The sequence below is a fragment of the Micropterus salmoides genome, unplaced genomic scaffold (assembly GCF_014851395.1).
Source record: "Micropterus salmoides isolate LMB-PRFRI ecotype aquatic unplaced genomic scaffold, ASM1485139v1 Ms_hic_scaffold_5, whole genome shotgun sequence".
Lineage (NCBI taxonomy): Eukaryota > Metazoa > Chordata > Actinopteri > Centrarchiformes > Centrarchidae > Micropterus > Micropterus salmoides.
The window spans coordinates 28,796,386-28,940,564 of record NW_024044237.1 but is presented as its reverse complement, the minus strand read 5'-3'; the positions used below and the strand labels follow the sequence as shown (position 1 = coordinate 28,940,564).

At 38.3% G+C, this 144,179-nt stretch overlaps 3 protein-coding genes across 10 annotated transcripts in view; 1 reads left to right on the top strand and 2 right to left on the bottom strand.

Annotated features, from left to right (window-relative positions):
- The window catches only part of gria2b (glutamate receptor, ionotropic, AMPA 2b), a 54,149-nt gene extending 11,438 nt beyond the window's left edge, over positions 1 to 42,711 (bottom strand). For all 6 annotated transcript variants that reach the window (XR_005442025.1, XM_038700105.1, XM_038700101.1 and 3 more), the window contains exons 1-7: positions 42,342 to 42,711; positions 42,064 to 42,204; positions 13,173 to 13,412; positions 5,018 to 5,214; positions 1,530 to 1,583; positions 1,266 to 1,424; positions 1 to 51 (exon numbers count right to left, since the gene is read on the bottom strand). The exon at positions 1 to 51 is cut by the window's left edge and continues 117 nt beyond it. Coding sequence is in view for 5 of the 6 variants with exons in the window: in XM_038700105.1 (XP_038556033.1) it covers positions 1 to 51; positions 1,266 to 1,424; positions 1,530 to 1,583; positions 5,018 to 5,214; positions 13,173 to 13,412; positions 42,064 to 42,204; positions 42,342 to 42,426 (927 nt within the window). In the remaining variant the exon portion in view is untranslated. The remainder of the gene's footprint in view (positions 52 to 1,265; positions 1,425 to 1,529; positions 1,584 to 5,017; positions 5,215 to 13,172; positions 13,413 to 42,063; positions 42,205 to 42,341) is intronic.
- Positions 42,712 to 52,298: 9,587 nt separating this feature from the next.
- Positions 52,299 to 84,506, bottom strand: glrbb (glycine receptor, beta b). 2 transcript variants are annotated; one of them, XM_038700058.1, is made up of 10 exons: positions 84,117 to 84,498; positions 79,860 to 79,998; positions 76,404 to 76,510; positions 72,713 to 72,780; positions 68,412 to 68,638; positions 65,251 to 65,333; positions 64,391 to 64,531; positions 60,823 to 60,975; positions 57,354 to 57,646; positions 52,299 to 53,452 (listed from the first exon to the last, which is right to left on the bottom strand). In XM_038700058.1, exons 2-10 carry the CDS (start codon positions 79,979 to 79,981, stop codon positions 53,156 to 53,158), a joined length of 1,491 nt encoding a protein of 496 aa, XP_038555986.1. In that variant the 5' UTR covers positions 79,982 to 79,998; positions 84,117 to 84,498; the 3' UTR covers positions 52,299 to 53,155. The 2 variants fall into 2 exon arrangements, with proteins under 2 accessions (XP_038555986.1, XP_038555987.1); XM_038700059.1 differs by lacking the exon at positions 52,299 to 53,452 and adding an exon at positions 58,931 to 59,015 and having other exon boundaries at positions 57,515 to 57,646; positions 84,117 to 84,506.
- Positions 84,507 to 92,429: 7,923 nt separating this feature from the next.
- Positions 92,430 to 142,999, top strand: pdgfc (platelet derived growth factor c). 2 transcript variants are annotated; one of them, XM_038699862.1, is made up of 6 exons: positions 92,430 to 93,183; positions 124,797 to 124,989; positions 129,468 to 129,648; positions 138,373 to 138,580; positions 138,862 to 139,082; positions 141,320 to 142,999. In XM_038699862.1, exons 1-6 carry the CDS (start codon positions 93,006 to 93,008, stop codon positions 141,431 to 141,433), a joined length of 1,095 nt encoding a protein of 364 aa, XP_038555790.1. In that variant the 5' UTR covers positions 92,430 to 93,005; the 3' UTR covers positions 141,434 to 142,999. The 2 variants fall into 2 exon arrangements, with proteins under 2 accessions (XP_038555790.1, XP_038555791.1); XM_038699863.1 differs by having other exon boundaries at positions 92,432 to 93,183; positions 138,865 to 139,082.
- The last annotated feature ends 1,180 nt before the right edge of the window (positions 143,000 to 144,179 follow it).

Here is a 144,179-nt window from a genome sequence, read left to right as displayed (position 1 = left end):
GAAGGCCTCCGTCATCACCTGCACGGCATCGTAGGTCAATGCTGATGTGTACTAGGGGAAGACAATGGATAAAGATGTTAAGAATACTAAGATGTCAGAAATCTCTCTGCCTAACCCTAATCTCACTTAACCCTGATTTAGTTTATATATGTGCAATAGACTTTTGTTGTTTAAATAATGTATCAATGAACCAGATCCTACATGTTTCCTCACGAGAGCAATCATCTGCAGCTGAAAACACAGTTTTACTGCTGATTGATGAACATTTAGTACAGTGCCCCACTGTTTTAGGATGTTATGTAGCACTTTCAAGAAACTTAAACTACATGTTCGTGACCCTCTTGAGCAGAAATTAATGCGGTTGGGGTTGGAAGTAGTATTATAAGCCTTATCCTTTAAAGATGTAACTTTATATGTTGTTGCTCATAAATAGCAGTGACAGAGGTAAATATTTTAACTTTAAAGTTCTAACCTTAAATTCACATATCGAACAAATGAGGATAACCAACATGAGCCACTTTAAAAATAAAGTTCTACACACACACCATACCTCCTGCTCATTACCCTCCCTGTTAAGGCATCTTGTCCTTATCAGAGTGCATATTTTATGTCTGGTTCTGGTGGCCTTTTTTATTTTATATGTGTTGTATTTATGTTCTGTGCAACACTATGTTGTAAATGTCAGAGTGATTTTTCACCCAGACTTGAACCATTTGCAGCAGCCTGGCAATAAAAAAAAAATCTTGTTTTTTGGGATAATATTTTTGGTGATGGCTGATATTTCAAATGTGAGTAGTTTACAGTATCTCTGAGTTTGGAAACGAAGTGTGGGATGCATTTTCAGTTCCAAGAGAGCAGATATTAGTAACACCAAAGGGCTAGTATAGGCAGTAAATATAATAAATAAATAATTTCTCAATTCAATTTCACAACATCCTGATTTAATTTACATTGCATGCCTTTCAAATAATATAATTTGTATAAAAAATGCTAGCACTCAGCTCATGGGATGTTTGTTTGTGAAACAGTGCATGAGAATCTTTACTCAGAGATTTGTTTAATAATGCACACAGTGTGTATGTCTGAGTGTAAAGTTGGGCGATGCAGATGGAGGCAGCATGTTTTACTTTAAGGTTACAAAGACATTAGAGCAACTCAGGCACATTTAAGTGCTTACAAAGACATTTCCCACCAAGCAAATAAAGAAAAAGGAAAAAAAAGAAAAACACACATGCACTCAGGCATGCATGCATACTTAAACTCACCCTTATTTTATTGTCAGCACCAGGATACTCCTTTTCTTCTAAGGCCTCCCATCTCTGGTCAAACTTGGACACCAAAGGATCATCAAAATCAACAATCTGAAAGCCTGACACGTTGGCTCCGCCATACTGGATTTTGGATAGGTCCCCATCAATGAAACCCTGAAAACATCATTTAGACCCAGATTTTATCTCTCTATATGAGGGATTTTAAAAACATATAAAGTGATCACATGATCTGTAAACAAATAAGCTGTTTAAACTTACCAGATTGGCTATGATGTAGTGATAGCCTTTTACATGTCTGCCAATTGTGATGACCTGCATTATTATGAGACACACAAAAAAAAACCCCAGAAGTATAAGCTCCCACTGGAATAAAGAAATAAGTCTCAGGCAAAGAAAATAGCACAATAAAAGTCTCTGAAACCAGTTCTTCAAATACAGTTTTAAAATGACTTACCATATGCATGACAGCTAATTTAAAGCTTCTTTCTGTTACTATTATTTTGGAAAACATTCATTATAATTCCTTGATAGACCAAGAGTGTGGCAACCAGAGATAAGACAAGTGTATAAAATAATAGTTATATCCAAACTACATAAATCTACCATCAAATTCAGACATTTTAATTTGTCACAATCACATAGACACATAACACAGGTAACAGTCCTGGTTATTATCACGCAATTAAAAAAAAAGTGGCGTCAGTCACAAATACTGCTAGGCAGAGATATCCAATTCCAAATTCACCTACCTTATCAGTAAAGCAACAGAAAATAACATAAATATCTCAGCTATGTACCATTTTAGTATCTCATAAATGACACACCTGAAACTAATCCTGCTGCTTGACTGGCACCTCCGTTTGTCAGGACCGCCACTTAAAGCATATTTGAATAATAATGTTGCGTATCTCCTACGTAAATGTCTTTGACATGAAGCAAGGAACTTCCACCTGAATGGATTCTGTTTTTCCCCGATAAACAGGCACCGAGGCTGTGGGCATTGATTTCATTCAGCATTCAGTTAAACAGACGTTGGCATGCTTTAAATGGTAATCGATAAGGCTCTCTCTCGGGTAAAAAGTGGAGTAAAAAAAACATGTTTATGTGCATCTGTTTTGCCTTTAATTGGAGTGTTGTTTATAGCCTGAATGAACAATTAGTGTAATTGTTATGGTGCCTTTCTGCATCTGCTGGACTGCTGGGTCCATGTGACAAGGTTGTTTTTCTAAGTGCTGTTTCAAAAGCAAATATTTTGGCTGAATATCACTTTTGTCCTACAGGAGAAATTAAAGGACAATAGGGTTGTTAGCATTTCCTGCATTTACTTACTTTAAAAAAATACTGCAGACAATTTCCTACACTTCCTTATTTTCTCTTCTTCTTGACATTAAATATTATGACGAAATACAAAGAACATTGTGCCAATTATATGCTTTAATAGTGTTAAATCAAGCTTTAATTTCAGGGACTGTAAAAGTGTCTCGGTTTGGTTTGTCTACTTGACTGAGATATGATTTCCTTAAAGCAAGACTATAAAACTCTTGAAAGATTGGAAAACACATTCTTGATCTTTCGCTTCTCTTGAAGTAAATTGTGTAATTCATAAGCAATACAATTTACCAATTCTCAATCCAATGCAATCAGGGTGTTTTCTGCCACAGCCTTACGTGGTCTGGTATGACCAGTAGCATATGGTGACCATTTAGCAAAAGTTACACAGTCTCATTTTCAGGTGGGTCCTGATTTAATCACATTGTTGAGAACCAGAAAGCACAGTGAGTGTGGATTATGATGATCTTTCCATTTCATTGCTTTCTGAACCAAATGCGATAACTTTGACTTTGATGATCCAGGAAGGTTCCCAAACCATGCATTCATAACATATCTGATTAAACTCTCCAAAACAGCCTAATAAAATAAAAATGTACAGATGTAATCTATGTAATAAATGCATTCTCTGGAGGTGTGAGAATATGAATATTCCAGGTTGATTACAGTGCTATCAATATGGACACCAAGATACTTATAGGACTGAACTGGTGTAATTGGCTGGTTATGTATAACCACCGGACTGTGATCACCAACTTCTTTGGGAGGTTTGTATCATTATGCCTATATAGTAAACTGGGAATTTGACTAATTGAAAATATAGTTGTGTGAGTGCCTGGATGACGACACATAAGCATGGATCTGTATACAATGTAAAAAAAATAGGTAAGCTGACACAGCCTTGTGGAGCTCCAGTACTGATATTTTTTAGCTAAGACAGACCAACACCCTGACCAGAGCAACACATTCTCAATCCCAACTCGTCACATATGGACACTTTTTAATGCCCTGGGTACCCCTTTAGCATAGTTTTTTTATGTGTAGGGCTCCACGGTCAAGTTAGCAACCAAATGTGCTGCGCCCGGTCAAGTTAGCAATAATAAATATGCATCCTTTCAAATTAAAACTAGTGGTTAATGTCATGAAACGCCACGTTGTTAACATTAGCCCTGTAACATGACACTACAGAGCTTCCCCCATGCATTGAATTATGATGCTAAGTGTTCAAATCAGAGCTAAAATTTTAAAAAAGCAGCAGAGCATAAGCAGTACTTGTCCTCAAGATGTTTTTTTAAAAAGTGCATAATGGTAGTATTAGCATAAGCTGTGTACATAAGTATTGGTGAAACGACAATAAATCTAAATTGAACATTAGAAAGTAAACAGGTCCGATGTAATGTAACGTTAGCTGGCTGCCCTGCCTGCATCACTATAGGCTAGTAAACAAATCGCTCCACATTTATTTTTTACCGTTACATCCTTTCTTGAAGGCTAAGTCAACACTTTGACATAATAATGGTACACATGATAGTAACATGGGTCACGTTTGTAAGGTGAACTGTGAACTGAAATGTGGAAAGCGATACAACTTTGCACCGGATAACATTAGCAACTGCTTGGCGTTAGCCTGTGAGCTAACTTGACATTCTCCATCACCTTTCTGATGTTCACTGTGTTTTACTCAACATCATCTGAATCTCGTTTGGTCTATTGTGTTTCAGCACATAAAACTTGATTGTTGTTTTCATTCTTATGTGAAGTCTGTGTTTTGCTGGGAGACGGTTGTTTTATGGTGTTAGTGGACTGCATGTGCTGCGGTGTTGTCGCTGTAGTCTGAGAGCCTGAGGAGTGCGCACAGGGCTGCATCCGACCCAGTGTCCTCACATTAAAATCAGAATACTGGTAGATGCAAGCAACAGAGAAAACAGGCGTGTGCTTCATTTCTAAGTGAGTTTTGAGCCCATTGACAATAAGTAATTTCATTGAAAAACTACATACAGCCCTCTAATATTAATGTTAATAATAATCATAATAATAATACATTTGATTTATTTAGCGCTTTTCTAGGTACTCAGTGACACTTTATAGGATCATCCGTACACCATCTTTCTCTATAAGAAAACTATAATGGGTCTAATTTGCTGTTCACATCTGCTTTCAACATAGACACCACACATTTCTCAAGACATTCCATCACAACTGACGTTAGAGCCACCGGTCTAAAATCATTGTTTTCAGTTGGATTGGCTATTTTAGGGACAGGAATAATTACAGTCTGTTGAAAAACAGGGCACATGCTGGTGTTAGCTCTTCTGCACAAGTTTTAACAAGAAAAGGTGAAATGTCTGTCATGTCCCATAGCCTTCTTTAACGAAACATGTTTGAATAGAATGATTGAAATAAACTCTGCACTCTACCTGATCCATGATGTCTTTTACTTTGTCCTGTTCACAGTCCAGGATCACCCTCCTCTCTTTCTTGTTCTCCAGATCTTGGAACAGTGAGCGGTAGGCCTCATCCTTCCTCTCGTCTTTAAGGTTTCCCACATTGATGGCTGTCACCTGCCACTTCCTCTCTGCTGCTGTGTCAAGAACAACCTGCAGCGTTGTCAGGCCTGAGGATGGAAAGAACGTGGATTCAAAACAATATGCACACTCTCTGTCTGACTTATTCATGGTATCCTTTGGGATTGAAGACTTTTGGAGTTTTAGAGACATCCTGCTGACAAATGGGACCAAAAACGTTTTCGCACATTGGAAAGGTAGGGATAAAGAAGATATAATGCACAGTATCTGTCTCTTTGTTGCCCTTTCTGCTGAAGCAATGCATTTAATTCAAGATTTCCCTAAAAGAATGGTTGTAGAACATTTTGTGTGCTTATAGTATGGGCACTGCCACATACTTTAGACATAGCCACAAACAAGGGAAGTCATGGTGAAAGAGCAATGAGAGAAGCAGAAAAAAAAGAACATAAACTCAAAACAAATTATGTAGCAGACAATTCTTATTCACAACCATTGTTGAACATTTTATTGCAGATTGGCTGCATTCACTGTCTGCTTAGTCAAGGATGTTTTACAGAGACTCAATGCCTTATGTAAAGAGCTCATCATGATGAATCACGGGTGTTCTGGCATGAACCTGACCAACATGTGGGAGGAAAGTGGGTCTAACAATACACTTGACTGCATCAATACCAAAAGTTTTATATTCCTGATTTATGACTGCAGTTTTGAACAGAATTATTCGAAAACAATTTCACACAACAATCTCAACTTACAGGTCCACTTACTTGCTTGTTTTCACTTTATCACATAGCTTTCATCAGCATATAAAGCTCCATAGCCATGGAACTATAGATGTTCAAACTTTCCATTATTTTCATTACTTCTCATTATTCTGAGGACTTTTTACAAAGTGAAGAATAAACTTTCAAGCTCAATGTTTGAGCCAACATGGAGAAGTCCAGAAGTGGATGAGTGTATGATATGGTCAAAAGCTCCAAAACAAGTGAAAAAACTGACTGACATCCTATGCAGTATGCATGTAAGTGTTTAATCTTTACCCAAAACAGAAAAATAACATGATACACTGAAGAATAGACATATTATGTCACATCTGAGTAATTCATTTACATGTAACAATGTCTGTTAAAGGCAAAGACTACCCATTCTAAAACTTATATTTCTAACACCCTCTCTATCTAGTCTCACAGCTGAATCTCTCCTTATATTGATCCCTGGTCTGCAGCAGGCAGTTGGAGAGCAGTTTGATAAAAGGGTCGAGTGTTTCATTCAGCCTTGCTACAGCAAGGTGAATTACAGATGTAATCAATTTCATGCGACACAGCGGTGGTTTTATGATGGTGGGGAGGAAAATGGAGGCTTGCAGTTTTATCTGAATGAACTATACATCATTATTACAGTGAGGGCGTAATGGTGTGGTTACATTTGACTGTTTCATCAATGCTTATTAAATTATATAATTCAAATTTAGAGTGATTAACAGTGACGTTAAGGACAAAAGGAAAATGTTAGAGTAAATGTTAATTCTGCATCAGTGGTGTTTAAGGTTACATTAATTAATAAATACATTTGACAAGATTAGTGTCTATGAACTGTGTGTGAGGGTGTGGCTGCCACTGAGTTAAGACCCACAAAATCATTATAAGATCACTAGACCGCTGTTTATAGAATTCTAATTATTTGGCTTACTTTTTCGAATCTGCTGTACAACAGTCCACTCTAGATATTATCCTCTTTGTTGCTGATCTAAATCCGGAACTCAAGCAAAGGCTCCAGTGATTTTTCCCTCTGTCTTACAGACTACTGATGCATATTACTCTTGCATAAGAATGGCTTAATGACACTTTTGTTTAGAATGATATGTCACGGCTTGCAGCCAACATTATGCCAACCAATATAACAGGCATGACACCACAGCACTGGAAATTAAAGATCTAACCCTAAATTGCCCTAGATTTAAAAGGTCACGGGAGAATAAGGTGACATGAACTAGCGTGCAAAGTAGAATTATATTATTCAACAATTTGAGAAGGCATTGAAGTAATCACAACTGATATACATTCACCAGATACAGAGCAGCATTAGCATTCATTTTCTGTTTCTGACCACCTGATAAATGTAAACCCAATATTCACACTCCTTTTAGCTCTGTTTTGCTTTCCACTTACTCCTGAGTGAAATATCTGCTTTTTTAGCTGTTACATGCTCCACTGTGTTCACCATCTAAGGCTAAGCTCTGACTGTAGCCACAGCAACTGGCTGTGACCACATGATGAGTGGCTGGCTTTACCTGGCTGTGGAGATGGCCACAAAAAAAAACACTGATTATTTCAACTTTAAGGTTAGAGCCTAATGACAGGCAATTAAACACTTAATGTTAATGAAAAGATCAATGCTGTAGTTAAAAAATGATTTTAATTAGGTCTGTGAGGGGTCTACTGTTCACCACTTAATAATGGCGTCGCAGATGGGTGTCTCTGTGTTTTGGTGCATGCTGTTTTGTCTGTAAATTCAGTTTTCTGCTGCGTTACACAGAGCTGCCTCACCACAGAATAGTTAATGAACATCAAGGACACATCGCCAGCGGATCTATTTAACTTTTCATGTGTCATCAGTGGAATTATTGGACATTCTGTTGAAAGGCGCTCTCACCTTTGCTCATGCAGTGAAACAACAGAGGAGAGGGGAAAGTCTCTCGCACACTGTTACTGGGAATATTTCCCTCCAACATGCACTCACAGTGCAACAAACTGGATGAACTTCAGCTACTGGTGGGGAAAAGAGTGACTTTTATTCATTTATTCATTAATTTTACATCAACAGCGGCTGATGTAACCATGTAACAGTGATTCAACAGCACTGTTCTTCTGATCTGGAATCTTTGTCATGATCTGTAAAAGTCTACTCCCCCGGTGTGTTTGCTTCATTTACTTTGGTCAGTGTTGACATTTCACCGCAGGCCAATGTGCAGTAGGCACAGCGCACGCTCGCTGACCACGTACTGTTTGTGGAATGGACAAATCCGGACTCTTTAGTTATTGTCCTTGTGACTTAAACAAGTGAAGTGGAGACAGGATCAAGTTTAGGGAGTCAAACGATGACTGACACTCCCCTCTATCAAGAGGCTGTGGTCCATCAGGACCAAAACAATAACAGTTTCATTCCATCTGCAGCTGGCCTCATCAAGTAAGTAAATAAGTAAGTAAAGTTTATTTGTATATCACCTTTCACAGATAAAAATCACAAAGTGCTTCACATTAAAATGTAATACAATACAACAAAGTAAAATACAATGCATAAGAAATTTTAAATACAGATGGAAAGCATAGAACCTACTTGAATAGCAGTGTCTTCAGTTGCTTTTTAAAATAATAAACAGAATTCACACAATGTAGAAAGGGAAGCAATGCATTCCACAGCCTAGGTGCCACTGCTTAGAATGAACGATCCCCTCTGGTTTTAAAATGAGTGTAGGGAACCACTAACAACCTCTGACCTGATGACCTCAGGCTACGGGTATGAGTATGAAGCTGTATCAGCTCAGAGATGTTGGGAGGAACTTGACCGTGCAGGTCTCTAAAAGTAAGAACCAGGACTTTAAATTGAACTCTATACTGGACTGGTAACCGGTGAAGTGCAACTAAAACAGGTGTGACGTGCGCTCTTTTGTTTATGTGAGTTAAAAGCCTTGCAGCAGAGTTCTGAACAGCCTGGAGACGGTAAAGATCCTTCTTGCTCAACCAAGTAAAAAGACTGTTATAGTAATCTAAATGAGAGGAAATAAAAGCATGAATGATCATCTCCAACTCACCCTTTGACACCAGTGTTCTTAATTTGGATATATTCCTTAGTTAGAAGAAACAGTTTCTGACTAATTGTTTAGAATGCTACTCTAAGGACATCGCAGAATCAAAAACAATACAGTGCTGAATAATTTTGCACGCCCAATTTTTCAGTTTTTTATTTGTTAAAAAAGTTTGAAATATCCAATAAATTTTGTTCCACTTCATAATTGTGTCCCACTTGTTGTTGATTCTTCACAAAAAATTACAGTTTTATATCTTTATGTTTGAAGCCTGAAATGTGGCAAAAGGTCGAATAGTTCAAGGGGGCCGAATACTTTCGCAAGGCACTGTACCTAAGCTCCTGAGGCTCGGCTCGACAGACGAGCCTAAGTCACCAATATGGTGTTTAACCTGAGGGATTCTACTTCCAGGGGCGCTAATCATTGTTTCTGTTTTCAAGGTGTCACATAACCACTAAAATATGTCACTGAATTGACTAATTATCTGTCCTAGAGTAAATATATACAAAAGGAACAGGATGGGTCCCAAGACAGAACTCTGAGGTACCCCACACAACAACCCTGCAGTTTCAGACATGATCTGATTTACATAAACATTAAAACAAGGCCCGAGACCTCCACTGATACTGACGCTCATACCCCTGAACCCACCACTTTAAGATACATACTGTAAATGTTTGCACATATAAATCCGATTTAAATATGTTGCATATCTATGCACAAATCACCTTTGTACATATATTCTTTATTATGCTTTAATATTTTTTCTATCTTTTCTGTTTTACATTTTATATTTATATATTTTATGTTTATTGTTATGCACCAAGTCACCCTACTTGGCATTAAAGCTGATTGTGATTCTAATTAATGGACTCATTATTTTCTGCTTTTACACTGAGTATTTGATGTAAATAGTGAGGTGCAAAATAAAAGACCCAGGTTGTAAAAATGTATTTGCTTTTCTTTCCTCTTTATTCTTTCCCTTTTTTGTTCCTATCTTTTTGATCCAACTGGTAGTACAGAAATATCAAAGATAAGGTGAGATGCATTTCTAAAAGTCTGTCTGAGAACATATCTGCAGTGAGCCAAAGGAATGCAAAAAAGAACGCTCAGAGCGCCCACAGACATACATTCATTATCTAAACTGACTTATTGACAACAGCTGACAATGGTGGTGTTGGTTCATCCATTAGTCTCAATGTGCTAATAGAATTTATTATAACCAGTGGCAACTCTATTGCTTCTTCTCCCTCAGCTCCATCTTTGACTGAGAAACACCCACACACACATCCTTGCATCATTTACCAACCTGCTCAGTCACTTACGATCTCTCTCTCTTTCTCTCTCTCTGTCTCTCTCCACACTTCGGTTGCCATGGGAATGAGTTCATCACACTGACCTAATTAGACAGCCATGCAATGATGAAATATGCACAATAGGCCCTTTAGTGCCATTGTGGATGTACAGTAGAGACAGCGGGTCAGAGTTAGGATTAGCATGAGGACAGTCTAAAGCAGCTGGTTGACACCTGCCCTTTGATTTTGGAGAGGTACAGTATTTGATTCTGCTGTCAGTAACAGCAATGCTGACTTGGAAGATTAGCAATGGATTCTGTGAGATGAGGAAGAAGAGCATGTGGAAAGAAATGAGAGGGAGGGTACAACATAAGGGCAACATTGTAGATAGATCAAGTGAAGACTATGTGTGCGAGGGGGAGTTTCAGTGATGAAAAACAATTGAGAGTTAACAATAATACAGAGCGGAAATGCTCTAAATTCATCTAAGCAATTGGCACTACACAGCCTAAACACTAGTGTATAGATAGCATACTTGTGATCCCACTTCTTTGAGTAGATTCACTTCCTATTACCTTAAGCCACCCAGGGAATTATTTTAATGTTCTGGTAAGCCATCTTTGGGAATTCTTTAAGTATCATTCAACGGCCTCAAAGTGCTTTTTGAAAGTGATCCCCAAACTCCTCATTTTAGTGTCCTGAAAATAAAAAATGTTTCATTCTATAATAGGAAGTAATAAAGGGGCTTAAGAAGTGTAACCTTAAAGCTGAGCATCCCTATATGACAAAATGAAAAAATACTTCCTCTATTGTAACTGGATAGTATTGAGGTCTTAATTCTATTCTTCCATTGCAGTAACAGTATTAAAACTCTATCTGCAGAAGAGATTTCCTTTTCAGTGCTGGATGCTCCCTTTGTGCTGCAGGAGACTACATTGTTCACCAAGGGCACAAGTCACAGAATCACAATTAGCAGACGACTGAATGAAATTACTTACATGACACAGCAAAGCAAGTTAGCACAGAAGAAGCTGCAGTTATTGTCTTTACGCTTTACACTTGGCCTTCTATCACTCTGCTTTCTGCCATTTTACAGTGACATGTTGTGTGATGTTCAAACACTAGATGTGAAAAACACCAAAATGTTAAGGCTGAGAATGTATTGTGTGTAGAACCATTCAGACATTCAGTCTGCTAAATATATTAAAATTTTCATACCTATAACAATGTTGAATAGAAAAAATCCTTGATGAAAGGGATCAAAGAATAGAGAGAATAGATTTAAATACGAAGTAAGTCTGGTTATTATAATTTGAAGTTGGATAATTTTTCATCTTTGACTACCTTGCATAAAATCAATCCATGATCTTGCAGTATTGCAATTGCAGGTGCACAGGCTTAGCTTAGAGACACTTTTAGTTCTGATAACAAAATTTGATATAGAGATTTTTTTAAATCAATTATTGCTGTAATAAAGACTTTTTGTTTATGTTATTGACATAAATTAATAAATTAATTTTGAGCCGCAACTTCGAAGCATCTCTTTATTGTCTTGGGAAAGGTCTGTGCGTCTAAGCAACTGATAAACCGGGATGTTGGTGATTCTTAACATTGTTGTATAACTTGTGAATAGATAATCACCAGTTTAGATCTACTAACCAGGTAGGTACTGTATGTGTGTATGTGAGGGTAAGTGGGGATTATCTGTATCCTCAGTATAGAGCACCATTGTCCCAGAGGCCAACAGTACAATAGTGGGTAGCTCCCAGATGAGAATGTGAGTTTACTGTGTGAATGTAAAGTTGTGCAGAGGTGAAAAAGGTCAGATGTGAGAAACAAATAACTGTAAGTAAAACCTTGGATACCACATGGTTATGGTGTGGGAGGAATAGAATATGCCTTAAGTATTTAGGGCTTCTCAAAAAGATTATTTATTATAAAACCAAAACTGGTTGTTGCAAACACAAATCTCAAAATTTGTTAAAGACCATTACAAATTGTTTGTAATTTCTTCAAATTTGATATACTGCCTCCCAAATCCAAAACCTTCCCTTTTATAAGTTTTGGTGCAGTTTGTGGTGCTTTCTGTTGATGCAAAAAATTCTTAAACTTAATCTTTCTACTAATGAAAGTTCATGTAATACAATACAAACTCTTTGGTAAGATACACTCTGGTGGCTGGGGAATCATAAAAAGCCTATCAGAAGAAGCCCAGCTCATTTCCAGTTTAAGGGTTCAGATGCAAGGCCGAAGATTTGGTCTTAACATTGGAACGGAACCACCCGATCTGAAACATATGACTTCACTCCATAGATAATGTGAACAAGTTTGCTCAAATTCTGGTAGGGACAATTCTGTCCCAAGGTATTAGTAGAGACATGTCCCTACCGTCCAAACCTACACCCTTGGTTATATGTCATGACTTTTGAAGAAATTGCCTACAGAAACTGAGCACACAGTTTTAGCTGTGAAGCCAGATGCAGCTTTTATAGTACTCAGTATTCATATCATAAATACATAAAGGAAATAAATCACACCTCTATGTAACAAGTGTGAAAGTCCACAGTTGTAGGGCACATCACCTCTACTGTATGTCAAAGATGACTCTGACTGACTCCCCTACCTCTGATGTTACATAAAACAGACATTCAAACATAAGAGGTGCTATAGCTGATGTATTGTATGTGACAAGCTGTTTGTCATGAATCAAAACGCCCTTTACCTAGATTTATATGTGCTTTGTTACACGCATAGTTTTTTGGATATAACAGGTGGTTATTCTGAAATAATCAGTTTGAACATAATCTTTGGACTGCATGAAGTCAAAGCATTGCCCCCTTTTTTGAACGAGACACATCAAAAGTGGGCAACAGCAAGAAATGTAATTCCATGTTGGGGAATAAGAAAAGGTGCTTTTCAAAGAGACAAAATGGTGTCCATGACTTACCTCGATCACTGTCGTACAGGTAGGCAAACTTGTCCCACTTGTAGTACTCGATGAGGCTGAGGAGGGGCCCCTTGATATCAGGTCTCATCTGGATGATAAACTGCTGATTTCCATCCAGAGGGAAACTGGGCGTTATGAATGAGACATGGAGCGTCCCACAAAATGATGTGATGGTGTTGACAGACTTCTTGTCGTAGAATCCGAAAATGGCATACACTCCTCTTGAGAACTGTGAACAGACTGTAGAAGAGAATAGAGGTTTGTTAAGGTATGCTGTTTGATCTTTAACACAGATCCTCTACATCTTGATGTCTATTGGGTAAAAATGTCCTTGTAGTGTTTTCTTCATGCAAGGAATTATTTTGTCAGAACAATTAAATTTTCGCTTTTTTAAAAAAAAAACTCTTCCGACATTTGTTTGTGATGCTTTCACAGCTCTCTGCCATAACTGCCATAACAAAACAATGTATATATCCAAGAGCTTTATTGCAGTCCTTTAGTGCACATTAGGGCTGCACACAACTATTAAGGGACGTCTCTTCTGTTTCTTCTTCGGCAGATTAATGGATAGCTTTCCATATCCTCTGCCATGAGAGAGCTCATATTCAACAGTAACGATCCACTGTACACCAGATTTTTTGATACAGTGGGATTAAGAGATGTTAAGTATGAATCAAGCATTTACCAAAACCGCAAATTCATTCTTCAAGTAGGATATCCACGATGTGCAGTAATGTTGTTTTGTGTTTGATTGCTGCTCAGACAGAAAATGATTTCATGAGTATATGTCTCAGGGCTGATATACTACAGTGTTCTGTTTCACCACCACCTATTAACAGTAGATGTGTCCACAGTGGTTTATATAACATCCTTAATACATATTCTTTGGAGGTCATTTAACCTAAATGACTGCCTTTGTTAGGAACATTTTAGGGTACGCAATGACGACTATGTGTGTTTGCATCAGATTATTTGTATTATATCCTCATCTTGTTGACTGTGGAAAATCATCTTTGTTCAATAATTCATGACTCGTGCCCAGGTACATACACTATAGTACCTTTGCTGACTTCTAACATTCCTTATGCACAGACCAGAAAAGGGCACTGTGGACTGAAGGTAAACATGAGTGCTGAATGTTTCAGTAATCCTGAGGTTGCAGGCTGTTTCTCAAACATTGTACTGGGGTCAGCACATGTTGCTTGTAAATGTGTATTGATCAAAATTAAGTAAATCAGGCTTACTGACTTGGACATATGTGTCCTCCAATGGAATTAAACTAATGAGTCATTTCCCTTTTCCAGAATATAACTGGGATAACCTGCTGACAAAGGGAACTAGAGTAAATGTATTGGAATGAGATAATAGCCCTAATGTTTCACACATACACCCACAGTGAGTATTTTAACCAAATCCAGTTACCCTTGATTTTCACCCACCATGGATGACTTCACTGACATACACACAATGAGTACTCTTTACAGCCACTTTCTTGTACTGTTAAGCACTGAGCAGCTTCATTAGTGAAGTTTGGGTCGAAATTAACAGCTCATTAAAATTTGTCTCTGGCGAATGAATCAAGCAGCCTGCAGTATTCGGTCTTTGTCTTCATTCTCAAACTTTGTCCCTGCTGAACAAGACAGACTCACTTGGACCATGAAGAGCTTAAATTAAACTAAAACAAATTCCTCCTGTCCAAAGGAGCTTGGAGGAGTTATATTTTGGGCACCCATGGTTCCTGAAATAAATGTCCCATTAGTTGTATAGATAATGGTACAGTGAGTGACCAACAATTGTATCACTTTAAAGGCTTGGATGGACATGAAACTCTGTTTTAATCATCAATACAAAAGACAAGCATCTGCATTAGAAAATACCTGGTTCTTTGATAAAAAACAGTGTTTTGTTCCCACTACAATGACTAGAATTTCTGAGTTTGCTACAGCTCTGATTCAGGCCTCTTCTCCATAGCAACACCATGCTAAAAAGTTACACTGTCACACTGCCTTCTCTGATTAAAAGCACATCTAAAGTGTGTTCTTTTCCACCTGCAACCATAAACCAGACCAGCACATACAGGTAATCCATAAGCCAGGCCCCTATTTGGGGATAGCAAACTGATCCTATACATTCATGATTACAGTTTTGACAAGTTTGTATGTATTAATTTCACCCTAAACAAACCTTTGTTTAATAGACATGTCTAATAGTTATTTTGCTACCTTGCTTGAACCTGAGCCTTTTTGATATTTTAATAAATTAAGGTTGATCAGTCAGCCTTTATGTCCTTGCAGTGTTCCCGTCCAAGTGGATCAATGACCCAACACAGTGGCCAGATATTTCTTATTCGGATATCTATACATATTTGACTGAATCACCAGACTGAGATTTAGTTTAAAATGACAGTCTGATGCTGCTGTATACTGTACGACTGTATGACTGTACTCCAGCAAGCTAGCTATCTCCAGTAGTAACTGTCACCAGCATCATTTACAATTTACCACACTGACTTCTTATATGCCTCAAATCTCAGTGGGAAAGCCTTGGTAATTAATACAATTGTTTTTAGTTTCTTATTCAGCATGATTTAAATGACAGAAGCTACTTCATATTCATTGTCATCAAAATTTAATCTAAAATGCTGCCAGAATGAAGAATAATCATTCTCTGGAGAGGATCGGATCATCACCAGGAGTGGATGGGTACAGGTTATTCTCCATATACTGTAAAACCTGGGGGTTCAAAAGGGTTAACACTTGTTGACACTATGCCGTTCTGGTCTATACCCAACAGTGTTGTGAGTGAGATTGTTATTTGTTCACTTCAAACGCAGATTTTCTACCGAGCTATTCACCCAAACCCCATAATCAAAATCTTCTCCATCCTTAAGGCTAGTTCATCCCCTGCTGCCTTTTAGCCCTCAGAGTCTCGAAACATGCAGAGCTCATCAAGAATGGGCCAAAATCAGGGGGGCACAGTCAGCTTTCATCCACTGCCAGTATTCGTGTGCTTCCAAAATCTTTACTGAGCCCCCGACTCGAGCAATTAAATGTTCACAGTCATCCGAGACAAACCGTTAACAGCAGTCCCATCACCTCCATCAGTCTGTGGCACCATCCCTAATCTTTTTAGCAGATGACAGTGGCTAGTAATGTAGCCACAGAGAGATCAGACCTCACTAATCCAATTTCATTTTTGTCTAACTGGGAGCTCATAGAACCCAAAGTGTGTCGTCTGTTAACTGTTGTAGTCTAATAATGATGATTATACAGAAATTATTCTGTATAATTCAATGAAGGATGAAACATTCCTCAGAGGAGAGTTTAGGTTACATCTTAATCAAGTCATGGCACTCGTATTTTGTGTGGCAAAGCATGATAATAATGGGACTTCTAACTTTATGTTGGCAAAGCTCACATTTGAAGGAAACAAAACATCATATCCTATTGGACATCATAGAACATAATAAATAAATTCTAGCACTGCTCATTGCCACCCCTAAAACTAATAGAGCTGTAGTGTTTCCTTCTGTCTCTGTGTCATGTCTGTCCATTGTCATGTTTCTAGGGCTTTCTTTGCTGACACTCTCTTGCTGGTGAGCTTGCTGAGTTTGCCCAGGATTAAAACTCTCTGAGCTCATGCTTAGAGACTGGATATCCCCATAACTATGCTGTGGCTTATACGGGATCAAACAGTTTGACAACATGTTACTTTATTACCATATGGTAATTTACATCCAGAGCTCATGCACTACTCATTTCTCAATGCAATGACTGCTCAGGGAGGAATTTGCTGGCTCTGAAATGTGACAGCAAAAGAATGAAGAGCAAGAGGTTTTTAATGGGCGAGACATCTACGTGTGCCTCGTCAATATGGAATTTAAAAATGTTCAATTAAAGAAGAAAAGCCAGTCACAAAAAGTCACTTACAAACAGTGAGTATTGCAGAAAAAGCCATTATGCCTCTGTCACATCTGACTGCTTTTCAATGAAACAAGAGACTATTTGCCCTCAGATATCCCCCTATAAACACAGAAAAAAAGAAGCAACTGGATAAATCTTATTTTTTAGTGTTGACGAAGTCCCCCTAATTAGGCACCAAGAGTAAAATGTTGAAACAAATCTTATTATTGCTAACTGCTGGGTCTGTAAGCTGTGGGATGGACCTAGATTTCCCTCTATATATTTATGTTAAAAAAGTTTTTTTTTAAAAGCAGCACTTAATCTGCGAATGTTCAAGTAAGATAAACACACTGTCGACTTGGGAACTCATAATCCTAACATTGTAGTTACAGACAATAATGCATAGCGCATAATATATGTGTCTGTGTTAGGTTGTGGTTGTTGGAGCTGGTTGGTTTAAAAATTCCTCTAGAACATGTTGAATGGTTGAATTAAATGAACCTTTTGATAAGGATAATGTAAAACATAAAATGTATTCCTAAGACAAAGCTTTATATGTAGATCAAAAGCTACATTTAATATATCTCTAAAATTATATTATTTGAAAAAAACGAATAATAAGAATTGCATTTCAAAAGTACACATATATTAACAAACCTGATGCATTAGCAGAGCTGACTAAGATCAACCTTTAAAAATCTTTTTGATTTTTACTTATTCATTTACTGGTTTATTCATTTATATTTTTAGTTTTATGGCTATTTATTTATGAGCCTGGTTGGGACATTCATGCAAAATGCAGCTTTTGTTTTGTTTTTTTGCAGAATATGATATGTTATTATATTATATTAAATTTTCATTGATGGGTTGATTTGATATAGATAATTATACATTTTAAATATTTGACTAAAATATATGCTTAATATTACTTTTGGAAATAGTAAATATAACTAAGGTAGAAAAACATTATTTGCTGTCTATATTTCTCCAAAGTAACACTGAAAGTAAAGGTTTTTAAATTACTGACCACTGAAATTTGCTCAGTGTCTACAGTCAATACAGAACAATAACTGGTCTAAAGGGGTTAGATTAATGGCTTGACTTGGAAATGGAAAAGAGTCTCATTTCTTTGTAACAACTTTATAAAGTGTTCCTGCACTTCATGTACATCATTTGTAGCACAGACATATAAGCTTGCATCAGATACTCTGTGGTCATCAAAAGGTCCTAATCACCTCATTATCACCAGCATGTTAAATTTGTCGCAGCAGTGACTCTGGAACTGTGTATCAACTTCCAAGGAGAAGGTGCACCCTGTGAAATATATTTAGCTGTCCCAATTAGCTGCCCTCATTTTCACCACTATGGCAGTAAAGGCATCTCCACCACTGTTTACAATACTGCTATCACTGATCAAAGATTAAACTTGCATAAATTAAATGCTAATAAAACATCCAAATTCAGCAGACATATAATATGCCTTGCATCAGAGAGGAATTTTATGAGAGGATGACAGATTCTGGTAATTTATTTGGCTTATTTGTTTTGCAAGTCCACTTAGTTTGATCATCCTAAATGATTCCCCAAAACATACAGATAGAGATTTATTGTGTTTGATCACAATAAAAATAGTGTTAAAGCTAGTATATTATTAATAGTTTCAGTATTTCATTTATTTTAACTAAGAACAAAAATAAACCTAAAAAACAAGCAAGAAATGTTTGAAAGAAATGTACAGATGCTGTAGTGATCTGATAGGAAATTCATTAAATAAGAAGTAGACAACACTATCTGATATTTAATAGAAGACCAACAAAGGACCGGTGCATCAGCAAAATGATGAATCAGTTTAACACTCACACACAGACACACAGACACACAGACACACAGACACACACACGTACCACATCACCGTGCTGATGATCATCAGCAGTCCAGCAACAGCTAACAGAACTGACTGTTAGATATCTCACCCTTTTCAACACTCCTGTTCTCACCCCAAGGAAAAGGCTTCTGGACTTTGTTGCTTTTATGTAAAACTGATCTGTCACCAGTTTGCGAGGCAGTTTATAGTCACCACACCTTCTGTCAGAGCAACCTGAGCACATTTTTCACTTATACAGTTGCTGCACAGCTAGAACTTGACCTTGCATATCTCTGAAAAAAACTAGGTGGTTTATTAGTGACTTCCAAAACAACCCATTCAACTGGTGTCAGTGTCAGTCACATGATTTCTATACTCAACCAACATCTTCAGCCTTCTTCCCAAGACTTTTGCATAACATTGTTAAGCTTCTTCTGCCTTTGACACTGAAAAGATATAGAGTTTCTTCAAAAAACCTGCAAATGCGGTTGTTTGTTTGGTGAAGATAGTTGGTCATTATCCATGAGTGTAGACCAAAATACTAGAATATTCATGAAAATTATATTCATTTATAAGAAACTGCCATTACCAAGTAGGCCTATGTATGTATATTAAAGACTGGTTGTATTTATATGTTGAACATATCTGCAAAAGGGTTATGGTTAGGGTTCACTGAAACATATTTCATTTGTTAATCCTGCAATATCTGCACCTGGTTACTACATAATAATTAATGCTTTAATTGTTATGTTAAGCCAGCTCAAACCTTTTGGGAAATAAGCATATTCACTTTCTTGCTGAAAGTTACTCAAGACTGATACCACTCCCATGTTTCATAAAGACTTGTAGCAGGGCAAAACAGCTCACCTGGCTCTGTCCAAAGGTAACAAAATCTACCAGCACCTCTAAAGCTCATTAATTAACAGGCATGAAAACTACTCGCAAAACAATTGCGAATTGTAAATGTAATTGCAAGAGCGGCCAAACTTTCTTAATAAAAATAACATTTGTATGTTCCTACTTCGTCCTAGGCAGCATGTACGTTAACAAGCATTTATAAAAAAACATCATGTTTTAGCTCTCTTGAGAGATCTCACACAGAGTCTTACAATCTTACAATGCTGTAGGTGAAGCAAGGACAACTCAAAGATGCTTCTGAAGCCAAAATCATTGCTGTCTTCCAAATGGTAATGTCAGAGTATTTCTCTATTAAGTATTTGCTTCCTTATCATTAGACCTCACTATTATAAAATGGTCAAAGATGTTTCTGACTTGAGGCTCTGACACAAGAACAATTTTAAGACTTTCATCTTTTCTTGTCATCTAAATTAATATGCTGTATGGTCCTCAGCTGAAATCCTATTTCCAAAGGATTTCTTTAGGTTAAAGGATTTTAAAACCTAATACCTGATATGCTTCACCAGACTGGAACCTGCAACATAGGAAAGCAAAATATTTATCAATAATCTATGAAATTTATGGAGTGAAGGCAGCGTTTTATAACTTCTAAGAGCTTTGTCTGCATCTCATAAAGACATGATCTGGTTTCTTTCCCTCTGTAGACTGTTGCCAGGGTAACATATTTCAGCCATGTTCCCTCTCTGCACTGCAGAAAATATTCACCTCGGTACGTCATTTCATGTAGTCTTAAAGCTTTAAATGTAATTTCTCTGAAAGCAACTGAAGAAATCTGTCAAATCGGTTAGATTCCTACTCCACTTGTTTCAAGACATTTCTTAAAATTACCATAAATATTACATGTGGAAGTTGTAAATTTAAAAAAGGTTATATAACCTCAAATTCCCTATATGACAAAACAAACTAACTTGGAAACTGGAAAATCTTGCCGTCATGAAATTCTTTCATTGCTAAGCATACATGCACTGCAACACCGCAGACTGTTGCCTGGGTGACAGCTCTCAGTCATGCTCTTCAGTGGCCGATAGGAAGACGTTTCACTATGGGCCGGCAAAGTGCACTGGGAAGTGTTTTTGTCTGACTTTGAGCAGCTCTTCTGGCAGCTGGTTTCTAGAAGAACAGTACTCTGTTCTTATCAACTTCTCCCTCCTCCCATTGCCGATCCTATTTCTCTCTGTCTCCTTCTCTCTTTCTCCCTCTCCTTTTGTTCACTGACCTGTTTCCTGGAGGCTTTCTGATGGCTGTGGATGGAGGATGGAGGTTTCACAAGAACTGAGTCTGATGAATGCTCTCTATACTAAAGGCTCAATGTGCGATTGATGTACAGAGCCCCCAACATCCCGATCGTTATATCAGCTTTTGTTGTTATCTATGCACTTTTGAATGCTTCACTAGTAGCTGAAGGGGCATCGTGAGGCATGACTGTGTGTGAAGGCTTATAAGCCCATAGACTGTATAAAATAAAGTGGACGTAGCCATCACGATGTCACCCATTGGTTTGTTTTGAAGACTCGAGTTTGGCATATTGGCTGTCGCCATCTTCCTTTTTTGAAACCAGAAATTAATATATTTGTAAGGGAGCGTGGAGCTGGGGAGGGATACACATTGCTCCACCTGACAGGGACGCTCTGATAGCAACATGTCAAAGCACACCCTGCTTTATTGCCATGCTGTATTGAAGAAAACTTGAAACTAGTGACTGAGACCAAAAACTCATTAGGAAAGTGTTAAATGGGGTAATAAATCAAGTGAGAAGTAGGCTAATTTTGTCGTAGACATCTGTACAATTGTACTTATTTTTGCGACCAGTGATCACCACTGCTGGCCATTAGGTAGAATGCAGGTTTCACTTTTCAAACCTGGAGGTTCCCACTTGTCTACACCAGTTATTCATTAAATTTGACTGCTGACAAGAGTAGCTACATCACCTTTGAATCAAAAGTATAAATAACATCGACATTTCCACTGATTTCATAGATAAAAGTCAGTTTACTAGTCATGATTAGATCAATTCAGCCAGTGAAAACAGTTGTATGGTTCTATGGCTCTGGAGGAACTCTCACAAAACTGGTGAAGATAGTTGGTCAAAAAAAGAAATTAATACTTTAATTGTTATGTTAAGCCAGCTCAAACCTTTTGGGAAATAAACTTGTAGCAGGGCAAAACAGCTTGCCTGGCTCTGTCCAAAGGTAACAAAATCTACCAGCACCTCTAAAGCTCATTAATTAACAGCATACACGTTAACAAGTATTTATAAAAAAACATCATGTTTTAGCTCTCTTGGGAGATCTCACACAGAGTCGTGGGGTCTGTCTTACAATGCTGTAGGTGAAGCAAGGACAACTCAAAGATGCTTCCGAAGCCAAAATCATTGCTGTCTTCCAAATGGTAATGTCAGAGTCTTTTTCTATTAAGTATTTGCTTCCTTATCATTACTCACTATTATAAAAAGGTCAGAGATGTTTACATACACGTTAACAAGCATTTATAAAAAAACTCATGCTGTCTTTCTCTGACGACAAAAAGATGAGATACTCAAACTTCTCATTAAGTAATACCTAAGCTTGCAAAAAGATTAAACAAAATCCTAAGTAGCAGCAGTTGTCTGTAAAGGCTAATTTGTAGCTAATTATTCATGCCAATTATCCTGTGCTTTGATCATATTTTTTTATTTATTTCCTACCTTAGAAATACAGACTGAGTTTCAGTCCTACTTGTTAGATCTGAAGAAAGAGAAGCAATATGTTTTGTTGCGGTGCAACAGCACGCCAATCTATCCCACTAAGCGCAATGCAAAATTCTTCATATTGATACTATGAAGTCAGTCCATGCATTACAGACATCCTCTTTGTTCACATATTATCTGCCTCCTGTAATAAAACAATGTTTGTCCACTGACCTTTAGTGGAAATGCCAAAGCAGACTTTGGATCTGCTGATATATGTTCTAATGATCTTGGAAACTGCCAGAGCAAAATTAGTTACATCTTTAAAAACGCAGCTTCATCCAACCTCTGAGGGAGCAGCTGCCATAGCAGCTAGATACAGTGTTTGCTAAAGATGAATAACAATCAACTCAGAGAGGTGGAACAAAGCAAAGAGAGATTTGTACACATAATCCTGTCTTTGATGGTTCCTGTTGAAGTTTTTCCATCACAGTTAAACTGAATCCTAATATTTTCAGGAACATTGTAAAAAGTAACAGCCTATTTAGGCGTACCGAGCACTTTTGTCCCTTGTCTCACATCCTTCCTCTCCCAAACCTTTTTTCTGTCCTCTTTCTCATTAGAGGAGCCACAGAGAGGGAGTGGACCCATGAGTCATTCCATCAACGAGATATTGCTACTGTCCTATATATTGTTCTCCAGGCCTCTCATCAGCTCACCATCTCCATTTGACCCTTGACTCATCCCCTCTTCCTTGGTCCTTCGTACATACCTCTGTCCCTGACTTTCAAACCACCATCTATCCATCACTTCATTTCAACACTTGAATTAATACATTCAGAAGTAATGTGATTTAGTGAACATGGCATTCAATTTGGTGAAGAATGCAGTACATATACAATTCTATAATAATACACATTACTTCTACTCTAACATGTAGAAACTACAGCAGTGATGTGGTTGTGTGGTTATTTGAAAATTATTTGAGCACATCCTCCTGCCTATCAAAATCAAGTATTTTCTTCAGCCGTAATATTAGGTTGATTAAAGTCTATTGTGCTCTGCTACCATAATTCTCAAATAAAAGCAGGTAGTTAGTAAATCAATACTAGCCGGGGATGTGGCAAACAAATGATCTAATCAAGGCTGGGTAAAAAAATCATGTGAGTTACTCTCAGCAAATCTAGTGCAATATAAATTTACACAGCACTAATTATATCACCAGTCAAACCACTCATTTTCTCTTGTTTTCATTACATAATTAATTCATGAAATAATCTACTTTCTGTTTTTTGAGCAATGTTCTAATCAATAAAAGTCAACATTTCCTGCAGAATTCTGTAGCTTTGGTCTTCATGTCTGCACCTCAAATAAAAGAGTGTCAAGAGTGAGTGGCATCTTTTTGTTTCAAATTAAAAGCCTACCAGGAACTGGTTGACCATGTCCTGAAAGACTTTGTTTTAAGTATGTTATGATAATAACAAAACTTTCACTAACTTAAGGTTGCAGAGCTAATTTACCTGTCAAAGATGCTAGCAAAGCAACACAGTACACAAAATAAGCACAGCATAACTGTATATATCTTTAAAAGTTACAGTTATGGATGAAAATGACAACAGTACAACAATTAGCAATTTTACATATCTCAACTATTCAAATCAACTGCTAGTTGACTACTTGGAAGTGACTGTTGTTGTATGGAATTAGTTCTATGGAATGGAAGTCGTACTACCTTATCAATGCAACGGGTAAACGCGGACATTGTTTTAAGAATGTTAAGTTTGCATAAACAGCACATCCTCAACTGCAAGTGAAAATGGGAGCAGATCAGAAAACTTGGAGTCTTCGCACTAAAATATGATAAGATATTTTTCTTAAAAAAAATAGAAATAAAGGCTTGTCACTTATGACTTGTTTTAAATTCAGCAGCTGACGTAAATAAACATTTACATACATTTACAGTATACTATGCTACACTATACTTTCCAGGGTAACAGATGAAATTACCTAATTAAACATTTCTGAATGTCAAAAGGAAGATGATGAGATGCACACTGACTGTTATTTGCATAAAACATCCTACTGAGAGAAAGACATCAACTCCTGAGAATGGATTAATTGTTCATAGTGCTCACTTGCACTGTTTAAATCACTTTTGAGTTTGTGTCTTTGTCAAAGGGTACCAGTGAAAAGTCCCATAGGAAAAGATTACACAACACTCATATTTCAAAAGGAAACAAATGGAGTTGTGACCTTCCGGAGACCTCGGTTTTCAACAATAAAGTGAGCATTAAGAACTTTCATGGGATTTGACATATTCCTCACTGTGGGGGATTTTCATGCAAATCTGACAATTTTTGACAAACAACCTTGTTAAACAGAATGCTGCTTTGTTGTGCAGGCACAACACATACCAGCTGACAGAACACTTGATCATAACATACTAATATTTGCTCAGCAGTAATCCTTTGCATGGCTAAAATGTAAAAGTAATGTGCATTATAGAAGTGTATCAAAGTATTAAATGTGATAAGGATAGTCATGTTGTAGAAATTGTGAGGATTATAGATGTTTTAGGTATTTTCCTAACTCTGTTCAGTCCAACCTTCCTTCATTCAGCAGGTGCTGCTTAATGTGGGTGATTTTACTGTAAACTAAGCCAAGTATCTGCAATGAGGGCTGGATAATTATGCAATAACAAGTTGACATAGTGATGACTATTGGCACAGTCTTGTTTTGTTGTCTAGACCTTTGTAACAAGCATCTTCCTTTGTCCATGTTCTAATTCATTCTATTGCCATTATATTGTGTTGGAGTGTAAAATCTACTCTGGTTTATTTGCTTGGTCATCCGAGTGGGTATAGCATTGGTCCACCACTTTGGTCCAGACCGAAATATATCAACAACTATTGGACATATTATCATGAAATGTTTTGCATATGGTCACCACAGGATGAAGCCCACTTTGGTGATCCCAACTCTTCCTCTAGTGTCACCAGCAGGTCAAAGTTTACACTTATCCTGTGATATAGCAACTTCTTCCAGACTGATTGGCACAAAACATTGACGTTCATTGTTCCTGTATGATGAATCTTTAGTGATCCCTTGACTGCCCCTCTCATGCCACAATTTTTTTGTGCAATGTCTCATCAAACTATTAAACAAATGTTGCTCTCAAATTTGGTTCAGACTAGGGATGGACTGGTATTAATATTTTTTGATACAATTACTGTAGCCAAAAATTTCAGTATCACAATATCATCAAGCTTTCCCATATTACTACCATTAGTGCTAAAATACAGAAAAAAACCCACCATATTCACATTGGATTTAATCAAACCTAACAAACAACTGCAATCTAAGTTACATTATTAAGTCCCATGACATAACTTTATAAATTCGTCAATGTTGACTTTTGGTTTTACACAGCAAACAAAAAGTCCTGTGTTTGACCCATCCAATCTACACCAGCCTACTGCCTACACAGACTTTGTGGCTCTTTATCCTACTTTACCTCACTTACTCCTATGCGTATACATAGACAACCGTAACGGATGTATTTTCGGGGAAGATGGTCTGTGTTTTTCCTTTAACTCCTGTCACAAATAATTTCCAATCTAATGTACTAAAGAAATGATTTACCTTTCTTTGAGAAGTCTTTCAAGATCACCTGTCTTGCTTTAAACAATATTATACAAATCTGAAAATCCCTGTGTCTATCATCTGAAATCCTATTCATTTAGGCAGAGTGAAGAGAGAATAAACGGTTAGCATTTAGATGTATTTTATTGAATGTAAGGCTATTACTCTGTTTTCTTTCTCATGAGCAAACTGTGACATCAGAAAACGCCAGATAATTTATGCAGCTGGCCCCTTTTCCCAGTGTTTCTCCTGCTGTTTTATCACAGCAGGGAGGGTGTGGAGCTGCTAAGAGATGTGATGGCTGTTCTTTAAGCTTTGAAATGTTTGGGGCTGGTCTGGACTGCTACATTATACTGTAGGTCTCAACATATAGCCCACATGTTCCAAACTCAGAGCCTACCTGTGTATCAGCAACCTTACCATTTCCACTTCACGACCAAGAGCCTCTTGTCTAACTTTTCTCCTGTTTCACTGCGTTGAAATAGAAGATGACAGTTGGGAACATTTTGGAATTGCCTCTTACTTGCTGCATCATTACACTCTCTGCCTGTCTGCTGCCTAAGTGTGCATGTGGCTGAAGCTATCTGCTCTGTGCGTGTGTATGTCTGTTTGTAGGCCCTATCTCTCAGAGACGTGTCACACACAGTGATCTCACCTGCCAGTGGACATGGTTGCTGACTTGACTTTTGTGGACCTGCTGTTGGCCAAAGTCCTATCTTTCTCTGCCTCATCATATTTCACTTTGTTTTCTTATCTCCTTCTAATTATCCATGTCATTGTCCATTTAATGGTTTTGTCCAATCACCTATTTCATACTTGACTTTCCTTGTGGTTGATTCCTCTTTGAATTGGTTTTATTGTTGGGAATTTGAATTTAAGTGAGCGTGTGAGGTTGATGCTGTTAAGTATGCTACTTTCAGAAGAATTGCCACTACTACCAATTAAGGGGCCATACAGATAGAAAACTACTAAACGAGGGCTAGTACATTCACATCATTAAAATAACAGCTGCAGTAGCATATAGCCATGCAGATGATTTTGATTTTATGTGCCCAGGTTTTTTGAGATATCTACCTCAGGTTAAACCTTCTGCCTTAACTCCTATATAATGGAGGTGAATGTAATTTTATTTGTGGTGCTCACAGCCCTAAAAACTTACAAAAATAGCCAAGTTCCTATCCTACTATTCAGGTTGATCCACAGAATGTGCTATCATCAGCTTTTATATACCTAAAGCAGCTAAATAAAACCAGAAATTTCTGCATAGCGACTGGAGGAGCCTTATTGGTTTTGTTCTCATTCTTCTTCTTCTTATTTTTTTTCTCTGCTAAAAGTGTTTGGTCAGCAAAAACTGCTGCACGAAAACTCACCAAAATTGGCAGGTAGGTTGCAAATTCCACCCACTACTCAGGTAAAAAAAATGGATCAAGGATTGAGGATATCTTTATTGTCCCCGAGGGGAAATTTGTTCTACAGACAGCACACATGAACCTCATGGTGGCGCTATAACAATCAACTATACGTTTTGGCAATTATCTCAAACGGCTTCATTTAGAGTCAAACTTATTACATCATTTTAATCTCTGGATTCATCTGCATCTTTGCTCCAATGGTCTTCTGCTCTAAAAATGTCAAATTATGCGATTGTTTTACCACCTTTCTCTAAAACCTATTTTGGCAAATTCGTTCCAGAAGGTTTCGGCAATTGACCTGAAACTTTGGCAGAATCATCTACGGTCGGCGCTGATCAAAAGTTCTCGAAATAATTTTTATACATCAATCGGTTTGTTTTTTATATAAATTTTTACTTTCGTGTCTTGTCGTACAATTTTACATAAATGCCCATAAATTAAAATTGCCTTAAGCTATTTTAACCAAACTTGACGCATCTGTTCAGATCCTCGGTCCGAGCTTCGTTGAGCAGTCCTGGGAAATTCTTCCAATAGGGGGCACTATACTTGCAAAAAGTTTATACCTCGTATTTCGCTGCATGGATTCATACAAAATTCCATTTGTACAATCTAGGGTTGCTACTCGGTTGAGCAATCATTACCAAATTTTATGCATCAAAGTGGGCGTGGCTAATTACAAGAAATCTCATTCCAAACTTCAATAAATCTAAGAAAATCACCCGTAGATCAGATATTCGTGATATTTAGTATCTTGCTATAACTTGTACAGCATGCACAACATATTCTTGTTTGCTCAGTTTTGGATCAAATGCCACCAAAATAATGGACAACACACCCAAAACCAGCAGAATGATGTGTGATTTTGTTCAGAATTTTCTCACCAACATCTGGACTGTTGTAGGCGTTTAAAGTTAAAACTGACAAAACTGTCCGGGTCTGGTACATGTGACGTCACTACCTCAACTTGTGAGAAGGTGTGTAGAAACAGCCTCTCACCGGTAGTTCAGTCGGTGAGTCACCTACGCTGGAGGTCTGAAGTTCCAGGGTTCAAATCCCCAGGTGACTAAGTCAGACTGACAATTGGGGTATTCAGATCATAGTGATTCATAGTGAAGTTCTCTATTTTATTTGGATCCTGTGACACTTTCTTCTTATTTTTCTCTGCTAAAAAGTGTTGCAGCTTAAACTTTAAACCTAGTCTCCAAGCCTCTGAGTGGGCGAGTCAGTATATCTCTTTGATTGTGTAGTAGACCTAAATTTATTAGTTATGCATTTTAATAAGTTTATGAGAATTGATACCCAATTATGAATTAAAATTCATAAAATCAAAATTTAATTTAATTCCTCGTTTTAGGGCACCACCGGAGTTGTGATAATCCTAGAGTCTCCGGACCTCTAGGTAGTTTTGAATAATTATACAATTATTACTAGTGATCAGTTAGTTAATAATCGCTCAATTATCTTAAATCAGTCAGTCAGTCTCATATCTAAAGGGTCAATTCTCTTGGCAGGAACTATAAATAGGCAACACACGCAGCTCTTGATTATATGACAGTGAATTTATTCTCTAACTAAGGTGATAAAAAGATGGTTGGATACAGGGAACATAAACATTTGCTGAACAATGAGCCTGGAGGTTCGATTGTGGGAAGCATTTGACTCATACGGCATAGAAGAGCTAATGAAAGTAAACTAATGCTATAATTTAGGAGTTAAAATGGACATCTGATCACAGAACGTGTGTTAAGTCTTACTGCTTGTCGACAGCCTGCTTTTGGCCTGTTGCACGGGTCCCACGCTAGCTGCCGATCCTGGCTTTTTGCTAGGGATTCTCCAGGGTTCTCCGTGTCTGATTGAAAACGCCTCCTCCGTCTGGCAATTCGGCTGTTTTCAGGTTTCCTTCGTTGTAGCTGGTGAGACCACGTGGCTTGGTCTGACCTCGGTGAAGTTGGCTTGACGAAAAAGGCTTAAAATGGAACTTGGTCGTTCCTGAATTAGTCCAGTGTAACTTAACGGACTGATAACTTTAACAAACAAAAGAAATAAAGAAAATAAAACAAACTGAAGGCAGATCGATGTCGCGGCACTTCAGGTGTGTAGCTTCAGGCGAACAAAGGGCCTGTTTGTTTCGCTGGCCGAGTCTGGGCGTTGCCTGGCGAGGCACGCTGTGCGTGCCGAAGCGTCCAGAGGGCCGAGCAGAGTGGAAGAGCCAACAGCGAAGAGAAGAGAGCGAGCAGGTCGCGTGTCGCTCTTTTGTTGCCTGGAGCGTGGTTCCCCAGGGGGTGTCTCAGGTTTCCCATGGGACTGCCTTTCTAAACTTAATGTCTAAAGAAAAGAAATCTATTTGCACGTATTATAATCAAATATTTTCCACAATCGAACCTCAATGGTTGAACGGTTGTAATGTTCTAAGCATTTGGTAACAGGAAACAATTGTCACATTATTGGTCAGGATAATTATACATTTAACCGCATTTCCAACGAGGGCATGTAATACTTATTTTGTCCACTTGGGGGAGCTCAGGTTACATGAGGAAAGCTTAGATTAAATCAAAGATCGTCTCTCCTTAGGAACCGGGGAATTTGTTGATTCATCCTTAAATTCAAGCTGGTGATTAAGAGTATAGTAAAACATTTCTTTGTGATCATTTCTAAAGGGATTTTGTAAGAAAGTATTATGAACAAGCATTGATTACATCAGATGAAGGAGTGTCTTGCTGAAAATAAAAACACTGCACAAGTAACTTCTTTTCAGCACTAATATCAACAACAGATAGCAACAACAGTTAACATAACTACTCAAATAGAGGCAAACGTATTCAGGCAACTAAAGATTTAATTAACTTAATTAAATGCTTTGAGTCTTTGGAGACTGCAGTCCTCTGTCATCCAAAGTTCAGTGTCTGGACCATGTCACACTTGGGTGAGACAGGGGTTTTCCTTTTTGATGTGGTAATAAAACAAAGAATAAGGTCAGTTGCCACGGAAACGTGTGTGGGGGGCCAGTTTTGATAGGCTGTTCAGGGAGATGCCAATGGCTGGTGCGTGTCTCTTTGTCAGTTTAACAGTCAGGCCCCGCGTTATCAGCTTCGGAATCAAAAAGGTGCCAGTTTTATGGTCGGGATAGCACTTAGAGAAAGCAACTTTGACCCCTCCCCTTCTTCTCTGGGGAGGAGAAAGGAATTTAGGGTAGCTCCACATTTATTCCATGTAAAATGCACAAATCCACACCGTTGTTCACTACAATTGACAGGTGATCTGGCAGGGGCACCAAGACACAATGTGAATAAATTGCTGGTAACTGTAGCTTATAATCCGAGTATTTTGTTTGCAGTTGTATGAAAAATAAAGCCCATACCATTTTACTTCTAAAGTGACCAGTAATGTGCATTGTTACAGGATAAGACGTGTCCATGATTGTAGATAAGAAGGACACAATAGCTATAAAACTAATGAAGTTTACGGTTCAAAGTCACAAAAACAAAATGGATTTGAAACAGAGTTTTATATTTTTAACCTGCATTTGTTGTAAACACTGTTCTAATATTATTCTTGGAAAACACTTTTGCCACCTTTGCTGTTATCGTTCCCTTTGAAACGCTTCAACAGGAACCTTGCAAATTGGAGGTGGACTGTTCTCATTCCTTCTTATCTCTGAAAAGAGCAGCAGGGTATTATACTAATACTACACAAAAATCATAGACAAGAGAACATAATCCGAAAAGAAACCACCCACAGAGTGTGGCATTACAGGCCTTCACATGATGAAATACCCATGGTTCCTTCAATGGACAACCATCATTACAGAGCCAGGCAGTTTGGGATCAAGACCAGTACATGTCTGAAAACATTAAATATTTTTATTTAGGCATGTTACAACGTAAGTGACATTAGTTAACTTACACATGTGTTAACGTTGTGTTAACTGACATACATAGTTATTTAAACCCAAACCATGATACCTAAACCTAACCAAACTGCAACGTTTCACGACTTTAATAAGGCGACTTTTCAAAATGGCGATGTTTGAAAACACTAGTGTTTTATTTTTAAAGTCTAACTTGACATTGCATATTTATTGTTGCTAAGTGTTGCTAACTTGACCGCTGATCCCTAAACACCAATATTTGACGCAAAACGGCTACCCGGCTACCCGTCATTCAAAAGCGACGACAAAGGGCCTTGACCAAGCGTCAATATGTGACGAGTCGGGAGTGAGAATGCGTTTAATAGACAGATAAAAGGGTCCCCTGTTCCCGGGTAGGGGTGTGTGTGTGTGTGTATGTGTAGTTCCCTTCTTGCAGGAGTGGAGTCAGGTGTGCAGGAGCCTTTTACCAGCTGCCAGTCATCAGCCTTATTATGCTCTGCCTTTTATACCTGGTTCTTGCCTCCACTCAGCGCTAGATCGTAGACTCTCGTTGCCAGTCAGTCTCGTTCAAGCCGTTCATTACCTAAGACTAGTTCTTGTACCTGTTCCCTACTAATACTGTTCTTCTGTGCCGCAGATATCCCCACCTGGTCCATCTCCTGCAACAATTCCACTCCTGCTCACGTACGCCCGAGACTGTGGGCCCATGCCCTACGGACTTTCCCCATTCCCGGATTCAAAGCCTAGCGCTGCCCCTGGACCCTCCACTCTCTAAACTCAGCCTCTGACTTCCAGCATATTGTCAATAAATCCTGTCTCATTCACCTACTCTGTGTCTCTGAGTCTGAGTACTGCATTCGAGTCCAAAACCCCCAGCCACAGCCCAACAGTCATTCAGTTTTGGAACAATAGATCTATAGAAATCTGAAGAAAGAGGTATCCTATAGGACATGTGAGAGGAGGAAGAGAAAGATTAGGAGGCGGAGCAGGAGTAAGGAGGAGGTGAAGAAGGAGGTGGAGGAGGTTGAGGAAGGAGGAGTAGGAGGTGGAGAACAAGAATCTCTGACCTGTCCCAGACCAAAGACAGGATGCTGGGGCAGTATAATTTGTTTTTGGTGTTTTGCAGCCTACTGTTCAGCACACTAAGGAATAAAATGTTCAAATTTGTTATTTCTTTTGTGTTCATCATGTGAAAAGGTTTTTGAGGGGGAGAACCACAAGCAACATTACTAATAACCAGTTGTTTGTAGTATTGTTTTGAATTTGTCTCACCAGTGTGTAACTGTGTGTGTGTGTGTGTGTGTGTCTGAGGGCAAGATTGAATGGTGGAGAGCTTAATTTTGACCTAAAAATAAGATGTTTGGGGAATTTGGTGAGAAATTGTGGATTTGTATTTAGAGTTTTGATAAAAAGAGGCATCATTTCAAGAAACACGTTTAAGCAATCAAGAAAAACTGCCATATGACAAATTAAGGAGACCTTTCAAAGCGTTTAATGTTCTCAGCCATGTTTTCCCCTAGGTCAAATGTTATGCCTATGTTTCCCCGGGTCTACATATTGAAATCACCAGCCTATAGTACAGTTTTCTGATGTTATAGTTCTTCAAACCTTGTGCCCTCAAACAGTTTCCCTGACTTCAGACGTTGAATCACCACAGTGGCTGAACAGCTTTGTAACATTCAAACTGCATTTGTGAGACACCTGTCTCCTTAACTTCTTTTGCAATTTGAACTGCAAAGTTAGCCCATACCAATCACTTACAATGCTAATTTATTTCAAGAGACACACATGCTGATAAGACCCTGGGAGCATGGGGATGATTCCCTGAAAACCCAAATTTTTGTGTCCTAGCCAAGTTAAAAACAGAACCCGGAGACTTAAACATAAAACACATGAAAAAGATGCTTTCAGTGTGCAGACTCAAGATTTGATGATGAAGTTTGTCATCAATATCAAAATGATATTCACTCTATATTTATCAAATGTCACTGTCAAGTCATTATATTCATAGTGGGTTTGATTACAAAATGCCATAACAAAGTTTGCTGACTGTAGAAAATGCAACTGACAAGCCAACAGCTGCGGAAATACATTGGCTACAGTCCAGAAGAGACCTTTTGTTTAAGCAGTCAGGGAACAAGTTCTTACAAGAGTACCATAGTACTGTCTTGCAAAAACAGAAATTGAGGACAAAGTGAGCACAAGTTAAGAGACAGGGCAAAAGAAAAGAGCAGACCTGCAAGGAAATATATTCATCAGGCCTCCATGTCGATGAACTGGGTTGTTTGGAGGCATGCCACTGTAGGTTTTACAGAAATTCAATCTTTAACAAAAGTTTAAGCAGGTAAGAAAACCCTGGATGTAAGTCAATATTACGCATACTCAGACAGAGGATGATTTTTGCTTCTTAATTCAAAAATATGAAATCACTATGTATAAAGCTGACCAAAGCACTCTCAGTTGTCCCTGTAAATGTCCATATGCATAAAGGCCTTGTTGTGAATTAAAGAATGTATTAACAGTTTAATAACCTTATTGCTGAGTTACACAGCAGGCAAACAGCTACTCTGAGGCACAGATTTCTTCCCCTGATCATATCCACCTTTAGCCTGAGTCATCCTGCCCTTTTTAAAGGACACAGCCGGCCTAAACATTAGTCTCCCTTACATTTACATTACATTTACATTTTGCTCAGCGAGATGTAACATTACAACAACAGAGAGCACAGGGACATGTCTGTCTGTTCACTGCACTCTCTGCTTATCATAGTCATTTATAGTATCAAAAGTCATTCTGCCTCTGTCCTGTCATTTTCATTCATCATATTTCTTTCCCTTTCTCTTTTTACACACACACACACACACACACACACACACACACACACACACACACACACACACACACACACACACACACACACACACACACACACACACAAATACGTTTGACAAGAACACCCTCTAAGACCAGACAAGGCAACCGGATCAAATCTTAATCACCACAATGACGAGATTCTCTTCTTTGCATGCCAATGAGCATCCCCCTTCAGCAGAAAAGGTTATTCAGAGAGTTACAGGAAATTTGACTAATTCTCAATTAAGTGAACTTGTTGATGACAAAAATATTTCATTGTTAGATTTATCTGTACTAATAGATATGGTTTCTTAAATTGGTGAACAGCTCTGTTTTCATATTGTGTTATTTATGTAAAAATGTTAACATACCATAACAAATAAAACCACTTGCTAACTAGTAATACTATGACAGTAACAAATGTATAATTGTCTTTGTTTGGTTTTACAAGTTTTAGTTAATTTAAAGTATTGTAATTCGAGCATTTTTCTATTTCACTTTTATTGTGTAAAACAAATAGTAAATCAAATTCTTAAAAGTTTAGTCAGTCCATCAGCCAATGGCCATCAGTTGTGGCTAAAAGCACTGGAAGATTTTACATTAAATGGTCCCTGTGCCAAGATTTTTTTTTGCCAAACTTTATGCAGGCGTTTTGTTCCATAAATTGTCTAATTAAAATGCAAAACTGTTCCCCTGTACATAAACATAAAGATGGCAAAAATATATATATATTTTAATGAATTACATAATGAATTTAATGAATACAAGATATTTCAGTTCAGTTTTTGTCCAAGTTTTTAAGGAAATGTGTGAATTTTTGTATGTTTATACATCTTTCTCTCAGAAACCAAGGCTGGTTGTTAATTAATTTATATGTTCTAAGCAGAAGCCTGAATGACTTAAATGTTGCATTTGAATTTAGAGAAGGACGGTAAAAAAATAAATTAAAAAAATGAAGCTTGTGGTTGAAACTCCATTCAACCTCAAGCTTTATGGATGCAGTTGTAAAATTATCCTTTTTATCATATCACTGATGAACTCTAGATGGAAGCTCATCTATAATCATTCTTGCTACCATACATTTCCATGACAAAGTGTTTGAAACAGCTCTATTTTCTGCAATAGTGACTGCCCTATTCTGAAACCTGACTAATTTACATATTGAGCTTTTAGAGCTTGATAAAAGGCTGCAGAATAATGAATGAGTTGTTTTTATTCTTCAGATAAAATATATGGGAGGGGACATCTAAATAGAAGACCATGGATAAATCCTTGGTTACATCGTTTTAGGATAAGGATCTTTGCTCTGAGGGGACAATCTCTGGACCTTTATTTATAAACCAAAGGAATGCAAAGAAATACATCTTTCGTGGCACCGGTACAGAGATTCAGAGTACCATTACATAAACTAAAAACAGGATTTCTGTTGTGAAGTCAGTTTTCTGTGCTATATGCTTTACCAGCAAAAGGATGGGACCCTCCATCAGAAAATGAAAAGCTATTTGTTGACTCTATATTGCATTATCTATCTCTAAGTAAGTTCTGGATTGGAAAAATCAAAACAGGAGTCCTACATGCATGGATTTTACATTCTGCTCATATACTCCTAACCATACTGAATTTGAACCAAAAATTTGGTGTCTTGTACAGAATTTTAACCATCTGATGTTAAAGGGTGTTTATGATCAACTAGCTGTGTTTCACTGTGATAATACAGGGTGAATAGTAACTGGATACTCAAGTGCATATGTGCTAAAACAACCTAACAAACCTTATGTGAAAAAAGATGGGTTCGAGTTATGAAGTAATGATAATTCATTCTTGACAATGGGAAATTCTTGCTTTCTTTTTTTCCCCAAACACTTTCAACCGCATTTCATGCTCTTCGTCAATGAAAGAAGCTGACTAAATTGTCATCACTTTAAGTTAAGGCTATTTTATGGCAACTGAGTCAACTATGACAACTGAATAAACTCCTTTCACTGATGAAGACTGTCAGATGCAGTTGAAAGCTCTGGAAAACAGTGGACCTTTATTTAAGATTATTATGTCAAATAGAAAAGTCTTTCACTTTGTCTTATGTATCTTTCATGTATATAATTGTATGTAAAATCAAAAGTAAATAGCTTAGGTTATCTTTTAGATTGTGTTATTGACAGTTTTGGTACATTTTGGCCATGAAAAACATATTTAAAGTGATCCATCAAAACCTGATGACACTCTTAAAGCCAAGAGGAAAACAAATACAAGCCACCAGTGACATTCTGTTAAGTTTAGCTTTGTCTCCCCAGTCACTCTACTACTGTAAATAAATCATCATTCTAAGATCCTATTTTGGCTTTAACATGTAGTCAGTGTAGCTAGTGAATTATGAGATTTACATTTATTTCATTTATCCAAAGGAACTTACAATTGCTATACATGTCAGAGGGGTTAAGTGTCTTGCTCAGGGACACAAGGGTGGATGTTTCACAGTGGGAATCGAACCCAGGTCTCCCACACCAAAGGCAAGCAACTTATCTATGCGCCATCACCAGATGTACTAGCCACTGTCGCCCAGCTTAGGGCAAAAAATGCATCTGAGCCACCTGTCGTGGAGGCACAGAGCAAACTAAGTCACTGTAATGTGAGACAGGATCCGAGCTGAGAGCCTTTGAATCATGCTATAAGTGATTCTATCTCAGTCTTGTGTTTTTTGAGGACAGAGTGGTAAGGGCTTGGTTGGGGGCTGTATTCAGGGCAAGCAAAGATCCACTGAGAGTTCTTTAGCCTCATTTTTTGACCGTCCAGCTCCCAGGCCTATTTAATATTTCACAGCTCCCTCTGAAATGGAGGAGAATGCACTTAATTAAGTGTGAACAATAAATTGGCTATAACTAATGTTGTGCTGCGCATATATGGTCGGTTTAGGCTTTTGATCATTCAGCGGGGTCCCTGAATGCGTGCGTCCCTGAGATACTATGTGCATGTAGATGCATGAAATTAAAGTGTGACGTGATTCAAGTGTGGCAAACTAGAACTTTGAAGTGTTAAATTGCTGGCCGGCTGTCAGTGACCTCAAACTGCTCTGCTGCTCTAAGAGGAGGAGGAGAGGTTTGCTTCAAAATAAAAGCATGGGAGCATACTATAGCAGAGTATAAAGTTTAATTTGGCAAGCAAATACAGCGACACATGCACATAACCAGGTACACGGTAACTATTGACTGCATTTAAGGAAAAGTCAAACCCTACTGTGGATAAGCTGCTGCTTATCATTAAATTGGTGCTGTATGATTTGGTGTAAACAATTGAACTATTTGCCTTTAAATAATCTTGTGCTGCAGCTGTGTGTGGTTTGTCCAAATCAAAAAAACGTGTGAGTTGAGAGAGGAGGATGCTGTGATGTGTCATTCAAGTAACACAAAAGTTGTCAAAAAAGTTGTCATATTTTGCACTGCCAATGACAAGCTGTAGCCGCACTGCATTCTGAAGACTGATTATTGGAGTTCATACAACCTTTAGGGCTTGTTTCCACCAAAGAGTTTTTTTTACCAGCTGCTCTTCTGAAAACGCTTTGGAGGTACAGCATTTTTTTTGGCTGAGACGCTTTGGTTGCTATAATACATAATATACATAAAGAGGCACATCTTTCGAGGCTGAGATGGCTTGGTGTGGTGTTTGTCCCGCCTCTCCTGCCCTGCGATTGGACGGATGGGTAAAACGTGGCAGTGACGAGTGTTGCGTTTTGCCCAAAGTTGATCAGTTTCCAACTCTCGGCGACCGGAAAAAAGCAACCAGCGCCCAGCAGATAGACACGCAGCGTCTCATCACGCAGCTGCCATTTTTACCATGTTGGAAATACGCGGTGCTCCCATGGCAGTGAATTGAAAAAAAGACGCTGGCCTCAGGAAAAAACACTTTGGTGGACACAGGTCTTTAAGGTTTAGAGAAGATCCCAGCCAAATGTTTGTTGCCCCTTAATACAAAGCAATGTCTACTTGTGACCAGAGGGTGTTTCAGTTGAGTAATTTGATACTGTGAGGATTTCAAACAAAATGCCCCCAGCTCGAAATACAGGCTTATTGTTTAAAATTTGGAGTTTCAAGAAACAAGCTGAGATAACCCTGATGACATCATCAAGGGTTATTTTCTCAGACTTCCCTCCAGAGCCACAGTAGACCCCATACAATGGTTTTCATAGACTGAATTAGACTCCTTTTGACAAGTAAACTTACTTTCATGTGTAAAGTGGTGGAGTGCCCTTTTATTCTTTAATGTAGCTCCACAGGAAATATCCCAGTATGAACTATAAAGTCTGCATTGGTAGGCCTTTTATTGATGCAATATAGATTATAGCCTGGAAACCCCAAAGTTGTTCTTGTTATTGGATTATTGCTGACCTGTTATGCGCTATTAAACTATTAGTTAGGAGTTATAAAACCTTTGTAAAGTACATTTTTTACTGCTGAAATATGAACACATGGCCCTAGAAATTCAATATCCACCCCAAATATCTATTATTTTTAACAGCAGTGAAGTTTTTTAGGGTGCGTTAGTCATTTAGCCATGAGGGGTCTCGGGCTATATTCTAGGAACTTTGAACAAGAGTCTTTTAAATGTATTGCTCAGGGTGGACAGCACACCAATATAACTGCACACACCACACACAGTCGCAAAGACTCCCATTGTCCTGGCAGCAGATGCAGGCCTGTCCAGATGAGCTGTTATTGATGGAGGAATGTATCATCCTCCCTCCCACGGTCTGCATTGATGAAGTATGTTTCCGCACAGGCCAAATACAACCAGAGTGTAATATGTCTTTGGGGGTGCAGATCCATATGTCCAGAGTCTTATTTCATAATCTTAAAGGCTAGTTGGCAATATATTTTATCAAACCAATAAAGTATGAAATGTATTAAATTATATGTCTGCAACTAACTGATACAAAATGTGTGAACAGGCATTCTGTGCCAACTTTTGGTCCTTAGTAGTGGTAGTTATTTTAATAAATTTATAATTTGTGCTAAAGACAAATTTTGGTCAGACTCTTTTTTATAACAGGCAAAAATGTATGCAACTGTTTTAGGATCCAAAATGAAAGCTCACAGCAGCAGTGATGATAATGGAGTGTGCAAGGAGTTCTGGAGCTCAACAGAAAGCTTACAAGAACCTGTAGTTCTAATGTTTTAGCTTTCAATATGCCATGTAAGTTTCAATACTTTTATTCTCCACAGCGCACAGCTCTTATAAAGTATGTTTTAACTATCGGCAGATTGGTAGTTTTAATGAATTATAATTGCACATGCAAGTGAATTGTGAGGCAGACTGCCATCTACCGGCTTAAAAGGAACCCCCCCCCCCCAACCACCACCACCACCTCACCTCACCTCAGCCACCCTCCTACTTATAACTCCCACTCAAATTATCGATTACAGGAGGTAGAGAGATGCACACACATTTTGGAAACACCAAAGGTATGCATGTCCATACATTCAGCCTTTGTGCTGTGTTGAGGGACAACACAGCACAAAAAAAACACTCACAATATTCACAGCCTTTTCAATTTTCAGTGTGACAGTCATCCACTCAGGGTTACTGGTAACTGTGTACAGGTTTTTGTAATTTGCTGTTTAAATGTTGGCCAAATAATAACTGAACTGAAGCTGTGTTGTTGAAGTGGAGGTGAAGAAACCTCACAGTATGTCACCCCACCAGTCTGAAATATCACAAGTGTCAACTGCTTAGCATAAGCCATCATGCAGGAGCTCCATTCAGTTAATTATATTCACATTAAATACTATGCATAACCCCCCAAAAATAGCTAAAATTATTAACAAGGCTTGCAGTACATGTATTTCACCAAAACTCTGAATGTATATGATTTGTTTAGTAATCAAGTTATTTTCTAGAATGATGTGTAGAAGGCAGCAATGATAATATGTGCCATTAAAATTAAGAATACGGGGGGGGAAAAAACTGGTGTTTATTTCATATTTTTCACTCTTTGATCTTTCTGTTATCTTTCTGTAACTGTAATTGCATGCCACAGTCATTTGAATGGCTGAACCCCAGGTTAAATCAAGTTCATTCAGGTTAGGATTATTCCGATTTTGATCACAATTGATAAAGACAACCAAGTTAACTGTTTGCAAAGGTTTGGACTCAGTCTTCTTATAATCAAATTAGTGTTTATGTAACACCAAACAAACACACACACACACACACACACACACACTAGGAGAAAATGGGCACAAACATAGTAGCTAGACTGTGTCAGGATATGATTAATATGCCTTTTGAGTATGTGAGGAATGAAAAACAAGTCAGTCAACAATGGTAAACCAGCTAATACATACTGCATTTGGGGATAAAATGGTTGGATTACTGTAGCTTGCTGTCAAGAGTAAAAAATAAGACAATATTTCCAGAGTTACCCAACACATTCTTAAGACTTAGCAAATTTTCAGAAGCTTACACTGTTGTCCTGTTTTCCTAACAAGCAGGGAACAATCATATTTGTATGTTAAGTATCAACATGGCTCTGGCTGTGATCTGTGGAGCGCAATGAGGCTCTCCAAGCAGGAAGCTTTTATATGGTAATCGTTGGACCGATGCGCACCAATCAGAAGCGTTTGATTTATGTGTAAGGGCTTTTGAGAGGAGTAGTCGCTTGGCAACCGTCTAGTTAAATGTACAAGCTGTGGCTATTAAAAATAGCGTCCATAGGAGATATTTGCTGCCCATTGTTGCGCTTTTTTAAAGAAAACAGTCCGCACTTTCGATCTTTTGATGAAATAAATGATTAACACTGAAAACTCTGATAGAAAAACGAAGTGATGGAGTTGGATGGGAGACAGGCTGTCTTTTGACTCAAGAGCCGTGATTCAAAAGCTATTATGCCCTGCATTTCCCCAAGTAACTGACAATCATTTTAGGGTCTGGCTGTTAATTCATGGTATGCTATTAATCCTCAGTAAAAATCGTTGCCCAGTCACTAGGTGTGACGCGCATTGTAAATCTGTGTATGTAGGCTGTTTTATAGAAGCCAACAATGGATGAAAACGGCTTCTTCTGAGCTGAGAAACGACGTCGCTACACACTGCAAAAAATATCAACCTAAGCAAGTCCTTTCTCATTTGTTCTTCTGGAAACATAAGGGAGAGAGATTTTTTATTCAACATGATTGAGTGTAGGCTACTTGTTTGAAGTGTAGGTTTGCTTTTTTGCTTTTTAAAGCAATAAGGAAGAAAACATATCAGATCTCTACATCGGTTGCCAGTAGAAATGACATTGGATTCAAGAAACAGGTTGACGTTCATTGGAATCAAGTAGAAGTATCTCCCACTCGTTCTCCCACTTACTTTAGAAAAAAAAACACATTTCGGCGTAAAAATACTGTTGGATGAAAATAACTATCAGGATTGATTTTTTTTTTTTTTTGCAGTGTGGTCTTTTTTGATCTCTGAATCTGAAGGAATGAAAAGGGATGGATGTGACTGACTGTTACTGTGGAAACCAACTTTCACCTGCCAACAGATGCTCGTACATTCTCAGCTACCCAGCTCACAGCCTCATATGTTTGCTGACAGAATTTGGATTAGACGGCTCAGATGATATCAGCCTCCATCAGATATCTGAACACATATCTTAAAAACGCACAATATGGGCATCAACACTGAATGGACGAAAACAATAAAATAAACAAAAAAGCATAACATGGATGACATGAACTCTTGCAGAAAGAAAGAAGCGTTGGTTTTAAAAGGGGGGAATTGTTTTGTCACTTACAGCAGTTGGTAACAGCAAAACTGTTCGCCACTTCCAGATTGTCAATGTGAGGCGTCAATCTGAATTCCGAGGTGCCAAATTGAACCATTCCTATCCGAAATGCGCTGTACTCTTGATCCGCACCCCTTGGAAAAAGTCCCCCTGAAACCGACAAAAATATAATACTTACAAAATTTTCAACCATATTTTCTCAGCATTTTACGCACAAATTTGTTGCTTTTTAGCCAATTTGTTTGTTTTTGTTTGTTTGTTTTTCATTTGAACTAATGGATACATACCAATTTGAACACTGGGCGAGCCCCCGAGCGCGCATCCCCATAAAACCAGCAGAACCGAAATGGATAAATTCACTATCTTTTCCATGTCCACAGTTTAGGTGTCCACATCCACCAAGGGAGTCTGATATTCCTCGCTGTCTCCGGAGATGTTAGATCCGACACATATTGGATACCTTCCGCTTTGGGGAGAAAACAACAAGAATCTGCAGGAAAGGACCGATTTTCTGCAGGTGGCTAGGACACCAGCAGTGAAGGAATGGTCGCCTGCGATGAAGGTCTGTTGTCTCTTCTTCTGCTCCTCCTCGTCGCTCCCCTCCTGCCGGCAGCTGATACCTCCTCTAAACGCACAGGGACACTGCGCGTCTCCGCTCGGCGCGCCGGAGATCCTTTCAGCATCACACCCACAAGTGAAGAATGTTAATGAGAAGGCGGATAAAGACGAAAAGAGCCGAGTAGAAACCCCTTGGTGACACAAGTGCTCACTGCAAATCCAACTCCCATGGGAATGATATATGTTTTAGACGTGACAAGCTTTAATTAAGGAGCATTAACATTGAACATTGTTGATTCAGAGTCCCACTTTTTCAAAATGTCAATCTGTTTTTTTTTGTCAAAGTTCAGTTGTCAACTAAACAATGAGAACCTCATGTGGACTGACTTTGTCTTGGCATCTTCCCTACCAAGCTTCTGTTAAGGGATCCTTCCTTCCTTACTAACCGAATGTCTCTTATGTCAATAGGCTATTCCAATGAACACTTAAATGCGAGTAGATTATAGTGTTAAAAATGTTTATTCATCAGCAAAAAAGCACAACACACTGATCTATTAGTCAATACGCCTTGACTGCATAACTTTTCATGATACACCTACAGAATTTAATAAGGCTGCAACTAACAATTATTTAAATTTTAGTTTATTTTCTAGATTCACTGTTTAGTCTATAAAGAGGTCGAATAGTAAAAATGGCAGTTATGATTTTTCAGAGCCCAAGGTAACACATTTAAACAGCCTAATACATAATATATTGAACAGAATGATAGAAACAGCAAATGGAACTGGAATTATATATTATTTTTGGTATGTTTGCTTGAAAAAGAACTGAAACAATTATTGACTTTTAAAATAAATTTTTGTCTTTTAACAAACTGATTAACAGTTTCACCTCTGATGTTCATAATGATCGAGTAGGCAGATAAAGGTTGCTAAAGATTACTTCAAGAGGTCAAATTGATTGTGAACCTAATAAGGCACCACCCTAATATTGAAACCACACAGCAGCAGCAGCAGCAACAGCAACAGCTGTAAATCAGGCACATAAAAATGCCTCTGACATCTATATTTGACATTCAAAGACTGAAGTCTAAAAGTGTCATTTGTACATTCACAGTGAATTCATAAGAGACTCAGCTAAATGGCCAATATTTTATCTTGAGTCTGTTTAATTCAGTACTGAGATTTTTTAACTCTCTGGAAGATGTAATCCTTTCTCCCCTAACAGTTCCTGAATGCACAATTGAATATTACTGAAGATATTTGCAACCTTAAGAACTGTTTTGTATAACAAAATATCAGACAAGCATATTGATTAGAAAATTTTAATTGAGACCTTCACATTTTTCTTTCGGTCGCTTGAAAAACTGAAAGTCTGCTCTAAACCATGCTAAGGCCAACATTTCATACTTAGAACAGTTTTCAAGTGCATCAGCTGGAGGCCATCACTCATGCCCTCCAGGAATAACCATCAAATGAATCTCCTCTTTAACTTTGATCTAACGGTTATTACCACCCTCTGCATACAAATCCAATGCAAATCGATGGCTGGTTGTTAACCATTTTGAACAGGGTGAAATGGAGGAGAGCTGCCTCACAGCCAACAGGAAATAAATGGCACGCCTGTCCCCTGGTTTTATGATATGCATATCTCAGCCTGCACAGACAGCTGGATATTAATCATTGGACAGTGTGTGATAGCAGTCTGGGAGCAAACTAATGAGGCCAAGAGTGAGCACGAGCTGAGGGTGGCTGAAGTTAGAAGCAACAGTGTATGTCAGATTTCAGCATCATGGACAGCACATCACATGTAACACTGGCGTCTTTACAAAGAATCTTTAGCTTCATGAGTACACATGGGGTGGAAATCTAAGGACTTTATTATAATCTGGAACTTAAACTCACTGGCCACTATTAGGTACACCTTGCTAGTACTGAGTTGGGCCCCCTTTTGCTATCATCCATCCATCGTCAACCGCTTATCCTGCATACAGGGTCGCAGGGGGCTGGAGCCAATCCCAGCTGACATTGGGCGAAAGGTGGGGTACACCCTGGACAGGTCGCCAATCTATTGCATAGACTTGCACATAGACAAAGAACCAGTCACACTCACACCTAAGGACAATTTAGGGTCACCAATAAAACTTGGCTGCATGTCTTTGGACGGTGGAGCCGGAGCACCCGGAGAGAACCCACACAGACACGGGGAGAACATGCAAACTCCACACACCGGGGGTTTGAACCCACAACCTTCTTGCTGTGAGGCCACAGTGCTATCCACTATACTTTCAATAAGGTGTTGGAAACATTCTTCAGACACTTGTCCATATTGACATGATAGCATCACACAATTGTAGAGGTTTGTCAGCAGCAACATCCATGATTGCGATGGGTACACTGTGGTCATAAAGAGATGGACATGGTCAGCAACAATACTCAGGTAGGCTGCCGCATTTAAACAATGTTAAATTGGTACAACAGAGCCCAAAGTGTGCCCAGAAAATATTCACCAAATCATTACATCACCAGCACCAGCCTGAACCGTTGATACAAGGCAGGATAGACTCATGCTTTCATGTTGTTTACGGCAAATTCTGATCGTACCAACTGAACAGCTGAAATCGAGACTTATCAGACCAGGCAACATTTTTACAGTCTTCTGTTGTCTAATTTTGGTGAGCCTGTGTGAATTGTAGCCTCACTTTCCTGTTCTTAGCTGACAGTAGTGGCACCCATTATGGTCTTCTGCTGCTGCAGCCCATCTGCTTCAAGGTTTGACGTGTTGTGCATTCAGAGATGGAATACTGCATAGCTTGGTTGTAACAAGTAGTTATTTGAGTTACTGTTGCCTTTCTGTCAACTCGAACCAGTCTGCCCATTCTCCTCTGAACTCTGACATCAACAAGGCATTTTCCTCCAAACAACTGTCGCTCACTGGATATTTTCTCTTGTTCAAACCATTCTCTGTAAACCCTAGAGATGGTTATCCGTGAAAATTCCAGTAGATCAGCAGTTTCTGAAATACTCCGACCAGCCCTTGTGGCATCAACAACCATGCCACATTCAAAGTCTCTTAAATCCACTTTCTTCCCCATTCTGATGCTCAGTTTGAACTTCAGCAAGTTTTCTTGACCTCTTCTACATCCCTATAAGCATTGAGATGCTGCCATGTGATTGGCTGATTAGTTATTTATATTAACAAGCAATTTAACTGGTGTACCTAATAAAGTGGCTGGTGAATGTATACTCTTGGTTATTCTTGGTCATCATTTCTATTGTCTATGACACTGTAATTACCAAAATAACAGCTAATATTAGGACACAGTGAGATTGCAAAAATAAAGAAAGACACAAGAAACACAAGCAGTCAGATGATCAGGTTGCCAACAAGTCAACATCTTAGTCAGATTATCCAAATTGCTTTATTCAGAAATAAACTGAATAAAAAGAAAGCAAGACCACCTTAAATATTAGCAATAATTCATCATTGCACAGGAAAACAGTATGTGCACAACTGGATGTGGTAGTTTAAATTTAAACTACAAAGTCAGTCTGTAAATTTGCAATTCATTTTTGACAATATTCACATATATATAATGTGTATGTGTGTGTATATATATATATATATATATATATATTAATTTCCGAGACATTTCCTAGATTTAAAGCTTGGATTGAAATCTACAGTATTTCCATATAACATTAAATATTCATGACTAAAGCAACAATTAAAGTTAAAGTTCGGGGGAGAAATTATTATTAGAAAAAATTATTATTCTTTATTAAGAGCTGAAAAATCTTAGCTCATCTGTTTCACTGGATGGATGTGGTTTGATCCATAAACTTTCATCATAATTTGATTCAAATATTGCTGAATCCTAATTGATGCATGGAAAATATGTGATATCACTTCTTTACAATGGAGTCCTGCCTCAACGGAGTCCCAGCCACATCAAATCAAAAAACCAAAAAACAAATGTAGAAATCTTTATGGTAACTTTGGCAGACAATAATGTGTTTTGTTGGACTCCCTCACTTGTAGTAAGAAGCTGATCAAGAAATATGTTTAAACCAAAATAGATATTTATTTAACATATTTATTATTATAAACTTTTCATGTTGAAGTCTATGCTTGCTGGTAAACAAACTTAATTTTTTTGCATGTTTAGTTGAACTGCATTTCACTGATTGAAAGACTTTTAAGATTAATTAACTGGAATTGTACTAATTGATCACTGACTCAAGTTTCTCAGAAATTATCACAAATCTAGAGTTATTTCCACAAAAAAATACTGACAATTAGCAAGAAAATATTTAGGAATCACAGAAAAATGCAGTGGTACCAATAATTTTACTGTTTGACTGTTTGTTTAGTCAGTGTTTATTTAAAGCCTGTGTTACTGTTTGACTCATCTTACTGCATGTGTTCCTTGCACAGTGTTATAGCATTGTTGCCATGTTCTCAGATTTCAGCAATTAACTTGGTGGGTACAAATATTGTTATTAGCAATAGGAATGATTGCCAAAACTACAAAAAAAATAGTTGAATACCATCAGAATTTCCTTTTAAACCCTGAATATGGGAATTTTATTTGCACTCTACATGAACTGGCCACCCATATCTCTTTTTTCTGGAGGTTCTTCCATTCATGAATTCACTCTGCTGCTGCTAGATTGAAATGTGATTTCAGTTTGATTATCTTACAGCATATTTAAAGAATTTGCACCCTGCAAGATAATTTAACTGCTGAAGAGCACTCTAATTAGTTTTTAGGAGTGAATAAGAATAACTCATAATCAAATCATGAATCCACTGGCTGTGTAAGCCTTTGCGTCAATTTTCAGAAATAAATCACAAGAGTGAGATGGAAATCTTTCACATGCTGGTCTTCCTGGAGATTCCAACATTTCAGGTTAAACCAAGTCAATGACCTTTTGAGAAATGTTTAATCACTCAGGTTTGAATGTCCCAGAAATCCTGTGCGACTGCTTCCTAGAAAGCATTTACATTTCTGGCATTTAGTTGGTGCTCTTATCTAGAGAGACTTACAATAGGCCGCATTTTAGTGTCTCACTCAAGGGTTCCTAGCTTGTTGTTGTGGGGATCAGACACATGACCTTTTGGTAACAGAATGCATAACGATTCCCTAGCTGACATTAGCTGCAGTACACAGAAACAATGGATAAATGTTTCTGCAAGTGTTCTCTGGTCCATTAGGAGCCTAAAAGGAAGCCTGCTCTAAATTACATTTTTTCTCACCCCTGTTGTTTTATTCCACATTTTGGAATTATTTTCCATATGAAAACTCACGTTTCAAAATGGGTTTGTAGAGGATCTCATGAGATTTGCTATACTGCATGTTTTTATGAAAAATAAATTGAGATGAGCTGAATACTCAATCCATGGATGCAAGAAAATCGAAGCCAAGTGACTGTACAGTGTATGAATTTGTAAGTTCCATCTTATAATCTTATAACTTGGTAAAAAATGATACTGTCTTCTTTCTTTTCAGCAAGTTCCTCAAGGCTGGAATCTGCCCTAGCATATATATATATGTATATATACACACTCCCACTTGGCATTGCTATGGAAAAAAAAAAAACATGAGGTGAGAGTGTTAGCCACTGTCTACCAATTCACTGGAAACAATATTAAACAGTGTTAAAATTAAACACTCAACTCCCTTAAGACAAATAGATTCATAACTCCAAATTAACAATTGAACAAAAGAAAGCGGGATAAGAATTATATTACAAGAAATAATGCGCATAATGCATTAGCACTCAATAATATTTGCGTAAAACTGTTATTGTGCAATGTACATTTTGATCTATTACACAATTGAACAATAAAAATTTTATTACCTAAGGCAAAAAAAAATGTATTTTGTGATATTCACGCATTGTTACTTAATTCTAGGATCTGCAACAAGAACTTATGACTAAAGTTTTAGAGAAAGAAAATGCAGCACAACACCAAACAAATCATTCTACTCTGTTTTGACATGGCTTTGGTGATTCTCTCTGTTGCGTCAGTTGATCAGGAAATTGAAACAGCAGTGTCTCTGTGACTTACAGCTGCTGCTGACGTGACAGTGTATTAGATGCTTTTTAAGCGTACAGTAAAGATGTGATGTGAATACGTAACAAGGCCATCGGACACAAAGAAGTTGCTAAGCCAAGCATATACAGCCACTACAACAGTTCTGGGGTGTCTGCAGGGATTGAACCCAAGGTCAGAAAGAGTGCTGAGACTATACACTTTGACTGCATCATCTTACGTCAGTAGCACTCAATTTATACCAATGTTACACTGAGCTCCTTTTATATTTGACCTCAAACAGTTTTTCAGCCTCTTATCAAGTGTGGTTTGAAACTAATAACATGAAACCCATTCAATCGTTAAGTAATATCAAAGTAATAACTTTAAAGGATGTTAGTGAGGGGAAATTTCACCAGAAAATATCCATATAAGTTGATTGTGCAGCAGCTTATTACGACCCATATTTACGTTTGTTAGGTTGTGGCCTCTAGTAGCGAAGGAGGAAGTCAGGTGATGTACTATAAAGAGCAAAGTGAGGAAGGCCGCTTAAGGAGGCTGTTTGGATGGATGGATGGATTATATCACTGCAGGACTTTTTCATCAGTGAAACACTGAGTGAAACACTTTTTATTTAAAGTTAAATCAAATGAACACAGGACTTTCACACATGAGGCCGAGGTTCGAGTCCAGTGTGAAACCAAGTCATGGTCGACTTATTCTAAGTTAAAAAAAAGTTAACGTAGAAGTCACATGAGAGAAGTCACATGAATTACATAAAATACTTATTTTAACCCAAACTCCAATCTTTTCAGTCACATATGTCATTTTGGGACAATCAACCTATTAAGGTATGAGGATGTGTTGCGAAATATTCATGTTCATGTGCACAGACTTTTAAGAACACTGCATAACTTTTGTTGCAAATACTATGGAGCCATTTTGAAGCTAATTCTTGCATTGAAAGGCGTGTTTCAAAACAGTAACAAATGCATACATTTTTTTTTTAATTTTTAAAAAATTTAAATTTTTATAAGAATTATAGAAACTTTAATTTGAAAGGGGAACACTGTCTGGCCAAAGTTCAATTTACCATTCTCTGCTTTTACCATCATCTCTCCTGTATTTCCTTCACTATCAGGCCCCTCACCCAGTGCTTGAAGTGGGACGGTACGCATCGGTATGCAGTACTGGCACCTCGACATCTTACTTGGGACTTCTCCCAAGCGCACGGATGCCTTTCAAGCAGCCGCTCTTCAATGTCATTTTTCGTGAACAGACTAATCACAGCCTGGATGGGGCGGGGCATTTAAAAATATTGACAGATAGGTGTCATTTACACTGGGGACGCTGGGGACATGTCAGAACCAGAATGTCACCATCACTTTTTGAAAGCTTTTGTTAAAAATGTTCTGAAAAACAGCTTGCAACAAGAAACGTTAAATTTGTTAAACAAATAAAACAATGCCAACAAGAAAAAATACAATGCAATTGAAATATAGAATAAACAAATGCATTGTCCAAAAGCTGATTACTGCATAATATTCCTTTATAATATTATATTCTCATATCACTTACCACCTTAACTGTGTTTCCCTTTAAATAAATAAAGACATTTCCCCCATAAATTGGTGCAGAAAATGTCTCCCGAATGCAGGAAATTAAGTATTTAATGCTGAAAGTCATTTTTATGTTATGATGTTATGTTTTCCACTTCAAGCACTCCCTTCACTATTTCATCACCCTGTCTCTCTTCACTCTATCTTTTCTGTTTTGGCCAGAACTAACTGTAATGACAGGACCAACTGTCATGGCTGTACCACAGATTGGTTCAGTCGGGCTGTAACCGAGCTTCTCGCTATCCTGACCTCTGATAGGAAATGGCATCCTCCACACTTTCTAGGCTTCCACATTTGAAGCTCTGCCAAAACTATGCCACCAAACAGCCACCGTGACTGGGAGGGAGTGGAAAATTGCGGCAAATCCACTGTGGCATTCGGAAAATAGCCTATTATGTCTGAGGTTTCAGATAAAACTGTGAAAATTCCCTCAATACGCTGTACAAATATAAGAGTGGGTGAACAAACAAACAGCTAACAGATACAGTCATAAACCAAGTGCAGAAGTCACTGGACTGCAAGTGTAGGTAATGATGGTAGGTGTGATGAGACTTAATGATAATCACTATACTATTAAAATAAGCCCTTGCTGTAGATAGAAGTAGGATTTTTGTACAATTGTTATTACTCAAGAAAAACTCCATTTACCCTGTATTTATTTTTGGGGCTTGGAAAAGGTTGTAAAAGCCCAACACTGATGTGTGAAAGCCTTGTTCACAGTAAATGAGCTTCCATTAAGCCCTGTGGCCTCTCCTCCCCCCACTGTTCCACCACTAATCATTGCCTGACTGTGGTTGGTGGTTGTCTTGCTGGTCCGGGTGGCAGCCTGGTGGGAGGTCATGTTGGATTAGAAAGCACCCTGTGTGATATAGGTTACTGCACTGAACTACTAGCAGGGTGCTGGGGTGCGGGGGTGGAGCATGCACAACACATAAAAAGACACATGAGTCACACCAGTGAAAAGGTTCCTGATCCATGTACTGTCCTGGTGCTGAGGATTGTTTCCTTGCATTACCAGATTATTACCTGATCAGTAATGTTGTGCTTGTTGCAGATAAAAGCCTCAGCTAAATTTTAAACTGATCTTAAGAAAAAAGCAACTGCTAAGAAGCAAAACATCACTTCATACCCACACCACACAGCCTGGTACTACATCTGTTTTTTCTCCCAGGAGAGCATTTTATCTTCTTATTACATTAAACAGATATAGATCTGGCCATCGGAGGGCACTACGATGCAGAATGCCTCTCATTTGAGATTCAGTCAGAACTGAAATATGTCTCAGTGAAAATCAATCTCAAATGAAAATATTACTCATTAATCAGTGCAAACTTGTGCTTCTCGGGATGACTCATATTGTCATACACTTGAGTCTAGTTTCAGTCTGACTCCCATTCTGTGTCTCAGGCAGGTGTTAGTAGTGACAGACAAAGATTATTTCCCATGTCTGTAACCATGGCAGCCACAGAGAGAAAAGTCGTTTTCTGATTTTGAGCTGCCCAAAAAGAAAAGAAACCTAGATCCTAGCAATGACAATTTTGCACTTCTTTACATGTGCAACACTAAAACCAATTTGCCTCAGACTTCATTAATATGACCCTGTTGTCATGACATAAGGTCAGCATCTATCTTGCTTCATTAAGCCAGAGACAGATTTCATATGAGAAGTCTTGCAATGACAGTCAGGGGTCATTTTCCAAGCAGGTTTGCATGAATAATAGATGGCTGGTTTGGCAGATTAGGAGAGGTCGAGCCTCGGAGGAACAAACAGCTGTGTTGTGTGTGAAATGTGGGATACATGTGGGCAGAGCAAAGGGAAGATGCTGGAGAGGCTGAATTTTTAAACCTATTGCAAGTCCCTCCAGGTTAAAAAATATGGGTACATGTGACAAAACTCCAGGGTTAAGTTTGAATCACCAGAAAGTGAAAAATCTAAACCTTATAGCTGCACTCTCACTAACTACTGTCACAAAAATTACACAGTGTTAAAGATTTCAAATCTGTGCATTCATTTTGAAGTACATCAAATGGTGGAAAAGTAATTTGAACATTTATTTTTCTATGCTTGTAAATTTCACAAACACATGGCCACAGCACACTAGTGACCCATTTACACAATTACAGGTGAGAGATGACAAACTTTACATTTGTATGAGGAGTGGCAGTGTCACATGACCATCTGGACAGGAACAGTGTTTTACATATCCACGTATCATCTCTAGAGCAAATCATAAGTATAACTTTATATATATATATATATATATATATATATACACACACACGCACGCATGCACGCACACACACACACACACACACACACACACACACACACACACATATATATATATAATCTTCATAAACATGCATTGCTTTTAACATGCAAAGTAATTACAATGTTACACTTTGCATTGAGGCTTAAATAAAATTAATGCTAACTTAACAGACTCCCACTTGGCAAGTGCAAAAACTCAAATAGCTATTTACAAATGCTCTTTTACAGATCTGTGCATCTTCTGCTTGGTCGTTATGCAATCAATCTTTGTGGATTTGTTTACACCTGTATTAGCCTCACAAGTACCATTATCAATAAATTAAGTATTTCAATACAAGATGATATACATCCATTTTAGGTAAAGAAAGAAAACAAGTTATAATTATTGTTTCATTCACAAATAATGATAGTTGGCTTTTTTTATGTAAAGATAAATGTAATAATAATAATATTATTAATAATAATACATAGTTTTCTTCTCAGCAATCATGGGTAAGATTCACAATTCTCAACATTCACTTTGGAATTAAACTTTTTGAATATAATCAGATCAAGAAAGAACTCATGGGAGTGAAGTGGGGGATTGATAATACAAGATAAGACGTGAAGATAATCACAAGTATATGGACCAGTAAATCACATTAAAGAAGAGGAAGGAGAAAGGGAAGAGGGCTCGCGAGTACAGGTCAACTCTTTTGGCAGCAGAGGGGATGACTGGTTTCGGAGGAGGAGGTTTCTTGTTGTTCTTGGCCTGGGATTTTCCATGACCAGAGCTGGTATCGATGGGCTTCCCGTAGCAGTCAAAGTTCGACAGCTCAAAGTCCCGTGGGAGTGAGCCCACAATGCTGAAGTCGTTGGTCCGCAGGTCTGATTTAGAGGTACACACCTTCTTACAGCGAGTTTCTGCCACCTGGCCGCAAGAGAGTAACATGGGCGAAAACAGAATTGATTATTAAATTCAGCACCATTTAGCATTTATTATCAACTAATAGTCTGAAAGTGCTGCATGGCCCCGGAGTCAGTGTAACCAAACCAAAGTGGTTTAAAACTGAATGAGTACACTGGGATTACTGTGCATAGATCCATTCACTCTTACTAGTGCAAAGACTATTCCATCCTGGAGAATAAATATTTTTTATAATATTATCATAAAATAATATTATTTTCAAGAAAAATGTTGAGTGAATACAGTGGTCCTTAACTTTACTGTAACTGTTACTCTCTCTATTGTAGACTGGCATTCAGTACTTTTTAGGTCTATCAAAAGAATGAAATATATTAAGCAAAATTAGTCAGTTGCTGATGCCCACACCCACATTCCCACCTGTCCTTCTTTCCCTCATTATTCAAGTGTACATAGTAGCCTCTTTTCCCTCTGTCTTTGCTAGACTGTCTATTGCGCTCAGTAGCCTTCACGTTCTAACACTTGTCTTAGTTACCTGCGTTCTTGTTTATGCCACCTGCCTGCTCCTTATTTGGTTTTGTTTACCTTCTCTGATGTTACCGACCTTTGCTCCATAACCTGACCAATTAAACATCCTTTTAATTTCACCTGATCTGTGTCTGAGATCTGTTTTTGAGTCTGCACATCTGGGTCCTGAATTGTTACAGTTAATTGTAATGCCACCAACAATTAATTAAACGTTTCATCGGGTCATTTTTCTGTCTGGCTGCAAACATTACATTACACAAAAAATCTTTAAATTGGCTAAAGCTCTTTTCACTGGTAAAACAACAACACCACCTCAATTAAAATTTACTGTGAAGAAACACCCCAAAACAACCTTGTAAACGACATGCACAGTTAGTTTTTATAAAAAAAGCTTGGTAATATTTTTATTAGACTCATGCGGCAAAAACTTGCTATAGGCTTCTCATCTATTACACTATTAAACATGATCCAGTTTGTGCTTGGTCAACATCCATGCCCTCTTTTACAGATTCCTTGCTTGTGGACAACTGCACAAATCATCATGTAGAAACATTCCAGATTCCGCGACGCTACAATCATACATTAGCAAAAGACAACTGAATTCTCTACTTTCTCTGACTGCTGTATAACACATAAAAAATGTGTGTATACAGTAGTAATGATGTCTCTTAGACGTCACACCCACGCTGCAGGTAGGTTTCATCTTAACTGTGATGAATATTTAAATGAGGCTATTTGGGATTTTTGGACTAGATCAATTAACAGACTACATTTTGAAAACCCCGTAAAGGAGCTGTAATTTGCTTTGTGCTCTACAATCTTGCCTAATATGGTTCCTCTCTCATTTGGGGGGGCTTGTTACCCCTCCACTGCCTCTGCATACTATCACAATGGACAACTGGAGCTAGTGCAAAACAATCTGCAGAAGGATGTAGTTTAATGTCATCCAAAAAATCCCTTTCATGAACTTCCCTGAAGGCCTGCAGGGTGAAAAGGATCTAATCAGACTATGGCTGCTTACTCACTGAAGTCATTAAGCTCATTAAAGCTTCATTATTTTGATTTGGTCCCATTAAACCTCAATGGAATAATGTAATCCTATCAACCAAATGTGGTCCAGACTAACATAGACTTAGAGCTAAATTAATTTCAATTAGGCACACAATTGGAAGACCCATACAACATACTGAATACCTGATGTGCATGTGTGTCAGGCATGAGTCATGACTGAGCTGTGTGTGCGAGTATGTTACAGACAATGCCAAAATTGAATGATTGGATTTCCGTGTTTTGCATTTAGATTAGATCTCTATGCCTAACTGTTACTGAGGAGGTTGGATCTGGAATTTACATTTTGTCATTGTACTGTCTTACTGTAGGTGGGAGGTTACTTAACCCAGACAAACAAACACTTACACAAAGCAACACAAAAGCACCATCACTGAAATGTTTTGGTGATTAACTACAGCTTCAGCTACAGCATATGTACTGCATATCCATAGTCCTATTTTTATAGCCTATATTACCTCTCAACTATACTGCTGTATATGTTTTGTCCTGTGCAATTTTATTTATTTCTATACTATGCCGCTATGTCCTGCTGCGACCTGTTCAATGTTGCATATCAATCACATCTGTACATATAAGGTTTATATAGTGTACATTTAAAGAGGTGGTATTATGCTTTTAGGCTTTTCCCCTCTCCTTTATTGAGTTATATATCTTTTTTTGCATGTAACAGGTTTGTAAAGTGAAAAATCCCAAAGTCCAGCCCAAAGGGAGTTCCCATCTCACACAGAAAGCTCTGCTCTGAACTGCTTGAAAACAGCTCGTTTGTAGTCCAGCCCTTCACTTCCTTTACTGTGATGTCCTGGGCGGCTGCGACTCAGGAGGTAGAGCAGGTTGGCCGTTAATCAGAAGGTCGGCGGTTCAATCCCTGGCTTCCCCTGGTTGCATGTCGAAGTGTCCTTGGGCAAGAAACTGAATCCCGAATTTCCCCTGCCAGCTGTTCCGCCAGTGTGTGAATGTTAGTTTCCGTTTGAGCACTTAGGCTCAGTGTGTGAATGTAGTGTAAAAGCGCTTTGAGTGGTCGGAAAGGCGCTATACAAATATGGAGCATTTACAATGAAAACGCCTCATTAAGCTTTTCTCCACCAAAAAACAAAACAAAGTTGAGGAGCTCCGCAAGTGGCTGCAGGGGAAGCCTGTGCCAACCCGCGGGAGGAGCGTGTGAGGCCGGCCAGCCGACCGCTCACAAAGCCCTCTGCTCCCACTGTCACACAGACCGCTGCAGCAACAACGGCAGGTTTTCATACCGCTTATCTGTCTTTACATTCTGAGGAATGTTGAAACATTTAAATTAAGAAAGCTGTGTGGATCGCTGGTGTGTGTGTCGCATTGAACATTACGTCGCGGGCAGTTCGGTGTGGCGTCACTACGATGACCAGCCACGTACTATCTCTGAGTACTATCTGTGGGTACTATCTGCAGTGGAAAACGGAGCAGGGCAGAGTAGAGTCAATTGATTTGCGCTATGGTAGCATTTTTGGGCAAGGCAGCATAGATCGTCAGAACACCAGCAACAGTTCAACGTTTTTGTTGTAAACGTTGGCTAACACAGCTAAATTTATAATGTTACACCTGATGTGAAAGCTACTGAGCAAACGTTCAAATTGTTTGGCCAATTTTTATGTAAAATTGAGTTGAAATATGGTGATTTTTGCAGTGGTTTATGGTAAGATGTGGAACAATGATGTTGTGTGGTTGTGGACTTGTGAGTAACTTATACCATCTGCTAGGTTACGGTCTCAGTCTGAAGCGGCTTTGATTTGGATCACACTACCTTGTTTCTTACGACCCACCCTTCTCTGCTTCTGATTGGCTAGTAATCCTTACCTGGGAACTGCGCATGTGCAACCCCCAACAAAGATTTTGTACAAGTAAGATGCATCACTCTGTAGTTCAAGAGCGGAGCGAACAACACACAGGGTGAAAAGAGGAGCTGCAGCAATGTGCAGTATGAGAAAAATATGGTGTATTTTGAAAATTAAACCATGTAAACCTGTTCTGGTAGGTTTCAGATTTTGAACCTGAAAATGAGCATAATACCACCTCTTTAACTCTTATTCTTATCTGATTCTATTATATGTTGTTGTGTTATATTTGGAACTGTTGTAACAAGGGAATTTCCCCAGAGTGGGATCAATAATGTCTATCTTAACTTATCTTATCAAAACACAAGGGGACATTTTTTATGCTTTGATTAGGGATATGAATGTAATAAATTACATATTAACATTTTTAAAATGACTGATAGTGTGCATTACAAATACATGTTTTTAAATTTTGGTTATCAAGTTATCAAACCAGATCCACTGACATGCAAGGTGCTGACGTGAAGCGGTGTCCCTCCGGTCCCGTTGACCGTGTTGTTCCTGGCAGCGGGGCTCTTTCCCGCAGCCTTCTCCTTGGATGCTATTTTGGCCTTCTCTGCCTCGATGCGCTTCGGGCTGTTGAGCATCACTTGAACCACTGCGTACTCCACCAGCGAGGCAAAACCAAACAGTAGGCAAGCGATGAGCCAGATGTCAATGGCCTTGACGTAGGACACTTTGGGCAGCTCTGAAGCCAAGGAGGTGCACTCAGAGGACAGAGAGAGCACCGAGAGAATGCCTACACAAAGAGGGAAGTAAGTAATATTGTTACTCAGCGTCATGAGAGTAGCGTCATGAGAGTAAGTTGGATGTCGAAAACTTGAAATTGTCACTATCCATGATTAATATATCTTTCTTCTAAACTTTCTGTAAATGTAAGGCTACATTGTGTAATTTTGATACTATACTGAGCTATATTACATTATTATATTATAATACCAAACCAATAGTATTTTGATATCACACTTTGAGGAATTATTATGTTGTGAAACAAAACCCATTAGTCATTTAACAAAAAAAGCACATTTTCTCAAATGCAATTGTTTTTCTAAACACAAGCAGCCATATCAGAACGGACACATCTTGGCATGTGCTCTGGTTCATCATCTGACCTGGTTAATCATCTGACAGAGTGTTTGTCAACATACACCACTGAATTAACACAGTCCTTACAGTCTAGATGTGTGTTTCCAGTGAGGAAAAGCATTTAATCTACCTAATTCTGAAAGAAAAAAAAATAGTTTAAAGCACAAAATACTGAAGAATTGAGTCTTCCAGGAAGCACAAAAGTTGTACTAAAATGCTCACATCCACGCAGGGTTTCTGAGAACAGGACAGCAATTAGAAATTTATGACCGTTCCTTTACCTCCTTTATTAGGACATCTCCAAGAGCTCAGCCTCTAATGATGCTGATGATAATGTGATTTTAAATTGTTTTTAGCTCTGATAGCTAACAGGATTACAGGTTAGAGGTTTCAGGCTACAGCAGAAAGAATTACGACGACTCTTTGGAGGGTCTTTTAACCACCAATGGAGGGCTTAATTCCCCTTCCTGTACTGTAATGATTCTTTATAGAGATAATAAACACAATGGAATGACCAATGGGTCTTGCCTCTAGGCCCCGTTATGGTCACTCATCAAGGGAGAGTTTGAGAAGGATTCAGGATTTCTAATCAAACTGCTCCTTTCTCGCTGGAATAAAATGTTAAAGAGAGCATCGTCATCCTGGAACTCACCTATTATCCATGAACAGAGAAAAACATGGAACACGAACAACATATAATTCTGTGATGCAATGGTAAACTAACAATTTTTACTGTAATAACTGCTCACATCCTTTGCACTGTGTATACATGACCACACACAAAACACACATTCTTAGTTAAACAAACACATGGATGCATTTGCACAAGTACATGGACACATAAATACTAACACACACACACACACACACACACACACACACACGCACAGCACACAGCAATAAATGAGAGTAGTCCCACACATGGGTACTGACTGACCTGGACTGATCCCATTTAGAGAGGAGTCAGAGGAGGCTTCCGGGAGGAGTTGGAGTGATGATGGGATGAAAGTGGTGATAAACAACTGGAGGAAGGATGGACAAAAAGAGGAAGTGGACGACTGGAGTGGGCTAACAATGGATTATCTTATCAGTGCAGCCCTGCATACACAGAGGTGCCCCTTGATTCAGTATGTGGGTGACACTGACATTACAGGTTGAATTATGGAGGGGGAGGAGAAAGTAATAAGTGGAATGGACATGTGTAGTGTGACCCTGCATATATGGGAAATTTACAACAATGGAGAGAACTAATTCGTCGTCAGTTACATAAGAATTTAATCTCCCTGGGGATGTGCAATTCTTTGACAAATTTAAGTCTGTTTTTTTTTTTCCTTTTGTAATTGTTTGCTTTCCAAAGTGTATAGCCTTTAGCACATACTTAAAATACTGCTTGTAAACTGTGCAAATAATTGTATATTTGATTTATAGTTTACGCTTCATGCCAAACAGATGTCAATTGGGTTCCAATAAGAGTTATACTCAGTATATTTATAACATTGTTACATTGTTTTCATTTGATATATGATTTGAAAATTCTTTGTTTGCTGTTTTGTAACATATGGAAATTTTCAGGGGTACAAAAATAAAGTAAGAACATGGTGAACAATAAAGATGCAATGAGGAGAGTGTGCTTTAATAAGGTGAATCTGAATCTGTCTTCCATTTTGGACCAAATAAAGTACCTTTCTGTCCCTTTTCCATCATGCAAGGCTAGGTGAAACTAGGACTGTGCCAACAAGCCACACTGTAAGGAACAGGGACATTAGAGTCTCTTGTCTGTGATTTATTCAGTGCGTAAACAAAAACACAACATTAAGCACTACCAGTACTGAACCATTCTTACATCCCCTCAGGGCTCAGTCTAATAGTCTAGTAATCTAGCTGGACCTTCTTCAGGAAAGACACATTGTGTGCCTCTCTGGTTTGGAAAACAGCATTGCTCCTCATGCACCTCAGTACAACCCTTCATTAATTGGGTTAATAGGGATCAGGTGTGCCTCGTTGGCCAGCTGAGAATCTCCTGGATCTCACTGTCTCCTGAAAAACCCTTGTTGCCTACACTGATTAACATAAGGATTTCTTGTACTTATTTCTTGTACTTATTTCAAAATGTACTTAATGTGGTTAAATGTTGGCAGTGGATGTGGCTAAACAGGCATTCCACATTAGGAAAAGTGGCATGGCTAGAAAACTGAATCCAGTATTTTAGACATTTAGGAAACTTGATGTACTTGAGTATGTTGGTAGCTCACTGACAGACGTGAAAATAACACCAACTTGTCATGGGTTAAATTTTGGTCTCACCAATGACAAGGAAAAACCAGCAAAAACTTTAAATATGGTCTCATGTTTATTATATTGTATTGTTGAATGTATTCACATGTATTTAGACCTACACTAAATACTAAAGCACTACTGCGGTGGGCCCCATCTGTCAATTACAGCTATATTCAGTGATTTTTCACATATAGAACGACACTGGACATGACACTACGCTTGATAGACAGAAGTCCTTCATGGTGTAAAAAGTGATTGACGGTGACCCAATTGAGATGATTAGGGCCATAATTTCAGTTCTAGTGCAGATCCAGAAAAAAACATAAATCCTACAGAGAGATTTTATTTTATCTTTTTTCCGCATGGCTTTTTATAACAGGAGTTTTCACACCTAATTACCTCAAAAATATACACACGGTCACCCAATCTTCTTTTTGAATTAATGACAAACCATTCACTCGATCCTGGTTGAACAGTGTACGGAATATTTTCAGATCAAGTGTGTTGGTAAATGCCAGTGGAAGATAGTGGAATTGATCAAATTATCCGTACCCAAAGGGACCCTGGCGGCACTCGCATCAGGGTTGATCCAGAAAGACAGCCAGGAGAGGACTACGATGAGCAGTGTGGGGGCGTAAACACCCATCATGTAGAAGCCAACCTGTCGCCTCAGGGTGAAGATAACCTCTACACAAGTGTAGTACCCTGAATGGGGAAGGAGTGGGACAGTGGTCAAATATGATAAAATAACTTCAGTGAAACACAACAATTCAAAAATGAGATGCAAGCATAGAGTAGGGTGTATTGGCATCAGACCCAATGTGCTTTTTGTTTTTCAAAATCCAAGGTTGGAATCTTTGAAGGACACACATGAGGGTGGGTCTACATAGTAACTGAGTGTGAGACAGTAAGACTGTCTGGTCTAACAAAAACCAAAAAGAATGATTCAAGTCCCACCATTATAAATAAGCTACCTTTGTTGTGTTACGTATTTGTAGCAGTTCATACACTAGTGAAACCACATATAAACACTGTATAACGCTCCTTCTAAATGAGTTGAATTAAGTGTTAGTGTTAATATTGGACTTTGTTGTTATGTTAACACAATGGGAGATACTGACGCTGTCAATTCAAATAAGTTGGCCCATTATGACTTATTCAATGGATATATAAGGACTTTAACATCATTTTAGCTAACTTTGTTAAAGTTGAGATCTGTTTGAGCACCCAGGGCAGCACCCCAAAAGCCTTTTTCTAGATTTGTACTCTGCTAAACCGCTAAAAGTTTAAGTGGATAAGAACATGCATCTGTTTTCAGAAGGTTGTCATTCCTAACAGTACAACATACATTTCCATTCATATATAATTATTCATAAATAATTATGTTTAACAGATCCATCTCTACTGGGGTTCATAAATTGGGCTTAAACAGTATGGAATAAGTATCTATCTACTTCAGACCTCCTACAGCAGTGTTGTGTTTCGGTCGGTAGGTCCAATGGGATGGCGGAGTGGATGGGCTAAAGTAATATTTAACTAGCCCGGGGATCTCTGGGTGAGCTTTATACAGCATATAAGGGCCGCCTGTGTCGCAGAGCAGGCTCGAACCAGTCGTACACAGAGGTGATCTTTGTGTCTGGCCAGGTTGCCATGGCAATTCGTTAAAAGGCTGACTCATTGCCAGCAGTGTGCCTCCCAAGTGCGAGAGCACTGAGGTCATACCAGCTCTTTTGGCTGATAGAGATTTTCCATTTCAATGCGAATGTCATTTTGTACTCACATTGGTCTGAAAACATGTTTGTCACAGTTTTTATTCTATTTCATAATAGGAATATTCAGTATTTTAGCCCTGTCAGTATCCTGAGAAAAAGACCAGTGAGAATGTTAGCGTTTATCCCAGCTACCCCCACCTAACATCCCTAAAATATGTACCACAAAGGTAAAATTTTATAATGCAAATCAGATTTTCCATGCAAAAACTGACTTGTGCTTCCTGAAAATACAAGACACACTAGATAACTAACTAAAGGGTTGAGATGGACAGGTGAATACATTTGGCTTCAACTATTCCACTGAGCAACAGTTGGTGGTGGTAACCAAGACACATAGTAATGTGCGAACAGAAGCAGGGGAAGAAGTAAACATGATGGTAGGCAATGCATGATTTAAAACATTAAGAATGTGGCTTTGCAAATGTTTTATGAGAAAGGAAATTCATTAAACACTTCGTGTTAGATCTCAAGGATACACACAGTGCGTTTTGGTGGGTGACAACGAATGTAAAATTAGCTCTTGTTTAAGCTTTTGAAAACTCCACAGGGTACCTATAATTTCTCAATTTCTGCGAACATTAAAAAGGAAGGACACTTTTCATCGAAGAGCAAAGTTTTTATTTCACGTGTTGCCTCTTGTTTTTCTGTTTTTATTTTAACATAAACTAAATTTTACCCCAGTTTTACTGAGGTGTGTTTGTCCAAACTTAATCCTTTAAGTTTGTATTGATATAAATCTGATACTTCTCAAAGAATGATAGACGTTGAACTAATGACATTATTGAGTACTGAATTACTGATATGAGTTACACCAGTAGTTTTTCTGCTAGGACAAGAAAAAATATCTGCCATGACGAAGTTCTATACTTTGAGACTTATTATGTGCTGTGTTTTTTGATCTGGCAATTATCAGTTCACTTGAACAAGAGCAGAGGGTATCATTTGGCATGACTGTGAAAATTTCAAAATCCCTGGACAATCATTTCAGTTGACTGTATGATCATAAAACATTGCATACACATCTTTGCTCTCTGTTGCTATCTTATATAAGACTGTGAACCACACTGTAAAATAATCTCATCTTTACAATATTGTACACTATTGAGGTGTTACAATTTAATTTCCTTGAACAAATGATAGCAGGTTGGAGTAAAAATATTTTGACCTTTACCAGTAAGATGGTCACACGACATTACTTTTTGTCAGATAAGAACATGCAATTGAAGCTTGCTCGTTGCTGTTAAGATTTCATCTTTCAATCAACAGGACCAAATTAATCTTACATTAACAAAAAGAACTCATTATCTCCTGACTTCTTTCACTAGGAACCTATAACACTGTTTGTGTGAAGGCTACAGCCAGAGGGATAACTACCCACGACTACACAACTAAAAGAATTTTCAACTAACAATTGATGTACCATAAATCCCAGACCAAGATCACAAAAATAAACTTACTGGATTTATTGGTCTGATGATTATCAGAACAAGCAACAGGTCTAAATTTATATATTATCAAATTCAAAAGGGAGGCTACTTTCAGCTAAAATAAGTATTTAAATGATTAAATAACTTTTTACCTTATTAATAAGCATTGTAACTTGCTGTTGTCACGGCTGTCGCTGTCACCTTTGTGTTTCCCCTTTTTCTGTCTCACCTCTACCAAGTAGGCTGTGTCCCTGGGGAATGAAGACCCGCCTACTTCCTGGTTTCTGGGGTGCTGACATCAGTCCCGCCCATTGGTTCCCTCTGTTTCCACTCAACCAATGGCTCGTCACCACATTAATTACCTCCTGCTCATAAGGAGAGTCCACCTGTTGCTCCGGGCAGCTTGTCACCGCCTATTGACTTGTGTGCCGCTGGTATTGACTGCATACCCTGCCTGTTAGTTGTACTTTGTGTTTAGTGGAACTATCCACATTCCTTTCTTGCTAGCTGTACATTGTGTTTAGGAAAACCATTTAGCTCCACATTGGGTGCAGTGGAGGAATTCACTTAGTGTTTTGTTTACTATTGCGTTAGTTTTCACCAGGTGGAGTGGGTGCTGTGCTCTTTGTGTTCTTTTGTAGCAAGAATCAACTCGGCTTAAATAGATAGATAGGTACAGGCCTCCTTTTGAGGACCTTTTTATTTTAACTTGGTTTGTTATTTTCGCAGCACCCTCGTCCACCCTCCTTTTGTTTATCGTTACCTGTCTACATCTCTCTGTTACCAATAAAAGTTACCTTGTTAAGATCTATACCAGTTGTGCCTATATGTTTATGGCCCCCACTCCCCTAGACCAACAGGGGTTGTAACACTGTTTAAAAATATGTAAGACAAAAATTATTTTTTTATTAAGGACAGTACCTGTTCCTGCATAGAATTTGGTGCAGTTCCCATAATCAATATCTTCCTGTCTGATATCAAACTGTGGCAGAGCGATGGCGTCCATTTGCACTGGGTCTCCTGTCTGCCACATAAATTGCAGGTCGTCTGTGGTGTAGCCAACTGGATGAAAGAGGTACAAAGACACACAAAAAAATACACATATACATAAAATGGATGTGTATTGGTGTGTTTAAACCAAATCCGTGTGTACACAAATGCAAATATACATAGTACTTTATACACTCACAATATCTGCCTGCGTGTTAAGCAAACTCACAAGTAGAAACATACAATCAGAGTCCAAAATACAATATAAATGCACACAGACATGCAGAAAGCTGAGTCTCAGCAGTCGGATTTAGCATTAGTGGGAATAGACTTTTATGATTTTGCTTATATAAGTCTAAAGTGCTTTGTAAACAAGATGCAATTACCACAGTCAAACTCAATTAGCTGTGAGATTTTCACAACAACCTTAAAATATGATGATTTATTCCACTTCTATGTTCGCTATTGAAATTGGCTTCTAAACACAAGCAAAAGCTTTCATTTACCCCAAAACAACGATTTTATAAAAACAACAAATATATTCCCAACTCATAAATACTGTATCTCCCAAATAACAACAAGCAGTTAAAATCCAATAGAAATCAAATTTAGTCATCCCTTTATGTACTCAAAAATAATGTTGTGGATTTTCTTATGTAATGTTAATATTTTTTTTTATTAAAAGAAGGAAATACAGTCTTTGGTGCTATAGTCTACATGTCATTTCAGATAGCAATTTAATTTCAGTTGGACTTCATATGATGAGGCGGTTTAAGGTAAGGAAAACTCACAGCTTTCAAGTTGCATTTTACACCTCTGTGTGTCCATAGGGAACAACGTCAGATCCAGAGGACAAGAAAGGGTGACGGACAACCTGGAGGAGGATGAAGAAAATTCTGTTTTCAGTTTTTTATTATGTCCTTTGTTATTCTCTTATATTCACTTACTCACACACAGAAGCTTTGTTAGCATGGCACTTATGACACACGTATTGCCTTCTCATAGGATTTAAGGGTTTATCCTTATGTCTCTTTTTTGAGAGGTGCATTTCTATGGGATAAACACTCAAAATTACAGACAAATTCATAAGGATTATCTCTGGGAACAAGTGAAACACAACAAAGTGTAGCTATAGCCCCAACAATATAGCTCCTTGGAATATAAAATCTTTTGGTAACTTTCTATGAAGGTCACTGCTATAATGACTTATGCATATATTTGTAACACGATATAATGCTTCCATAAGACATTATAACAATTGTTATAATCACTTACAAACATGCATTAGGCGCTATAGCAAAGTTCGTAAGTCATTATGACCTTTTGATTTAATGTTTTATAACTAGTAGTAATACCAGTTTATACCACTGTGCGCCCAGAATCTCCAACCATGTTCCACAGTACGTTATAACCATCAACTCTGTCTCATTATAAATACAAGACATCATGGCAACCGCTCCAAAAAACGAGCACGTTGATTTTTTTTTTTTGGCTGCAATGTAACATTAGCTAAATTAGTAACAGAGTAATGTTAATTAGTTGCGTGTCATAACTACCTAACTTATCGAGGAATAGGAACATCAGGTCCAAGCTTAACTGGTGTCTTGTACACATCCTGATAGTTAAATCATATTTCAGTTTCCAGAGTCTAACAACTGGTTGTTAAAGGAACGACGCTCGTGACCGCGGAGGAGCTAAGGCTAGTAAAGTAAATTAGGGATATAAATTAAACTAGTCCTTTAAAGCAATTGAGGAGATGTTTCTTTAGGATTTTTTTGTGCAAATTAAATTCTTAGTAATTATGCATCAAGATGGATCACTGCCCTCTGAATTTTAATCAGATCGAATCGTGAGGTGCCAAGAGATTCCCACCCCTACTGCCCAACCAGTATTCCCATTCAATTACTTTAAAATGTTCTTTAAAAAGTTTTGCGGAGTAGTTGCCACAATGTCTCCAATTGGAGACAACCGCTTCACAAAACATATTAAAGGACATTTATAAGTAATTGAATGGGAATACTGGTTGGGCAGTAGGGATGAGAATCTCTTGGCACCTCACGATTCGATTTGATTAAAATTCAGAGGGCAGTGATCCATCTTGATGCATCTTTTTTTCTATGTGATTTCTGGATAATTACTAAGCATTTAATTTGCACATTAAAATCCTAAAGAAACGTCTCCTCAATTGCTCAAAAGTACTAGTTTACATCCCTGATTTACTTTACTAGCCTCAGCTCCTCCTGGTCACCAGTGTCCTTCCTTTAACTATCAGTTGTCAGACTCCCCTGGACACTGAAATATAATTTAACTTAACTATCAGGATGTACAGTATGTGAACTGGACACCAGTTTAGCTTGAACCTGATGTTCTCATTCCTAGACAAGTTAGGTAGTAATTATTAATTTAGCTAATGTTACATTGCAGCCAAAAAATAGAACAACGTGCTTTACAGGGCAGATGAGATACAGACTTAACGGACACACTGTGGTTTACACTGCACATGTTCTTACAACCTAGTAAGAAAATTAATCAGTGTAGCGATGCGGACGTGGAAGATTCTGAATTGATTATGAATGAGAGAAGTGAGCAGCAGAACGGCGGGGGAAGTTACTTAGTAAGTTGTCAGTCTGGCAGAACATGTAGGTCACAGACTGTCTTAAGTCTGTTGTTTCTGCAACTGCTGAAAACGTGAAGGCGGTTAGCGCTATTTAACATGTCCCCTGTGAAGCAGGTTTTTGGCTGCAATGTAGCTAAATTAGTAACGGAGTGATGTTAATTAGTTGTGTGTCATTACTACCTAACTTGTCGAGGAATGAGAACATCAGGTTCGAGCTTAACTGGTGTCCTGCACACATACAGTAACTTACATCCTGATAGTTAAGTTATATTTCATTTTTCAGAGGAGTCTGACAACTGATTTTTAAAGGAAGGACACTGGTGAGCAGGAGGAGCTGAGGCTAGTAAAGTAAATCAGAGATGTAAACTAGTCCTTTTAAGCAATTGGGGAGACGTTTCTTTAGGATTTTAATGTGCAAATTAAATGCTTAGTAATTATCCAGAAATCACATAGAAAAAAGTTGCATCAAAATGGATCGCCGCCCTCTGAATCGTAATCAGATAGTCGTGAGGTGCCAAGAGATTCTCACCCCTACTGCCCAAACAATATTCCCATTCAATTACTTTCAAACGTCCTTTGATACATTTTGTGAAGTGGTTGTCTCCAATTGTCCACTGCATCTTTTAGGGCCTGTCCATAGGCTCGCCTTTCGTCTGTGACAACATCTTACATGATATTATATAGTCTGCAACAGGTCTTCTCTTGAGCGATCTTGCGCCACCCGGAGAATGAGTGTCCTTGATGTAATTGTGTTTTTGTGCTAAACTGCAAAATGTTCAACATCCATACAGGTTGTTCATAAAGTGAAGAAACATAAATAAAAGTTGTTTTCCTGCGCAAAATGTGTCACTTTACTTAAAGCAAACAATTACGTGTTATAAGTTCTTATAATTATTATATCCACCTTTAATATATTATACAGGGATGGACATTTTAACACTTTACTTAAAGCAAACAAAGACATGCTATATAACATTAAACATTACTATTATTCCATTTTATATCACTAATTCTAAATTGTGACTAAAGTGTATTTATAACGAGTTGATGGTTATAAGAGAGAGAGATTCTTGCCGCACATTGATATAAACTGGTATTAGTATTAGTTATAAAATATTAAATCAAAAGGTCATAATACGTTGTGAACTTTGCTATAGCGCCTAATGCATGTTTGTAAGTGATTATAACAATAGTTATAATGTGTTATGGACACATTATATCGTGTTATAAATATATACATAATTCATAATAACGATGCAAGGACAAAAATATGGAAAACCCAGGGAATCCTTGCAAATAAGGGAAAATAGTTTGTAATTGATTGAGATTCATTACCTCATACTGATGAGGACGTCTCCATTACGGAAAATGAAGAGAAGAATGTTCTCCTGGGTAACGTCGTGAAAGTTGGCGCTCTTCTCGTTAGCGAAGAACAGGTCAGGTTTCCAGAGACATTTGAACATTTTGGGATCAACAGTGAGAGAATCAGACTTGAAGTCCTGCGGAAGCTTCAGCCTGGGGTCGTTCCAGCGCTGCCGGAGGAAGATGTTGACTCTGTAATCCTGTTCGGTACAACAACAAATAAGCACAAACATGGTTAATATCTTTATCAAGTTAGTACTATTGGACACAAGTTGGGTGCTTTTAAAATTTACCACAAGGGAAACTTTCTGAATGGAATTATATTAATGCTTATTTTATATTTACATTTTCTATGAAGCTGTAAAAAGGAAGGAGCCCAGGTGGATGGATGGATTGTGCTCTGGTCAAGATCCCTCTCAATTACACTGCAGGACATCAATAAAAGCATTCTTTATCCCTCTCATCCCTCTAAAACTAATGGTTCAATGTGCAGTTAAAGAATAAGAGTTAAAGGAGCACCTTTCCTACACTGCTTTTAAAGCAACTGTCACTTAGGATACAGCAGGTATAACTGACAGGTTTTCTTTTAGAATTTTTTAACTCATTGACAAACAGAATTTTCTCACAGCAAACATCACCAACAACTTCAACAGACCACTTAAGCATGCCAAGTGACATTTTACAGCTGCAGCGAAAACACTCATGACATCTACTTTTAAAGTAGTCAACTTACAGAAAGCTGTTTTGTCCAAGGGACAAATGTTATCAATACAGAAACATGTGATACGGCTAAGACCTCATTAGAAAGTTAATTAGTTAAATTTCCACATTTTTGTTGGTGGGAAAGCATTTGGGACGTTTTGTTGTGCCTGCTTTGATGGTGTGCCTCAAGCTGTTATAGGACCAGGTGTTCAGAAAGGACTATTAATGCTGAGGGTGAAGATGATGACATGTCAAATAAAGCTGCCAAAATATCAGCTATATGTATGTGTGTGTGTGCTCCTGGGTATGAAATTAACTTCCATCTGCCATCTTCCTTCGTTGTTCCCAATATTTATATTAAACACTTTTCTGCACTCTGGTGTTATCAGATTAAAAAGGGTGTAATCTTATATACTGAGAACACAGTGAAAATCACCTGGAAGAAATGACAAAGACTTTGTGTTAAACTACTGCATATGTAAGGATTGTTTATCCTTTGGCAAATCACTCTAGGATCAAATCCAAGTCGGTTTCAAACCAAACATGTATGAAACATTGTGTAAGTTGTCCTGACATTGTTTTGAATTCATTCCAATGACATCAGGCCACCCAGGCCACCTTTGCCCTTTACACATGTTATTGTCTATTTCTGGTTGAGTCTGACCAACTGCATGCAGGTAAATTACATTAAAATGACCTATTAATACATCTGTTGGTGGTCTTTAATATAAATGATAAATGGTGCTCGCTCTCTCTCTTTCGATAAGATAAATGGTTCCAATTGTTAGTATGTTGCTTAAGAAACTTGCATTATAATTTAACAGCTGTTTCTTGTGTCATGGATGTGTGTGGGTCACGTGACCTGAACTTCCAACTTTGGCCACTATGACAGAAATCATCAAACCCCTCTGTGGGAGCTTGTTTTAACCCAGAGGAAACTTTTCACACTAAATCCTTTTCACTAAATCCATACAAACACTTTTATTAATTAATTAACACATACCATAACTTATTTTTCTGCAAATGTTCTATATATCTACATACCCAAATACAACTTCTAAATACAGGCACATTTTGACCCTTCATCAAAGTTTATCTCTCACCGTAGTGTTTTCTCCAATAAGTTAGACACAGCATTGTGCAAATGTTGATGATATAATTTTCATTAAATATCTGTATACATCCATGATACACAGTACGCACACATAGCATTTTCCTGGAAAAAATACAGAATAGATATGAAGTGTGGTTGATCCGTGTATTTGGTTGTGGTATGTGTTGATTTACAATGTCTATACGGAGACAAGAAATCACATGAAAGGTTTCCTCCTTCTCTATATATCCTTCTCTATATATCCGTTATGAATAGGCAGGAAATATTTCAAATCTTTTTTGGGAGCGAGAACAGCGGTCAGATTGTTGATTTCTCACTTTGGAAAACAAACCGTCATTTCTATACAACATAATTCCAACTAGTCCTGAAGCGACAGCACAAATTGCTACTTCTGGCTCTTCTCTGTCTCACACAGACGCAGGCCAATTCCCACACCTTTGCCTTTCTAAAAAAACAGACATGAAAATTTATCTTCCCTCTGGCTTACTATCAAGCTGCCAGTACTACATTTGATTCCGAAGAGATTTTACCCAACTGCTCACTATAACCAACGAGGAAAATTCAAGCTGAGAAGCATTAAAAAACAACAACATCAAATTAGTCATCATCTCCCGGTGAATACAATCATAGAGTGAAAATAGATGTGTTAACTACAGTGGACGTGGGGTGGTGTTTGGCAGAGGGAGGTGTAAATGATGATAGAGGCTTTCCTGAGATCAAATACCCCACAGAGTGATAAATAGAGGGGGAGAGGTGACCGGCTGTCTCTTCTTTCTCCTCCCAGGTTAGTTTTGAACCTTCTTCACTATGTTTCTCTTTTTGTCTTTCATTTGGCAACAAGAGGGAAGAGAGAAGACAGAAGTTGCCACCTGGGAGTCCTTCATCTCTCTCTCTTTCTGTCAGTCTTGGCACTTACTTGTTCTTTCTCTTTCCTTCTTCTGGTTTATCTTTTTCAGTTATTCCCTCTTTTCTCTTAATTTATCATTTCCACTTCTTCTGTCTTATTCTACCCCCAACTTTCCACTTCTCACTTTCCTCACCCCTGTCTCTTATTTTCACTCTTTCTCATCTTTGGTCTCCTCCTGTCTGGTTTGGTCTTCGTTCTCTGCCCTTTCTTCCTTCTTTATCTTCATTCTCCAAATTCTTTTCTTCTTTTATCTTCCACTCTTTTTTGTTTCCTCCAACTGTTTTTCATTTCTTCCACCATCCATGCACCCCTCTTCTACATTTTGAGTTTTAAGGATTTTCCACTTTCAGCCTTTAACACCCTAACTGGTCTGTAATTGGTCCTGGTGTAAAACTCTCCACTGGAAGATTTTATAAGCAAACACACTCTGAGCTGACTGATCTGCAGCCAAAAGAAATATTTCCAGAGTAGATTTTTATGCAGCTCCAATTCCAGGATATATGGTTCAGGGCTTTGTTCAGAGTATGGCTCCTCAAGAAATAAAATAGGAAAACATTGATCACTGCTTTGTACTGAGACACTCTCCAGACATGCAACAGGACTCTGGAAGAAAATCTAGTACTCTACTGTTCCTATGAAGTTTGCAAGCAAAAGGCACTTATTTGTATATTGGCTACACACAATACAGCCAGTTTGCATGATAAACTTGCAAACTGTGTTTGCTCCCTGTCATAACTTGTGGTCCTCTCTATCTGTCATGGATCTCATTGAACAGACAGTGCTAGTATATTCACATTGTGAATGAAACGGAACTTGATTGCATTTGACAGATGTTTGACAGTTTTGAAAACACACCAAATTTGGAAAATATCTACTTCATGTTTATCATTTTGTATGTCAAATTAAACAGTGCAATTCTGTTTTGTTTTTGTTTTTGCTTTTTTATAAAATCTGAAATGCTCAAGTATTTGTCTTGATTACTTACAGGTCAAAGAAGTTCCTGCATGGTTTGTGGTAGGCAATATGTTGAAGTCTTGTTTTATTATTATATATTATATTAAGTTGTGCTTTAAATTATTCTGTGAGAATTTGATACTTTTATCATTCTGCACCACATTCACTTTAATTACCTTGCCACATGATGGAATATATTTACGGAGACAGACACTTGATGGTTATTGGCTCCTCCCAGCTGCTTTAAATTAATATGCACCAGTAAGCAGAGCTTATTAGAAACCTTCAGAAATGTTCCCTTTATTGTTTCCTAAATGATCAAGATTCGACCCAGCGCCATCCTCGAGTTTAATCTGCTCAGTAGCATTGAAACTGTCCTTCTTTATCAGCAATTAAGTCATCAGATAAATGAGGCGTGAAAACTCCAGTCTTGATAATGATTCACTGCTAAATAGTCTGATACCGTCTGGAAAACACGCTCAGCATTCTTTTTAAAACTTGTGGGGTGAATCATTTTTCAGCTCTGATCTACTGCTTTGGCAGAAGTATTGATTACCAATACTGTCAGGCAGCAGTGGGGTTGAAGTGAATTCTTACCATGGTCGTTTCCTGAATGGAGCCAAAACTGTTGATGAAAATGTTCACTCTGTCTTCCACAGGAATTCCTGGATTTAAAAACAAGAAGACATAGTAGCATTGACTTCATTGTGTTTTACAGCTTCTTTGCAATGAGAGTGAGGTACCGCTGTACTTGTATGTTACAATAAGTGTCAGTTTGCTTTGTAAAACCCTATAAGTCTTTATTCTACATAGACTTATTGTACCTGGTGATTAAAGTGATTATGTTGCTGATCAGGATTTGTAAAAGACTTTATCAATATTACTAAGTAATAAAGTTCCCCTCTCATTCCTTAATACATTGTAAACTGTCAAGTAGGTTGAGATCCCAGCGCTCTAACAAATCATGCCTCATGGGACTGTACTTTCCAATTGTATATCACAAATGAGTAGAAATGACTGTGGTAATTAAAATAATTGTGTAAAAGTATAGAAAGTGACACGTTAAAAGTAACAAAAATGATGAAATTACCTAATGAATGATTAATATTAACCATGAACCTCGTATAAATACACTTTAGTCACCATTTACAATTAGTGATATAAAATGGAATAATAGCTTATAGGCATGTCTTTGTTTGCTTTAAGTAAAGTGTTAAAATATCTATCCCTGTATAATATATTACAGGTGGACATAATACCATATGAAGTAATTATAAGACCATATAACATGTAATCGTTTGCTTTAAGTAAAGTGCCACACATTTTGCGCAGGAAAACAACTTTTATTTATGTTTCTTCAGTTTATGAACAATCTGTATGAATTTTGAACATTTTGCAATTTAGCACAAAAACACAACTTAATTACATCCAGAAAACTCGTTGTCAGGGTAGTAAAAGATCGCTCAAGAGAAGACCTGTTGCAGACCAACATCATGTAAGAAGATGCTCAGATGTTGTCACAGATGAATGGCGAGCCTATGGACAGGCCCTAACAGATGCAGTGGACAATTAAAGACAACCACTTCACAAAACGTAGCCTATTAAAAGACATTTTAAAGTAATTGAATGGGAATACTGTGAGCTAGCGCTTACTGCCTTCACTTTTCTGACACACTGTGACCTACACCGCACATGTTCTGCCAGACTGACAACGTACGAAGTAACTTAAATATTTTCCTCCCCTAACTTTCACCTTCACATTCTGCTGCTCGCTCTCTCTCATTCATAATCAATTCAGAATCTTCCACGTCCGCATCGCAAAGAAGTAAACTATACTGTACTATACTATAATGTTCAAGGAACGCAAATGGCGGAACCTTCAGAACTGCGGAAGTGCAGCGCCCGGACAGTCGCAGGTATGCACATAACAGAGACCCGTGATCTCTGGTCTGAGACCAGTGTTGTGTTCGACGCATTTCGCCGCTGCTGAATAAAATTTCACACGGTCATCAATATGACCTGCACACCGTGCAGCAACACTCATCGCTGTTTTGGTTCCTGTTATATATATAAAGTTACTTAGTAAGTTGTCCGTCAGGCAGAACATGTGCAGTCTAGGTCACAGTGTGTCCGTTAAGTCTGTTGTTTCCGCAACTGCTGGAAAAGTGAAGGCGGTTAGCGCTAGTGTGCAATGTAACGTTAGCTAAATTAGTAACGGAGTAATGTTAATTAGTTGCGTGTCATTACTACCTAACTTATTGAGGAATGAGAACAGCAGGTTGAAGCTAAACTGATGTCCTGTACACATACTGCACATCCTGATAGTTCAGTTAATTTATATTTCAGTGTCCAGGGGAGTCTGACAACTGATAGTTAAAGGAAGGACGCTGGTGACCAGGAGGAGCTGAGGCTACTAAAGTAAATCAGGGATGTAAACTAGTACTTTTAAGCAATTGAGGAGATATTTATTTTGGATTTTAATGTGTAAACGAAATGCTTAGTAATTATCCAGAATTTACACATACAAAAAAATGCATGAAGATGGATCGCTGCCCTCTGAATTGTAATCAAATCGAATCGTGAGGTGCCAAGAGATTCTCATCCCTACTGCCCAAACAGTATTCCCATTCAATTACTTTAAAATGTCTTTTAATATGCTACGTTTTGTGAAGTGGTTGTCTTTAATTGTCCACTGCATCTGTTAGGGCCTGTCCATAGGGTCGCCATTCATCTGTGACAACATCTGAGCCTCTTCTTACATGATGTTATATAGTCGGCAACAGGTCTTCTCTTGAGCGATCTCTCACCACCCTGAGAGTGTCCTTGATGTAATTATGTTGTGTTTTTGTGCTAAATTGCAAAATGTTCGAAATTCATACAGATTCATGAAGTGAAGAAACATAAATAATAGTTGTTTTCCTGCGTGTGTGTCACTTTACTTAAAGCAAACAATTACGTGTTATAAGGTCTTATAATTAGTTCATATGATATTATGTCCACCTGTAATATATTATACAGGGATAGATATTTTAACACTTTACTTAAAGCAAACAAAGACATGCTATATAACTTTAAACATTACTATAAGCTATTATTCCATTTTATATCACTAATTGTAAATGGTGACTGTATTCATAACGAGGCAGAGTCGGTGGTTATAATGTGTTATGGAACATGGTCGGACATTCTTGCCGCACATTGATATAAACAGGTATTAGTATTAGTTATAAAACATTAAATCAAAAGGTCATAAATACGTTATGAACTTTGTTATAGCGCCTAATGCATGTTTGTAAGTGATTATAACAACTGTTATAATGTGTTATGGACGCATTATATCATGTTATAAATATATGCATAAGTCATTATAGCGATGACCTTCATAGAAAGTGTTACCATAAAATCCATGAAAAACACAGACTGCTCCTCCTGCTTTGAGTACATTATTTCTTTTGAGGTATTTACTGGAGGCTCAGGAGTTTCATGGGATGAATTCTATCAAGCAATTCACAAAATCAATGTGCATAATGTGGATGTGGCATATAACTCAAATCTTCCATGCATTAATGCAACCAAGCAAACTAATTCATATTCAAGAAACACTTCTTGTGTTTGTTTAATATTATATTTATATGAGCCTGGGCAAAGTCATGCACAAGGCACAGTTTAGGATGTAATTTGGGAGATTACGACATGGATGTTAATGGACACGGAGCTTTCAGCCCACCCTTAAATCAAGAGCAGATGGTTCACCACTGGACCAGTCAAAGAGGGAGCGGATTCTGCTCACAACACATCAAACATTGTGTCCCAGACACAGCTCCTGCTGCCAAGTGCTGGAGGATGGAAACTAACCGAGGATCTACCTGAAGACTATTAAGACCATCAGTCAGACGTAGAGGTTGCCAAGCACCTCTTTGTTATTTTTATGGCTGTCTCTGTGAGAGTGGTACTCCCTTACAGTGTGCCATTTACAGTACACTTTAAACACTGTTAAGATGGATTGGTGGTGGACAGAATGAAAAAAACAAGAGCAGACTTTAGAGGCACAGATTTCCTTTTTTGTTACTGTAGAATTGTAATGTTTATTTAATCTCAAGTAATATGGTTAATAGAATATGAAATAACAGCAGTTACACCAAAAAGTAAAATATAATGTACAAAAATTACAGTATGTATGAGGTACGTATTCATAGTACACTTGTGTTTTTTATTTAGCATGAGAGCACTGCAGCAAAAATGTATATTAAAAATAGACGGAAACAAATGAAGAGGACAAGAGACTTGCCTTTGAAGTTGGGCCTTATTCTGGGATCATAGGTGATCAGTAACCTGTTCAAGATGTTACTGGTTGAATTCGCAGGGACTCGGGCCAGATCCTCAGATGACAGCTGTCTGCAAAAGAAAAAGAGAGGGAACTGTAGGCACGATTATAATAGCAGGTCAAATTCCTGGCAGATGAGGAGTGCATATGCACAGTACACCCACATCTACTCTGTATATTCTTTGATTAAACTATAATCTGAGACAGCAGTTAGGTCAGTTAGCAATTAAACTAGCTTTTAACATTTGGGCCACGCAGGAAATGTTAAAAGTGAAGGAATGTTAAGAAATTAGATGCATATCCGAAATGTTTCCTGATCATTACTGGAGAAGACATGATCCCTCAGGCAGATAAGACAATTATGTAATAGTAGATGACTAAAAATCAGTACAAATGTATTATGTCACTAAGGTTCATATTTCTAACAAAACTAAGAAGTCTACAGTCATGCTCATGAGCCTCTGTGAGGCTGTACTTATGTATAGCCTTGCTTTGAGCTAAATGCTGCAAGCTGAAACGCTCACAGTGACAATGCTGCTGATGTTTAATAGGTAATGTTTATCATTTTTATCATCTTAGTGTGTTATCATGCTAACTCTCGCTAATTAGCACTAAACAGAGTACAGCTGAGGCTACATTGTCAAGGTTTTTGGTTTGCATTTGAAGATACAGGGGACAAATGCTTGAAACACATTCATTACCAAATTCCCTGATTTATTTTTAGTTGCCCTGAGAAAAAATATTTTAATAAATTTAGCCAATTAAGTAGCCATGTTGGTGGCAAAGAGTATCAGTGGCTTGTATATATCTTTTTTTTGCCATGTATTTCCACATTTTATTGAACCCAAAGTGAAATTGTCTCTTTGAACCATCCTGAAAAAAAGAATAAAACATCTGTCTAATCATAATTACCACCATAAGCATACCTTTCAAAGAAATGCAGCCAAACATCATTTGTTTTTTTGAGGTTGACTGATGAAAAGACAATGGGACAGAAAGTTCAAAAAAGGAGAACCAGATCTGGCAGGAGAGAAAGGGGAAACAGAAAGCCTCCTTGTGGGTGGCAATGAATTCTCCTGCCAAAGAATTTCCCCTTTTCAAAGCACTTTGCATATCATTATGTAAACCTTATCATGCACTGAGGATGAGTTAAAGTGCTCCACAGGAATGCTGTGCAGTGTGTGTATGTTCTGCGGTTCCTCTGATCAAAGTGAAAGACATAATTCCCATCCACTAAACCTCTTTTTTTCTCTCTTTTAACAGACCCCTCTGACAACCTCAAGCACAACAGCTAAACTGGAACCAAGTGGTTCCCCTGATCCACAAAGGCATCCGCAGCACTTAACATGAAATATGTCATACAGCTTACACTTGCCAATACTGGGACTACATCAAACGGTTTCTCCCTCATTCCGTGATGTTTCATTGTCGAGCCATTTGTTACCATTTAAGGAAGTAGAGGGTGCAGCTCTCCACTGCATAGATACAATGGACAGTCCAAATGTATGTTAGGATATATTTATGTTCATTCTGTTATGAGGCATTGAATTTACCTTTTTAGTTTATCCAATACCTGACAACCTCCCGAATTTATCTAGCACTTCCTTACACAATATGAGTAAATCAGCTGGGCCTGATATCATCTCTGGCCGTGTACTAAAAACCTGTGCCAATCAGCTAGTTGATGTTATTACCGACATTTTCAACATCTCACTTTCCATGAGAGTGTTCCCAACTGCTTCAAGTCAGCCACACAGCATCCCTGTACCAAAAAATTATACAGTGTCTAGTCTGAACGACTTCCACCCCGTGGCACTCAACACCATTCTAAAGAAGTGCTTTGAGAAACTGGTTCTTCAGCACATTCTTTCAGAACCAACTTATCCACAGAGGATGTCATATCTACTGCCCTCCACTCAGCCCTCACAGAAAACAACACCTACAATACAATCTCCCCTATGAAACTTATTGGCAAAATTAACACTCTGAGTTTATGTATCACACTCTGCAACTGAATATTGGACTTCCTCACAAACGGACCCCAGATAGTTCGGATTGGCGGTCACACCTCCACCACTCTAGTGCTCAACACCACAGCCCCCCAGGGCTGTGTGATCAGCCCCCTCATGTTCACGCTGTACACCCACGACTGTATCACCCGACACAGTGAGAACTCAGTTGTGAAGTTTGCAGACGACAACCCCATCATCTTCCAGATTTCAGACAATGATGAGACTTCATATTGGGAGGAAATCAATAATCTTGCTGAGTGGTGCACAGAGAACAACCTACTGCTCAACGTCAGCGAAACTAATGAGCTGATTGTTGATTTTAGCAAAAAGGAGACAATGACACACACTCCTGTCTACATTAGTGGAGTTGAGGTGGAGCAAGAGAAAAATTTTAGTTTCCTGGGAATCAGCATCACAGAGAACCTGACATGGTCATCTCACATCTCCACGCTGATGAAGAAAGCTTAGAAACAGCAATATTTCTTAAGGAAACTTAAGAACGCTAAATGTGCCAAATTCTTATTAACTTTTACAGAGGAGCAACAGAAAGCATCCTGACTGGAAACATCACCAACTGGCATGGGACGTGCAAAGCCCAGGACTGGAGGGCTCTGCAGCGGGTGATTAAAAACACTCAGAAGATCATTGGTACCCATCTACCGAGCATCAGTGATATCGGTGAGCTGAGGTGTCTGAGCAGAGCCCAAAGGATACTAAAAGACAGCATTTACCCCAGCTACAGCCTGTTCACCCTGTTGCTGTGTGGCAAGAGATACAGAGGTGTCCGCTGTTACACCACCAGACTGCAGGGCAGTTTTTTTCTCCTAAGTTATGAGACTCTTAAATTAAAATTCAAATGCATCCTCAGCACTGCTCCATACAATATAGCACAAAAACTGTGACTTTTTTTTAACATGTTACATTACAAGTATTCAGTATTTTTAACAAAACATGCTTTTGGTGGATTTGGTGTTGATTTCTTAGATGCCCATTAAAGATTCAAATCAGACCTGAGTAGCTCTGCAGTGAAGCAGCTCACGAGAAACCAAAAGATCCAAAAGTAGATCCATCAGATGTAAAATAGTTATCCTTTAACATAATGCTTAACTATCAATGGTGGGGCACCATTAATGGGGAACTCCACCAATTTCACAGAAGTGCACCTCTAATTTGCTGAGGTACCCTTTTAAACAAGTTAAGTCATGCAAGGAATTTTGAGAAAACCAGTAATGTATTTCAATTATTTACATATTCTTTTGAGCTGATGGTCACTGTGAAGTTAAATTAACTCATAGCATTATCATGTTTTGTCATCACTGCACTTGCAGCAGTATTTGCAGTAAATGCTACATGAAGTACATGTTAAATTTTATATGCCAGCTCAAGGTGTTGTTTATTCCATACTTACGATGGACAGTAAACCTGTTTCCCTTTTTTCTTTCCCTTCTTTGTTCCTTTTTCTTTGGCAGATCCTCCCTCTAGACAAAGACAGAGGACCAGGAGAAAGATGGCAAGCTTCTTAATACCCATTCTGGGGTCCGTTGAGACTGTGGAGGAATAAAAAAAACTTTAAACATTCAACAAATCTCAGCATTAATTTTCACGTGACAGAAAACTTAAAGGTTAAAGGTATTTAGGAGGATCTTTTGACAGAAATGCAATATAATATACATAACTATGATTTAAGTGGTGTATAAAGACCTTACATAATGAACAGTTATGTTTTTATTACCTTAGAATGAGCCATTTCTATCTACATACAACATGGGTCCCTTACATGGACATCGCCATGTTGCACTGCCTAAACAGACAAACTACCCTACAGAGTGTGTTTCGTCACTACGTTGACTACGCACAAAAAAACAAGCAGAAGTTGTAGTAGTAGTAGTAGTCGTCTGGTTTATTAGAAGTAAGAAGAGAAGGGAAATTTGGACAAATAGAGGACCGCACGTATCATTTAGCACAAGAGCAGACAGAGCATGACAGCCAACATGGCTTCTCCTCTGCAAGACACAAATAATAAAAACTTTGCCAGGGTTAGTCTACATTATATAAAGATGTTAAAAGAAGACTATATGTTGACAGTTTTCACAGCCTTTTTTGTTGTTGGATTTAGAAAATAAATTGATATAATGCACAATCTCATGGAGAAAAAGTACAAAGTTGGGCTTTTTACTGTTGAATTTACAATTGCCATTAGAATTAATACATTTATTATAAAGTACTTATTTCGTCCGAGGAGCAAGTGAATGCACAGTTAGCCATTAGTTGCAATTGGCAACCCTGACCACTAGATGTCACTAAAACATACACACTGAACCTTTAAGCTTTGTCCTCAGTGGGACTATAAAACGTGTACGAGTAACGAGTACTTTATCTATTTCCTGAAAACTGACTTTGCCCATTGCTTTGCGGACGTAATGCATTTCCATTTTCTCTGAATGCATGTCACATACAGTAAATGTCTGTAATGTAAATTAATCAGTGTGACATGGTTTAATCAAGTAGTGCAAGTTCAAGCATAAATTCAATCAGTGGAGTAATGCACCTGAATAACGATGGTCATTCAGGATTCGTCGACTGTGACCTCTAAAGGATAGCTGAAATAAGCATTACCTGTAATATCCTCTGCTTCAGTCTAGAACCTGCAGAGAAAATGCTTAACAATATAGTTTCTGGATGTAGCTGTAAATTTTTTTTATCACCACAGTTGTTTATTATTCATAAACTATATCATTTGGTTTGATCTATGATAGCTGTGGTGTTATGGTTCAATCCTTTCTCACACCACAAACACTGAAGGAGATAGGAGATAAAATGTGTTTTTACCAAAAGTCTCTTTATTTAATAAGTCCAAAGCTAGGTCTAACAGTAACACAGCTGTATACACATATGAACCCTTCTGTGAATAGGCAGTGCATTTTTGCATTTCTTGTAGGGGCCATAAATCAGCTAGCAGCCACAGTACCTGTGTGATTCATTCCTAATGTAGGAAACCGGTGCCCTTTCAGTACATAGGGACACCGAGACCAACAGGAAAGCCAACAGCACCCCCCCACACACCTCCCCGCGCCAGCAAGACTGCACATTAACTGAAGCAGTTTATTGTCTAGACAGGGACACTATCTCTCTCTCTTTCTCAGTGCCTTTGCCCAGTAACTCCCTGACTGCTCCTCATCCGCACATTGATCATCATATTCTCCAGCTCCACTCAGCGCCCTTTGTCTCCATGCAAACACCAAAGCTTAAGTCAACCTTGTTTTATTGATTTGGAAGATTCCTGCAGTGGAAGGTTTGTTGCTGCTCGCATTGTGGAGGAGAAAATGGCCAACATGCTTCAACACTGACACAAACATATCAGATTGCAGCAGCTGAATTTATTTTGAATGCTTAACTTGGCAACCAACTACAGTTCTTAGGAAACATTTCTTACGTGACCCACATTCCCTATGTCCCCTTCCCCTGCATTTCTCTACAGGATCATGGGCGTCAGCATCAGACTTTGGGAGCTTTAGCCGGGAATGTTTGTTGACTAACCCCGAATCTCTTTGAGAGAAAAAAAAAAATCTATAATCATCACAAAATGTTAATAATTTAAATCCCGACCTCCAAGCCTTGCTGCTGCCTGTGTGTGGATGTAGAGAGACTGGGGGAGTGGGTGGGGCTGGTTAATGTCCTCTTATATACAAGCTCAGTCAGTCCATCTGCAGCCCCCTTTTGACATGGATGCACGGCCTGCAATGCTGTCTTCTGCTCGGCTGTCATCCTCACACAGCAGCAGTAACAACACTACACCAAGGTAAGGTATAAACAAAAAGTCCCACTAGTGGCCACACTACCCCTAGATTTGCCCCTAGAAAAACACTAGAACTTGCACATGCAACAACACGGTCTTTATCTTCAACTTAAACCTCAACTTGAAAAATGTTTTACAGGATAGTTCCCGTCCCCCTCTCTCCAAATTTAGTTGCAGCAGTCGACCTAGGGAGAGAGACTTCTTCCTCAAGCTCATGATTTCAGAACCAATTTTTTATTGACATATGTACCTAGGCAAAACCTAATTACATGATATCTGCTGCTGGTGCATTTTGAGAGACTGTGACTAAGCTAACGTTACTAGTACATGTCAACAAAGTAATTAGGGTACTGTAACAGCATTGCCTGAATATATCTGATTGGGAACAATGTTTAAGGTAAATTATTTTGTTATGTGGATACAGATTACATGAGTAAAATGATATAGCATACTTGCCTAGGGAGTTGGTAACACAATTTTGGAAAAGGCGAAATGGTCAAACCACCTCATATATCCGGAATAGTGGTACAAATAATTTGTATTTTGTAAAATTTTAAAAGTTTTGAGTAATGAAGAGGTAAAACACTTTTCACAAGAAAAAAGCCTGGGGAAAGTGAGAAAAATCATCATAATTGTGTGCAGCGGAAATATTGTTTCTTCTCATTTCCTATCTTCTGAAACAACTTGTGACCCCTAAGATTTATCTTGCGAACCCTTGGAGGGTCCTGCATTATAGACACGATGCAGTTATAACTTTTAAAAATATTTTTTTCATTAAGAAAATATATATTGAAAAATATATTATTTACAATTAAACAAGTTGCACAATTTCTCTCCAATATACTATGCATTATTACCCAACCATTAGCCTTAATCGAGGTGTTATCAGAGGCTGTTTCTACTTGGCATGGTATATTGGAGCAGATTTGAGTGATCGTTGACCTATTAATTGATTCATACTAGTCTGCAGTGCACCTTGATGTGTGTACATTCTCAAAATTGTATAATATTTAAGAGATAACTAAGACATCATGCACACCAAAGATAAACTGACTCCTGTGCAGAGAAATGTGGGTTCAACTGTAAATTCACCTTGGCACTGCCTGAGTCAACTCTGTGCCACCACTGTAGAACATTACCCTTGCTGTGTTTTACTACTAGCAATGTTAAAACTGCAGATTCTTTGTCATGCAGTGGCTGACTCAAGCAGCCATACATGGTCTGCCCCATGGGTCCAAGGTCAATCAGCAATTCTGCTCTGCCAACAAAACTTCCTAGGCTGTGCATTTTTAGATTCTGGGCCATAAACATGCTGTTCTATGAAAAGGAATTCCTGTTAGAAGGTGAGAATATTTAGATAAATGAGTGGTATATTATTTATGAGCTATTGATGATAACAATAATACAATAACGATGTGATTTGGTGTGATTAATATTTATATTCACTATTTTTGTTTTAATAAGAGATATAATAGCATACAATGGACTATCCGGGTATCCTTTCATTATTTAACTGCAAAATGGTTTAACCCACGAGAGGCCTGTTATCTGCTTATCAAAATACTGATATGAAACCAACGCAACCGTAAATGAGGACTATAGGGGCACTCACAACCTGTGGCTGCACATCGCATTAACAAAAGAAAAGTAAGCAGAGGCTGACACTTGCCTAAAGTCTGAGCATCAGAAGAGCAGAGGGACTCGAGAGAGAGCACAGCAAACAGCGACCACCATGACGGGGGGATGCAGGAAGAAGATGCCAATACATGTGAACGCGAGCATGCGATTGCACTTAACATGAGCGCACGTTAGGAACATAAATAACACGGAAGTCATTTATCACAAAACATGTCAGACAGTCCCACTTACCGTTTGGCGTTGACACCTGTCAATTCCTTAGAAAAGTAGACCTAGGAAAGCTGAAAGTACAAGTAGTCGTTAACAGATCCTTCCAGAGCAGTCACGGTCTTTCTTTTCCATTCTGTTCTCCGTGCTCTTCACTGAAGCAATTTGTTGAATGGGATTAAGAAAAAAAAGTTACATCTCGGCAAATTGCCAAAAAAAAATTTATTGCCGCGCCCGGTTTGTTGTTATTTTGGAATGAGTGTGTTTATGGCTGTAGCCCTTTCGCCTGAGCTCGGGATGCCCAAGATGGAGGCTTGCGTGTACCTGACATGCAACATGCGCAGTAGCGGCTGCACAGAGCTGGAGAGCGTCAGTCCTCCCATCAGCACCACGGACAGCCGCTCTCCGCCTCCCCATCCACAACCGCTGCTAAACGCTGAAACGTGACGTGACGGCAGGAAAAAGAAATGATCTCATTCACGTGATGGGCGCAAACTATTTATGGCAGTGTCTGTGTATTATTTAGCGGCAGATGGACGTGAATGGTGAGGGCTGATAAACCATAAAGTAGAGACCCTCGGCAAATTATGGATGCAGTTCAGGCTCATATGGGCTGAAGCTTTCCATTGGTGTTTATTGATGTGAATTATGTGGTTTTCAAAGACCAGATTAGGCTTTATATACATTAATGTATTAAATTTCAATGAGCATTATAGGGGGTTTTTTATGTATAAATGCGAAATGAATGAGTAAATTACTGAGAAAAAAGAAGTAATAAAGTCATACATCAAGTACATTTGTATATATGACAACTGAAATTATAGACCTATTTTGATGATGTGATCTAAACAAACTTAAATATAATTTAATATAAAAGAAAACATTAGAGAAAACTCTCACCACAAGGTCTTGCTGTTACATGATCTTTCAAACTTATCACAAGATCTTCATTATCAGATTTGGATTAAAGTCATTCATCTGCTCAGAATTTATTTAAATTGTCCATCTACAATTCCATGACAACTGGGCAAACTACATCTGCTGATAAGATAACGTGAGGCCAATCCTTTAGCTGTTAGCCTGTCTGTTTAAATACATCATTGCCATTTGTTTTTCATTTCGGTGGTTGATGACATTCTTGTTTAGGCCTACATCTGGCTTGTGCTTGTATGTGAACAAATGAATTGAAGAACAGATAACTATGAATGGCTCATATCAGAATGTTTTTGGGGGAAAGACCAAATAGTTGCAAGATCATCAACTACTATCACTTTATATGGTCACAACATTCATTTTATATACTGTTTTAAAGGAATTTTATGCAGCATGTATAGGACTTTTATGTGACACATGATTGATGTTTCTCTTTAGTGCAAACTATTCTGTTTGGAGCTGAACTTTCTGCTTCTAGGAATTGGAAGCTGAGAAGCCCAACTAACCAAAACAGTAGAATTCTCCTCATCCACAACATGTGTGTACAGGAATGTGTGTATTAGGCTTAGATAAGCCACATACTGCAGGATTGTCCTGCCTGCTACCTCACCTAAAGGAATAATATTTTCAAAACGAAGGTTGCATCACAACATGGTAGAGGAAAACTTAGGGGCAACAAATCATAACGGAGAAGCACTGAATGCGTAAACATATGTTTTTTAGCATATAACAGCTATCATCAGCCATTTATTATGAGTGAATAAGGTCTAAATGGCTGGTATAACTAGTCTATTGTAATGACATCTGAGTAAGTCTTTATTTTGATCACAAATAGAATTGATTATCTTAGCAATGACTGAATTTTTTTAGGTACTTGGGTTTTGCATGCTACAAATAGAATTTCCTCTACAGATTTGGTATTCATTTCTATAAACCACAACATGCATACATTATTTGTGGTGGTTACAACTTAGCTGAAACACATGTACAGGATCCTGAACTTTTGTTCTTTCAGTGAAAATAAAATCCATCACAGGATGCAACTGAGCTGATTTTTCCCACAATTTTGATCCATATCTCATTCATCACTTTATGTCAAACAACTTGGGAGGCCCTTCCACATTGATCCCAGTAGGGTAATTTTGACTGACAAGGCATTCCATTTGCATACACAAATTAATCAGCACCATATGCATAGAGATTAATGATTTATGTCACAGGGCATGGTTCTGGTGTTACAGTCAAGAGGCTTGCAATCGAGCACAAGGATCCTTTTGTGTTGACAAAAACGTTCACTGGCTGGCTCCGAGCCATGTGTCTGATGGACAACCATGAGCCATTCCAGAAATATGTTAGGCTGGATTGAACCAATCTATTGTGCTATTATACCCGGCATGCAGACCAAAATTCTATTACTGTAGCTCAGAAGACTTACACGTGTTGTCACATTCTTATCCGATGAAAATAGAGCTTTTGACAGAGGAAGAAACCGGTTGCTACTAAACATCTTCTTCTCAATGTGCTGCTTAGTAACATGTTTGTTTTCAATTCAGAAGTGATGGCTAGTTCTTTAGCTGAACCCAGTGAAGCTTCATGGACACAGTTTTATAGGTGACAAGATAAATGGCTTTGTTGAGGAAGAAGCAAAGTGAATGTGATTTGAAAATCATGAAGGATGAAGATAAAACAAAGGGCAGCAGGACCTATGGGATATGAATATTTTCAACTATATGTGTGCAAACTGAATTTGATGTTGATGGAATTAAGGTAGCTTTGATTAATGGTAACATATAAATAAGAGGGAGATATAAATCATACATCTCCACTTATCATTTAGTGACTGTAAATATATTTGATCTTGGGATCTGACGTGTATTCTTCAAGGGGAATTTCACAATAAACTTCTTTTCTTTGCCAGGACATTATTAAAAGATCTTTTTTTTTTTCTTTTAACCTCTGCACAAGCACACCTTCTGTGTGCATGTTCTTTCTTTTTTATGTCCTGATCCTGGCCTCTTCTGAAAGGGAACTCTTTGACATATACTACATTTACATCAACAGTAAAATAAGTGATAGTGAAGTACACCCATTTTCCCTATTTAAAGCAATGCAGTTACTTTCTTTTCGTTTTGCTTTGTTTTTACTCCTGTTAGAAAATACACTGTTGTTGTTGTTTGGTCTTAAAACAGTTTACAGTCATAGAATCATGAGATTATGATCTTTCATATGATGTATCATTTGTTGCTTGCCATCCCCAAATATAAGAACAACTAGCACTGCTTCTTTTATTTTTCTGTTTTAAAATGTGCACAAATAATTTTTATTAAACCTTTATTTAACCTAATAAAGAAATGGATTATGTTGGTTACAGCAGCACAGGCAGTTTGACAGAAAATTTACATGTTCAGGTATCAGCATCTTCCTTGTTGCTGAGTTGTCCCTTTAGTTATTGATTAATCTCTTTCCCCTCTCCATGGCACTTTCCCCATCTGACCTGTATCAAAACATGTATGAACCCAAATCAACCCACATTATACAGTACATGCTAGAACTGAAGCACTTGGATAGACAGATTTGTAACATCTTTAAACAACACAAACCTGCACATATTCAGTATGCATACTTGGTAAATTTAATAGGTATGGCCAAATTAATAGTTGCAGGCTTGCAGATGTGCTCTAGTACAATACTGTAATGATGACGTTTGGCAGTGTAGTAGATCTGACCCCTGATCATTAAATAAGCAGATTGCCATAATGGAAATGGATTCTTTCTCATCAGCAGATGTTTAGTAAGTGCAACACCAACCAAGATTGTGATGGAGGCATCAAGCCAGGAAGCTGCTCAGTAGGATATTTGGACTCCTCCTCCTCAAGGAGCAAGATCTTCTTTCCAAGATGAAATGTCTAACATTTTTTTAAAAATGTTGCACTGAATGAAAATATAACATTGTTTGTTTTAATGTATAGTTTACTAACAGTGGTTTGCTTGCAAGATGACAGTTCTGTCACAATATTCCTTATTCTTGTAATATTCCTCTCTTCATTTACCTGCATACTAACTCTCCTATCATTACAGATCCTACCACTCCCTCCTGGCCTGCAACCCCACAGTTCTCGCCAGTCCCCGTCACCCTACTGCCCCACCCACCTGCTCACCTGTTCCCACTCATTCTCTCATTATCCCTTCAGTTTATATACAGGCACATTTCCATCTGTTACCTGTCTGACTGTCTTATGTGTTCCTTATTAAGTGTTCTGTTACCTGTCTTCATGATCTTCTGCCTGTACCTCAGACTTTTTCCTTTTTGCCTCCCCCTTGTCTGGTCAAGTTTGCCTTTCTTTGCTTGCCTGCCTGATTACCTGACTCCTATTATATTTATCTTCTAAATTAACTTGGACTCTGGGTCAAAATGTACATTCACTGAGTCATTAGATGCTTCTCTGTTTATGTGATCATCTAAATTCCTGAAAAATTTAACACCACTTGAAATGAGATTTTATATTATTATTATAATATTTATATTACACACCACACACAACATGATAAAACTCATAAGTTCATATGAGGGAGCTTGTTTTCATCATAGCTTGTACTATCACACTGTGAACTTCCCCCATAATTTTCAGACCATCCAAGACAAATAACAAATAGAGTCAGACAGCATCGTGAAAGTAGCAAGTGAATTTAAATTGAATTCAGTTAAGGCTCTGCTGTGAAACACTGACTGCAGACATATGTAATGGATAAATGTATCAGACAAGAATATTTTGGTGTAATTAATGGGTAGAGCACAGCACTAACAGGCTACAGAAAGAACTGTTTTGCAATACCTGTACTTTATTAACATAGCTGTCCCAGAGTGAAGACTCTACCACATGAAATGTATTATATCTTGTACAGGAATGATTTGACCTGTGAGAATAAGTTTGGAATTTAATATCTTGCAGTAAACACTTAAAGACTCAATTAACTACCCGAATGGTACGTGGTGTGGACTTGACTTAAGCATTTCCATTTTATGCCACTGTATAATTCTACCCAGCACATTTCAAAGAGAATTCCAGAAAAAATTCCAGAAAAATTATGCTTTTTACCCCATTACATTAGTTACTTTGCAGATTGTGATTTTATATACCACACATATGATCAGATGATCAAATATGATGCAATGCCCTTGATTAAACAAGTCAACAATACACAAGTACTTACTGTACAATTGACTCAATCCCCTAAAACAGCAAATAGCTGATTACATGTTCATCAGCACTAATAAACTGTACATATATTAATTACACTCTTAAAGGTGGCAATATACATATTGGGAACTTTTTCTTTTACTCTAATTTGCTGATAATACTGCTGTACTTTTATTTGAGTAAAATTTTGTTGTATTGCTACTGTTATTTAAAAATGAAAGATTTCACCACTGCAAAGAGTTTTTTGGATTGTTGTTAGTGGAGTTAATGTATTTCATGACAAAATGATCACATATGTGATCACAACCTTAGAATTGATGATATGAATATCTTTGACAGACTACCACCAGGAACAATGTAACCAATGTCATGTTTTCTTTCAAAATAGAACACAATGCAACAATGCCACGGCAGAATAAATTGAAATTTCCAGATTATCAGCAGTCAATAAAAACACTTGCTGTTTGCCCAGCACTATTTGCGAAGCAGCAGGTCCCCAAATTGACAGTTGTTTGAGCTTTCTGAGGAAAATAATGTTTTTCTATGACTCGCTTCTACAAACCAGGCACTTGAAAACAATGGTCTAACCTTCTGTACTGCATTAATGATGAGTGTTTTAGGAGGTGGAAATCACACATGCATGTAAATGAAGACTCCAGCCTGTCACAGCATTGGACAGGATTAGCAGATTAGAAAAGAAAAGAAAATGGATGGGTGGATGATTCCATTAGAAGATAGCATGTTAACATTTTACCCTATAATTTATTTGAATTACATGATGACATGATTTCCTTTTGTAAAGACTGGAATCAAAAGATTTATTTTGTCCAGAACTGAGACATGTTCCACAGTACTTTAGTGGCATCAAAAAGTTTTGAAAGGGCAAAGGCCTGACTGTAGCCCTGAGGGGCACCACCAGGGGGCTCTGGTTTCAAAGCCAAGCGCAGCCAGGGGCAATTAATCACCATGATGCCACACTTCTCACATCTCAAACTTAAGTGTTTCTACATATTGAAGGAGACAGCACCCTTAGAGGAAACATTAGTACAACCTTGTATCTGTGTTTACAATAATAAGAACCCATCCGGAATAACAATGAAAAAAAGAATTCCATTTGAAAATATTTCTTTCTAAATTCCTCTGCTGGCACATTTCCCACTTTCAGTAAAAACCACACACGACTCCTTGCTGGACCACACAGCAAAAAATCCTCCTGCGGCTACAGGAGGTTTTTACCATATAAATGAAGTCATCTCAAAGGCCCTTTTCTTCAAGGTGCAAATAATGAGCTGCAATCTGAATTTTGCAAACATGTCTGCTCCCTTGTGTTTCACTTCATTTCACCTAGAACAAAACTGGTGTTTTGCAGACCCTGTGACAAATGCGTTGTGTAATACAGACTGATTGGGAGAAGGCATTTGTTTGTTTGACAGCATGTGTCCCGAAAAGGCAAGCAAGTCTAATGGGATTTAGCTGGGAGCCGACAAATGTGAATTCTCTGTTGTATACATTTCCATCTCCAGTCTGCTTTTTGGACACAGAGCCCTCCTGGCTGGCATGTCTCTGTATGTTAGCCGTGACCCAAAAGGTCTGCCTTGTTTCTAATTTCCTCTGTTTATTATATTTCTTTGTATCAAAGCCTCCACATTTCACAAGACCACCATGGAAGCGGCAATCAAATGTGGACAAGGAGACAAAATACCCAGCTTTTACAGACAAAACCTCAAGGGGTGACTGAGTGTGTATGAGTGCGTGTGCAAAAGAGAGAGGGATTCCACAATGTGAAGTGCTGACATCTGCTGCAGGCCCTTGCAGGGCTGGAATGTGATACTCTCCTTTACACAAAGGGCCTTGGCCCTTGCAACAAGCACAAGAAGACCTCTATATGCCCCTCTCTACGGGGGCAACACACGTATGAAATGACTGTATCAATGCCCCATGCCTTCTTTTCCCAGCCATTAACTTTGATTAAAACCACAAAACCTTCCTTCATACCTTGATGCTGGATAGAGGGCTTCTCTGCACTTTCTTTGAGGTGGTAGTTTCTGAGCTATGTGAGACTGGGGGTAAATTGCTGCAGCATTGCATCATGTGTCTGGCTCAATGGGTTCAATATGTCTCCAGCTCTCCTTTGATTGTTGTGTCTGTACTGGAGCGGACTTATCATACAGTTGGGGGATACTCTGGCGGATTTTGCCAACAATAGAATGGGAGGAACCACATGAAATGCAGTTGATGAGGTACAACAGTGTGCCGCGGAGAAAGGAAATTGGGAACAGGAGGGAGTATTGTTCCAAGCGGTGTCTTTGCTTTGATATGACAAATTGAGAAGCCCTTAAACATTTCCTTCCACAGAAACATTTAGACAGAATGCATAACAGCATGTTAAAAAGTTTTGTGTGGGTACATATTTATCTTTCATCTCTCTATGGGGAAAATGAATCAAGGGTTTAAACAATCAATACATGGTTACAACAAGCTTACTTAGTCATATTTTCTTATGGAAAGTTTCCTTTTGAATGATGAAGCTCCTTATGTGAATATGCACTCTGGATTTCATTGTTTAACCATGTATATTTTATAAATTTGATGCATCATGATATACTGGACAAAAGATGTAAGTGGGCCACAAAGGCCACATGGACGTAACAATACAGTGGGAGCAAATGGTATACACACAGTGATTTTTCTTTTCTTTCCCCAAATAGGCCATATTGTTATAACAGAGCTTTCTTTTTTCATTAGCCAAAACTATTCTGTTCTCCAAAATTCACACTGATTATAAAAAGATAGCCATTATATAAAATGACATTGTATTGTGTGAAAATCCACATATTCTTATCTTTAGTCTTGAAACTCAGTTGGAAATGTTATTCAGACAAAAGCAAAATGAGACAGATAACTTCGAAAGTATTCGACTTTAAATATGTTAAAAGTATTTTATAGTAAGCTGTTCTAATACTTTTCTTAACTCCTATCATGACTCTTTTATTGATAACAGACTAAGTTATCTGGAGACACCGACAGTTTCCTGGAAACTACTGGAAACGTGAAAAACTGTTTGCAATAAGTTCAACTGTATTTGCCAATCTGTGACTGACAGTGGGTGAAACACCTCAGTAGACAAAGCAGCAACGAAAGAGTTAAAATGCCTGGGAGTTTCCTCGGCTGGGAAGTTGTACTTTATGTATAGCACCTGTTGTGCCGTCAGTTGGCAGTCTCCAAAAACCCAACCCCGGCCGCGCAGCGATATTTTATCTCAGTCTCCGGCAAGTTATGACTCAAGACTTTGCCAGACAACAGAACTCGTCTCGGTGTTGCGAATGTTTTCTGGGTACAGACTGTATCAGGTTGCTGGATTCTATCGCTGTCTCTGTGTGTGAGCTTTTGCTGTAATGCGTAAAGAACTGCGGGGATTTATTCAGACGGAGTCAAGAACGCACCATGGACGCGTGCTTTAGCCAAAATGCATCTGTGATTTTCTAAAGATCTCGTGCCATAGATGATATGCCTGCACAGAGACACTTTCACATCTAATTCCAGGATTATAATTACTTAAACCAAAACTTTGTCCAACTCAGTATCCAACTTTCCCAACAGGTGCGCACTTGCATTGCGCTGCAGCAGGTCTGTAAGCTTTGAAGGAGGATTTCTCTTGATTTCAGGAAATATAAATTTCACTTTTTCCAGAAGGACTGATGATCAAGATTATGTGGATTCTACTCTGCGTTTATCCTCTCCAAATGTGTCCAAAACAGCACTGGTGTCCTGTAAACGACGCATGTGTGTGGTGATACAAACCATCCCGTCAACAGCGCTTTCTGATCGCCAACCACCACTCATCCAAATGATCCTTCCATTATTATTCCTTCTTGCATCGCTTCTCCAACAATATGGCTCGGAAGCTGAATCAAGTCATGTCAGCAAATTTCACCCTCCAAGTGTAAAGGAGCAAAACGGTGAGTTTCTATTGTTGTTTGTAACATTTAGAAACGTTATTGAACATAAACCTGGGTCTTTTCCACACATAACGAAATGCTCATTCTTACTGGGCTTACATTCTTTTATAAATACACATCTTGCTTGAGTTTAAACTGCAATGAATGAGAGAGTTTCATTCAGTTCAAACAGCATTATAGGAAGTGCAAAATTACATTTTACCTTTAAATTGTACCTGTGTATGTTTAAGGGGAAAAAGTCTCTGAAATTTCAGGTCCCCTGGGAGAAGTTTTCCCTGTGATCATGAAAAAAGGCTCCATTCATGCAGCAGCAGTGGCTCCGGGCGATGTAATTTGCTTATCCTCTGAACTGCACTGAGCTGAACTATCAAATTCAGTTTTTAATGTCATTCAGTGTTTAATGTTGGGCGAAAGTTGAAGGTGTATCTAAATGATTACAATCTCCAATGATTTTTCTCCATTATCGGCAATTTGGCAATCACGGTTTTTGTTGTTGTGAAGTGTGTTGGCGCGCGTGTATGGGCGCGAGCGTGTGTAGTGGGGAGAATAGGCTACACAAAAATGAAACGCTAGATTTTGATTTTACAGTAATGCACATGATGCTCCGACTGATGTATATTGTTTTCTCATCCTGTTGGGATTTTCTTTATCAACGGATTCTTTACTTTTACCCAAAAATTATTTTGTTTTTTATAGTATGCATGATTTGATATGCATGCAAAAGGCAGTTAAGAACAATTCCAAGCCGCAATATACTGGCATTAGAAATGTAGAATTTGCCAAAGGAAGTCCAGCTTTAATTGGCATTTGTTGAATCCTGTGCATGCTGTACAGGCCTCTAAGGCAGGAGCAATAAATAGGAGGTTTTAGTAATACATACATACATATAATAATAATAATAATAATAATAATAATAATAATAATAATAATGCTTTCTAGATATGTTAAGAACTTTTTGGTTGCTGTCCACCTCCAGCACAGCAAGTGCTGTGCAGGATTGGGATTTTCCAAAATTTGGAATCTAAAATGGTGTTGTTATTAATGGCTTATACTGCACTAGTAAATCATTTATTAACTATCAATAAGTGCAAAAAATAATCAAACTTTTGTATCGGGCTGACATATTAACACATATTACAGTTCAAAGTAACAACATTCCTGCATCCTGCAGATGTTGCACAGGTCAAACTTCATTCATTACTCAGTCTACTATAGCCAGTGGGTTTGACTGGCCTTGTGTGAGGACATGCAGCACTGACTTCACTACAGTAACAGTCAGGGCTGGGAAATCAGAGCCTCCCGCAGGGATTTCCAGGTTTAATCAGGATGGTTGAGAAAGGAAAGGGTGGGGGGGTGTTTGGAGGGGAAGTGTGGGGTGGAGAGATGTTAAACAGTCAAAGAACTCTTTAAAACAACAGTCACACATTGGCTGAAGGTGAAGGCTAGCCAGCCCATCTGTAACCTTTGACTTGAGCATCTGAGTGCTCACCGTTCTGGCGCGCTTGATCGGTGATGCTCTGTGAGACAATTTGATATCGATCTGAGGGAGGGGAGGGAGCCAGACCTGTCTGGCATGTTTAGTAGTAGTTGCCTGGAGAGTTATGGTCCCCAGTTCTATTAAACTTGGCAAGTGGCTGCTGATGACTCCATAAGATATCAGAGGGGCCATTGCTGTGCGGGGTAACCATCTGTCACAATAAATGATTTGGACAAAAGTCTCCAAACGCCCAACAGAATGGGCATGAACTCTGAAATGTAAATTGTGGGTATTGTGGTCATAAATAATGTGAACATTTCTTCCCTCCACCACAGAGGGTTATGTTACAGTAACATGTATTGCACATTTAATTTTCATGTGTTTGCCACATGGCTATAAGCTTTCATGGTTATCTAGAAAAACATTGCTAAATAAATCTGCAGTTGCACTACAGAAATTTTTTGTATGGTCTTAATTAAACAGCGCTCAAAGCAAATGCACATAGCCATCCAGTCATCCTTTTCTTATGAGAAAATAATCTTTCCCTCATGAATATTTTACATAGGATCTTATTTGGTGATTGGAGAAAGGCCAGTGCAGTTTTAATTTACAGCACTGTTTCCTAAAAATGACATTTACTGTATATTAAACTAATTTGCATTAGCAAATATGTTTTGTAAGAAACATAGTGCCACCTAGATTAAGGTTTTTATAACATATAACATAACATATTGAGAAAATGCAAAAAACTGCATTTGTTTTACATAGAATATTGTAACAATATTAGCAACACAAAACACTTGGTTTGGTCTGGGTTAAATATTGAAAATGTCAATGGTCACCTTTTCAGGATTTAAGCTAGAGAGACGAAAGTGTTCTGCCTAAATCTAACAACGCGTGATGCAGGACCTCAACCACAGACAACATTATGTTACTTCCAAGAGCAATTTGTATGTATCTGTGTATCTAATAGAGTGGAATTTTTTGTACAATCATTTAAGAAAATAGACTCAGGCATATCGCAATAAAGCTATAGCTACACCTTTCTTTAATTACATTGAGATGGCCTTTGTTCATACTACAGTGTTTATAATGCCTATTTTATTAGGCTGTGATTTGTTGGCAGACCTACTAGTTGTATAATGCTGCACATCTAGCTGGAGATACATTTCAGCTTCCCAGTCACACAGGTCATCTTAGGGTGTGCCTGTTCATTCACTTCTCACAGTTAAGAGGCCTGGCTTCACCTTCCTGTAGATGGCGTTGCTATTATGTTATGTTATGCCTCTTATTAGAAATATCCAGCTGCAAATATTTGTAGGAGATGCTGATTACCTGCAGATATTCCCACATATCCCCCCACTGGAGCACCACTGGAGGAAGGTATGCAACGTGCTAGACCTGCCAATGATCACAGAGGCTTCTGTTCCGCTAAAGATTATGAGATTAGGGGGAGGACTGGGGTTATAAGGGTCACAGGCCCATGGGGACCATGTGCAGTTTTCCACATATGCATACATACATGAAGGGTTGAAGATACAGAGTTGCATTGTGCATTCATTAAATTCTGATGCAGACAAAAAAGCAGTTTATAGTGGGGTCTAAAAAAAAACAGGAAATAGAGTGGGTGGCCTTGTTAGGAATCATGATTGGTTCAAGTGTAATGTAAAGTGTACATCATCCATTCATTTATAGTTAGCTATTATTATTTTGGTCATTTAGGGTTCAGTAAGTAAAAGTCCTCCTCATTTTTTACATAGACACTGATAGGTGAATGGCAGTTGAAGCACTTCTAAGGCTTGTATAGGCACGAAACTCTCTCGCTTGAATGGTTGGAGATTAGCAACTGCATTAGAAAATGTCTGGTTCTATCATAAGATGTCAAAGGTATAATCCTGTATACTGTACATAAAAACTTAAGGGGAGAAGTCAACAGCAACTGCAAAGAAGTATTTTCGTAAGAACTATCTAATCACAGAGCTTAAAATTTTGTTGGGTGTTCCACTGCATTGCATAGAAACCTGATAATGCATTCAGCAGCTTAATTTAATTCACTTTCAGATTTTGGGGTGATTTTAGATGAATTCAGTAATTATTGCAATGACAGAGCATGCCTTAGAAATGGCAGCTGAAGCTCAGGGGTACTGCAGTATTTAGAGCCATCCTCACCACGGCAACTGACAAAACAAAAGAAACAAAGTTGAAGTTCTGATGGTCAAAAACACAAACTTATTGTTTTATAAAATTACACAGGAGACTTCCGTATTTCTGGATTGAGGAAATTTGGGGATAATATTAAACTAAAACTTTCAAATGTGAATGTATACGCATAAAGTAGGTCCTCCCACTTCACCAGTTTCACACATTTGACTCTCTTAGTTATTTGAAACAAATTTCTTTCATACAAAGTCAGGCACCATTATGTTGGCTCAAATCCTATATGCATGTAAAGTTACAGTAAGAACAATCAAAATGTTCTTTCTAATTCTAAACCAATTGTTATCAAATCTGCCCTGACCAGACCAAACACAGTGATATATAGTGTAGGGGCAAGACTCTTCTAATGGCAGCTACAAGTTTGACCACCTGGTATTCAAGTTTCATGTTATTTTAAGTGGTTTCCATAGTATTTAACTCTATGTTTTAATTTGAAATTACGATATGCCTCTTAAACCAGTGAAACAAAACTGGACGGTCGGAATCTCCTTTCATTCTTTAATACAGGTCAGATGTTTCCTGGGAAACATCTGACCTGTATTAAAGCTTCCCTGGGAAAACTTGTTTCCAGTTACGAGACGCTGTGCTTTGATGGATATGCTTGAATGAATGAATGCTGCACTATGCAGTTAATCATTGTGGTGGGCAGTGCAATAGCAGCCAGTATGCTTGGCTGAATTAAAACCATCAAAGTAAATGGATGGCTCCAATGTTAAAAGAACTCACCAGGAAGCAAAGAGGGCAACAATTACACTGAGTTTCTCACTATTGTAAGATGAAAACCACATATCTAAAAAGAGGTTTGTCAGGATGGTTAAAATTAATATTTTTTTCACTGATTTTCTTAATTATGCCATTGTATTTTTAATGAACAAAGGATTGTTTCACAGGCCGGTCCATCCTGAAAGTCACTAAATGCATCAGTTCCCATGTAAACATTCAGTGTAAGTCAGAAAAAGAAAATCCCCAAATCTGCATTTATGTGATTTTTTTTTTTTTTACGAAGGCAGCAGTAGACACCCCTCGCCCACTGAATACAGGCATGTCTATGTCTACTGGCTGGAGGAGTTTTTCCCCTCAACATCTCACTCCAGAGAGGGGAACCCTGGATAACAGTGTCTATGTTTTTCCTGTCAGCACTATTTGAACGTAGAGTGCTGTATTTGGCAAGCAAAGCATGCCACCGCCTGCCTGCTGTTTGTCATTTCAGGCAGCAAGAGTACTGGTTCCCCCACCTTCTCAAGCAGCCAAAGACGTTTTCAAGGGGTCACAGGTTTAAGCTCTAGAAGAAATGTTTCTCCACAGACACCAAGTCTGTCTAGGCCCTGAATCAGTGTTTGTGAAGTTTTTCTTGCTCACAGTCAATGCTTTGGTCAAGGATGGTTTAATGAAGTCAAAAAAGCAGAGTTTGGTGCAGAGCAGGTAGTGTACAATGGATTTATTTTTTATTATTTTTATACTTTTCACCCAAAACAACAATGCCTGCTGTGGCTGAAAATGAGGTTGGTGAGGTTGGTGAGGTTGGCGTAAGTGAACCAAATCAGTGATGCTGTAGAGCTGAGGGGAACTTCAAAGTCAGGTGATACTTGTTTGTGGGTTTGTCACTATGAACAACGACTTTCACATTACACATTAAACCCATGGTTGATATGAAAACGTTTATAAGAAAAGTGGCTTTACAAAGTTTGATGGCTGTGGTCAGCTTAGTTTAAGTTACAATGGTGAATGGAGGAAATGGTGGGAAAAAGTGGGAAATTGTCCAATGCAGCTACTCCTACAGCATCATACACTTCTCCATAAGCCATCCGTCATACAATGTTTTGTTCCTCTTAATCTAATATAGTAACAAGAAAACTGGGTCAACAAAAGTATAGACCAGTGGTTCTTAACCTGGGGATTGGGACCCCCCTGGGGGCCGCGACCTGGTCCCATGGGGTCGCGGAAATGCTACTATAGACACAAAAATAGAAAAAAATAACTTAAAAATAACTCAACAGACTATAGTTGTGAATGGAATCACTTTGGGTGGACACTGTAAATATTTTACACTGTTTAATCCAGTAGGTGGCGGTCGGACTGCAAGAAAGGTTAAGAACCCCTGGTATAGACTGACGTTAGCTGTCAGATTAGTTACATTGTCCCTCATGCCATTAAAAAACTTTTAGCTATGTTTTGGTCGCTGCCAACCACCATTGAAATATCAATTCTCCGTAGGAAGTACAACACAGTAATTAATCTACAGGACACACACGTACAGTCTACAAGAGTGTAAGTGAAGGGTATATCACATAACATCAACAATTAACCAACAGTTACAGTAAATGTTGTAATAGCAACACGTTAGCCTCAGACAGCTAGTATAATGGTTACCATGATACCAAGCAGTAAACTGATCACGTAAATACTACCAAATCAACTGCTGGTGACAGAATCTAACAATTTATTTTCTTGTATGTGCACTTTGTGCTATTGTCACACATTCTATATTGAAAATACAAAAAATGAAAATACAATTATGTGTTTATTTGTGGAAGGGTAACATGATTCAGTTATGAATAAGAAACTGAAAAGTTAAAGCTTAATGTGTTGAAAAAATCAGCACCTATTTTTTTGGAAACGTGAATGAGGCGCACTCATATCTCAGTAGCTACTACTGAAGTTCTCTTAGGCAAGGCGCCTAATCCCAGGCTACTGAGTAACCAGTACTCAGTTCAGTGGGTGTACTTGCAGCTCCCAGGAGTGTCTGAATAGAAATCAGGGTGTTGGTGAGGAAACACATTCATACTCAGCAAACATTGCCTGTATAAATAATGTGTTTAAGTAATATATTTGATGTGGCATTGTGTTTCTCCTCTTTCATTTTTTTTATATCAGTTCAGCTTTTGTAGTGGTCTCATTGTCCTTGCTCTATCGGCTGCCGTCCAATAAAAAACCCACTTTCTGAAATATTAACAGTTTGCAGATAAGGATTGTCAGCAGTAAATATAATTTCAAATCTTTGGCTTTGTCAAATTTTCATTGCAAATGCTTGTTCTGAAAGCCACCATTTCATTGGCAGTTGTAAAGATTATGTATTACCACTTGCCTTCACAAGCCAAATAAATACAGATAACATTTCTATCCTGTTTTTTTCCTTATCTATGAAATTAAATTACTTGAATCCAAAAGCAATTTAACTTCCTTAGCGGAAAGACTTAGTGAATGTTATCAGCTGTTTCTGCACAATGACTCAAGTAGCTACAGTCTGACCAGTTGGCACAGACCAAAGCAGCTACACATGAAGCAGACTGAATAAAACAAAGCAACAAGAATATGAACAATTGAGAGTCAAGTGCATGCCTCTGAGACTCCCAGAGCAGAAAAATTTACAGAGTATAAATTTTGACTTCTAAACAAGAACCTGTAAATAGTCCCAATGCTAACTTTGATTCTGACAGGCAGAGGAAAGTGTCTGCCTGCTGCAGTCTAAACATGAAGGGTGGAGTATGTCTGCCTGAAGTCAAGATTACTTGTCAGAGCAAATACCTGACATTCACAGTGAGTTAGCACAGTTGTTTCCTCAACTTTCCCTTTGCTTTTACTGGGCTGACATATTGCTGTTGTGTGTCAACAACACATCTACAAAGGATGGTGTGCTTTCTTTTTTTAGCAGATTAGAAGGATTTAAAGGTGCAGTGTACAGGATTTACTGGCATCTAGTGGTGAATTTGCAGATTGCAACCAACTGAATACCGCTCGCCTCACCCTCCTGTACGGAGTGTGCAGGAGAAACTGTGGTGTCTCCAAAACTCACAAGAAAAGCAAAAGGCCCTCTTTAGAGTTTGGTTTGTCTGTTCTGGGCTACTGTAGAAACGGACTCTGTTGAAATTGTTTGAGAGCATTTCTGCAAAATGGCAAGGCTCTCAGGGCGTCTAACGTCCTCATAACTAAACGACTAAACAGGTCAATTGCAAGTGTCCCAAAATCACATGTAAGACTGTTTTCCAAAATTACGTATCTGTATATCATATATATGTATATCATATGTCTGTTGGAAAGAACAATGATATATATGACCATTCCCCAAAACAACTTGTACAAGTGTTGGCAAGTACCAGTCCAGCAACAGCCGTATTGGACCTTGAGTACATGACACGTAACACGTGATAAATGTTTTGAAACGGTGGTAGTTTAGTTAGGTTTATGCAACTTGGTTAGGTTTAGGAAAAGATTGTGGTTTGGGTTAAAATAAGTACATTACGTAAGTCACATAAAACATTGACAAAAACTTTGACTTGCTTTCACACAGGACCTCAGTGTCCTGAGTGAAAGTTCTGAGTTTACTTGACACATCCATCCACCCCGCCACTCTCCTTACTCTCCTGACTTCTTCTGCCATTAGAAGTTGCGGCCTAAAAAAAAAGTAAATATGGGTCTTAATAAGCTATATAATAATCAACCTATATGGCAGTTTTTCTGGTGACGACGGCCTGAAACATCAAACGGCTAGGACTCATGAGCATGACTATACAAAACAAATTTAAAAAAGACACCTTTCAATGCAAAAAGCGCAGCCTGTCTGATCATGGCCTGATCCAAGAAACATATCCTTGAAAAACATATTCAAGACAAGATAAAATGTTCCTTTATTGATCTCTGTAGGGGAAATTTAAATTGGCACAACAGCACAGAGTAGTGGTGGCAGGTGTAGTGCAAAGAGTAAAATACAATATAAGAAGCATCAATAATCCAATCAGATCAAATTCAGCACAATATATTACGTTTCCGTGTTTTTATATACTTAAATAAATAATCTTCGTAAAGGGGTAAACTAAAACTGATTCCCTCTAAAACAGAAGCTTCCATTGATAAAGTACTTGGATCAACTTTAGGCTGTGAGGGTTTGAAACATTCCCAGTATGGCACTATTTTTACACAAACTTCAGTTGTCCTGTGAGTATTGGTTTTCTTATGGCAAATGGAATTCCACGGACTTAAAATCTTGGCAGCAAGATGAGTTGACCTTGGCTAACATCTCTGGAGGACGTCCAGCAGCTGTGAATTTTATTATTGAATAAAAGTTTCTTGGTAACACTTTACATAATCAAAATGGTTTGATCCCCAGTTCCTCCTCTGTCCTGCTGCTACCTTCCTTGTCCTTGGGCAAGACACTGAACTCCAAATTGCTCCCGATGGTAAGGACAGCAGCTTGCAGTCTATGCGTAAATGTGGGAATGCGAGGCAAATTGTAAAGCGCTTTGAATATTTAAATGCAGCCATTTAAAATAGTTGTCTGTCTAAAAAACACTGAGTATTTACCAAGGACCATGTCAGAAACAAATCAGGAACTACTTTCTAATTTACTGAGTTCCTGAATAACTTTGAATCAAGCACTATATAAGTTAATTGGGAACAGACTGCTAGATACTTAATGAGCCAGTGCCTAATGATCTACATACTGGCCACTTTCTTGATGAATCATCTGTGATTAGCTTTTTATCAGCTGGTAAATGAAGCATAATGAAGATGTCCTTATTATTACCATTCTGTCCCCATTTGTGAAAAAATAGCTACATTTTAACTTACATACACCATTTATTCACAAACAACACATCGAATAATCAAACAACTTCATAACTACAAAAACACATTGTGTAACATTTAATATATCGAAAATTGTAACCATTAAATGACCCAAACGTATTTCAGTCAGTTCCATGCGTGACCATATTTTCAAAAAAAAATGCATTTCTCTAATATTTTCATACAGGAATTCCACAGAAACACTGTAGGCAAGGAAACCACATTGCTTGCTAGCAAAAATCCCACTGTCTCAGATGTCATAGTAATGAAACCCATTACTGTGGCAAAAAAAAACAAACTCAACTGGTTCCACTTTAGTATGCCTCCCTTGCTCTTTATGATATGAAATGTTCCTAGTGTGTGAAACCGAGCTAGTAGATCCATCTGATGCAGCAGAGACATTTCATGGTTATCAAGCGCCATCATTAATGATGCTAATTTTAGAAAGTAGTAATGAGAGTTACTGATGTGTGAGAAGCCTCATACAGTTTAGAATACACATTAAACACCCGCAGCTATGACATGAATAAGCAGTTGAAAGGAGAATAAAATAAAGAAGCATTTTACTGACCTTATAAATATTATTGTGCAAACAAAATGTGCTGTACTTACAGAATGTATTAGGGTAGATTGAATGCTCCTTGGAACAGGCTCAGTTAAGCCCACAAAATAAGCTTAACCAATAACACAATGACATATTTAAAACCCCTTTTACATTCCATACTGAATGGACTGCACAGGTATGCTCTCAATCAAATCTTAACATGGTAAGGTAGCATAGATGTTGATTGGCTTCTCCGGTCAAAGGTTGACTTATTTCTCACTGCATATATTGCCAAATATTGTTTTGGACTTTTGCAATTTGAAAATGCACACCTCATGTGTGATTTGATACTTGACATGAGAGGTTGCTATAGAATACATGCTAGTAAATGTCAATAATAATCACCAAGACCCACATTTCCAGTTGATGACCTTCCAGTTATTATATATATTATTTCTATATATATTTTATTTATTGGACTGGCGACCTGTCCAGGGTGTACCCCGCCTTTCGCCCGATGTCAGCTGGGATTGGCTCCAGCCCCCCGTGACCCTGTACGCAGGATAAGCGGTTGACGATGGATGGATGGATGGATGGATATTTTATTTATATATTTTTGTTATATTTCTTGTAACCTCTCTCCAATAAGATCTTGATTTTCTACTAAACCTCAGATTTGAGATACAACTGGGACACTAGGCTTGTTTGGCTTGCTAGAGATCATATATGTATAGTAAACCTTGACATAATCACCATTTTTCTTCATGAATCATAGCTCAAATATGCATCTCTCTGAAGTTTATATGGGGACATTTTCTTGCTTTCAGTTCTCCATTACCTAAAATGTTTACAATACTAACTCATAAGTCATGCACGCCTATGGAAATCAAACCACCACTGTGTCTTCTTTATGTGCCGTCAGAGGAGAGTGAGAAAAGAACCAGCAGCTATTAACTGGAGATGTGAAATATCCCAGCTCCAAAGCATCTGGGGGTGGGGGTAAAAAACACACCTGTCCCAGTAATCATCGGCACAGCGCCGTCCCATGCTGGCTGGATTATGTCACCCAGCACATGGTGAGATGTGATATACGACACTATGCCAGTGGAATACAGAGACTGTAACCCAATCACACATACTATTTTGAGAATGTATGACTTTTCCCAAAGCACAAATAGGTTTTCGGTGCAGACTGGATATGCTCTGCCACAGCATGCTTACACTTGGATCCTCATGGGAGGGTATCCATTTCTACAGCCCAAATGGAATGAAAATGCACATTAGCTATTAGGTCTTATGACTGACTGAGGAATGATTTTGCCAACTGTGTGCGTGCTTGTGTGTAGCTGTCTGAGCGCTGAACAGAGTCTGCAGCAATCTCTAATTCATAAAATAGACTCAACCTCTTACTCGAGCCAGGTCCTCTGTAATACAGGGGTGTCTTTCGTACTGGAAAATGTTTTGTCTTGGAGCTAAAGCTTCACTCTGGTTGCTTCTACTGCTGGTGATCTGGAATTTTACTCTACTGTCACATTCACTAAAAAAAGACACTTGCTGCCAGGGCATAATTTAATACCAATATTTTAATATCTGTCACACTCTGCATGTCTGTCTCTGTTTTCCCCTACACTCTCTCTCTCCCTACCTGTGCCTCGTTAGCCTCATGTCTTTCACCTGTGTTGCTCCCGCCCTGCTCATTAGTCCCTGTGTGTGTATATATACCTTGTGTTTCTGTCTTGTCTTTGTTGGGTCATTGTATGTTGTCACCCTGTGTAGCAGTTGTGCTTGTGTCTTCAGCCCTACTTGCCGTGTCTCCCTGTTACCCTGCTCATTTTTGGATTCTGGTTTTCACCCTTTTGGATTTTCGTTGGACAGCCTTTGTTTTTGGACTCAGTCAATCAGCCACTCTGTTTGTAAGTGTGCTCGTCTTTTGTTTGTGTATTAAAACCCTTCTGAACTGTTCCTGCTGGCTTTCGTGTCCTGCATTTGGGTCCTCCAACCTACTACCTGCTTCACCCACACCAAACCCTGACAATATCCTCTGATTTTTCAAAATTATTTATTTATTTATTAGGAGCAGGGGTATACATAATATCCTGACTGTTGGCTTTGCCTCTTTTATTTGACTCCCAATTGTTCATTGAGAAAACAGTTGTTGTGAATTTGATACAATGTGCAATCTAAAACTTTGTTGCAGCGTGAGGAACTGCTGTCCTTGTACGATGTAAAAATGACTTGGCAACACTGACTCATTTACTGGAAGAGTGCACTTATTCTTTCAACAGCATTGTACTGAAACACACATTCTCTTCCAGTAAGTCAGTTAGAGATGCCCAGTTATTTTGCACATTTAGTTCTCTTAGTAGATCTAGTTGACTGCTGAAGTAGCGACACTTTTCCTACAAGTCCTGTTCACTGTTTGCCAGTGTGTACTACAAGTACCTGATTTGTCTCTGCACACGTTGCCATGCTAAACGTCAGTAAAACATATCGTAGTTGATGATTAAATCTGATTTATGTTGTGGTTAGACACTTGGTACAGAGGTGTGGAGAGGATGCCCCAATGTCGCGTGGCTCAGTACCAGTTGAGACATACAACATATGACTAATTCAGTCAAGTGGTGAAAACACTGGAATGTTAAAAAAAGATCTGGAATTACACACAGAGACAAGATGGTAATCAAACGATGTCAAATAAGCTTAGAACTGGAAGTAATGTGATGTATGCCAGCTGGTTGATTCATGGCTGCACCAAAGCAGGAAGTACTATATAAAGTAATGAGCATACTATAATTTACTGCTACTGTAGATAGGATAAGTGGAGAATCTTATTCGTATAGGGTTGGGGTAGCTAATAAGCATTTCTCACAGCAGAACTTGTCGTAGCAGGAAAAGCACAGGTGTAACTGATAATCTTAATTATGGCTGTACTCCATTTAGGTGTGCCAGTAAGCTGGGCACAGTGGTCCTAGAACCGGCTGGACTAAATACAGTGCAGCCTTTATTTATGTTGTTATTTAGACCTGTGATTGACAAGTAAAAATGTCCACTGTGAGAAAGGTCTGGAGACCAACAAGTAACCACCTTTTAATCTTGAATGCAGTTAATGTTCTTGGTATGGAATGGGTGTGGAGTGAGTTTGTTTCTGTCCAGGTGATAATTAATGACATAAACAGGGCAGCTCGCCACTCAAGTCAGTAATGGGCATTAGGGAAAGGAAAACATTATTTGTGTTTTCATTTTGTTTTCCCAGCACTGGCACTTTTGCTGTAGGTTAATGTGGACGTACACATACAGCGGCTGTCTTATTTGTTCTGTCAGCAGTTTGTTCTTAAGTTTAACTTAAAGTTATGAAATACAGTAGTATACACATGGGAAATGTAATTGTTTTTTCTATGTATGTATTCCTGTGTTTGGCCTTAGAGTCACACTAAACTGCCATTTTTCACAAAAATTATGCTTTTTAAACATTATTTTCAGAGCGGATAAGTCTAAAAATCATGGTCTTGCAATAATAGTGTAGCAAGTTGCTTTTAGATTTATCTTCCTTAGTCAGGTCTAAATCACACGCTGTACATTAGGGACTTCAGTGTACACAGTAAACATCAGCTGCTGATTTATCCAGCTGTGCACACCAACCATTTTCTAAAGATACTCAAGATATACTGATACTCAAACATTAAAAAATATAAAGAAAAAAGACCTGAGAGTACCATGCACAACGTTTGCTTATCCACAATGTTTGCTTAACAGTTGATCTGTAAGAAGTACAGTACCAACTTACAATGGCATGTAAGAACTCCTCAGATTAAATGGACAATATTGTAGCTCCTTCTACAGAATACCACTTTGCAGCTAGCTGAAACTGACTGACCAGAATGTTAGACATTTTGTTGTCACTCTTCAAATCACTTCAAGACTTTTCTTACTCCATTTTCTTCTTCACAGGGAAGATTATGTGATAACAGCTTGAAAGGACACCTTCTGAATGAATAATGCTGAGAGAAAGACAACCTCTGTAAGAAGAGTATGACAGGTTACCAACCAGTTATTAGAAAAGGTGTTAAGCCCCATTTCCTCCTCCTCCATTTCCCTCTATATTTTACATCTGTTCAGTTGCCTCTATTTAGGGCTTTGACAGATGACAGCATTAAAATGGCCCCGGAACCATGCCAACTAATGAGACAACATTGGCAAGGCAGATCTTTCATGCACAACTACGTTTGTCAAAATCTATCTTTCATTTTTTGCCTTGACAGCCAAAGTTTGTTCAACACCTTGTCTGCCTTCACACCTGTTGACAGGTCTTAACTGAGATTTAAAGTGGGTCACTGTGTTGGCTTGTTTTTGCCATTGTTTGCAGCACCCAATGATCATGGTGATGGATTTTCTTAGGCAGATCACTGACATGTTTGCATGCATGCTGTGGCCATGCAACACTTTCTTCTCTGTTGCTGCCAGTAATTCTATTATGTTGAGCAGAGTCAATTCATCACTCTGCTCTTACAAAGCATTTTTGTTCAGATGCAGATGAGAACAGTGCAGTTAAAACCCATGTTAGTTCAGTAGCTACATTTCATACATATTTTGTACATGGCATTAAATTACAGGTACAGTTGCTTTTGGGGTACATGAAAAGAGGTATTGTCCTCATTCACTGCAAAATATGGGCTATTATTAATTGGGTGCTCATGTATTCATAACACAACTGAATAATTGTAATTGATAGATATAACTATTTTAGCTATTAGATGATGATTGATCAGTTCTCATCTATTCACTTATTGCAAAATATTGCACTCAAAATCAGATCATGAATAGTTAGGAGGAGTCCCATAACGTGATTGGCTGTACGTTTGTATGATGATGTGGTGGATGGTGATTGGCTGTATGTTGTAGTGTTTACGGATACTAGTTTTCAGGGGAATTAATGTTATGATGCTAATGTTAGCTGTCAATCCACTTAAGCTAACGTGTGTGTGTGTGTGTATGTACGTTATTTCCATATTGCCAAAGTAAATGTGAAATAAAAGAAAAAATATTAAATAAAGACCCGAGCAGATCTGATACCTACATTTATAACCGGGGCACTATGTAGTTTGTCCGAGTAGCTTAAGTTAGCTACCGTTATCTTAACTTGAACGGCAACTAACGTTAACTAACTAGCATTGTAACTTTAATACACAGCTATAGCCAGGCTGTGTTAAGTCCTGTTTAATAAGTAGAGCTGTATTTCATTGTATAACATCTCCCAGAGCCGTTAAATAAGATTATTTAACGGCTCTGGGGTCTCCATAGTTATCATGAAATAAATTCAAATTCAATTAAATCACATAGTTGATCCGAGGACCCCTTAAAACTATATCCGTAAGCACTCCGACGTACAGCCAATCACAATCTGCCATGTCATCACGTTATGTGACGTTATCGACAGGCGCAGGCCCCTAAGCAGATCTGACCACCCAAGCACATCTTGTACCTACACCGTATCACTCCGCAACGAACAGGGTTCGGGTTATAATCTGAGCTTCGTGGGGGTCTCACGCCCCATTTACACCTGGTATTAAAATGCGATCTGATACAGATCTGATATAGATCACATTTTACCAGCGGAGATAAATAAATAAATAGAGAGAGAGAGAGAGACAGACGTGATTCAACATTTCCTTCTCTCCCACACAGGAAAACTCACAAACACACACAGCAGTCCACTACTTGCCCCAGATGTCTGCGATTTTGCAACAAAGTTTAAGTTTCAATAGCCTGTGCAAAAGACTATTGCTCAAGGAGAGACGCAATTATAGGTATAATATTAAAGTGTTATTATTTTAAACACTGCTGGCTGCCGGCACACAGTAGCAAGCATATTATCATATAAATTCAAGTTACCAAAGTCAATCTCCTGACGCTGGACAGTTTTTAGTGGCTGCACAACAAACAGCAACGTTCAAATAGGAGCTCTAATAATTCTAGCCTTTGATGTGTGTTGCTTAGCAACCATCATGTAGCGACCGGCAGCTTGGTGGGACTGCTTTATTGAATTCATAAAGAAATGTCTGTTGATGAAATAAAGTCAAATTGTAGTGCGTCTGTTAGCCTACTTTATTTTTGTCATACTTGGTAACCGTTTTATAAAAGCAATAGCTCACTTCAGGTTAAGGGCGTTGTTAAGGGCGTTGTTCAGCCCGACACGAAAAAGCCCCTTAACTGTGATATAAAAAGCATATACCACGGCCTGTCATGAGCTGTTGCTTAATTAAATGTCATGTGACTTAGGTCATGTGACTTCTGTGACATACTTCAGGTCTGGTACCCCGTTCTCTGGACTGGTGCTCGCACATGTCATTTAGGGTAACTGTCATATATGTCGTTTTGGAACAATTGACAGTCAACATATTTTGTCATTTAGGTATGAGAACGTGTTGTTACTGGATCATTCACCCAACCATTCACTAATCAGTTATACATCTGTGATTTAGTAGAAATCAACTCTGCAAATCCTCCTATACATGCTAATTACTGGTTGCTGCTGAGGCCACAGCTCATAATTGCTTAGTTCAGGAATTGAATTGTGAAGTTTTACCAGGAAGTATTTACACAGATGTACAAACAAGCATTGGAGAGAAAGTCATCTGTTTTTCAACCATTTATCTCAGGAGCTAATTACTATTGATGATGCTATTGTTCTTTAAATGCAGCTTCATGAATATAAATTTTTCCAAAAGATAAAGTAAAGCTTTTAGTGGCTGGGTGTGTACTTCCATTTCTTGTTCATGCTTTTCTGATAACAACTGCATGAAACAGCAGGGTTAGAGGCAAATGGACAAAGATGATTGAAAGGCTTTTTTATGAGCAGTTAGAGAGAGTCAGAGAAGAGTGCTTCGAGGCCTTTTGTCAAACGGTGGACAGTCAGAGGCTTAATGACCTGTGTAGACTATTAAAAAGGCAAACTGGGTGCTAAGTGCTTATGTCTCGATTTATTTGCTATTTCTCAAACCATTCCCCAAACAAGCACATAAAAATGAGACCCACTGAGTTTGTTGACAGCACATTAGTCCTCAGCATATAATAGTCACAGTGACATGTGTATGTGGTTGGATGCAAACAAGAGGTTACTTGCAGTTCAGGTGCATAAAGATACTTAATGAAATCTCCCCTGTGCAATAAGAGACAAATGGTTTGATGCGGTACTATAACATCTACACAGCAACTGATTACACAACACCAACCACTGGGTTTGCTAGATGTGAGTAAATCATAAGCACTTTCTCTTTTCAATTACAACTGCAGGCTTTTAATTTAGTTGTTGGAGTTGTTTATATGGAGCAGGCATGTTTTAAATGAGAATCAATATTGTTTACCTTAATAATTTGCACAGAATTAAGACTGGGTCAGAGGTCCAGCTAAGGTGAAGCACAGACGGTCATTGAATCCACAGCTTCAACTAGTGTTCAGTAAGTCAATCAAGGGGTAAAATTCCACATTGCATTTGATCAGACTCAATTGCCTTTTCCTATCAAACCATTAATTCAGCCTGACATTGTGCCCATGTTAGCCAATTTCAGTAGAGAGTGATAAATAAATTCCATTGATGTAATTTAACAGTGATAAAAAATAAACTTTCACAATTACGACAACCTTAACTACGGCTGTGTCCATTTTTCTGTGGATATTTTCATGAATGTAGCTTTGTAGCTAAGTAATTAACTAGCGATGTATAAAGACCCAGCTCAATTCTGATTGATCAATTGTATCTCTAACTTATTGGTCAGCCATCAACACCAGACCTATATAAATCGCAGATTTGAAAACAAATCTGAAAGGTGGACAGCACTTTGCCAGGAATTTTGTTTAAATTTCACACATTATGAACAACTTTGAAATAAAGGGTATTTCACTAAACTTATTTTAGTGACCCTGTTGGCTTTTCCCCGCTATCATTTGTGATAGTGTCCTCTCGTATCTCATTTGAAGCTTATACCAATTTTACACATCAGTGGCTTTTATCAAGAATAACGTCAAAGAGTGCAATGAGTTCCTGTAAATCACAAACATTTAAAGTAACCAGCTGTAAGAATTGCAGGAGTCATAGACATAGCACTGATGTAATGTCAGTAACACTGCTAAGATCAATAAGAGGCGGCGGGAAAGAGTAAGATGAAATAATTCATGAAAGATTTTAAGTTTTGCCAGTCATAACATTGCTTTCCAAAATACTCCAGTGTCTTTCTTTAAACAGTGCTTCCATAATCCATTTGAAACCCTTGGATGAATGGATCCATAGAGAGATGCTCTGTGAGCAGCATTACAATTATACAATAATTGTATTCCCCTCTTATGGGAATTAACCTGCAGACACTAAGTCACTGCCCTCGCCTACAGATTTTTCCCCTCAGAAACATCAATTTTCCCATTTTCTAATCCTCAAATTGCTACTCATGTCATCTCTGAACATCCAGGTACAAACTTGCTTGGTTTAGCAAAGCCAGCCCTTTGGCAAGTTCTTATGCTGGGTTGTATGCACAGACATTGTTCCCTGGAGTTTAGAGGACATGCATTTGGTTTTGGCATTGAATGTGTAAAGCAGTGTACTGCGTGGGTTCATGGTGGTGACTGAATTATTAGCAAAGCAGACTTTTGACCAAGGGTTCGTCAATTCAATCCTGTAAGAATTTTGGACAGTGAATTAGACACACTCCTTATCTTTTTCAACAACTGGCGTCACAGTGCTTTATCCATGTGAGCAAGAGCAGGATGTTACAGGAAAAGAGCAGTTGTGCTCAGCAAACCCTCCCTTGGTAAATAGAGGTTGAAAGGAATATACTTTCATTACTCTGGGTTCTGCACTGCAGCTCCTCTTCTCTACACAGTTGGGCCAAAAGGTTATGAAGGCTTGGTAGGGTGGCAGTAATTAGAGATCCAAGGCAACCCGCTTAAAGAAATCAATCTGTATCTGGAAGAAAAGCCAAAGACCAGATAATTTTATCCTTTAACTACCGCAATTCGAATGTTATTTCACTTGTCTCCTTGTCTGCTGCTTTGGATTAATCATTCAATTTGCTACAGCTGAAAATCTCATCAGACCTTTGAAGACTTTACCCAGATTTGCTTGCATTGCTTGTAGCTTTTAAAAGGGTTGTTAGGTTTAGGTTGTGTTTTTTGGAATTCTACATAGCTACTGTGTTCAGATGGATATTAGTTAGTGGCTATAATGTTCTAAGTTTTTAAGAGCCAGGGAATTGAATACAGTGAGCACTAGGAGGTCTATGTTACTTGGAGTTTTATGATTTAAGATAAAATTAAAGTAATGGAACAAGGGGAGGAAAATGTGTGAAGACAAACTCACTCAGAGTGTAAATTTGGCTGTTATCCAAGTTGCAACCTAAGTTTTACTGAGATTCCAGCACAGATATGTGCGGTCCCAGATCAATTTAGAAATCATTAGTTGAAAACATTACTGACCTCTTTCAAGCTGTTCATTGCCAATTTGAGTGTTTCTGTCTTGGAGCCAGGGAGCTACAAAGTGGATTGTGATCAGCTATCAATCATCCCAGCTACCTTCATTGCAAAACCTGCATCTTTGATCAGTCTTAATGGCAGTGTCTGGATCTGGTACAGCAAAGCTGTCTTCCAATCTGGCTCACCACAGAACTGTAATTTTCTCTAAACATCCAGCTGTCCAGCTCACAGATGTGACAACAAAGCAGCCTGGAGCTGCTGTCCACAGCTGTGGAGAGAAGTTTAAAAAAGATGTGGTTCATCTGTCAACGGTTGGTTTCAAACCAGGAGGCAAGGTTAGGCCCATCTTCCAGTGTTTGTGAGAAATATCTCAAAGCCTTTTTACTTTCTTTTTTTTGTGCTAAACTATCAGTCGATCCTTTTAACAGTAATTAACTTTGATATTGATTCTGAGTTTGACGACTAACAAGGAAACTGATAATGATTTGGGGCATCCTGCATTCATGACATGCCATGATTGTTATTTGAATGAGCGAGACAGACAGACTTACAAGCCTCTACACTGTTGTAACTTGTTGTGTGGACCTACAATCAAACAAAAATCAAGTATATTCATGTATATGAGATCCCTGTTCTTGATTGAAGGTTTTAGCAGCTGTTTTGGTTATCCATTTTACACTTTTTTTATTTTCTTGGTTAATGCTATAGTGATTTTGCTCTGTATTTTCTAGGAATCATTTGTTAATCATTGTCACTGGTATTGTGATGTCTTTGTCCCGGAAATTTTCTATATGCTCAATTAAATTTATTTACTGTGGTAGTCATTACACTTTTGCCAGCCTATATATTTATATTTTTTTTAATTAAAAGCGAATCAATGTAGATGCTACCAGAAATGTTGCCTCATAAATTAAACAATTAAGAGTACTAAAACATGTGATCATTTTAAGAGATTTGCTTGAACTTGTTGGGGCAATTTGTTTTATAAATCAAAAGAAAAAGTACTGAGGTTGGATTCGTTTATTCTTCATTTTATGGGTGATTTTGGTGCTGATATCATGTTTAAATCCAGGCTCAGGGGCTAGGACACAGAATACCAGAGGGTCAACACAAATAGACGGCTGTAGTGAAAAGACTGACACTCAATCTTCCTTTTTCTGGATGCCAAACACAAGTGTGGGCACTAATTAGAGGCTCCAAGAAATCATTCAGGGGTGGGGAACCATTGTAACCTGAGGAGAGGCTGTTGTGTGGTGATGAGTTTCAGTAGCTGTGCTGGACAGGCCAAAGCCTGAGGGGTTGAAAGACTTCAGTTTATCTTTGGTGTGTCTGCTTTTCACACAACATCACATGTGGTTGCACACTACTATGCATTCACCATCATTAACAGCCTGCAGCTGTGGTTTTATAAAACCTTATCACAATTTGTAATCATTTCTCAGATAACAGTTTGTGCATTGCATTAAGGGTACATTTCATAGCAGATATGGAATTTAAATACTTCATGGGCTTGAGGGCTTTTTATGTTATTTAATTTTTAATGATTTAATGGTTGGCTGAAACACATTTTGTGTTATTTTTTCAACATATCTGAGAGTATGTTCTAAGAGTATATAAATCCAAAAATGTGTTTCCTGCTGCAGGAAGACAAGAACTTTGTCTCACGTTCCTGCTATATCGTATTATAATACAGTTTACAATGTGTTGTAATCTTCATTCTATACTTGTTTAGCAGTTTATATACTAGTAATTCATGTATTTTACCATTTTAATAACAGAAAAAGTATATTGTACAGAGTATGAACTGGTTGTATGAGTTTGAGTATTCCTAGATAGCTCCTCAATACTAATATTTTTAGGTACATATGAACATATACCCAATATTGACGTTCTGTGGGAAGGCAGTAGATATGACACATACATACGACCTATACATACACATGCACACACAAACTAGTTGGCCATCAGGTTGAGCCATCCGATATGATCTGCAGATGTTTTGCTTTACTTCTGCAGCAGGTGTCAACAGATGTCCCTCCTGCCCACTTGGCGAAGTTGACCTCTTGGTTAGAGTGAGACCACCCTTCAGTCAGAAGATCTTTGAGTGCAACATCCCTGCTTGAAATGATCTGCCATGCTAAACTGTTCCTGAGCATGTCATTATACTACCCTGCCCTCTCCAGGGTCTGGTCTCCCTGCAGATAGAGGGGCATTTCATAACGGATTACATTTCTTGTGACCTTTGGCCTCTTCACTTAAAGGGCTTTCATGGGTCATAACTGTCCACCTGTTGATGACAGGACTTGAAGTCTAAAGGGTTGAAAATGTGAAGTAGACCGTAGAAGTAGCTGTACTCTGGTGACCAAATGCAAAAGTGATAGTGTAATGCAGTTTTTGCATGCATTGTTCTGTTGGTGTGAAAACATCCACAGTTTGTCTGAGAGCCCAGCCACTGTGTCTTAATTATTTTCTGGCATCCTCTTATGTCCTCCATTGGCCAGTGATGGCGTCACACACAGACACAGGTTGTCCCCCTCCACCATACAGACCTATTCTGAAGCAGGTTTCTGATTTTAATAATAAAATCAGAGGAATTTATTGAAGGTGACCACATTTTGTGTTGAGGAGCATTAGTGTCTTTGTTGCAGTTGTGGGTGATTGGACAGTTAGTATTGGTGAGCCCTCTAGAGGTTTAGGACCCAACTGCATTTGCACACTGTGCCTAGCTTTCATGACATTTGGCATAATATCAAATACCAGAATATAATTTAAAAACAGATATACTAATTAAAATGAACTAAAGAAAAGCGTAGATCATGGATATTATAACAACGTATGCACTGAAATAGTGACTTGGCTGATGTCAGTGATGGTCTTCTCTCCAAGCCTGTTGATTCTACATTAACATCATTAGCGTCACCACTTATAATATTAAAGTGTGTTTTTTCCAGTGCGACTTATAAGTAAGTGAGGTTGTTGTGTTCAAGGGCAATAGGCAGCAAGTCAGACAGTATTTTCAGTCAGTGGACACAGTGATCAGTATTATCTGTGAGATTTCTGCCATGACATGGACTCTAATCACTGGGCTAGTCATGTGTGGAGAGCAAAATTATTCAAGTTTGCTATTCCTGTCAATCAAACTGCATTGGGAAAAAACTAAATCTTGCAATGTTGAAATTTTATTTATACTTACTCTTAGAAAACACAAGGTACATTGTACACAAATGTTTACATTGTCAAACACAACACATACATCAGATTCTGATGATGTTAGTGTATTATAATATACTTTATGCACGTCAACATACATGCATTCAACAATTGTTGAGACAAGAATCTGTTTTAGTGACTTATCTATATCTCCAGCTTCTGCTATATTTCCACCCTTATTTCTGCGACCTCCACAGGGAATTTGGCTGTCAAACCTATTTCCTCTTCGGCCCAACACACAGGGGCATATGCCTTGCAGATTATATCGCTACAGAAGGGTCCCACGCAGCCAAAATTATTTTTCAATGGTATGAAAGATTCCTATGGTTTCAGACCCTTTTTTTGTCTGACTGACTGTAAAACCCAAAAGCAATAAATATCCTAAGCATGGTTGGGAATTTACTGCACCTGTAGTAACCACTGCACCATCTTAATAAGCAACAGATGTTGGCATGATTGCAACGAGCCTGACACGCATGCTTTGAAAAAAGGAAATTCTTTGTTTGGTACAGTTTTATCAGCTGAATTCTGTTGCTCAGGGCCTCTCATTAATTTTGATCAGCAGGTAGCAGGCCTGAAATTAAAAACAATTTGGATTTAGTGTCACAGTGACTCGGCTATCGATTACCGGACAAGAAATAGCTGCCTTGAATGGTTATCCATGATGCATGAGGCTGCTGGGAGAACACAGTGTAGTACTGGACCAGTCTTTATTGGTCCATAATGTGTGAAAATTACAATTTAGCCAACTTACAGAGCAAATGCAACTCCCATGGCAGAGTAATCCATACTGATTTGATTTGGACCTAGTGGTATGAAACTTTTAACCCACATTTTGTGTTTAATTTTAGTCAGGACCAATTGATGGTAAATAATGGAAGTTCCCCTTTAAAAATATCTATTCTGACCTCATATTTGAGGCAGGCAGAAATATTTATTGCTTTCTCAGGGCTGAACAGTGGTGTGGCCTAAATTTTCCTGGTCTTCCTGAAGAAAGGCAAAGTTCTGTCTACTGTATCATGCAGTATGACCACCTGATAAACTCCCAAGCCAAGGGCCGATGTAGTGAGACATTGTAATGATATCATGTGAAGAAAGATGAATTTAGTGAGCTTAACAGAAGCCAGAATTTAAAAAAATGGTTTTCATTCCTCCCACTTTTTTATGAGAAACATGCAGCAGTCTGGACAAAGGGTGTGCTCTCATTAGTCAGCCTTTGCTTGAAGGCATCTAACATTTATAAATGCATCTGGGTATGCATGCACGTATGTCTGTGCGATTGGGTGTATATGTTTTTGCATGAGCTTATGAGTGTGTGTGAGGGGATGGGGGACATAGGATCCACTGTACTCTATGATCATTGTGCAGTATATTGATATTATACTTTAAATCCTATAGTTTATTATCATGACCAGTAGTAGTAAGTGGTAGTAATAGTAATAGATGCTTGTGTGTGTACTAATGTATAAGAAAGTAATGTCCATGGTTCTCTACATGTGCGCTCCAGTTTTATTTTGGCAGGGGAAAGGTTAATGTTTAACAGCATGAATGGTTCACCCACTAACGTGTGAACAAAGCACAATGGCTGCACTGTATAGGCTCCTATTTATTCAGAGTCACTTCCTCCCTTAATAGTCGACTCTACTTTCCTCACACAGGAAAAAAGTAGGTCAAGAAAAAGTCATGTTTGAGGTAATTCACTCTAGGGGACCGCTTCTCTGATCATTAGATGACATTGGTTAACCCCAAGAGTGAGGTCATTTTTAAGTCAAAGTTACACCCAGAATCCATCCTGACTGGTAGCGTCTCTGCATTTTACAGTACACAGAGTGTAAATCGGAGAGGGAGGACATCAATGGGAAGGCTGAAAAGAGAGCATGAAAAGACAGTATTGTTCATTAAAAAAGCTTTAGGAAAAAAGAAAGGAAGCTGCTGTGTGACCTTGTGGATCTTGCTTTAATCATATATTGGTTTTCAGTTGATGTACTCTGAAGGAGCACACTCTTAAGACGTTTCTGCTTTGATGCAAGTGAACAAAACATCCACAGCAAAGAATCACTTGGATGGTTCATTCTTGATCTTCATGCACAAAGACCTGAACCGAAGAGGAATGCAAACACATTGTTCACCCACCCTACTGCAATTACTTGTGATGAGTGTATAAAGATTAAGCAGGATATTTGCAGACTTTTCGGATTAAGTATGATTTCATCCATGCAGATCTCTGGAATATCTTTTCATCAGAACCTAATGCTTTTATATAAAGGCCTTTTTTCTTATTTCCCCCCTTTCTCTGTAACAGCAAGCTCAGATTTTGCGTACCACATTCTCCCCATAATGACAGATTTAATAAAGAGGAATTAGAGTCATCATTTAACAAATTTCCCTAAGGAATTATGTACAGAGAGAGCCCTGAAAAGGCCAACATATTTATAATTGTGCAGTAGATTATGTACACCTCCTATAACACATGCAATACTGTACATCTAGACTTGTATATTAAAGAATCACGTTCTGTTTTTCACATAATTCATTATGTACTTTATGAGCCTGTATGTTGGAACCCACAGTAATAGGTATGTAATTAAAAACATGTCATTGTGATGGAAGGCCAAGCTTTAATAGCATGAAAGCTATCGGCTTGTTTCCTCCTGAGCCAGCAAATGGATATAAAAACAGTCAATCAAACCTGTGTGTGTTGCTGCTACTTGCACCAAAGATTAAAAGAACAATCAGCCATTTTTTCATTAGTTTCTGCAAAGAAAGTATTGACTACAAGCTAAAAGGTAGGGTAGATTTCTTTGAACATGATCATGATAACTCCATGAAGAAGGTGTATTCATAAACCACAAAATATTGCTTCAGGGGCCTTTTTTATCCAATGCTAGATAAAATGCCTATTTTCTGTCTGCAAGGTGATGAGTTTAATGTATAATCAACAGTCATGATTGGCTGGCTTGGAGAGTGCAAAAAGTTTGATTTGCCCAAAGAAGGTGGCCCATGTTTGGTGAGACAGTATGTACTTGAGGGCAAACTCTTCATACAGTTATGAAAGAGCCTGTTCATTGAGAAGTCATGCCTGGGCTTTGTTTTTCTTTGCATCTGGCACGCTGTCATTCAATCCGTTCCCACCTGGCTCACCACCAAACCCAAATGAAAACATCAAAGTTATATCTGCAATCTATCGAATTGTTTTTTTTTTTCAAAAGTGTCATTGTTGTTTTATTTACTTACTCTATTTGATAGACAGCATCAGTCGGGATGCCAGAAGAGAAAGTCTGGATGTCATCAAGTTACATCTTGACAAAAATTTTGTTTTTTATTGGATCGTACAGGGGATGGATGCCTTTTTAATCAACAAGAAAAAGCAAAACACAAAATTAAAGGGATGTACAAGAACAAAATTTGCTGATGCCATAAGCTAGCAGTTTTGGGTATAAGTAGATTTTAAGGTATGGAAATGACTATGTTCTGAAAAGCAAATTTGAACAAATATGCATTATAATTGACTCATTTGAAATGGGATGTGCTTTAATTTAACAATTGACTATTTGCTAAACCCCTCCGCAATAATAGCAGCTGTATCTAGGCACATCCGGCCTGTCAAGATTTGGATTTCTCCACATGTTGAAGTGGTCTGCATGGGCACTGTATTAAGAGCGATATTCAGTATTTAAGGAGTTTGAAGGTTGTGTCTTTTTTCTTTTTTTTTGCTTTTCCAAAACCCCCAAACACAGCTCTGTCCTGTTCCTTACTGAATTTGAGGAATGTAGCTAATGGTTACATTATGTAACGCACTGGTTAGTCCTTATCCTAAAAGACTTTTTTCCTGTAACATTAAAAATGAAAAGATAAACTTTCCTACTTGGCCAAGATTGTACCAAACAAGGTCAGGTTAGAATGAAACATGGGTCTGATCTTTCATTTTTCCACATCATACTTTTAATACAAGGACTTGCTCCACAGTACAACAGAAAAACACACTTTCTTTATTCTGAGAATTTTTGTCTGGGAAGTTGTTTTGTCTGTAGCTTTAGCCTCAGTCTCTTAGCACAGTATCAAGCCATCAAGTGCATAATTAAGACCCCTTTAACAGGGCGAGTAAGCTGGAAAGATAACAGTCAGTTTGGTGTAAACTTACTCAGTGAAGCTAACATTAGCAAAATTAGATGGCTAGCTGATCAAATCTTTCAGCGACAGTTGACATTTCAGCCTGCTTTTGTCTCCCCCTGTATGCAATAAAGGACACATTGTTTCAGTTGTCACTAACGAGGTAAATCTGCCACTTCTATAGTAAACCACATTAGCTCTGACCCCGAATAGTCAAAGATTGGATGCTTTGATGGGCGGAGCCTGATTCGACTGTCAATCTCACAGTGGAAGCATTGCAGTGAAAATGGCATGATCCTTGGATCATGCCATTTTGGCGATATGGGGGTGCTCAGCGTCTGATTTTACGTAGAACTACCAGTTTTATCCCAATTTAGTCCCAAGTTAATATACAGCCTATTACTATATACATTTCAACATTTAATGCTGTAAATAAATATGTAAAAAGAATAAAATTTTCAATAAATGTTTTTGAAGTGCGTGAATAAATCCAAAATTGTAACCCTAACCCTGGGTCGTCAGTGCGCATGTGTAAGCGTAGCGTGTGTTTGTGCAGTGGCAGTGGAGGAACGCTTGTTGAAGAGACCGAGCCCCAGCTTCACGGTGTGGTGACCTCGCGGGACTTTCGGATTATTTATCACCGTTGATGAACCACATAAAGAATATTTTATCGTTTTTAAATAGCCTGCTACTTGAACAGGGTACCAGGGTGTTAAAAGTATTTAAAAAGTCTTAAATTTCATATTCCAAAAATAAGGGCTTAAAAGTCTTAAATTTCATTACCAAAGTATTTTATTTCATTTACCAAGGTCTTAAATTTTTTCTTGTCCTTTCGTAGGATTTTATTAATGCTGTAACGTCATAAATGAATACTTTGTATGTGTGAGACTTCATAATACTCCATTTGGTGTGGGTGTGATGTTATACGGCAGTGCAGGTACTGTTTACGTCAGTGTTCACCTTTACGCTCTGAACTGTGAAGTGTTCGCGGTGCACGAGCTCTGGCATCCAACTCTGCGCGAATCAGTCAGTTGTTAGAAAAGAAAAGAAAATGTCTCTGACGTGCTCAGCTCGACAACTCAGAATGGGCAAGTGTCTGAAATTCAGAAACATAAAACTAACGCACATTAAACTTACATCACCCAGATATATCACGGGAACTAGGGAAAAACAAACCGGAGCCCAACTCCTTATCCCCGCTGCTTTCAAGTCAATACTAACGTTATATAACACTATATTTCAAACAGCCTTTAGATGCTTTAGAAAAACCGAACAGGATGAATAATCACTGAAGAAATTGGCATATTATATTACTTTACCTTATCTAGCCAAGGTGTAACTAATTGCAACAACTCATAACACAATTTGTTTTTATTTTTGATTTCACCCCTTAAGAGTTCTTAGTGCACAAATATTAGATTCATTTCATAGGTGTCATTTACACTGGGGATACTGGGGACATGTCTCCTTCACTTTTATTTTTTTTAAGCATTTGTTAAATATGTTCTGTAAAATGGCTTGCACCAACAAATATTAAAAAAACTAATGAAAATACTTTGAGAAACGTTTATTTGCACAATAAGAAAACATGCAATTTAAAGATAAAAGAAATAAATGTGCATTGTTCAAAAAAGTTTAAGCTAAAAAAATCTGAATCACTTTATTTAAATAAAGACAATTCTACCATAAATTGGTGCAGAAAATGTCTCCAGAATGTAGGAAATTAAGTGTTTAGTGCTTAGAAATTTCTAGGGGACCGACATTTATATATATTTCAGCATTGAATAGCCTATTTCATCAGTTAGTGTTAAAATATCATCTTGTCTTGTTCTCGTGAACCCAATATTGAGAATTGTGCATGTGAGCTAAGTGTATCGTCACACCCCTAATCTGATCCCTTATGTTCCCACCACTTTTCAACTCAAATTAACGTCCTTGATTCACTTTATCTTATCAAAGTACAAACACACCCCAAGCTATAGTGTGTTGAATATGAATGTATTATAATAAAATGTTTTATTAAATTCATGTAAATAATTTTCTCGGGCTTAAAATTAATACAGATTTTTCATTAAACGGCAGTGAAGTTGGTATTACATTTCATCCTAGGTGGTATTAAAAAGGTCTTAAAAAGTCTGAAATTTAACTTTGAGAATCCTGGGGGTACCCTGTTGAAATAGACCCGCAAGGAACCGCGACGTGCATGCAGTTGTTGGCAGCAGTAATGCACGTAAAACTCTGCAGAGGACCGGTGAATGACAGGCGACAGAGAGAAAGGGGTCTTCAAAAAGCGTCAATTTAGCTGGAAATTTACATTGTAAGTTGAATGAAAAGAGACTGCAGCTCTGTAGCTTCTGGAGATTAAAGCACAGCTACCTTGTGTAGCTGCACGTGTGTAGCCCCCCCCCGGCAATCGCCGCACACAAAAAAACATGATTCGACTATCAGTCGACTATAGGCAGGACTTGACGCTTCTGATTCGATTATGTAAATCCTTAGTCAGGGACAGCCCTAAACCACATATGTGCTCTGTCAGGATGGAAAGCTTGACATGAGTACAACAGGGTGGCGAACTGACAAATCTCTGAATTGTTGCTGGCTTTAAATGCTAAGAAAAAGTACCCTGCTGAAGTAGGTTTCACTGACTTATTTTCAGCGACCACTCCTTCAGACAGATTTGTTGTCCTTGGAACCATCCTGAGTTGCTGTGGAACTGTTAGACATTCTTCAGGGTGAGCACATGGCACAAACTTGACCTGCCTGTGTTTTTGTTTCTATTGCAAGCAAATAACATCAGAATTAATCACACTGCTGCGTATGAATCACATCCATAAATCAAATTTATGGCAAAATAAAGACTAATTAAGCTCAAAATGTGTTTCAAATATAAATTTGTCTACAGTATGCAAGTTGCACTGGAGAAATGGTTACTCATCCGTTTAATGCACTGACAAACTTCCAGAAGCACACTCCTTCTCCTGAGCACATTAAACCCCTGCTGGTTCCTCTGAAGGCTAGACGTATTGGTTTATATACGAGTGATCATCAGTGATACTAAAATAAATACTGCTTAAACAAATGGCTGGGGATGGGATAAATGTATCAGTGAAATCTCAGAGAAAGAATGTCAGCAAAATTTCAACACAGCATGTTGATACTAATAATAGTAGGTAATATTGAGCAAGATATTGTTGTGACAATTTTGGTTATTTAAAAAAAAAAATCTACATGGGAGAGTTTTAACATCCACTAATCTAAATCTTTTTTTTTTTTGCATTGCTTTAGAACATAGTATTCTTTTATGTGACAAAGTAGGAAGTTATGCTGCTCTCTCAAATGTGAAACATTATTTTGTACCATATGACAAGATCAATATCAATTTCAGCAGTACATTCAATAAATTGCTCCATGGCAGATTTAGCCTAGCTTAGTACAAAGATTGGAGGGAAACACTACTTCACCAAATGTGAAATGTGTCCACCAACTGGAAAGCTGATTTTTAACGCTCTGTATATGCATTTAAAGAGACATTAGTTTAATGAAATGAACAGTTAGCTAAGCAGTTTCCTACCTTCAATCCTGCACTTCTGATCTTTTTCAAATACTTTTATAAATCTGGACAAAACCCAACAAAAGTGAAATTTGGTTACTAGCTAACAAGATACAAAATGCTGAAAGCTTCATTTTTCACATATGTTGAAGACTAACTCTTTACTTTTACATTCAGTTCTTGTGCTAAGCTCAGCTACCCATCATATTGAAAAAAGTATTTGTGTTAAATTCCTGTAATTGTCTAGTATTTCAGACTGTGTTGCAATGGTGATGAAGTTGATTGTTCATGGCAATTATACTAAGAGATTAGCAGTTATTTGTAAAATAATACAATGACGCTACGTTGTATTTATTTTGACAGCTTAAAAATGGTAATGTGTCTTCTCGTATACTTACATTTGATCTATTATTTAAACCTGGTAAATTGAAAACAGTCCTGCAATCAGCATGGCTTCAGGGATGTTGTCATTTCAGTTGTTGTGAGGCTCAGGTGGAAATATCCTGGCAATTTTTCTCCTGAAGGTGACAGGGCCTGATGGAGCCCCAGGGGAGTGACAAGCTTCATCACTGTGATTAAATCCCACAGCCACTGGTCCCAGTGGGCCTTAATGGCTTTATGAGAGGAACTTGCTGAAACCCATCAGGCAGTGTTCCCATTGAAGTACTCAGCATTGAGCTAATGTTTTAGATTCATGGAATTATAATAACAACACACAGTTCAACACAAGACCATATATCGTGATTGGACATTTGTTCAGTTTAGCTTAGTTTCTGGAAGAATAGCTGTCGTGCTCATATTTCCAACACTGTCAGCTCAATCTATCAGCTGATTTTTAGGCATTCTCACTATTCAGCTTCACCCATTTGATTTGTTGTTGTACGTTTCCACCCTTCTTTAAGCTGTAATTTCAGTCCTACCCTTACTCACCCCGTATTAACCCTTAGCCTCTTGTGTTTATGAGAGCAAAGCCCTGAGTGTGACTCAGCTGCAGGTCTAGGCTTCTTTTCCTGGGTCGTGATGAGGTCGAAGACTCATCAGCGATTTCTATCATACGATCAATGAAAATTGAGATATCAATAATGACAAATATCCTTAATTTTCCATAAATTATTCCTGTCAAATTGATGTAGGTTTTGTATGTGTGTATTTTAGTGCATGTGTTTGTGTATAAGTGTACAGTATGTTAGTATGTGCATGTTGCTTTACCTAACCATAACCCAAAGGTTAGTTATAAACCCAAACAAAAACGGAAGGGCAAAGGTGGCCAATTATTTATAATTATTATTTATATATATTTGCCTCTATTATCATTTGTTTGATGGAACAGTTGGGTATGTAACTTGTTTGAGTAGGATCCAGTCAGGGTGTGAAGATATATATAATAATACATAAAGACCCCACCCATGGCTAACTTAATTGATAGGAACCAATCAAACTGCTACAGTATATCCAAAGCACAAAACATTTTTTTCTGTTTTTAGGAGTGCAAGATTCCCATCAGGAGAAGATCGTAACAGTATCTGGCGAGGGAATGCTCCACAGCCCAGACTTCCCACGCACGTATCCCAGGAATACCGTGTTGGTCTGGAGACTAGTGGCATCCAGTAACATGAGGATCCAGCTCACCTTTGATGAGAGGTTTGGTTTGGAGGACCCTGAAGATGGCATATGCAAGTAAGAAAATTAAATGCAGTACAATTGTAGATTTCATATCTCAGTATAAATACAAGCAGATAAAATACTATTTTTTGCCTCATAAAGGAAGCATACACGTCTTTGGGAGGACTGTGGCTGATTATCTTACATGTGTTGCTCTATGCTAACAGACTACGCTAACATCCTGATTGATAGCAGTAGACTTGTCAGTGGTTTTTGATTTGATCTGGGATTTGGACTAAATAAAGTGAACTTTGTATTTGTAGGACAGCATTTTGAGTTGTATAACGTATCACATTAATTTGTAAGATGTTTCTCTCCTTTTCTTGTTCCTGTCCTCCAACTAGGCGGGATATCTGGGCATTCACAAAAAATATTGGGATACATAATTTTTCTCTCATGGTCCTCCTCACTGACTGACAAATGTGCCAACCTCCAAACAACTCAAAGTGTATTCTTTAAATGGTTTATATATTTTATTTTGAAAGATAAGAATAAGTAACCCATGCGATGGACTGGCGACCTGTCCAGGTTGTACCCTGCCTTTCGCCCGATGTCAGCTGGGATTTGCTCCAGCCCCCCGCGACCCTGTACGCAGGATAAGCGGTTGACGATGCATGGATGGATGGATGAAGAATAAGTAGCTTTTTTTGTCTAAATGAAATTTTGATCCATTACACTTGATGAGAAGGTTAACCTCCTTCAGCAGTGTGTAGTTTTTCATTAAGAGTTTCCTCTACTTGCTTGGCCAGCTCTCATCAAATGGGGGCTTCCCCAGTTGGGATGCCAGATACGTGTTGGGCTGGCGTAAAGACGTGTCTTGCCTGTGTTGTAGTCCATCTTTAAAGATTTAGAGTCAGAGTGTGGCCATTTGTGAAATTGCCTTTGGTCGGCTGTGGCAGCTCGTGAATATTGAAAACCCAGCAGCAGAGTGATTTGTTTGCCTGAGACCTCATGATGACATGGTCCAGACCAGCATATTTTACTTGATGTAGTCGATATTTGTAGCTGCTCACATGATTGTTTAAAAGACACATGCCTCATGTGGAAACACATAAACACAATCATACATACACATATACTGTCCATACAATATATCCTCTGCTTTATTGAGGAACCCACTTTCATTACTGCCTGGGTTTGCCTGTTTTGCCATTCAATATAAACAGGGATTCCAAACCTCAATGATCGATTTACCCTCTTTCCATTATGCTCAGTGCCCTGCTGTCAATATATCACAACTGAATGGTGAGCATGGAGGAGGCAAATCAGTTGAAGGTGGAGAAGAATTGGGGGAGGGTGACCTCACTAGTCATTCCTGGAGAGCCCCCTCATGGATACTAAGGTGAATGACAGTTCTCTACCGAGCTGACAAGATGTTGGACATAGCTGCACTCAATGAACATGGTAACTTTTGAGAAATTAAATGTACATATCAGGAAATTAAAAGAAGATGTGGCCATGAATCAGTATGCTTCTGATCTAGTGACAGTTCCTGGTTGTCAGTCTTTCTGCACCCTGTCTGCTCATCAGAAAAAAAGTAAAAAAACAAAAAAAAAAACAGTATATGAGTGTAGGTAATCTGAGCCCCCCAGCACACCTCTGTGGTGGGACGGGTGAATGTTGACGAACGAGGTTAGTTTTGCTGCTGAAACCCCGTGAGGGAAAGTTCCACAGTGGGGCAGGGTGCAGATTGACTTTTGAGCCGTCCTGCCTTTACAAGACTGCACTAGTCCTCGTCCTCAGGGAGAGTGGCAAGAGACAATAACAACATCCTTTTCCAGGGTCATGCAAGTCATCGCCACGTCTACCGCTCCAGCTCTCACATTCTCTTCGCCCACCCCCACCCCCCATCCCCACACCGTGGCCCAACAGGTTTTGATCAGATCCCCAGATACACACTCTTAGCAGGGTTGGCAGACAGATGAATTCAGCATGCAATCACAAGCAGAAACAGACACACATTCACAAATCTACTTCTATTTTATCTTACTCTTTCCCCTTCCTTTTCTCTTAAATACAAGTACTGTCCCACATACATACACTCACATAAACAATCCTCTAGCCTATAGTCTGCATATCTACTTTATGTTTCATGTGTGTTTACAAATTTATTCACAAATCTGCCCTTAGACCTTCATTTTACTGGTGTTACAGCAAAAGACAACCATAAACAATGTTATTGATACACTGCTCTCACCCTTGTGTCACTGCACAATGTGATGCAAATAAACAAGACTGTAATCTCCTGTCCATTGATTCACAGCAATGGCAGGGGATAAAACAAACAACAGTGGGAGATGTGTTTGGCTCTGGTAGCAAGCCTGAAGCGAGAAGTCTTTGCTAAGATGAGAGAGAAGCTGTGTAGTCGAGATGCTCATCTGCTATTCTGTTTGTCTGTGGCATGATGAAAAGCATTCTTACCAAATCCACTAGAGGAGAGGCATATTGAAGAGGGATTGGTCTTGCTGTTGGTTGGCATGGCAGCAGAGTCGTGCTTGATAGTTCACAGACAGGACTGTTCCCAGAAAGGCACTAATGCTCTGTCTTTAGTCTGAAAGGAGAGGACTAAAAACAGTGTTTGTGTTGCTAATCTGCATTGTTTTAGTTGTATCTATCAATAATGTACAAGGAAAAAACCTACGTAGGAGAAAGCTTTGTGAATATAAACACAGTTTCCTTGCAGTATGCAAGAAGGTAATCCAATGTGGTAGTAGGCTACTGTATATAAGATTCCCTTGTTGCTCTGGTCATGTTCACTGTGACTGTACGTACAGTTTGGTATGTATGTCAGTGCATTTGTAAATCTGAGAAACCGCTGTTGGACATGGTGATTTTGAACACATGGCAATGTGTAATGATCAGGGCGTCCTGCATTATTGATGAGCCATCTGTCAAAGCTCTGGAGCTGTCTGAGGGCTGATTTTCAGAGAGGAAAGATTCTCTCTTCTCTGACCTCCATCGAGAAGGCAGAAAAAACTTAAACTGACATTTCATCCTCTTCCAAAACCATTTCATGCCAGTCTGGTTTGCATTTATATGCAGTTGTCTAACATATGTACATTTAAACTGTGTATGTCTGGTTTTGCCAAAGAACAGTTTCAGTTTTACCTTTCCCAATATGTTTGTTTTGTGCAGATCACAAACTTCCCGTATAACTTTCTAAATCAAAGGCAGCAGAGTCAGTAAATGTATTGACCCCCTCCCCTTCTGTTTATTTAACATCACAGAAAATCCATTTTTAGTCTTGCTCATGTCCCTCCATGTTGTTTTATTGAAACCAGCTTGAACTGAATCTGTCAAGCTTGTGCAAAATGTAAACAATGTCCTTGAAATCCAAATATCCGAATTGGCAGCACTAAATGAGAGGTTAGCGTGCCTGTTGACGCAAATGGCAAAGTGATTAATCCCAGACTGTGAACAGTCAGTGAAACAAGGCTGTATTGAATGCAGTGCAGTCACTGGTTACACACACAGGTATCAATAATAAAGGCTGAACTCCTGAACTGCGTGTCTTAAGTGCTGAGGTTGGTCAATGTTAGCCTTGGCACACGAAAGGAGTCTGGAGCATGGCCATATGCTTCTGCACTTCATAATGTTTACTGGTATTATGGGTTGGCAGGGTGGCCATTGGAGAGAGAGACTGTCATGTAATTACAGGGACGCAAAGTTTGATCCCCACAACAAACACAATGGTGCTTTTATTTATATTTTTCTCAAATGAATTGAATATTATTGGTATTTTGTTCACATACAATTTCTGATTTTCAGCCACCAGAAGCTTCACGGCAGTTGTCAGTGATTGTTATGTTTATGGACAGAAAAATAATGTATAATTTAAGCTCAGTTGCAGTCCAGTTACATGGGTAATTCTGACAGTGAAAATGGAAATTTGATTCTAAATACTCCATATAATAAAAGTTAAAAGATAAAAGCACATTATTGTAGAATTAGTGTATCATAGAGCTATTCATAATGTATTTTCTGTTCACACTGATATCTAAAAAAAAGTAGTTTATCCAGTACAAAGCAGCAATCATTATGCTGTACTGTCCAACCTGAGAGTTGTCCTTAATACACTGGCAATATCCATTAATTTTTAATTTAATTCAGGCAGTAAATAACAGAAACAAATCTGAGATATTGTAACCTGCTGTTAAAGATTTTTTCTAATGAGGTTAAACTTTTATTTCCCTGGGTAACTTTGCTGATATTAAACAATCTCAGCTTCAGAAGGGAAAGGCAGAGCTGAGAAGACAGCACCAGGTCAAAAATGAAAGGTGCTAACATTAAAATTCAAATATGCATGTATCAGGGTCTAAATCTACTATATGAAGGATCAAATAAGGCCAGTAGTAGCTGTTAGTTGTGGTATAACTTGGGCAAAGACTATTTCATGATAGCAGAACACAGTCTTCCGAGTGGGCCTGTTAACTGGTGAAGTCTCAGACACTAAACTGATCAGTTTCTGCACTTTCTCTGTCTCACTCTACCAGGTACGACTTTGTGGAGATAGAGGACCCGATTGAGAAGACCATCCTGGGTCGCTGGTGTGGGTCACAGTCAGTACCAGCTAGTCACACTTCCAAAGGCAGTCAGATCAGGATCCACTTCATCTCTGATGAGTACTTCCCCTCTGAGCCAGGATTCTGCATCCACTACTCCCTTCTGCCTGTGGTACGTATAGTATCAATTTGCACTGTGAGTAGTTGAGAGCCAAGCTGTCATTAGCTTTTCTCTGCTTCTATCTCCAACTTTAGGGAGTTCACATGGCAGTAAGAAATGCCTCTCCATGCAAGCACAATTGCATTAATTTGCTTGTTACATAACATGGTGTCTTAATTTGCAATCATCCATTTCTGCTTATCTGTACTGAGGTTTTAAGCACCACTGGGGAGAAATTATGTTTGAGCACTCTGGAACATCTGGCACCTGTACTATCATTTATTATTTAGTTATGAAGATACACACAAACAGCTCTTACACTTATACACAGACAAAACTGTCATGACTGTGGTGAGTACAACCAAGTTGCCAACGTAAAGGTATGGTCACCATTACAAAAATAGATCTACCTATCTATTAGTTCTAAAACGTTAGACAGCACACAACAAATCAAAATATATTCCATTCAAATGGTTTCAAACTCAGATTTTCTCATTTTCTGTGACTAGTATTGTTTCCCTTTTTAAGCAACCAAAGTGGTATGTTCTATACTGTTGTACATAAAACCATACAGCCTCTGAACCAGTACTGTATCTATGGATACAGTCAGATGAATCTGACAGATGGGGTGTCTCAGTGTCACTGACGGCATTGCTTGAGACTGAGATGGAGAAAATAAGTGGTTACACATTCACAAAGAGGTTCTTTGACCTGGAGGGATTCATTCAAGCCCCTGAAATGAAAGTCGGAATTAAGAGATAAAAGTGCTTTTTCAGTAGCGAATTGTCAACCTGCTGTCCGTCTGTTTCATTTTCTGTTTGAGTTTTATCATCATGCCATGGTAGTTCAAAAGTAATACCCCTTTTATGTGTTCTTATAGTACCCCACTTCACAAAGCTATCCATGTTATTTAGGACTGAAATATATTTCTGGCAACAAAACACAACAAGGACTGGGGTCCCTTCACTGGTGTTTTCCTAAAGATTATAATCACTAGTTCCATCCCTCACTAATCTTTCTTTCTGTTCACCTTATAGACTTTTGGCAGATACTTATCCAATAAAATGAAGGGTGTGTGGATAGCATAAGCTTAAGCTCATTCAATACATCATCAGCTTTGCTAAAGCCCAGTGGACATATTTTAACTTGTATCCTTTGTTACTTAGAACCATGGCAATCATCACGACAAGATATGACATGAAAGGACTGAAACCATGCTCTGGATGAATAAAGAGACAATTAATGGCAATCCTTGTTTCCTAATGGTTTGTGGCTCTAGTTAGAACCTTATATCCGTTACAGTAACAATATGGCAACTGGTTGGCGTTAGCCAGCAAGCTAGGCTATTCCCACAGAACGAAAGCGGGGTGGGGAGGGGGGGTATTGAAGTGCAACTATGTACAACGTGCTAATCTGACAACCCAGCTGTATTCTAACGTTAACATAGCTATCCTTATTAGCTATGCTCCTTAGGTGCTTGCTAATAACTTTTTAGAAAGTGGGTCTACGATTATACCCATTTTCCATCCATCCATCCATCGTCAACCGCTTATCCTGCGTACAGGGTCTCGGGGTATACCCATTTTAAATATAAAAAAAAACAATTGAAAATCAAAATGTGGCAGCCAACCTTGATATTGTGGCCGCCACAAATAAATCAGTGTATGGTAAAAACTAACATTAATGTTTCATTTATATAGCTAGCTATCAGAAGACATCCCTATGCATATTCATGCCTACAAATCTCTGATTTGTCAGTTGTTTCAAAACTAAGGAGAGCAACCATCTATGATATCAAGACCCAGTTGAATTGTTGAACAAAATGTGGACAGTGATTCAGAGGTCAAGACACAATGTCCACACTGGACATTGCTACTTGTTCTTTGACTCCATCAGTGAGATAGGGCAATTTTGCCTCCAACAAATGCTAAGTATTAGTGTTAGAAAATACTTCTGTGTCTGCGTACTTCTAGCCATCTTTATCTTGGTCCATCCTGTTAATATTGCTCATTCTTCTTCACTGTCTTGCTTTTTTGTCCTGTCCTGTTTTTTAGACCACACACACACACACACACACACACACACACACACACACACACACACACACACACACACACACACACACAGAATCCCTTCGTTGCCCTGACAAAATCCTGGAGATAAACTGAAGAGATGACTGCCATGTTTTAACCTGTCATGTTTTAGTTCTTTTCTCTTGCTTTAAGTAAACAGCTCCACTCCTCATTAATCCCTAATGGCCAGCGGCGCTGTGAAATCTGACAAGCACAAATAGGCAACTGAGGTCACTGAGGGTGCTCTATATTCTCTCTGTAACAAAAGCTTTTTTGTTCTTTTATTCTTCATACATGTAATTATTGCATTCAGCCTTCGCCCTTAAAATCCAAAACACCATTGTTGATAGCAGCACTAACTGATATGCTGAAAACATCTCATGCAAAGTATCAAAGCTGTATTTATCAAGATAAAGATGTCTTAAAAGTGAAAAGTCAATCATTACATATAGCCTACTTGCTCCCTGTAGTAAATACATTTAGCTGAATTACTGCAGACTGCTAAATTACTGAGAAAAATTCTCCAGGAATGATCGTTTTCATGTTAGGAAGGAAGATATGAAATAGACTGCAGTAATTTGTGATGTTAAAGCCACAAGCATGGCCTTGTTTTATTTAATGGAGATGAATTCATCCAATGACATTATTAAAAGCAGTTACTCAATACCAAAATCCATGAAGCTGAAGAAAGTGTCCTCTCATGATCAATATTCACTGGATTTTTTTATTTGAGCAGCAGTCCTGTGCTATTGTAAATTCTTCAAATTGGACCATGTACATTCTATGGTGTTGTTTTGTAGACGTTTTACACATTAATCATCTTAATAATTAGGTCGGGTATCATTTGAAATTTATTTCTTGAAGTTCCATACCCAGCTCTCATTTATCTTGTTAGCTACATTATATAATTCTATGCTGTATGTTGTAGCTTTAAAAAACGTGAGATGTTGTGAAATATTTTAATTTGAAAGTAAAACACCCCAAAAAAACTGTGGTTGTTTTGGTATTTAAAAGTCAAATTGAACTATTTTGCAGTAGAATGAAACTGCGGTGTTCAAATGTCTGTCACTAACTATATGATGGAACAAGAGCCCGGGTTTGTCTTTCATTTTCCAACTCTAGAAGGTGCGGAAACCATGTGGGGAAATGGGAAGCTTTTGCCTCTGCACATTCAGTCTGGCTTCCCTTTGAACTTTCCTCAGGGTTGAACAGCAGCACTGTGTTTCCTCTGTGGTCAACCAACAGCTACTGGAACCTCATGCCACGCAGGGGCCAGCACTTTAGTTTATATTTAAACAAGCAATAATTTCTCCCCACCACTTCCATCGAATGGAAGGGGTAAAAAAATAAGACCCGGTCTGTAATTCACAGGAAAAGATTTTAGGAAAAGTGAAAGGGTCGAGGCAATGAGGTTGTTAAAACATGGAACAGAGAGAGTGTGTTGAATGGCGTGTGAGGGGTGTTGAGTGGTGGGTCAAAGGAGCAAACAAAACATACATCATTGTATCTGTGAGGTCCCAATTCAGAATTAAAGTCCACTGCTACCCAGGCAAGAAGATTGTTCAACCAGCTTTGTTTATTTTAATGGAGTGAAGAGAGTTTCACTCACACGGACTTGAATAGAGGGAGCTATGAAGTAAGGAATAAAATTCTAGTTAAAGCAGATGGTAATGACTAGCAAAGCCATGCAGGAGACTTACCGTTGGCATGATGACATTGAAGTCTGTTTTTACACCAACCTCAATTACAGTGTGTTGCATTTAGTGAGTGAAAATAACACTTTTTTCACAGACAACCGACCTTGTTGCTTACTCAAAGCTCTCTTGTGCAAGGAAGTGGTTTGCGACTCCATGTAAAAGAGAAGATATTGTTTTTCAGAGCTCTCCCAAGATGCTATTTCAGAATTTTCATCTCAACATAGTTAGCTGAACCTGTCATTTTAGTTACCAGAAATAAGAGCATGTGGTTGTCCTGTGAAAGAACAAAGAGAGCTGGAAATGAGGTAATCACAGCTTGAAAATGAGGTTATTTCTTGAGGGGCAGGGGGTTCAGAGAGTTTGACAATAATAGGAGGTATGTTACAAGCTTTCACCTTTGATTCTGTCTTAGGACATCTGGGAGAATGAAAACACATTCAGCTTTTACCATTTAAAAGCTGCTCATATTGATGTGATGTTCACAGTTGCACATATTTTGGAACATTGGTTCAAACGTACAAACACTGAGTCTCTAATTTCAACTTTCAGCCTGCCTGGGTCTGCTGGCTCAGATATATTTTCATAAAAGATTGACATAAACTGCAACTAACAGTTAACTCCTTTTCTTAAGCCAACTAAAGACTATAAAATGCCAGTATATGTTTGAGTTTTATACCTTGAGTCTAAATTTCAAACAGCAAGTTGTTCCTAAGGTCAAATAATTGTAATTTGAGCTTTTAGAGTCTGTAATTTAGTGCTAGATAGTTTGAAATCGTTATCAGAATCCTGTATTTTCCCTGCCATGTAGAAATAAGGAATGCATCTCCAAATGTGCGTAACATCATGTTGTTCTGTTATATACTGCAAAATGTCTTACATACAGAAGACCTAATTCTTAACTACACAATGTTAGCCATCTCAGCTATATTTTAACTGTGGACAGGTTTGTGCAGCGGTGTTCATGAGAGAGAGAGGGAGGTAGCGAGCGAGCGAGAGGAGATGCTGCATGAATACGATTTTAAATACACCTAGTAAAAAATAAATAAAATCAATAACGGTCAGTGTTGATAATTGTCCCATATAATCAATATTAATCAATAAAATAGAAAATCAATAATAGTCAGCATTGATAATTGTCCCATATAATCAATATTAATCAATAAAATAGAAAATCTATAGCGGTCAGCTTTGATAATTATCACACTTCACTACCACCCCTCTTCATACCCAAACAAAGCAGTCGCTCCTGACTTTATTAACTAATATCATATTCATAACAGCAGCAAGGAGTATGTTTTTTACAAAACATTTAACATAACGACACCGGCTAAAAAAATAAAAAAATAAAGCTAGTAAAACCCGACTTTTGAACTACTGTCATTCTGCACATGTAGCCTGTTTATAAGAGCAGTATTCAGTATTTTTACAAAACATTACGTTAACGCCACTCTCTCCAACGAGTCCAAGCATCAGTGACAGTAGCTGCTGGAGTTTCTTTGTGTATGTGTCACGTTGCTGTGCTGCTTCAGCAGATGCTTCAATAAATTAAATGAAGCATTGTTCCCAGTTGAAAGCGTTTACAATAGACAACAATGTTCTTTGCATCTTAGACTGTCAGACAATAATGGCAGTAGTTACTTACAACTGTGGAAAGAACACCTCTCTCCCTCGTTCTCCTTTCTTCCTTTAGTTTTTGGCTATCAGCGGACATAAACAACAAAGTCCAGTGCTGCTCAGCTGCCGCACAGTCGCACATTCATGTAAAGGATGATGCGTTCAGTAACGCAGTAACGCTGCCAACTTGGATTAGTAACTGCAATAATATTACTGTTTTACAAAAGAAATCCATTGCACTACTAGTTACTGGGAAAAATAATAATATTACAGTAACGCGTTACTGCCCAACACGTTTGTCAACTTATTCAATCCAATACTGTAAGTATTCATGCATAAAATCCTTGATGTGAAACTTGACACATGGACACTCCTTTGAATTCATGCCAGCTAGAACTTGGTGGTCCATTTAAGTACTTTGTTCATGAATCTTAAATGGGAGGTCTCATCTGCTACTCATAGCTTTATTTACACCATCTTGATGTGTCTCTGAAGGATTGCTTGGCTTCTCTAATTGAAGCTGAGCTTGCAGAGCGTCGCTAATTGGGAGAGTGTTGCACCGTCAACATTCACAAGCTGTTAATGGCTTCCAGTCCACGCTTTTAGCTACTTCCAAAGCTCAACTAATAAGAATCACAGCTTTTATCTTTTCTCTGGAAATACAGCTCCGCTCAGAGAAATGACTATTCAGTTTAATCTTACTTATATTTCTGTGAGCCTTTATGACCAGTCCTTTTTCCACAAATATTCTTTTCACATTTGTGTCTGTTTATCTCGGTAGGTGCCAAATAAACCAAAGATATGTTCAGTGGTTGTGAAGGCAGCCTCATTAGAATGAGTCAAATCTGTGGCATGAGCACAGCTGCGCATCAGCTGTATTTTTGTAGCCTGTGGTGCAGCCATGTCAAACCACTGGCATCTTATTTTAAAGTCTACGCCAATGTGACTTGGATTTTGAGTTTATTGCATGGACTTATGCAGTCAATAAATCTTATGGTTGTTTCCTGTGTAACACCTATTATTCAGTGTAAAAATCCCAAAACACTTGTGTTTTTTCTGATTAATTGCCTGTACTTTGCCTTCTGTCTACTTGAGGTAAAAAAAGGACTATATCTGTCTTAAATATTGCTGTTGGCTCTACTGGGGATTGATATAGGTAATGTGAAAAAAACACTTCCAGTAATTACAATAATTTTACTTACAATAAAATATATAAGCCATTTGATGGATAACTTTAAGTAGTAAATAAGAATCAAAACACAAAATTCTCACTGGATTCCTTTCTAATTAACCCCTATAAGTCATCAAAGGGAAGATACAGATTCCTGGAATCATTTTTTTCAAACATTCTTTTCAAACATTTCTGCCTCACCAAAGGCTTAACGACCCAGCTGTCACAATGTTACCTTTTACATGTCAGTCACATAAGATTAGAGGGACAAGCAAGCTGACATGTTGGACAAATGCAGCGTTACAGGACTGAAAGGTTTAACAGATTAGCCTCCTCTCTCATGGGAAGACCAACACCCCAGGTATCAATCTTCTCTGTGACTGCATGCTGTAGCCTGGAGGGCTGGGAGCTTAAAACAAATAACACTACCGTCTATGGGAGAAGGTGACAGCAATGTGGCCATGTCTGAAAACGTAATTCACATTTACCTCTCAACTTCAGTGCATGGAACAATTTCAGATATAGTCAATGTCATACGTACCTTGTTGGAGTTCAGATGTATGGTGACCTTCCTATTTTTTCCCACCCAGATAATATAAGTGTGTTATATGTTATATGCAGGAAGACAGTCTATCTGGAAGACAAGAAAATATTTTAGCATTGCTTTGTAGAAAACAATTACTGCTGAAATTTATGAATATATATGCATTAAACATTTAATTTCCTGCATTCTGATGAAATTTTCTGCACCAATTTCCTTTCCTACAATAATTTATGGTGGAAATTATTTTATTTATGTAAAAGGGAAACAAAATTCAGGTGGCAGTTGAAAATCTAAAAATATAAGAGAACGGAAAACTTGGCCAAAAAGAAACTGTGTCAAGAAGTAAAGTTACTGACTGGTTTGTGCGCATTTTGGGGTCATTTTATAATTAGTACTTTGATTTTTTTTTGTGCAAATTGACTTGTCTCAAATCATTTTCATTTGTTATGTAACATTTCTGGTTGCAAGCCATACAGAACATTTTTAACAAATGCTTTCAAAAAGTGGTGGGGACAAAATCGGCCACCTTTTTGGGTGGTGGGGACATGACCCCATAAGTCCCCGGTGTAAACAACACCGATGCAGACACCTTTTTATCCTGTCAACGTTAGCCTACCCTACATGTAGGCTACTGTGCTGCCTCTGGTCTCCATAAATGAACAATTTGCTTAGCTAATAGTATTGGTTAATAACAGTGGGCAAAGTTATAAAATTGGCAACATACTGTATCTGACAGGACAGTTAATATTGTAAGATAGCTTACTTCTGTCTTACATCATAATTGGAAGAAAAATTTGAAAAATGGACATTATACAAGACTCAAAATGGCCACATTGGAACAGAGCTACAAATAAATCCATGAACAGGACTGTATGAATGATGGGGACAATATATAAAATATATATATATACAGTACATATGGAAAAGTGTTGCTCCAATGCATTGTCCAGATTGGGAATGCTTTGCCAAATTTCTTCAGCTCTAGTCACAACTCTTCCACACATTACCAGGTCCAACACATAAAGTTTAAATTGGGCCTCATCTGACCTAGACTGTCATGATTTCTGTTTATCTCAATTCAAGTCCAAACCACTGTCGCATTTAATGAGCCTGAACCCAATTTAAACCCATTTACAAGGACATAAAATGTACTATTGTAGAGTCAAACTCTCCTTTTTTCACCTCAACAGTTTTTAACATTGTAGAAATACAACACATCTTATCACTGCTGACAAAGTTGTTCCTTCTGTGTAATTTTACTGTTTCGGTACCTAGAGCAAAGTAAATGTCACAGAAAATGGCTACTCTGTAAAAATCCTGAGGCAGTTTGTGCAATGAGGTGGTTTTGGGTATGGAAGCTATAGCATATATATATAACTAACTAACTTACTTTTCGGTAAAACTTTATAAGACAGCCCTGATTTACAGGGTAATTTCTTTGTATGAATAAATCGCAGGCTGTGTTATCAAGTGTTACCAACTTTTTCAGTGAACAGGTCCATCAAAAGTTGAAGTTAATGAAAGCAGGACCATCTCATTCATTTTCCTGTTGTAACCCTATAGGTAAATACTATTTACTGAATAAATTACTTTTCATTCATGTGTGTCTCTCTATCTCATCTGCTGGTATTCCTACAGAGTGTATCAGAACCCGAAGTCCCTGCAGTTCTCCCTCCATCCCTGCAGGGTATTGAGGAGTTGTCAGAGGCTGTGGCAGGGCTGACCACTGTGGAAGAGGTCATGAAGTATCTGGAGCCAGAGCGATGGCAGGTGGATATGGAGGAGTTGTACAAACCTACATGGCATGTGCTGGGGAAATCTTTTATCCATAATAAGAAAGCCAGAGGTAGGACATTTTTAACATGTACATTACAATTAAATTAAATGAAAAAGTTGAGATACAATAATTTACAAATGCCACTGAATATAAATTCAAACTACTACTAAAAGTGTAATTTGTGTTATAAAAACATGTGAGAACTGCAAACCGAAGTCCAGTTGCCATTGACTTTAACCTTCTTTGGATAACTATGACCTGGATCACTGAGAACCTTCATTGACATTGAGAACTGCAAAGTTTGTTTCGAGAGAAAATGATTCTGATAATGTCTTCTCTGTGTCTTTGAGGAGGAGTTGATCTTAATCTATTAAGGGAGGAAGTTCGACTGTACAGCTGCACTCCACGCAACTTCTCTGTGTCCTTGCGTGAGGAGCTAAAGAGGACAGATGTCATTTTCTGGCCAACCTGCCTCCTGGTGAAACGCTGTGGTGGAAACTGTGCCTGCTGCTCCCACCGCTGCTACGACTGCCAGTGTGTTCCCACCAGGGTCACAAAGAAATACCATGAAGTAAATATCAATTTGATCATTAAAGGGTTAGGGTTATTTATTTACAGTATTTGAATATTTTAATTAATACTAGTTTTAATTATTGCTAGAATCAAACATTTTAGAGGATAAATTTATATACAGGTGCTGGTTATATAATCAGAAAAAAAGTATATATATCATCAAAAAGTTGATTTATTTCAGTAATTCCATTCAAAAAGTGAAACTTGGATATTATATTCATTACACAGACTGATATATTTCAAATGTTTATTTCATTTAATTGTGATGATTATAACTGACAACTAATGAAAATCCCAAATTCAGTATATTCGAAAATTTGAATATTACTTAAGACCAATACTAAAAAAGGATTTTTAGAAATGTTGGCCAACTGAAAAGTATGAACATGAAAAGTATGACCATGTACAGCACTCAATACTAAGTTGGGGCTGCTTTTGCCTGAATTACTGCAGCAATGCGGCGTGGCATGGAGTCGATCAGTCTGTGGCACTGCTCAGGTGTTATGAGAGCCCAGGTTGCTCTGATAGTGGCCTTCAGCGTGGATTCTGTGCCTCTCCTGTCTTCCTCCAGACTCTGGGACCTTGATTTCCAAAGGAAATGCAACATTTACTTTCATCAGAGAACATAACTTTGGACCACTCAGCAGCAGTCCAGTCCTTTTTGTCTTTAGCCCAGGCGAGATGCTTCTGACGCTGTGTCTTGTTCAAGAGGCTTGACACAAGGAATGCGACAGCTGAAACCCATGTCTTGCATACATCTGTGCGTGCTGGTTCTTGAAGCACTGACTCCAGCTGCAGTCCACTCTTTGTGAATCTCCCCCACATTTTTGAATGGCTTTTGTTTCACAATCCTCTCCAGGGTGCGGTTATCCCTATTGCTTGTACATTTTTTTCTACCACATCTTTTCCTTCCCTTCGCCTCTCTATTAATGTGCTTGGACACAGAGCTCTGTGAACAGCCAGCCTCTTTAGCAATGACCTTTTGTGTCTTGCCCTCCTTGTGCTAGTCGTCTTTTGGACAGCTGTCAAGTCAGCACTCTTCCCCATGATTGTGTAGCCTACAGAACTAGACTGAGAGACCATTTAAAGGCCTTTGCAGGTGTTTTGAGTTTATTAGCTGATTAGAGTGTGGCACCAGGTGTCTTCAATATTGAACCTTTTCACAATATTCTAATTTTCTGAGACTTACTTTACTGATTTTGGGGTTTTCATTAGTTGTTATAATCATCAAAATTAAAATGAATGAACACTTGAAATATATCAGTCTGTGTGGAATGAATGTATACATTATACAAGTTTCACTTTTTGAATGGGATTACTGAAATAAATCAACTTTTTTGATGATATTCTAATTATATGACCAGCACCTGTATATATTGAAATGGGTTTTACATTTAGACTGGATTTTAAAAATCCAGCTTTGGTTAGGTCTTTAATCAGTTAAAAAAAACATTCATTCAGCATCAAAGCAACTCTTTGTATGGAATATTAAAGAAAGTGGTAATTTCTCATGATCAGCAGTAGCCTCTGCTCTGCTCTAAGAAAACAGAGCAAAGTGATATCCAAAGAAACCCAACCAGTAGCAGAATATCCAATGACAAAAACCATCATAATGTACAGATTTTATGAAACTTGCAAAATCACAGCGCATTTTAACAAGATATCTCAAAGTCAAAGACAAAGGGAAACAGCAGGTTATCACAGTTTACTATATTCAAAGGAATCTAGAGCTTTTCCCCCACTGGCAAGAAAGACTAGGATTGGCAATGTTGATTGATCCCTCTGTACAGTTTAATATTTACCCTTGCACTAACCTTAGACCAAATATCAACTTTACATACAAGATAATGTCATGAAAAAAACATTGAATTTTTACCTTATGCCGGGCTCTAAGAAAAGCAATCTTGACACTACAGTGCAAAATACTACAATAATTGTATTTCTTTGTCAGTTTAACACTTGGCTTTGGATTAATTTTATTGCCAGTCACCTGAATGGCTTGGGAAATTAGATTTGAAAGCTAGAAATGTAAGCATCTGATTAGATTATCTTTTTTTGTGAAATGGGCCATAACGGTCAATTTTGTCCTTCAGTGAAAAGAATCCTCAAAACCAAATGTTTTCAAAAAGTATTTACACAAACTGGTTTCATTTTTGAATACCATAACCACTGAGCATGTTTTAAATGAAGTGTTTGATGTCCAGCTGTTAACTAAAACATCCTCATTTTTGACAGGTTCTGCTGTTGAAACACCGAAGCGGTGGCAGAGGCCTGCAGAAGTCCATGACTGATGTTCCCTTGGAGCACCATGAGGAGTGTGCCTGTGTGTGTAAAGATGACTGGGACTGACCTCAGACATGTGTAATAGCTGCCACTGGAATCACACAGAACGTTGAATGAACCTCTGTCGTTGATGCAATGTTCTATTTCTCATCCACTTCCACTGGAAGCTAACAAGATTCTCCCTTCATCCTGTTGTCCTTTCGCTAATTGGATTATCGAGAACAGACTGGAATCTAATAAATCTCCTGGATGGATTTGACTGCTGTGGAATACTAATAGTGTACTCTGAGTGCATTTTAGAGAGACAAAAAGTAACTGGAGCAGATTTGGACTATTACCTATGTGCTCTGAACACTATATTCTTCAGCTCCTCAGAGATAAGAACAGTGAGGCATTTTGCCTCTTCTTGGGGTCTTTTTTAAAGTTCAGCCAGCATGGGCTGATACTGTCTTGGAACATGGGAGAGTATGTACTTAAAAGTGAGTTGGCTCCAGTTGCCATGCTCCCCCTGCCCCTCAATTATTACCATCAAGGCATAGAAAGGTGCATTTTAATGAGCAGTTTTCCTTTGCTCCTCTCTGTTTTTACCACAGATTTAATTTGTGGTGAAACAGAGCCATATCATTGCTGAAATGCCCTGCTAATAAGACTGTATTATGTGTAAATATTTCATTTACATTTCTTTTCTGTACTATCGTGACTTTTCTACCAAAGATTCTCAAGGAGAGGATGAACTTGGACATGTAGAATCAGTTAGCAGTTGTTCATTACAACTCTTCATTCGACCCATCTCAGCAATGTCAAATCTGCTTGCTTCAGGAATGCCTAGCGTCAAGCAATTCTTGCTACATTTCGTATTGCTCATATTAAATATTTATTTGTTTAATTAAAGTGGAGTTTAGGTCCAAAATGTCTTGTTTGCTACATGTGTCACTGTACGGTAGTATTAGCCTCCAGTTTTCATTGTTAGTCATTTTACATTGTGCCATGGATGTTTTCCATTTTCTGTATGCCAAAGTTATTCATCTTTACTTTTGCAATAACTGTATGTGTTTTTCATTGTGCTGAACATCAAAAATAAATTCTTCCATTTCTAATTGGAGGGCCATTACTTGGGCCTGGTTAACAGTGAAAAATCTCAACAGAGAAGATAGAAAAGATTATTTTAAATTAACAATAGTAAAACCATTTCCAAATCATTGCATTTACCTTAGTCCTAAAGCAAAGATTCCCACTGCTGGACATGAGTTTAAAGATGTCGCTGGCAGAAATGATGGTAATATTTGTAAAAAAAAAATTTAAAAAACACTGTTAAATAAAGTAGTTTGAGAGGTTGTCTGTGAAGTATAGAAGCTCAATGTATATCTTTCTGCAATTCAAATAGGGTGAAAAGCATTGGAGAAATGTGACTCAAGAACCCAACCCTCCAGTGTAACAGTCATATGTGCAATATATTCCTCTTAGCAAAATCAGCAACATCACATAGTAAGTATATAAGGTTTAAATGAATGAGCTGTGGGGGAGGATATAAATTTACATGGGGTATGTTGCCTTAAATTATTAATCAGATTTTCTTTCAACATAAATGGGATTTAATAACAGTATTTCTCTCTAATTGCAGTTTACAAGTACTTTACAGAAAATCCACAACTAGGGTAAAACATACAATAACTGGGCTGAACGATTAATCGTTTTCAAATCCAAATTGCGATGTGAAAGAACATATCTAATTGTGAAGATGGTGATTAAAATGTAGGTTAATTATACAACACATCTGACCCGTTTTAAACAGTCATGCAGTTACAAATTCTTTCTGTTGTCATCCTTGTGACAGACTTGCTAACCAGTCACAAGCGCCATACGCCTCCTGTTATGGCCCTACTCACCAGAGTGGGCACGGGGCGTATACATTTTACAACAATAAACAAAATTCGAGGAAAATTTGGGATAATGGCATCAGGCGAACTGACACAGGCAGCAGCTGTGCCACGATTGTGTCCGGTGTCAACTCACACTAAAGTGTTTCAGCAGCGGAGAGTTTAGTCTGCCCTACGTTGTTTACGGGTGATTCTGTGTGCTTCAACTATCGATGACAGCTTTCTGTAGGCCCGTTCCGCTCTGTGCACAGCTACGCCCACATGGAGCATTTCAGAATAAGAGTGTTTTGCCTGCCTGAATTTACTGACTTGTTCAGATTTTGTTAATTTGTTCAGTTGCCCTTGCTTTTTGTGTTTCTCCTATGGTTAAGTAGGCTATGTTTTGTCCGTTTTTTGATGATACGAGTGTGCACAGCTTTTTTTTGCCATTGTTTTATTTGTGCAATGTGCACACCTAATAATCTACAGTACAGAATTCAGGCCATTAGGTTTTAATGTTTTAACTTCAACATAGTATCATCTGCAAAGAAAAAAATTTATGATGTTTCCAAGTTGCCACATCCCACTTAAATATCCAGATTTGTCCTGATGGGATTCTTCAATGCCTCAATAATGCACCAAAATCACACTAAAGGGGCTCACATTGCGCCATATTTGTAACTGTGTAATTTCGAACTTGTAGGATTGCAAGCAAACCATTAAACCTAAATAGTAAGCACTTTTCTCCTAAGCCTTATCTATTTTTTTTCTGGATTTCACAAGCTCCTTATCAAACACTGAGCAGTGTTGTTCATTCTCCCCTCGGCCATCAGGTCACTCAGGAGGAGGTTCTCATTTGTCCATCTCACGCTGCTGTCCTGGACAATTATTCTGATCTAATGTGCGCCCTGGCAGGCATCTGCGGTGACGCCAGATGCTACTGCATAAACCCACCG

What these genes read in the sequence shown, in the direction of transcription:
- pdgfc (XM_038699862.1), top strand. Translation starts at nt 93,006, where the DNA reads ATGTGTGTGGTGATACAAACCATCCCGTCAACAGCGCTTTCTGATCGC. An exon ending in AAGTGTAAAGGAGCAAAACG is followed by an intron (nt 93,184 to 124,796) that starts GTGAGTTTCTAT and finishes TTCTGTTTTTAG; the next exon opens with GAGTGCAAGATTCCCATCAG. An exon ending in CCTGAAGATGGCATATGCAA is followed by an intron (nt 124,990 to 129,467) that starts GTAAGAAAATTA and finishes TCACTCTACCAG; the next exon opens with GTACGACTTTGTGGAGATAG.
- glrbb (XM_038700058.1), bottom strand. Translation starts at nt 79,981, where the DNA reads ATGGGTATTAAGAAGCTTGCCATCTTTCTCCTGGTCCTCTGTCTTTGT. An exon ending in AAACAGGTTTACTGTCCATC is followed by an intron (nt 76,511 to 79,859) that starts GTAAGTATGGAA and finishes TTTCTTTTGCAG; the next exon opens with ACAGCTGTCATCTGAGGATC. An exon ending in TAAAATGCAACTTGAAAGCT is followed by an intron (nt 64,532 to 65,250) that starts GTGAGTTTTCCT and finishes TCTTTCATCCAG; the next exon opens with TTGGCTACACCACAGACGAC.